We start from the raw sequence: 113,368 nt of genomic DNA, 5'->3' as shown, positions 1-113,368 counted from the left end.
TGGGATTGAACTGAGTGTAATCACACCATTTGATCAATAATACAAACCCCCTTGTTTTTTACCAGAACATTTTGGCGCCCACCGTGGAGCTGCGGTAAAATTATTGTTTCCCAGCCTACCACTTTAGCTTAGATCAGGAATCAACGTCTCTAGATGGCCTCAATCTTCATTCATTCATTTGATTCTAATTCGAAGAAATCAAAACAGTAACAGTCAACCAAACAATGGAGACAATCCCAATACAAATTTTTGCAAATTTCTAACTTCCACGCTACAAATAGCAATCAATTTCTACGCTACAAATTTTTCCAGAATTTTGGATTTCAATTTCACTATGGGTGCTTCAGTAACCAATTTCCACCTCCTCTCCAACGAACCTCCGATTCTCCGCCGCCGTTCGATCTCCCAATCAATGCCGACATCCACATCGCCGGAGAACTTGAGGCCGTGATTACAAGTGAGGCGAGTGATGCCGCCGTAAACACGGACGTTGTTGTTGACAACGTGGCACCGGCTGAGGGAAAAGTTGTCGCTTTGTTAAAATCTTTCATCGGCAACAGTTGCCGAAGAACAAGTCTTTTGCTTGGTTTTGTACGGCGCAGAATTCTCATTATGAAATCTGGGTTTCGTGACTATTTCTCTCGGTCTTTTTCTTCAAAATTGGTCATATGCTTACTTAATAAAAGTTAACAAGCGGCGGTGTAATCCGATATAGTCCAGTTCATTTAACTAATGAGAGTATAAAGTTCATCATAGCACAGGGGCGGAAGGACGAATAGATTCAGGCGGACATAAAGGATATGTGTTCTCAAGGAGCGAAGCCGGCTAAAGTATGGAACAAATCGCCATAAAAATATTTTATATAATGATAGCAGACAACATATATATGACCGGGACACGTCACGCCACACATCAAACTCGTCGTTACAGCTCCACACATATGAGAAGCCTCGCCATCCAACATCGTCGCCTCGCCGTCGATCATTTTGTTGCTAGGCGACTCCCGATCCAGGTGTTAACGTTCTTTTCCTCTAACTTACCGTTTAATCATATAGTTCTCGCTCTCTCTATTTTGATTCATTGATGTTAATCATAGTGCAGGACAACGAACAAATGTGGAGAATTAACATGAAAATTTAATAATTATCACTCGGCAAGATAGAAGCCGCCAACTAATATTTCAGGTTGAAGCATATTCCACCGATGACTACCGCAATGGAACTCAGTCTCGCCGCGCCAAAACATAATTGTTTTTCTTGCTAGGCGAGGAGCGCCGCGACAAACCGCCCATGGCGGTATCATTTTCGTTTGTTTTATTTTTCATATATTATTATCGTTGAACCTCTAATGTATCAAAGCTTATTTGCAGTAATCATGATTAAGCTCCGGGCTCTGAACAAAAAATTATTCAAGATCAACTCATATGAAAGCTCTGAACAAAATGTAAGGTTGAAAGGCCTTGGCGTTACCTGTAAGTCTTACGAGTTGGGTACGTCAGAAAAAGAAAAATTAAACAAGGTTGCAAAGCCTTGGCGTTACCTGTAAGTCTTACGAGTTGGGTACGTCAGAAAAAGAAAAATTAAACAAGGTTGCAAGGCCTTGGCGTTACCTGTAAGTCTTACGAGTTGGGTACGTCAGAAAAAGAAAATAAACAAGGTTGAAAGGTCTTGGCGTTACCTGTAAGTCTTACGAGTTGGGTACGTCAGAAAAAGAAAATAAAACAAGGTTGAAAGGCCTTGGCGTTACCTGTAAGTCTTACGAGTTGGGTACGTCAGAAAAAGAAAATAAAACAAGGTTGAAAGGCCTCGGCGTTACCTGTAAGTCTTACGAGTTGGGTACGTCAGAAAAAGAAAATAAAACAAGGTTGAAAGGCCTTGGCGTTACCTGTAAGTCTTACGAGTTGGGGGCGTCAGAAAAAGAAAAATCAAAAAAGGTTGCAAAGCCTTGGCGTTACCTGTAAGTCTTACGAGTTGGGTACGTCAGAAAAAGAAAAATCAAAAAAGGTTGCAAGGCCTTGGCGTTACCTGTAAGTCTTACGAGTTGGGTACGTCAGAAAAAGAAAAATCAAAAAAGGTTGCAAAGCCTTGGCGTTACCTGTAAGTCTTACGAGTTGGGTACGTCAGAAAAAGAAAAATCAAAAAAGGTTGCAAAGCCTTGGCGTTACCTGTAAGTCTTACGAGTTGGGTACGTCAGAAAAAGAAAAATCAAAAAAGGTTGCAAAGCCTTGGCGTTACCTGTAAGTCTTACGAGTTGGGTACGTCAGAAAAAGAAAAATCAAAAAAGGTTGCAAAGCCTTGGCGTTACCTGTAAGTCTTACGAGTTGGGTACGTCAGAAAAAGAAAAATCAAAAAAGGTTGCAAAGCCTTGGCGTTACCTGTAAGTCTTACGAGTTGGGTACGTCAGAAAAAGAAAAATCAAAAAAGGTTGCAAAGCCTTGGCGTTACCTGTAAGTCTTACGAGTTGGGTACGTCAGAAAAAGAAAAATCAAACAAGGTTGCAAAGCCTTGGCGTTACCTGTAAGTCTTACGAGTTGGGTACGTCAGAAAAAGAAAAATCAAACAAGGTTGCAAAGCCTTGGCGTTACCTGTAAGTCTTACGAGTTGGGTACGTCAGAAAAAGCAAAATTAAACAAGGTTGAAAGGCCTTGGCGTTACCTGTAAGTCTTACGAGTTGGGTACGTCAGAAAAAGCAAAATTAAACAAGGTTGAAAGGCCTTGGCGTTACCTGTAAGTCTTACGAGTGGGGTAAGTCAGAAAAAGATACAGCAAAGAAAAGGGCGAGATTATCAACACCGCCAGAAGAAGCTTGTACACAACCAAAGCGGGCGATTCATTATAACGCCAAAAGACAACAGGTATAAAGTTATTTGTATCAATTTACAATTATTATAGAAAGTAGAAGATGTCACAGGTGCAAGGACAAAGTTTCCTAGACGAGAACAACAGAAGGCGTTACCTCACAACGTAATGCAAAAATAATCCATAAAGTTATAAAGAGAAGAAATCAGGCGAATAAAGAAATTTATAAAGGACCCAGCCAAGGGGCAAATTGTTCAAAGCCACAACAGGGCATACAAAATAGTTACAAAAAGCCACAGAAGGGCAAGAACAAAAATCATTACAAACAAGATCATATCATTCACTGGGAGGTACATAGGGAACAAGCTTTCCTTCAATAATCTGGTTCATAGCATCAGCTTCAGCTAGGCGCTGGGCGTCGAGGTCTGGGAAAAGAAGCTTGACCTGCTCAAGGGCATAGGCGAAACCTTCCTCGTACTGATTGGCAGCATACAATTGAAGCTCCCTCACGTCAGTTTCCAACCTCTCCTTCTCTTCGCCCAAGGTCCCCACGGAGAACACCGCTGCATCTTTCTCTTTAGAAAGCTTAGAAATCACCTCATCTTGTGCAGCAGCATTCTCTTTCAGCTTGGTCTCGGAGGCGGCATAACTTTCCTTCACCTTCGCCAGCTTATCCTCATATTCCTTCTTCAACCTCTCCGCCTCGCCTTCCTGTTCTTCCTTCAGCTTCTTAATATCATCCTCCAGCTTCGCCTTAGTTTCAGAATACTTCTTCTCAATATCAGCGAGGTTGTCATCAACCATCTTCACTTTTTGCCTCGCCTCCATAACCTCTTGCTCCTAGCGGTTTGTCAACAGATAATTGAGGAGAGTACCCTTGACTTCATACTCTAAGGCTTTCTTCCTCAGGTCTTCCGTCGAAGTGTTGGTGAAGCGAGTCATGTCACCCACCATGGTTACTCCTCTCTCAATAAACTCCAGAGGATCGAAGGAGCTCCAGGAAAGGGGCGCAGCATTTTCAGCGTCTTGAGCGGGAGGCTGAGAAGAACTGGAAGCCGCGCCTTTGCCCTTGTCAGCGCCCCCAGCCTTCTGAGTAATCTTCTCAACTTTTTGCTTTTTGGGAGGAGGAGGAGCAACACCCTCGTTCTCCTCTGCTCCAGAAGCCGTCTTTCCCGGGATCTCGACACGGATACGCCCCTCATGCTTCTTCTTGCTCCGCCCTTCCTTCATAGCAGCTTCCTCCACTTGCAGCTTTTTCAGGGGATCAGTCACGGCGACAACAGGATTGGCTCTTTGCTGGCGAGCTTTAGCCAAGAATGCCAGTCTCTCCTCATTAGAAATAGTCCTCATTCTCTCTGCAAAAGTAAAAAGAGACAAAAAAAAAAAACACAAGAGTTAATAACGAGGCGAGATCAACATTAAACAGAAGTAGAAAAATACCAAATGCGTTACTTACGTAAATACTCTGTCAGGGCTTCACTATTACCCTCACACCTAAGAATGTCGGCGGTATCCATAAGAGCATATGAGTCAAGGAAGCTGACGGTATCTTGTTCAAAATCACTCAAGGCCTCAAAGACGGCCCCCTTGATAAGCCTAGGGTTATTGGTCCAGTAGAAGGGAAATAAAGGATCTTCTACCTCATCATACATCAAATCCGGGAATTGATCGCCACAGCGAACCCGGAAGAAAGAGTTCTTAAAATTCTTGAAGTTGGAAGCGTACAAACTCAAGAGGCGGCGGTTAGGTTGACTACTAAGGGAGACTAAAGCTTGGGGTTTCAAGTTTTTAATGTGGTAGAAGGAGAAAAAGACGCCAATTGAGGGCTCCAGTTCGAAACCTAAGCACATCACCTCGAAGGCTTTGACAAAGGCCCAACTGTTGGGATGAAGTTGGGTAGGGGCGACGTTAAGAACCTTCAACATCTCCGCCTCAAAGGGGGTAAAGGGCAGCCAAATATTGAGGGGTTGGATCACGCCAGTATAAAGGTAGAAATAATGCGGAGGTTTGTCATTCTTAGAAAATACAAACTCATCCTCTCTGACAGGCTCGGTAATAATAGAATCTTCATGTCGAGAGTCGGAAAGTTTGACGGCTTTCCTAAAGCTCCTCACCATTTCCACACTAGTATACTTCGAAGGAACTTCCATGGTGACTGGAGTATAATCAGCAACGACCAGATCTCGACAAGGATTCTTCCGCTTTCCTGTGAAAGAGGAAGGGGAGATTATGACACAATCACTGTCATTACCACTATCACTACTGCTATCACTATCACTACTACTACTCCCCACATCAAAACCCCATAATTCCGAGTAAAACCCTCGGCTATTAAGGACGCCGTTAGCCCTAGTATAGTGGGCGCGAACTTGTTGCGCCCATTCGAAATAACTAGGAGAAGAAATAGGAACCCTCTCCTCATCATCATCTAACTCCCTCAAAATAACCATTTATCAAAACCTAATCAGAAAACTAGGGTTCCTACTCAAGACAGACCAAATCGGCAAAAAGGAGTAAGGTATAAAAGAAAGAATACCTCAAAGGAATTGACAAAGCTTGGAGAAATAAACTGGAAGCGTCCTAACACGAATCGTTGAACAAAGGCTTGCTGGATCGAAGAAGGATATGCGAAAGAGAATACTAATTCGCGAGAAGAAATAAGTAAAGGGAAAGAAGAAACGGAGATACTACTTATAAAGAGGGAAACCTTTTCGATTGATTGAAGTCCAGAAGTCGAAGTAAGAAGTACCAAGTGCGCCGTCGGATTAAATACGTGTCAAAAAGCGTGTATCCCGAGAGTAAGTTTTGGAAGATTTATCGTCAAATAGTTATCACCCTAAAAGGCGAACATGAAGTCGCCTCGAAGCACAATGCACCTCTGGAATGACCACGCCAAAAGTACGAGCCTCGCCTTTTTTGGGCATAACATAAATTAACAGGAAAAACGCCCAAAAGGAGAAGAAATTCAAGATTAAGGAGAAAGCAAAACACAAGAACAATGAATTCAGTCCTAGACCAAAAATCTTTATTAATTTCGAAAAATAAAGGTACAATGATAGAGAGCAAAATTACAAAGAAAAACTAATCTTGAAAGTCCTATCACTCGGACTCTGAATCCTTCTGCACAGGCTCAGGAAGCGTCATCTTAGATTCCACGGTAATCCGGGACCCTTCTTCTTCACCCGACGAAGAAGCGCGAGAAGAAAGCTCGGGAGGAACATAGGTCTCCAGAAACGAAACGTAATCCTCATCGCCACTACCAGAATCGGAGGTATCCGAGGAAAGGACGATAACCTCCACCTTTTTAACATCCTTTGACCTTCGGGAGCGAGTGGAGTTGGAAGTAGACACCTCTCCCCTTTTCTTTCTTCGCTGAGGCGGAGCGCTTCCGGCAACAGGTTTTTTCGCATTATTATTTTCCATCATAAAGATGCAAAACAAGATTGATGAAAATTCGAGTTTTAGCAGGGGATATTTATAGCCAATATTCAACCTTAACATCGTTATTAACGGCAACAATAAGTGCATGGACGGTCGTAACCATCAAGTTTTGACTGTCTCGATAAATACCACTTTTATGTTTCCAAGGAGTCAAAATTTGACCCATTTTAGTTATCGAAGATCGCAAAGGAAGGCGGTACTAAAGGGAACAGAAGAGCAACACGTAAGGGAAAGAAATTGCTTAATATCCAAATTTGTCGCAAAGAAAATACAACGGAAGCAAAGAAACAGAATGAAAATAACAAAGATCCCAAAATACATAAGCAAACTACAAATACTGGAAAGAAAAGTACAAAACGGAAAGATGAGCAAACAAAAAACTTCACGGCATAGTAGAGCTCCCCAATTCACCAGCATCGGCAACGGCGATACGGTGCATTTCCTCCAATGCCCGTTTCACCCTTTTCGCCTTCACCATGTTTTCTTCAATAGGCTTCAAATCCTCTCTCAGTTCGTTCTGCTTGTCCAATAGGTCCACCAGGGAGTGACGCCTAGAAATCAGCTTAACGACATCGTCCCTGATTTCGCCTTGAAGAGCCCTTTTCCTCTTCACAAGCGGCTTCATCTCCTTGTTCAGCAGCGCCAAACGATCGTCCACTCTCCGCTCCTCGTTGAAGCATATCCCTAAGATCTCCTCCTGCACACCCATGGTTTCTTTCGTGATCTCTATCTGACTGTCGACAGCTTCGGTAACTTCAGCATGGCACTCCTTCACATTTTCCACAGCAATCACAAAGGACGCATTATCCTTCAGTTCCTTCTCCAAACGTAACACACTATCAAGAAAGCGTTTCTCCTCCTTGGTTAGCCTCCAGCAATAATCGTTCAGCTCTTTGACGAACTCTGAGAACTCGCCAAAATCATCCATCAAGTCCTCCGTGCCTAGGGTCAACATACGCCGGAGCCGCTTAATGACGGGGGAAGCCGGGGATTGACCACATTCGAAAGAAGGATTTTTGGGAGACATAACTCTGAAAGGAAAGTTTAGAACTTTGCAGGTAAGAAGGGATGAACTGATTATTTCATCAAAGTCCCACTTTTATAGACGAAGAATCTCATCGTGGCAGCATCAGGTGGGGAAACGGTTAATGAGAGTTGCCCAGGAACGTCAGAACGTGCACCAGAGAGTGGGAGAGAAACGCGGTATACCACGCGCCAAGAATTATGGAGGGAAATTCGAATTGTACTTAAGCATTTCATTCCTACGGATCTCATGCTTGGGGGGCTGTGGACTGGGCAATGGGCTTAAAGGCAAAATCAAACTAGCCCAATTAATATGAGAAAGGAAACAGGCCCAAAACAATTAAATTCTAAGTGTCCATTTGGCGATATAAGGCCTGGGCGAGGTAGACAATGAAGGATACCGCCCATAAGATGGATTTACACACGATAACAAAATATCTTCATCCTTCTCTGCCTTAGCGATTAACTTGGGAATGAAGAAACCAACTCCTTGAAACTGCCATGGCTTGGAGACCAAGGTTTTATTCCTACTTTCACGCTGCATCACCGGAAAAGGCGCTGAAGACCGGATTTTTAGGAGCCCTTGCTTGGAGAAGAAGACTAGAAGCTCTATAAATAGCTCCTTACTTTCATTTGTAAAAGGACGAATTCTGACTTATAAAACTCCCAGGGTTGTTGGGATTGAACTGAGTGTAATCACACCATTTGATCAATAATACAAACCCCCTTGTTTTTTACCAGAACAGTATTAAATAGGTCTTTTAAGCTTGTAATTTTTAACATCTATGTCCTATTTTTTAAGGACTTATCTGTTACAAACGTAAAATTTAAAGAACATGTCTAATACAAACGTAAAAGTTAAAGAACATATTTGATACTTAAAAAACTTAAAGGACATATATTTAACCCATTTCAATATTCTCTTATCAAAATAAGAAGATTCAACCTAGAAAAAATATGTCAATACCGCTAACCAAACCTTGGAAAGTTAGGCTTCAAGAGCCTTGCCCTTCAAAGGCTCTAGTTGGTAAAAATGAACAGCTCTAAGCTTAAAAGCTATATGAAATAGCGTCTGAAAAATAAATTTTCATTAATTGTATTGACTTTGTACTGAGGACTATATATACATTCTCATGTAGAATGATCATGTATTCTATCCTAACTTTCTAAAACTTTCAGTTCACGCAAATACTAACTTAAGTGTCAGAGTATCTGCAGATACAACTCTTTCTCAACGTCAATTTTGATCTAAGTAAGATTAGATTTATATCCAAGTGTGCACTTAAATTCACCAATTCTATCTTACATTTGTCCACAATGACGTAAGAGATATCAAAATGTGTTGAGAGATTATTACAAAACTTTTGGCACAACAACTAATGAATATGTTAATTGCCCTTTTTTCCATTATAATGCAGTTTAGTCGTTAGTGCCTAATTATTAGAATTTTCAAAGCTTATGTTTAACCATAAAAGCTAGTTTGAGAGTTGAGGTTTGCACTATCATTATAAAGGTCATCTTATGTCATATCTCTAGCCAATGATACTTCCAACACACCCCCTCATGTTCAGGATTGAACAAGCTAGAACGTGGAATCAACAACAACGGGTGACCCGAATATGAAAAAAAAAAATCTAGGACAGACTCTAATACCATATTAGAATTTGGGGGACTTATGTTCAACCACAAAAACTAACTTAAAAATTGAGGTTTGCACTACCATTATAAAGACTATCTATATCATATCTCTAGCCAATATGAAACTTTTAATCCCTGATAGATTATTCACAATTAGACAAATGTGACTAATATTGTTTGGTTGTTAGAATAAAGGTTTAACTACACATTTGGTCCCTTACGTTTATTTTAGGTTTCAATTTGGTCCCTTACGTTTAAAAAGTATCAATTTGGTCCCTTACGTTTATTTTAAGTTTCAAGTTAGTCCTTTCCGTTAGTTTTGTCATTAACACCGTTTGAATAGTACACATGTCAGCGTGTCCAAGTGCCACGTGTCAGTCCACGTATGCAAATTGACTGCCACATGTGACAAAATTGACGGAAAGGACCAACTTGAAACCTAAAATAAACGTAAGGGACCAAATTGATACTTTTTAAACGTAAGAGACCAAATTGAAACCTAAAATAAACGTAAGGGACCAAATGTATAGTTAAGCCTAGAATAAATTATTCGCAGTAGACCCAAAAAAAATAAAAATATTCGCAATTTTTTAAGGTTAATGTTAGTAGATTACAATAATATTTAAAATTTTCAACATATTTTAACCTTTAGCTCAAACAAATTTAGCAACTCAAACCGGCCACCACACAAAAGACAGTACTTGTTGGATGAAAATTAAATTTGACCGAAGACATGATAGAATTTATCTAACATTGACTTGAAATCATAGAGTTTGCTATTTTTAAGGTCTCTTTCGATGTTAATTTTGGTGGCCTAATCCATATAGATTTTTTTAAATAAAAAACTCTAATTTTAAATGGAGCCCTGGCAAATGAGCGGTGAAATTGATCCTTCAATTTAGTCTATCCTTATGTCGGATACCGGATTTTCAAAATAATAATAATAATAATTGGGATTTTATTAATGAAACCCTCAGTTATAGTTATATTGGCCTCGCTCACGTATATTTTCTATACTCACCTAAAGTGCAAGTTATCTGGAATGGTGAAGCACTACTCCACGATTTTAAGCATATTAGAATACCATCTCATATGATGAATGTGTTGGAGAAAGTTCACATTGGTGTGTGAATTGAAAATAAAATTGTCTCATATCGGGTACTAGAACAACTAGTGTGTTGTAGCATACTAGTGTGTAGTTTAAGGAAATAAATTAATTAATTTTGATAACGGTTACAAACTTTATTTATTTATTTATTATTCATTATTTAAGGTTATAATGGTGCTTAAAAACTCTAACCGAAAAATTGAATGGTGGTAGCCAAAGGAAAAGAATTAGAGTAGCTCATATTATTGTATGGAAGATCAGAAACCAAAACTGATTACCTAGCAGCGCAAATACTTTAGAATTAATTTTGTCAATGTGATTCTTGATTGAATTAATTTAGTAAGCCTATGAACATGTGAGTTTTAGTTCTTTTGGTTTTTTACTAAACAATCATCGTGGCTACGAAATACGGCGAAGACCTTGTTTGTCTTTTATCTTGGTCTTCATTTACTAGCCATACTGTAATTCTGTTGTAGGCTCAATTTTGAGGTTAGTTAATATCTCTTATTTGCCTTTATTATGTAGTGATGCTATATCATTGAAACTCATCATAGAATTTGATATTAGTATGAACATGATATAGATATAAAACTATTTGCTGATGGAAATATTATAGATAAAATTTGTTCATTTGAATTCGATGAAATTGTCATGGTTTAGAATTTTATACTAAACATGTTAAGAATTCTTTTTCTTGAGAAAGGTCACTTAAGGTGATCAGAAAGTTATTTTTCGAAAGATGATTTAGGAAGTTGTTTTTCGGTAAAATTGATTTAAAAAGTTATTTGATTCCAAATTATGTTTTGATTATGAATATGAATTTTCTTTGGAGATTTTAAGTTTGATATGTCTATATTAAACTTGTTCTACTGTTTGTTAGACTTATAATTTTTTATAAAACTTCTATTGTGATTCATCAATTGATTTTGTTCAAAGAGAACATAAGATAAATTTTTTTGTATATTTTATAAGTTGAAATTTTCTTAATAAAGAGAAACCTTATTTGGTTTAAAAGTGATCAAGTATCACTAGTTCCTTCAAATAAAGAATGGTCTTAGTATCATAATCCCTTTGATTTAAAATTGGTCTTAGTACCATATTGGAATGACTCATTATATTGATTGATATTGTAGTATCATCAATACATGTGGTATTGTAGTATCACATGTGGTATCGTAGTACCGTTGATTCATAGATTGATGTCGTAGCATCAATTTGAGTGGTATTGTAGTACCACTGAATCACCGATGAATCATAGATTGATGTTGTAGCATCAATTCGAGTGGTATTGTAGTACCATTCAAGAAGGTGTATTCTTTGACCGATTTCTACCGTGCAGTAGCATATCGGTATACAGTTGTAACTGAGCTGTTTTATCCTGGGGACGACGTGGTTGATAGTTTGCTTGCACAATTTTGGGCAGTGCCACGAAACGTCTTAAAGAGAGCGACCTAGTCCGCGACTCAACCCAATAATCTTTTCGGTAGCTGTAAAAATTTATTTTTAAACGGTTTTTTAAATCCGAAAACAACATAATGTAGCAGTGGGGAATAACGCTTTCACAAGAGGGCCCTCTCCTATCTCATCTTGCTTTTCCTGACAAATTTATTTTGTTAGCATTGGCTTCTTTGGAGCAAGATTGTATTTATTTCACGTTGTTTTAGGTTGTTTTTGCAAGATTTCATGGCAAAAGACCAACATGTTAAATTGCGTTGGGTTTAAGTTTAAATATAAGTTGCTTATCAAAAAAAAAAAAATTTAAATATAAGTTCACGCCACCAAAGGCGGAGGTAGAATCTTTTTAAGGGTCATGTTAACATGTGCATATAGGGCACATGATAAGGTATCTTAATATAGAAATTTAACATTTAATGATACAAGACATTTAATGTTTGAAAAGTTAAAATGCACAAATTCTAAGACATAATTTCTATTTTTACTACCTTAACATGTGTCATATATGCACATGTTAACATTCTTCTTTTTTTAAGGCCGAACAAAATATTAGTTTTAAATAAGAATTTCAATTTGGTATTAAAAAAATGTAATTTCGAACAAAATATCTCAGTTTTACTTTAAATTAATCTAAAAATTTCAATTTTACTCTAAATTAATCCCTAAAATGCCAAAAATTTTAGGCCGAGCCCGGCCAAGTGTCCGAGCTGACCGGGCCTTATCTCCGCCACTGCACGCCACCTATAAATGAAGATGATCATTTAACTACTATATTTCTAAACAATTAACAATGTATGTAATTGATAATTTTTTTTTTTTTAAAATACCAATTCATGATAAAAACACTTATACTCCTTCATGATACTAATTCAGGATAAAAACAATTATTATTTCTTGATAAAGGAGTACTCCCTCTATGACACTGTATAAGCAAAAAAACTCATTTTTAGATTCATTGTTTTATTAATGTATTTGGTCTATAATAAAACAAGGAAAATGCTAAACAGTGCCCCCGGGGCACTCTTTAAGCATCTTAAATAGTAAGTTTTTGTTAAAATTTTATGGAAATGTATGAAGTCAACGCCTCGAAAATTGAAATATTCTACTTTTTGAGTAAATTATTTCTTTAAATAGAATGCTTAAAGAGTGCCTCGGGGGCACTGTTTAGCAAGACCCATAAAACAATGAACTTAAAAAGGAGTTTTTTGCTTATATAGTGTCACGAAGGGAGTATAAAATTAGGTTTAAGTTGTTGTTGTCTCTGTTGAGTTTTCTGGAACATTAGTGATAATAATAGTAGTGTGAAAAGGGTAAGGTAAGTGGGAGGAATCGACTCTATGAGACACAAAATCTTCATTGGTGTGCGTTTATTCTTCTTTCTTCCATTTCATGCCGTTGGTGTTGGAATTTGATTCTTTATCTTCATTCCAAAAACCACAATGCCATGTCTTTTTTTTTTCTTTGTTCAAAACAAAACACAAAAGGCTTTACCAAAGTACTTTGAATTGGGAAAAGTAAAAGGTGACCCACACACATATGCCATGCATGCCCCTTTCTCAGCTTTAACACTCTGTCTAATGGTGGAAGTGGAACAATATACTATAGAACTTGAAACAATTCTTTCATATTCATAGCTTGCTTTTGCCTATAGTACGTTTGCATTTCATTGCATCAATGTATCATGCACCGGTCCGGTAATGAGTTTGGCTAGTTATTCATGGGCCTACCTCCATTTCAACTTTTAAAATATAAGCATGAATGAGAAAAAAAATGGTTTTAGCCCTCTGATTCTCGCATGAAGGAATTCCGGTAATTAATATTTCGATCGCGAAGTAAGTAAAGTTTGCTTAAGAATTGTTTCGATCAGAAATCGAATTTGCACTCATTTCCAGGTACTTAAATACTTTTTTTAAAGGCAGAAAAGATAAAAAACATCCCAACTATGTATATACCTTAATAATAAATAAATTAAGTATGCAAATGCGTATAAACATTATAAATCCTTTTCATTGGAAGCAAAAGTATATCTCCTCATAATTAATTATATGCATATTATATCAAAGAAAAAAGTATTAGTATAAACATACAAAACCATCCATGACAAAAAAAAATATATATTAAAAATTTTCTATACTTATAAATTTATACGCACTCATTCTCTCTATATTTTTTTTGGGTCATGCTAAACAGTGTCCCTGGGGCACTAGTTAAGCATACTAAAAAAGGAAACAAATGATAAAGTTAATGATGAGAGAGAATAACTTTTCACACCATTAAAACATTGAATGCACAATTTACGAGATAAAACTTCTATATTTGTATCCTTAACTAGTGCCCCGGGGCACTCTTTAGCATTTTCCATTTTTTTTTATAGAGACAAATGATGAGGGGGATAATGTCAAGTTTAAAGTAGAGAAACCTTATAACACAAAGAATACTTACAATGTATTTACATTTAATTATCACCCTTCAATAGAGGTTCGAACGCAAGTTCTTTCAAATCTAAGACCTTAATTTTTTACGATTAGATGAGACCCTCGTGATATTTCATCATCTTCATATTTTAAGTTTAAAATATACGTTTAAATTTAAATTTAAGCTTTAGTAACCTAAACTTGCTTGTATTTGAAGATGAACATCGTATTATTGGTGAGAAAGTATCTGTGCATGTGCCTCTTAATTACTGTTGATTGTTCTTTTAAAGGATCCTTGCGAAAGTGTACATGTTTCTCCCAACAAATAGTAGCATTATTCATAATTTGTTAATATTCCACCACACTATAATTTGGACGACTTGTTATATCATTTATTTATAGTATCATTATTCTAAATGTTGACATTGATTTTACCTTCACTCCACAAAAACAGCAAAAATATGTGGTTTTAGATGTTATTTTCTTTTCCTTCATGATTCCACTACAGTAGTAGCATCAAAATTATATACCACATATGCGGTGGAATTATTTCTTCACTATCCATAATACCCATCACTGATTAGAGCATCAAGAACACCACTTCTTACAAAGTGGCTTACCCACTTTTTATTTTGTACCATCAATTTGCCTTAGTAGTGCTCGGTCTAATCCCAATAAATGGATGTCAATTTTAAAGGTGTATATATATACTTAGTATAATGCATGATTAGGTCAGATCATTGCACATTCCACATTAGAGAATAACTAAATGTTTGGACTTAATTGGTTAATGAATTTGGGATAAAGTCTATTTTTTTGGGGGAGAATTATAAGTAATTTATTCTACAATTGATGAGAATTAATCACATAATCAGTAAAGTAAAATGTGGTGCCCACAAACTAATTTTCATTCTACACTTATGTGACCAATGTTTTTATCGGTTGTTATGGAGTGCCGATAAACTGTTAATTTTCATGGGTCTCATTAATATATTAAATTATTTTAAATTTTTTATTTAAAAATTATGGATAACCTATATGATATAAACTTTCAACAACGATGAATTTTGTAAGATTTATATTTGTTATAATGTTATTCATGACTTGTACACCATGAACCACTTGAACCACTCTTTCATGTTAGACAAAACCTTATTAAAGCCCAAGCCTAAACAAGTAATTTTAAGCCAAAACAAAGCCCAAGCCCAAACATATAAGTCAGCAATTGAAAAGGGCATTGTAATTTTGTAATGAACAGACCAATCTATGGGCCTTATATGCATCTTTGGTCTTGTATATTTGTTTGGGGAGATTTACTTTTCGCGCCCCCTCAGAAATCATCACGCACCCCCTGAAATTACAAAACTAACCTCCTCGCTTTATATAATCTGTTCACATTCTAAGTAGTCGGCGGCAATATTTTTTATTCAAATTCAACGTTTGTGCCCCCCTGAATGAAAAAAAATCTTTTTCTATAATGCACATTCTTGAATATTTTAGGATATTTTTGTCTTTACAACATTCATAACTGCACTTACATATTTATATGTGATTTTTGTGATAGTGTTTTTCTAAAAGAGTCTAACGGCAAAAATTATATATAAAAAAGCAAGGAATTGTGATTTTGAACAGGTGTCTCAGTATCTTAAATATCTCCTTACTTTATTTTACCATCTAAGTTGTCTTTACGTGACAATGCGCATCATTCCAGGAAATGCTAATTATTTTAGTTTTTTTTTTCTTTCTATAATAAGTTCTTTCAATTGAAATTAATCCAATTTAAGACATGTTAAATACTAAATGAAAGTTATTTTTCTAGTTGGAATTTGAACCTTAAAATTTTGAATTAGAACTTAGAAGTGTCATCTATGAGGTGTTTCAATGATTGAAACTAGTTGGTAGGAAGAAGCATGAACAACCAACCAACAGAAGTGTTTTAGTTTTCAATTCCAACTCCCATCAGCGCTATTAATTAAAGGAGAAGAAGTCCTCTTGCAGTATAAAATTATGCAAGAAAATAAGTCACTTATTCACTATTTCTCTAATGATCAATTAATCCCACAAAAATGGATGTCCATGATCACCACTCAATACTCTATAGTAAAAAAGAAATCATACTGTAATGATACTAAAATTGAAAGGATAAAGACAAGGGAAATTGTATTGAATTTTCTGGAAATTAAATCCAACTCTAGTGAGTGGAAGGATACAAGATGTGAACATAGAGAGTTTAGAGGGAGAGAATAACAAACTTCACAATTCACACATCTCACAAAATACCCCTATTACAGTATTAATAGTAACTCATTCCTTCACATAGTCTCATTTCTTGGGCTGAAGTTGACTAACTCTTATTTGGGCCTATCCAATTTGGTGGGTTCATTACACATACACACCACAGAAAGAAAGGCAAAGAAAGATGATACGGGAGTCATGTCTTATTTGATTGAATTGCACCTTACATGTTGTGGGTGCCCCCTATCAATTAAGCTTCCCTGTATTGCACAGTCTAGTCTAGGTACACAAAAAAGTGTTAAAAGGCCAAAGCTCCCAAATATGAAGATCTGTGGTAGGGTTCTCATTCATTTCAAGGAAAGACCTTCCACTTTTTCAAATGCTTATTTGATTTTACTCATGAAATGCTTGGTTAATTTTGATAGTAGTAGTATGCTTAGGTTGCAGCTGGCTGGAAATGACTAGCATGGTTAAATTAATGTCTGTACACTGCACTGTCTTTCTTTTTTTTGTCAGGTAGCCTATGGTTAGAAAATTCACCTTAAAGGTAAATAAGTGGAGTATCCCGAGTTTGAACCCGAACTCCTGCACATATAGTACCGATGTCCCTACCAATTGAGTTAAGCTCACAGGGACTTCTTTTATAATGTCTATATAATTTTTTTAGAGCTTATTGAGGAGCTTAAAAATAATATAACCTTATAAGCTACTACTTTGTCTCACTATAAATGACCATTTTACCATATTTTTACGTCTCAAATTATTTGTTTTATTTAAAATATTAACGCACCGTTTATTATTATTATTATTTTCATTAAGGGTCATGCTATAAGGCTACTTCAAATGGTAATGCACAAGTTTCATGTCTTGAAATAAATCATGTTTGACTTATAAAAATATGAAATGCACAAGTTTCAATATCAAATTTCTTTTTATAGTACACTAACAAGTGCCCCAAGGCCAATGACACATGTTAGCTTTTCCCTTCCATTAATGTATAATTATATTGTACTCAATTAACGTTGTAGTTAAAAAATCACTTACATACTCTCTATTTGATTATGTAAAGTGTATGTCATTCATGTTAGGAATATAAAGTAAAACCATTATCTTTTACGTTTTGATTTCCAGAAAGTATATATCATTCATGTTATAGCTTGCTGCTGCTAACAAGAGTACAAGACATGATATAAACAATAATAATATTAGTATTATGACACTATTTTTGCACACGAAACAAAATTTTACCACCTCAAATAATTTTGTCAATGTGAAAAATTGTGAATTATAGGTCCAAAGTATTGAAATTCAGAGGATTCACTTGCACCTGTGAGTCGTGAGTGGCTCCGCCCCTTGTTTATAACATGGAATTGAATTAGACGTAGTTACTGTTGGGGTTGATTGTCAAGTCTCACATCACCTAGTTTCTTAAATATAGAAGGATGTTAAAAAATAGCTATTGAAAGTCCCACATCGTTTAGAATTGTGAAGCAAGGAGGAAATCAAAACTATATAATGAACCTAAGTTCTTTGTTTGTAATTTACACCAGTCAGTAGCACTTTAAGCTTATATCTGACTCTTAGTTTAATATTTGCTTTGTGAGAGTGTGGTTGTATTGGGGCATTGGAGTGAGAGAAGTCTATGTGTTGTAATAATTTCCACATAGTGATTTTTCTCTAGTTGTCGATTTAAACAACTGTTTGTGGTTTTTTTCTTCGATTTGGAGTTTCCACATTATATTCTTGTGTTTTGATTGTGTTTATTTTTCTTTAGTGTTGTTATTTCCTAACAGTTACTACGGGTCTGTTTGGTAAAAATAAGCTATAAGCTAGCTGATAGCTGATAAGCTAGCTGATAGCTGAAAAGCTAGCTTATAGCTGATAGCTGAAAATGTAGCTTATTGAAATTAAAGTGTTTGGTAAAATTAGCTTTTAAAGTGGTTATTAAATATAAAATTACATAATTGATAGTGGGTAGTTTATTTTTTAGAGTGGGTAGTTATTAAATTAAAGGGTAAAAATGGAATAAAGTGTAAAAAGCTATAAGCTATAAGCTCAAATGCTACTTGAAATAGCATCTGAAAAAAAGCTATAAGCTAGTACAAAAAGCTTGTTACCAAACACCTCTAATTTTTTGAAACAAGCTTATAAGCTCATATAATAAGCTATAAGCTAGCTTATTTGTGTTACCAAACAGAGCCGCGATATTCGAAACAACTTAATATGAACTGTATCAATAGAAGCCCTTAATGCTGACTTTATTCAAATTTTCTCATGGAAATCGTTATCTACGGGGTACTTTAATAGATTGATGGTGGCATTTAGTACGGTGAAGTACTGTAATTTTTTTAATATAAACAGTTTCACATTTACACATAGCCACCCTAAACTTTGAACACTGCAGCTGCTTTTCAATTTTCAACAGAGGAAAGAAAAGGAAAACTCTGCCGCAGCTCACAAATCCAATTACTACTATACACATTGTTTGTTTCTAGGGAAAGTAGGAGGATGGAAAGGATAGAGTAAAGAAAGTTTATTGAAAAGTGAGCTTCCATTGTTTGGTTCATGTCAGAGAGGAAAGAAAGTGTAATAATTATGAGCCCCGCACCCAAAATTGTTTCTGTCCCATATGTGAGCGGAAAGTAGAGAGTTGAGATACAATTATACAAAGGAAAATGCTAACTAGTGTCCCTGGGGCACTGGTTAAGGAGCTAAATAAGGTATGAATGTATTAGAAATTGTATAATCTACTTTTTATAAGTATAAAAAATGCTCTTTTCAATTCAAAAATTACTCCTTTTAGTATCCTTAACTAGTGCCCCGGGGACACTGGTTAGCATAACCCTTATATAAAATGTCAAAATTACCCTTGCTTTTGAAACATCTTTTATAGCACATACCTTTTAATTAGTACATTTTTTTATTTTATATTTTTTTTGGCTATGGAGTCACTTATTTTGCGCTCTTTTATTTGTTATTATTTTGGTAACAAATTTATTTTTTTATATTATTGGTGCGGTGGTAGTTTATGTAAAAGTTAATTGATTACAAAAATAAATTAATAATCAGTTTATTTTAATTACAATAAAACAATAGTGTTTAAATAATAAATAATGTGCATTTCTACATATACATTAATCATTTCATTTTATATAAGGATAAATATGTTATTTACTAAATATATATCTTTCTTTCCTCTCACAACCTATCCACTTTCTTTCATACCAAATAATCATACAATCACATCACTTTTCACATCATTTTTCACTTACTTTCTCTTCGTATCCAAACAAAGCATATAATGTTTTGATTTTTCTTTAATTTGTTTATTATTTTGAAGTCACGTGACTTCACCTTACTCCAAAGTTGAAACTTGCTAGACAATATACTAGTAGATCTTTGTATTCAGTTCCTCTTATCTTAAATATAAGAGAATTTCTATTTTTTAGATTTATTAAGATTATAATATATTTCATTTATATTATAAGTTAGATATATTAAATTCTCAATGTGTTTAAAAAATAAATGTTCCCTTGTATTTATATTTAGGACGAAGTATATAGGTAACGACGTCTCACTATGAAGACAATGTACAAACTGTAAAGTACATTTGATGGGATCATGCAAACGACCCTACCTTATGTATGTATGGTGTGTTGTATCCTTCCACGCCTTACACCTCCTAATACATACTATGCTAATTTCAACACACAGAAGAATACTACTATGCATGCTACGTTACTAGGCATGTATTTGTGTCGTTAACAGCTTTAACATTTGTGCCTGCTCGTCTATTAAGTATCATACGTTTGCCCATTGTATATCTACTAGTACTTAACAGAAATAAATCGATAAATAATTTGTTGATCTATGTGTAAGTATGGTTATTTGCGGTTCGGTTTGAATCAATTTTGAGATAAAAAATATCTGATCTAAAGATAAAATTAGTCACGATTTGGTTCAATTTTAGATTATTAATTAAAAAAATCCATTTGATCCAGTCTAATTTATAATTTGGATATAATTTAGTGCAATAAATCGATAACAATGAAAAAGTAGAAGAAAAAAATAAATAAAATATATTTTTTAAATAATTAAATGATGTATCATTTTGTTTGTGCGCCTAAATTGGCATTGTGTTCAATTAAATACTTCTCGAAAACATTTTTCATAAAACAATTTTTATTGTGAGGAAAACACGTGGCTTCTAAAAAGTAAAATAAACAATTAAGTTAGGCAAGTTCTAACATGCACAAGTGCATCATATGGTGCACGGTGCACAAATTAACGTTTTCATTATATCGAATACGAATTTTACAAAATCTACCGTTGAATTGAAAGTTTATATCATATAGATCATTCATAAAAAAAAAATTAAAATTAAAAAATCATTTGATATGTTATTAAGGCTCATAAAGATTAACAGTATTTAATAAAAATTTATAAACCGTTAATTTTGACGGGTCTCAATAACATATCAAATAATTTTCAATTTTTTCAAAAAAAAATTATGGATGATCTATATGATATAAATTTAAATTTTTTGAAAAATACATAACGTATATTCGTTTCTACGTGACTTGGTCCATGCTTATCGGGTTGATTTTCGGTAGAGATTACTTGGGCCAGTCATCTAGAGGTATTGGACTTCTTAAATATAAAGGCGGGTCTAGCCCAACCAAATTGTTGGATCTCGACCGGCCCAATATTAATAGAATATTATTAAATTGCAATAAACAAGAGGGATTGAAAAATGAACCAAATTGTTGATATTTTTTTTTCAAAAATGAAAAAAAATAGTCAATATAAAAGCAAAATATAAACAAAAGATAAGCAATATTTACTATTTATATAAATAGTAAGAACTAAAAATATATAAAAAACGAGTGGTCACAACAGCTAGAAGCTTAATTAACACCTTTGACAATTCTAATGCTCATAGGATCCTTCCATATCGTGAGGAAGAATCACATTCTTTCCTTCTTTGATCTTTTTTTTTACCCTTTAATCCTTTTAATGGTTCTCTGAGCATCCATACTTTCACATGCATACTACTACTAAAATGAAAAGGAAGGGAAGAAAAAGAGGAACACAATTGATAAGACACTTGCAAATAAACCAAGAGGCATTCGTCACACATTGTTTGTCTTTGTCTTTGTCTCTTTGTTTTTCTTGCCCAGTTACAAGCAAAAAATAATGTTCTATATCTATGATTGTGCTCAAAACAGAGTCTTTTGGAGGGACAGTTTCAGTATTTTGCAACCCAATAATACCCTACTTGCGGTGTTGTATGTCACCTCACCCACCATCACCTACCCACACCCTTCAACTTAACACCACAACATTGATTTGGACGGGACAATCCATATATCATAAAATGTACAAATTCATACTAAGCGCCGAAATACAACAATCAAGTAGAACTAACTACCCTATCCATAATTATAAAATGGATAAATAATTTTTTTTATCTAATAATTTAGCGGCTAAAAATTTCATCTTAAAGGTGAATAAGTAGAGTGTTCAGGGTTTACACCTAAACTTTTATATAATATATGCGATGTTTCTAACAACTGAGATAAACTTACAGAGACGGGTAAATAATTATAGCAATGTTGAATACAACACCAAGTAGAACTAAACCCTATCCATAATTATAAAATGGGTAAGTAACTTTGTAAAAAAAAAAAGAGTTTTATAAATTCATGTAATTTATTTAAACGTTTTCATGAAAATAGTCCCTCATTTTTTTAAGTCACACCTTAGCGTTTATTTGAATATATATATATATATATATATATATATATATATATATATATATATATATATATATATATATATATATAGCAATCATAGTAATTCTATAAAATTGTTTTTTTAGTGAAACTTTTTTCTACTTATGAACATATCTTCAGATTATCTTTTATCCAATGTAAAATTCTTATCAAAGAAGATCTTATATGATAATATTTACATTTATATACTTGTAAAAAAATACGGTCAAAACAAGACATATGAATAATGCATTTAGTCAATGATATAGATGATAATACTTACCATATAAAACTTGGGATTCGTCTAACTCAACCATACAAAATAAATTTAAAAGATGATGATTCTCACCTATAAATATATTTTATAGTCAAAGTTATAAAATAAATAGTCTTTATATTTTAAATATTATATAATAATGTAATTAAGTCTTTATATTTCAAATATCATATAATAAAATTGAAATAAGCTAATCCGATAAAGTATCAAATAATTTTAGACTTTTATGAAATTTATATATTTGATCTAACTTGTAAAAAATAATTAATTCAACAATTTAATTTGTAAAATTTATATTCTACACAAAATTATTAGGAAGTACTACTCCCTCCGTCCCATATATAAGACCTATTTTGACTAAATTTATTATTCATTTATCTTGTTTTAATCGTATTTTTTTTAATAAATAAATATAGATGTAAACGTTAGCATATGAGATCTTGTTTGATTTGTTTTGATGAATATTTTCAAAATATTAAATTTTTATAATTTTTAAACATATACAATTAAATATATTAGTGATCAAAATTGTATATTGACATACGTGCGGTCCGGAGGGATGGATATGGAGTATAATTATGATAAGTCTAACATCATCAACAGCTCATATTATGAAATTATTGATAGGATTTGTAAACCTTAAGAAACCCTCCCATTTCTTTATTTTTTACGCAACCCATGATATATTTTCTAGAGTTCCTCCATATTAGACAAATTGTTATTGTGAAAAAAATGTTCCATTTAATTTAGGGACTAACCTTTTCCACCAAACTTCGGATTAGAGCCTATAACGTGTGAAGATTAGATAGATTTTTTATCCACAATTTCTGACTAAGTGCGTGAATAACTAGAGCAATGGATTTGGTTTAAGCTTGAAAGTTGAAAGTGAAGAGTATGTAACTAAGTTTCCAATTTAGCCCTTTTGAGATTAATTTATGATGATGATGACGAAGGCCCACGTTGGCCAATAAGAATTGAGTAAAAGGGACAGATGTAAAGACTGACAATAAAAAATGAAACGGTAATAAAACAGTGTTTAGATGTTGAAGTGTCTGTGTACTCTGTACCTCAAAGGGACCCTCCAAATTTAAAGCATCACTGACTAAAAATCCTACACCATTAGGTGCATCCCTATTTACTGCAAAATATTGTAGAAACCCAAAGCTTACATACAAATTGAAACGTCTCCTTCTTCCCCCTTTTTCTTTTCTTTTCCCCCTAGAAATTTGGCCTAGACAAGACGCAGGCACAAAGGTAAATAATCATAACTAAAATAAAGAGACTATTATTAATATTTCTTTTAAGGATATATATTAAAAAAAATTATTAAATTTAATATCATAAATTTAATTTTTAAGCTTTAAAATAGTTTTTTTTTTATGTAAAATTGAAACTTTTGGTTTATGCAAAACTCGAGATTCAAACCTAATATTTTCAGGTGAAAACCTTAAAAAGATAAAATTCTAATCATTATACTATTTAATAAAAAAAAATGAACTTTGGAATTTTTTAACATGAATCCACATATTACCAAAATTCATAATATATAAAATAATAAGATAATTTCTAATTTGTGTGTTTATCTTCCGGAGTAAATGTTAAAAAAATAAATATAAAAATTTAAATTAATAAATATAACATTTTTAAGGTCCATTCGAGGACATTCCATAAATTAGATCGAGACAAAGAAGATTAACATAGCCCCTACGTAAGGATGACACACAAAAATCAAAAAATGATCCAAATTTTAGCCGTTTAAAAAAAAATAACTTTTATGTGCACAAAGAGTTAGAGTTCCAAGTTCGGTCATTCCACTTATTCACCTTAGTATTATTTTCCTAACTAATTATTTTTATGAAAAATGTTTTTTTTCCATGATTTTTTTACAAATTGAATTACCACTAGTAATTAATTAAATAAAATACTAAAAATTTCACCAAAGGTAATAATTAATTATTTTTTAAAGTTTTTTTCTATACAATAAGTTAAATACTCTACTGTACTAAAATTAAAGCAATAACTTCATGACATCCAAATAATCAGTGAGGAAACTAAAATGAGTTGACAATAATCACTCCTTGCATACTACTACTACTACTAGTAACAACGGTAACAAACAACATGTAAATACAGTACTAAATTAAACAAAAAATATTGTGTAAAAAATAAAATAAAAAATGAAACAAAAAAAAAATTAATTAACAATAACAGCGATTTAATTAATTCCAGTATCACTAAGCTAACAGATTGAGCCGTGTAGCCAATATCACCAACATCATCAACAATAACATAACATGTTAACAAATCAAAAAGCAAAACAACAAAATAGGAAGAAGAAGAAAAAGTACAGAATCGCTGGTTGAGTACACCATCTTTGACATAAGAACAAACTAAGAAGACCCATTTGTCGTAGAACAAATCTGCAGTAAAAAAGGAAACATTGTTGGATCTCATAAGCTGTTGTTACAGCAACAAGCAAAAACATCACCATATTATTTAGCTTCTTCTTCTTCTGCTTCAGTTTAAGTTTCTTCCAACAAAGACACCTCTTTTGTGGCACCATCATAATGAGTCGTTACAGAGAAGGAGGGTGTGAAAATGAAAAGATGAGTAAAAGAGGGGGGTGCATGTTTGTTTTGTTTTGTTTGTATTGGGGTGGGTTTAGAATGAATTAATGAAGATGGAATTGTCTGTCGTACAAGAAATGTGGATGGAAGGAAGTGTTGAAAAGGGTGTTTGTTTTTTCAAGAAGCTGATGCTATGCTGCAAACTCTCTGTGCAATGACTGTCCCACTGTGATTGTCTGTCCTAAACATAATGTAATGAAATGTGGCCTAGTAGTAGCTAGTAGTAATAATTTAATTTAATAATAAATGTGTGAAGAGAAATAAAATGAATGGTTGGTGAATGCTTTTTTGTTTGTGTGAGTACGGTTTGGGGTATGACATTGGGTTGGGGTGTTAATTTAGTTGATATTGTTATGCTTTTGGGTTTGGCATAAGAAAAAGCTTTAATCTAATCTATTGTCGTAATGGTTTGCTTTACTTTAGTTTGTGTATTTGGATGCCCCAGAAGACCAGATTAGCTAGATTTGCGCAAGCAACCTCTGTCGTCCTTTTCTTCATTCCACGTCTACCCTTACGATATCACCATAATTCCACTTTTGTCTTTTATTGCCTTTTTCCCACTTTCTTGTTTTTCAGATTTTCTCTAACTATTTTGGCCCAAACTAATGGCAATGGGCTGATCCAATTACATCATAATGAACATATATAGACTAACATGATATCATTTCCTAAGATTATGATATGGTTGTTGTCAATGAGATCTAATTTTGGTGTTAGTTAAGTAGTGGAGTACAGTATTTTTTTTTTTTTTTTTTATAGATTTATAAGTATTGTGTATTGAACAAATTTTCTCTTATACAATATTTGGTGGATAAAAGATTATTTTACTAGTATTTTAAACAATTTATACTCTGGATAAAAAGTTGTCTTGTGATTCAGTGGGGATGAAAATTTTAATTTTTGTCCAATTCATTGCCTTCAATTTATCTAGCCCAGAAATAGTTTTAAAATCAACCATAGTACAACTGAAGTTATCCTATCCAATCCATTATTTTTTAGATCAAACACACTTATAGTATATCACTTAATAATCATATACTCATTGATGATAAAAGTTGATTAAGAATAAAAGCCGAGCCAATGTAAACATTTTCTGAGGCTACTTGCTTTTCTTTTTAATATAGAAAAAAGTTTAAAACAATGTAATTAATATTTTATAGTGCATACTAATACTTATATCTGCGATGAGTTTACAAAAAATATAGGATGAACTACTTTCGCAATATAAAAAAAAAATCATATCATTTATCACAATTGTCTTCTTAACATATGTGTTTATGGCAATGTTAATATTCTCCTTTTAAAAAATTATATTACTGAATTGAATATGATAGTGAATGAGCCTCATAATTTGACTGAGTTGTGAATGCACTTGAGATAAAAATTCAATTTGGATTGAAAGTTCCGGCTTGATAGAAGAGTAGGATGATGATAAAGAACAACAAGAGACAAAAAGTGTGAGGAAAAAGTTAGATGAGAAAAATAGAATTAGGAGTAGCTTTTTCAAAGGGTAAAGAAAATGTAAGGGAGAGGTACCTAAAGAGAAAAAAGTAGGACAGCTCTTAAACCAAGATAAGCTGGAATACATAACAGGAATCTCTCTCTCATATCACACACGGTTCTAGTTGAGAGAAGCTTTTATATCATAAATAACCATATAAATAAAGGTGAAAGTAATGTGAGAAGAAAACTAGTAAGTGTAAGGTGTAAAGGTAGCTTGCCAAATTAAAGCACAAACTGACCCACAACAGTACCTTTTTTTTTATCAAACATTTTCTTTTATCAACCACAATAGTTATTTAAAAATAAGGAAGAAATTAAATTGAGATAGTGAGAGTTGTTTGAGTTATAAATGGTGAAAGCCCAAAGTTGATAAATGTTTCAACTGTGCTCAAATGAAGAAAATAGAGGCCCAACATATCAATCGCTTTTCGAAAATTTCTCATCCCATCTATCCACTTTCTCACCACACCCCTGAAAATTCCATTTTTGTCCTTGGTCAAAAAATTCGGAACGTGTTTTCCGAATTTTTTTTGCCTTAAAAAACAACTTCGAAATGTGTTTTCCGAATTTTTTCCAAATTTGAACTAAAAGAATTCGGAAAACGCGTTCCGAATTTTTTGACCAAGGGCAAAAATGGATTTTACAGGAGTGTGGTGAGAAAGTGGGTAGTGGGATGAGAAATTTTCTCGCTGTCCACCACGAGCTTTAAGGCCCAAGATAAAAAATAAATACATGTAGTTACCTATTTTGGGAAGTTAGTTTGTGTGTATCACTTAAAAATTTACTTATGTGGTTAATTTTTATTGATTTTTGAATAAATTATTCTCAATTTTTCAAGAAGTAATAAGTATGTCTCACCTTTTGTTAATCATTGTTGCACTCTCTCAAAAAAATAGGAGTGTACATGATTAAATTAGGTTTAATCAAATATGTTATGGTGTTATCGAGTCCGATCAAATATTTCTGTTTTGAAATGACAAAAACTATAAAGTTTCAAGTCAAACATAACCTGTTGACTTGCGAATTCGTTCGGAGCGTGGCATTGTAATATTACAATAAAAAAGTTAACATTGGAAATTGATGGCAAAAAAAAAAAATAGAAGAAAATAGTTAAAGGTGAAAATTGGTGACAAAAAAATGACTTTTTTTTTTTAATTCTTTTGTGATAAATTTAGAGAGGGGATTCAAATTCAACATTTGAGAATAAGAATACACTCTTATTATTGAACTATCATCTCGAGTAGATTTTATTTGGCAATTTATGTTTTCTGCACCAATTCATTAACTTTCACCTTGTTCATTTCATTTATTCCACACAAAAAATGACAATATCATACCATATTGCTATAGTAAAGGTTAAATATTCATGAAATCAAATTTGATACAATTAGTCCACATTTGAATCTTCTCAATGATAACTTATTTCTTCTAAAAGCTTAAATCCTAATTAGGGTAAAATTATAAAGGGTGTCGGTCTTATAAAAAACATTAATGAAAAAATCAAACAAATAAATAAAACGTTACATTTTTCTAATCTCTTTTTTGAAGTGAGTTATAAAATCTCAGCACCTTCAAAGTGGAACATAGGCACAATGGAGTTGAGGTCATCCAACATGGTACCATCATTAAAATCTTCATATTCAAAGTAAGTTTGAATATCATCAGGAAATGAGCATTGTGACAATTGATCAGACTCCAATGTTGTTGACACATTGGATGTCATAGATGCCATTTCCACCATTTCCTTAAACTTAGATGATTGAAGTAGAAGCTCTAGGGCTGACGTGGCACTAGTTGGTCGAGGTTGAACCAATGTGGCTTCATCAATAGAATTATTGAGTGATAATGTCTCATTGTCTAGGATGCTAAATTCCAATTCTTCATTAGAGTTTTGGTCGTTAGTACTATAATTAGTGTTAATGTCACAAGGATTAGTATTGGACTTGTTATTATCATTGTTGTTGTTGTTGGGCTTAAGCCACTTAATATAACGGCTTAGATCAAAATTGGTAACAGCATTAAGTCCACGATATTCAATAGCTGCCATGTCATAAGCAGTAGCTGCTTCTTCTTGTGTGGCTGCAAGATTGATTAATTGGATTTTGTATAAGTAAATCATCAAATTTGATGTAAAATTTAATTATTATAAGATAAATGGACAAGTTAACAAATTAAAAAATAGAAAACACAATTTATAAAACTCATACACACAACTGTGATTCTAAGTTTGAACTTATGTGTAAATATTCAACCTAACAATATCGACATTATTAATTGAATTAGATTTTATAAAGACCTTGGTCATTTAGGTTTTTTTTTTTTTTTGGAATAACCTTCATTTAGTTTTATTCCTATTCCTATACTATATATTTTATTTATTCGCATCAAAATAAACATTTTAGTTTATTGGATGGACTTCATGTGATCATGTTACATTGAATGTGACTGTTATTAATTGCCACACATAACCCATGCAAAGCCATACTATAGAGTAATTGGTCAATGAATAGAAGCAATTCATTGACGGCCACTTTTCTAAGGTCTTCCTTTACAATAGTTGTAAAATCATTTTCATTCAAAGTTTGAAACAAAAAAGGTTTATGTACACCCACCTAAATTTAGATCGTTGTACCTAAACCCTAGCTACTTAATTAGTACAAGAGTATTAAGTACGTAGTAATAATTAGATTAAAAAAACGTTCGTACATGTTCACATCAGTCATGTGAAAAGTATTACTCTTTAATTCTCGTGAGTTCGATACTTAGCACACATCAAAGAGTAAAAAGCATTTTGCGTATATTCATATATTTGTATTTGATTTTGTCAACGAAAGAATTGGTTTGAGAATTTGAGACATGATGATTTTGAACTTACCATAGGTTCCAAGATAAAGATACTTATTGCCAAAAACTTTGCCAATCCTAGCCTCCCACCTTCCATTATGATGATGTCTGAAAACCAAAAATCCATTAGTAATTAAACTTTAAAAATTGATTCTTATATAATTAGTCCATAGGAAGAAGAACGTGCTAATATGTGCAGTACCTTGCAACACCTCTATATTTAGAAACTCCCCTCGAAAAACCACTGCTTTTCCTGCAATTTTTTAATTAAAAAAGACATAAGCTAAAGTTAACATGACTGATGTGAACATGTACGAACGTTTTTTATATATGAAAGAAATTATGCTTGATCAATACCTTCTTAAGGATCCAATATATTCCTCCCTTGATTGACTCTCCATGTCAATCAATTCTTTCTGATAGTTTGATAACTGCAATTTGACGAAAAAATTTCATTTTATTTTCTGAACTAATTAATCCTTGATGCATGTTAATAAAAGTACTTAAGAATTTAAGTACCGGAAAATTAATTATGGTATCTTGACCCCAATATTTCAATGCTGCTAGATCATAAGCATGTGCTGCAGTCTCTTCATTATCATAGGCACCTGAAATTTCAACAACATGAAATTGCTTAATACAAAATACTAACTTAAATTGATTCTTTTGGTTTCATTTTATGATAGTAATAATCAATTTCAACAAATGCATATGCACTTACCAAGATACACTGCAACAATTTTAAAGATCGCCGCCATAGGATTGAAATGCCACATGAAAAGAAATTAAAACATTAGCTAACTTCATCAAATATTTATAAATTGATGTTGAAAAATGAAAAAAAAATCAAACTAATGATAAAGAGTATGAAATTACCTTGTCTTCCTTTCTTGTTTTGAGACTCATTCCAACAATTCTTATCCCACAAATGAGCTTCATATCGACCTGTCCACCGATGCCTGATTGATGGCAAAAAACATTATAGTATGTCAATTGTTAATTCGAAAGAGATTCAACTGCAACGATGTGTACAATAAGCACATAATTAGAAGAGAATAATCGACGAAATTACCTAGTGACACCTCTATATATTGAGCTACGTTGAGGTGGACTAGTTCTCGGAACACTTTTCCTAGTCCGTTTTGCCTTAGTAGTAACCGTGTTACTTGCATTTAGATTATTGTTATCGTTGTCTTTCTCGATTTGCTTCTGCGATTTTTTCGCCATTGGAAAAAAAGATCCACTTAAGATCAAAGATGTGTATACTGAAGAAGCAAAGTAGCTAAGATATATATATATATTATTATGAATGGTGCATTAATATTTCCAAAAGAAAACTATAGTATAGTGGTTTGAGGTGAAGAAGATTTTAAAGGGATGGGCTAAGGAATGGGGTTAGAAAAAATAATGCTGGCAGAATTGAGATAGCCGGCTGAAAGATGGTTGTTTGTGGCCGTCTGTAAAATCGGCTCTATGTTAAATTCTTTCTCTATTGTCTTCACTTGGAATTTCTGTGATGTAGCTGTCAATAAGTTTCATTTGTAAGCTTAATAACTTTATTCTCTGTTTTCTACCTCATAATTAATTAACCATTTTATATTTTCATAATAAATAGATGGATCCCTACACCAGTTTCTTCTATCTAGTCATTTTTAAATTATGTACTATGTATGTATAAAGTTGTTCAACTAATTTGAAATAATTCAATGCCCACTAAAATTGGTGAAACAATGAGATTAATTTGCTTGAATTTACTTATTTGAGTTGACCAATATTCACATATATAATCAATTGTGACTCTCTTTGGAAGAACTTATAAAATAACTTATGACATATTTATAAATTATTTTCAACTTATTTTCGTAAGTTTTTCAAAATAGTTTATGTTAACAACTTAGTATGTTATAAGATACAAATTAAGTAGTTTATTCAACGGTAGTTTTCCCTCTTCATTTCTCTCAAACCAAACACATAAAAAAGTGCATTAGTACCTAATAAATAATACTAAAACATTTTTTTCCTTTATTATTCTAACAATAATCTTTTCCCTTTTGGTTATTTGGAGAATTTGAAATTAAATATGGTGGAGTTACCTAAATATGTGTAGTGTTAAATTTATTGAAAAAGAATTTTGTCGTATATTATACTTTTATTATCTAACTTAAGTGATTAATCTCTACTGTTGTACTCGAAACGATTTAAAATAAATGTCCAAGTACTTTAGACATTTTGAAGTGTCAACGGTGAAGAGTCCCGCCCCGTATGTAGGTGTAACTACTTCATGTCGACGATTAAAGAGTATGGATATGTTGTTTTAGTTTTATTTTGAGGGCCATGCTCTTCTTCTACCATTTCTGAGCAATGTATGAACTTTAATGTTAGTGGGGCCTCAGAATTATATCATCATATCAGTAATCACATTTACTACTACCTCTCACAATGGATGAAAAATTGGAGATGTACGTGAACTATTGCGGATATGGATTCCCTGCAGCAATATATTCATACAGTTTGATGTTATAATAGATCTTGACTGTTGATTTTATATCGAATGATTTAAGTTTCAACTTCATTTTCACATATAAAAATAATTTTAACCGTTTATTTCGATCGAACAGTTCAAAACCGCAACTGTGTCACGCAAAATTTTATTCTATTTTGTGGACTATGTACATATGCACAAAAAAAAAAAATCTTTTTCACCAGTATAAGATATATGTATTAATTATCACCCAAAAATAGGAATATACATTAATTAGTCATACTTCACTATCTAGGAGATACTTTTGGCAAGCAAACCATGCCTCCTTTTCAAACACAATCCTAATTGTTATTGTTGGTTACCTAGGTTACCTAATAATAACGTAAATCCAATTAACAATAACAATTTTCAGATAGTAGTACCTACTAATTTTCCACTCTTTTCTTTTAAGAGTTGGGTCCCTTTATAATTTAAAATACATTGCGTACTTTGACCATAAGGGCTCGTTTGGTGCACAGGATAGGATAGAGACAAGATATGATAAGAAGCTGGATAAGGATAGGATATGATAGTGACAGGATAAGCACATATCCTGTCATGTGTTTGGTGCACATAAGATAAAAAATATAATATCATTATTTTATCATATCATGTGTTTGGTGCACACTTGATATTGACATGATATGGAGATACATATATTTAAATGACAAAATTGACCTTAAAAACAGATATTTAATTTTTTTATATTTTTATTTGACATTAAAAAAAATCAATGAGTTTTACATAAAAAAAAAGTAATGAAATGAATTCACATAATTAATAATTAGTTCTAAACAAAATTGATTGACAAAAATAAAATAAAAAAATATTACCGTAACAAACAATGGTTGTTTATTATAAAAATAAAATAAAATAAAAAGGGGTTTATTGTAAAAAAAAACAAAAAAGAATAATATATTGATAATGAACAGAAAACAAGCAAACTGGGTTCTGCCGTCGTCTTCGTCTAGCTTTTTTCCCTTTTATAAAGGCAAGAGTGCAAGACTGACTCTTTCAATAATTATCCTGGGGATTAGAAAAATTTGGAACAACAGGGCATCGATTAGGGATTGCCATACCATTGATGATGCTGGCTTGAATTGGAATCAGGCGATTAGAATAATTTAGAATTTAGAACAAAGCATCGATTAGGGAGAAAAGCATGTCGACCAGAGAATACAGATAATTAAAAGGAAAAAGGTCTTAAAAATGGTAGGAGTGGTTGCCGGAGGGAGTCGAAGTAGCGTCTTTCACAAATAGAAAATATAAGTGCGCGTGATAATATTATCCTATCAGGTTGCTAACCCAGCCTAAAACGAGGATTAAAATAACAAAGAGTCAATAGGATAGGATTAGTGATAGGTTTAAATTATCCTTTCCTATTTGTGCACCAAACAAAAAATTTAAGTAGGATATGATAGTACTATCATATCCTGTCTCCCTATCCTACGCACCAAACGGGCCCTAAAAGTTATAGTAGATTCATAAAATTTATATTGTTTAACTAACAATTTGTGCTTTCTAAAAAAAAGTAATATGACACTCCTTTGCAACATGAACTACCGAAAGAAAAACTATGAAATGAACAACAATGAATTGATCTCTTGGTCCCCTTAAGCATGTGATTAGTGGTTCGATTCCTGACTATGTGTATGGAGGAAATTCGGTTGGGAGGGGAGAATCCACCTTGTGTGCCCCACAGGTTCACCGACGAAGATTAGTCATCGCTAACGATGCTGGAAAAATCGTACCAATATCAAGGTAACAAAAAAACTATGAAATGTAAAAATCAGGAAATGGGTGAAAACAACAGTTCAGAATTCCAGATTGAATTGTTGGAGTTCCAGGAAAACTCAGCCATTGGGAAAATTGAAAAATATGTGGATTCAGTTGATAAGAATTATAACTAATAATCACCTTCATTTGTCCATATTGCTGAGACAATTGGTGACCAAATATCATGTATTATTAATAACTGCAGATGGAAAAATAATCCTTTATTTATATTAATTTCTTGAGATATACCATTTAAAGTATATGGCTTATGTGTATAAGTCATCCTAAGATTTATATCTAAATGGAGAATCTGCATATCATTGTATAGTTGTAACATGCAAGCATAGTATCAATTGATTTACCTTGAAATTGATCCTATGCTATATAGCTCATAATATCATACACCATCTTTTTTGTTGCAACAGAAAACTAAGTGCCTACAATTCTTCAATGCTTTCTAGTTTCTACTGATAACTGATATCAGTCTCCAGTTTTATGGTTTGAAAGGGCAAGGCAAATTTTATGATTGAAACCAGAATGAGCATAGGCTCAAGTAAAACCAAGTCCACCACAATATACAAAAGCAATACAATCACATGGTTCAATTCAACCAGGACCAGAACAATCAAGAATAGTATCTATGTAATTAGCTCATCAAGAACTATAATGTATAAAACACTATTAGCTCCCTAGCAATAAATAGAAGGCGAAAACTATTCCTTAACAAACCTGAACTGCTTATATCAGAACAAATGCCAGTTACACTATATACCAATACATCTCTCACTGCCACTGCCACACACCATACAACCATAGTTTAATCTCTCGTCGGCACCAGTGTCATTTGGAATCAATTTTAGCATCAATCCTATTATTGCCACTCAAACCCTGCTAAGTAACATTATGTCAATATGTTATATAATTTCATCTGTTACTGTCAAAATGTAACACCAAATCAACCACCAGTCAACAAACCACTTCCCCGTGCACAAAGACATTATATACCACTCCAACATTATTTTCAGATAGCCACAGATCCCTTCACTTCCAAGTTCCAACCACACCTTAGTCTAAATGTATCATCAGCACAACTCTTATTATGTGGATATCAATCTAAAGTTGAAAGCATATTCTTTTCTGAAACTGACAATCCCTTTGTGCCAGAACAAACGAAGCATCAGAATTATCATACGAGTAGATTTTTAAAATAAAAAAGAAAACATTATTGAATACATAGTTACATACTATTATGATCTGGAAGGAGGGAGAAGTTGAAGCTCTTACATGATTAGAAGTTGAATCCCATACATGATATAACATTGTTAAATAATGCGATATCAAGAATCGATTGTAGTGGTAACTATTCTTTTCAAAAGTAATTATCTTCTGAGCATGCATAACCTATCCATATCATCTTGCTAAAACAAAATGAAAACATACTTCCTTAAGCAAGACAAAACAATCATACTTAAATAGATTTAGATACTCAGGGCATGGAAAAATAAAACAAAAATGGAGCATCTAGTAAAACTTGGACCATAGCATGCTTGATGCTTTTGGAATTAAGGAATGACAGTATCTTGCATCTACTTTCTGAATACTTGATGGAAGTTGTGGAATGTCCATAAGATTCCAGCAAAAACTTATATCAAGACTTTTCAACTGCAAAGATCCTTTGATGCATTTGTGGAGGGAGACAAATCCGTTATGCGAAACATAAATATTCGAATTTTGAAAATATTTCAAGAATCTTGTAAAGATCTTCACATGATAGATTAGCCTTGCTGAAAAACAGCTCCTTCACATTTGGGCAGCCATTTTCTATTGAATGACTCACTTTGAACCTTCTAAATGACTCTCCAAGCTGAGAACATCCATCAACTTATAACGTGGTAAGTTTAGGCAACAATAAAAATCTTCTTGATAGATTCCTGAGTTGTTCACAGGTTGACATATACTCAAGCCCTATAAGATTACCAATGGACTCTGGAAACTCTTCAACAGAAGCATTTATCAAGTGAATCTTTAATGGCTTATCCATCTTTCGCATTATATCTAGGAAATGTTCGAGTCTTATTGAACTTGACTGCCATGTGATTCGTGAGAAAATTCAATCAAAGCTCATTCACTTACTATCTGTACCAAGCACTTCTACTTGCTGATGTCTTCACTAAACCACTCAATCATCCTGCTTTTTCTTCCTTTCTATCCAAGTCAGGTCTATGTTCTATCCATAGTCCAACTTGAGGGGAGCTATTGATGTAAATAATATTTATTTTGTTACTGTTAAGTAATGGATACAGCTGTAGAGTTTATCACTTTAGTTAACACAGCCGTACAATTTATTTTACATTGATTAGGTTACTATTTTATACTTATCTGTATTAGGTTTATATAACAAAGTAGTGCTAATATTCCTATTATATGAAGAAGAAGATACTTATTCTTTCATCTCAATAATGAAAACAAGGTTTCTTATATTGAAAACAATGTTTGCCGTTGCCGACAAAAGCACTTGAAGAGATGGAAAATTCATTCTTGGCACAAAACTTCTGAGCATGGTGCACTCTGATGCACTTAAATACACACAAGTTTGTACATATATACATTACTCCAATTGATTTGTAATCAAAAGGATTTATGAAATCCTTCCAATTGATGGCATCTGTCAAGTTACAATACTATTAAATACAGTATAATATATTAACAATGATTAGCAGCATATTCAAATTAATATCAAGTATTTGATTGTTCTAGCTAGTTATAAGGACAAATTTGTTAAATGTTTCACTTGAGATAAAGAAATTAATAGTGCTAATGTGTGTACCTGAAGTGGAATATGAGACAAGTTAAAATCAACAATTTTCTCAGGATAAAAGTTTGGTGGAAGTGACATTAGATAATGTATAATAGATTTAATAGGAGCATATTAGCAAACAAACAGTAAGCCTTTCTGCAGATGATTATTGACTTAATAGATTAATCACTTGACTTAATAGTTACAGTATTGCTTTCACTTAAAATGTCTTCACTTCACCCTGCTGCAGTTGATCCATGTTTAGAAAGGAAAATGCAAAGATTAATTAAGACCCTAATTAATTAAACTCAGAATTTTACATATTGCATTATAAAAGCTGATTAATTTGGTTGTTTGGGCAGCGAAAAAATGAAAAATACACAGATGGGAACCACTAGAAAAGCTGCAAGCCTTAGCAATTCTTCCGTCTGTGGTGTTATGGCTCCAATCCTTGACCAGTCTCCACTGTACCTGAAAGAATCAGAATTAGTACTAACTAACACTGCATCAATGAAATTAATAAGAAGTGTGATGATTAATTAGTACTAACTAACCCTGCATCAATGAAGCCTAAGGCAAAGACTCCAATGGCAGCACGAGCAAGATTTGAGTTTGAAACTCTCAAAGATAAAAAAGGTGGTTGTGGCTGAGAATCGTTGTTGTCTTGAATAATATCTTTCTTTTTGGCTAATAATAATGTTGTAGAAAACCTTCTCGTCGGTGGAAGAGAAGGAGTGAGACTGAAAATGCTGAACCTCCTTCCTGTGACTTCCATTACCTACCTGCCTTCCTGCCTGGCTATCTCTTCATTCGTCACACTATCTATATCTACTCACAAACTGACCACACGCTGCTGATTCAAATTCTAAAATTTTCCATAACCCAAATGAAAAAAGGGCACCTTCGTCATTTTACTCACTCTAGTCCTTAATACAAGAGAGAGTTTACTTTCTAGATTTATAGAAATTTTTTTATATTAAGTCTTTTAAAATCTTCAAGATTTTTTTTGCTAAAATTGTCTTGTGAAATCTTAATCCAATACACCCCCTTAAAAAGTGGAGAAGGAAGTATTCAGTTTTCTATCCTAAATGGAGGGAGAGAAATTTCTATGGGCACATGCCTAAATAATATATTTTTTTGAAGGATGCCTAAATATTTGTTAGCCACATTGACAAAATAAAATGAAATAAAGAGAAATAAAGAGAAACTTGCTAAAGTGGTATCAATTGACGTGATAATCATATTTTTATTTTATTTATGTGTGCGCCTAAAATTAAAAGAAGGACATTATAAAAAAAGAAAAAATTAAAAGAAGAGGATAATCCAAACCCACTTATAATTCATTGAAATTCTAGATACCAAACAAGTTTGACCCGAAGTGTAAAGAGAAATACTTTCGTCCTTGAAAGAATCAGTAACAACGAATTTGTGGAATGAGGGATCAAGGAACAAATAGGGAGGGGAATGGCCTTTCCATTATTGGCGGACCTTTCTCTGAATTGAATCGGCCATAGAGCTCTCCATTGAGTTGTTTAAGTTATAGAATTCCATCTCACAAGCCCAAATAAAAAGTATTTAGGCACGTACTCATCAGTAAAAAAAATTTAAATATAAAAAAATTTAAATGATTTGACTAAATTATTTATCTTAAGCTATGTTTGGATTGATGAAATGAGATCAAATAGAATGGAAAGGAATGAAATAGAATAATGTTCCATTGTCTGAATTTAAAAAATAATAATGAATAAAATGAAATATGATGAAATGAATTTCATCCTATACCTCTACTTACCTTCAATTTTTTTCATCTCATTTTTAAATATTCAAACAATAGAATGAAAGATATATTTCATTCCGCTCTATTTTATTCCACTACTCTATTCCGCTCCATTTCATTATATTTCATCTTTCCAAGCATAATATTTACATGTATATGTGTGTCCCTAAATCATTTTTATTTGTAGTGTTTGCTCAAATGTAAAATGCTAAAAAAGATGTATAAAAAAACAAAAAAGCTAAAAAAGAAAATATAGAATGCTCAAGGGTATGTTAGTCATAAAAACATGTTTTCGTGACTAGGCTACTACTACTCCTCCTTTGCGCGAGTTGCAGGTTTATGTTGTTGTAATTTTCGCAGATAAACACTGGCCATGGCAGCGACGGCAAATTCAGAAACCTCACAAATCCACAGATTCCATCAATACAAATACGTCGACGCTGTTCGTTGGCTTCCAGTACTATCCGCATTCAATCGATTCGCAGTTCTCGCTACCTCCGACTTCGATTCCAATCTCTCTTTCATCGAAATCCATTCTTTCAAACCAAACCCACTTTCCTTCGATTTCCAATCTTCATGGACTTCTCCTTCCCCAATCTCATCTCTCAAAGCTTCCCAGTTCCTTCAGAATTCAATCATCGCCGCCACAACTTCATCCGGCTCACTCCATTTCTTGTTCGCCGATTCCACCGATGCAACGCTTCAATCTGAAGTTTCTGTACCCGAGAATGAGCTTCATTCGGTCTCTGAGACTTGCATTGATCTCATGGATGGTGGAGTTGAGTGTGTTACTGTTGGGGATGATGGGAAGGTGAATTTGGTTACTGTTGGAAACTCTAATTTGAATTATCGTAGATTGTTTGATAGTGGTGGTTTGGTTTCGTATACCGCAGTGAAATGGGCTTCTCCGGTTGAGTTTGCTACCGGTGGATATGGTTTCGGTCTTCATTGGTGGGATCAGAGAAAACCCGGTGGACCGGTTTCTCAGTTTAAGGGTAACTGGTGAGGAAAATGTTGAACTTTGATTGACTTAATTTTAACTTATTTACTGCTATAAGCACTTGTGATTGAAAATGTGATATAAGCACTTAATTTGAACTTGTAAGGAAAATGTTGAGCCTTGACTTATGTTGAACTTTGATTGACTTAATTTGAACTTGTGATAGTGTTTAGGAGAGCTTATGGTTCATAAGTTGTTTTCAACTTATTTCCATACAATCTGCAGCTTATGAAAATGATTTCTAGCTTACATGAAAACATTTTGACTTATGTTTTGTTATAGATAGATATAACCTTAAACACATATATGATGCATAGTAATGTTATAAGCACTTATATGATAAACCGTTTATGCTGTTTATCCATACTTGTGCCTAAGATTGTTGAAGATATTAGAGTTATACTTACTGTGTGGTTGGTTTTGTTGCAGGGATAAAAATTTGAATTCTGGGATAGTGCATTCTATAGACATTCATCCATCACGAAAACATACTTGCCTGGTAACATTGCTATTCCCCACTCCTCATTACTTGTTTTATTTATGTTTGTTTTTCTTAGAGATTGAAGCAGCATTGGTTTTGGATTTTAGCACAATTTAGTTTTTTTTTTTGAATGGCTAGCACAATTTAGATTAAGTCATAGAGTTTCTTAATAAAAATAAGTTTGTGGTTACAAAAGTTTATAAGCTTAAAGATGTTAGGTAGAGAAGTTAAATACTTAAATGATCGAATTATGTATAGAAATTGAGTTTAAAAGCAGATTTCAAATTATGCAGCTCTTGAGTTTCGTAAGAAATTTATCTGACTGATTTTGCAGCAGTGTCTGCATGTGTGATTGGTGCTTGTCTTTAAACATATACCAAATCAGCAAATCCCTTCAGGGTGCAATAGCTTATTAGAATTGAAATATGCATGACATTATGCTAGGACAATTGAAAAAGTACGTTTGTGATATATTGCTAATGTTCTTTATTTATCATGCAACAAAAGTTAAAGCCAGTTTAGGGCATCATGATTCATGAGAGTTGATGGTTGTTTTTCATTTCTGCAACAATAACTGTTTTGACATAAGTACTGTACTAATTAAATTTGAATGAATATAGATTCCTTTGATAAGAATTTATCAGATTAATGGTTTGGAGAGCTGAGTGGCTCTGTGCTTAGTGCTTTTCCCTGTATGCTTCTGCCATTTTCTGAAATTATGGTGTTTCCTCTCAGGCTGGTGGCTCCTTAGGTACTGTTTTGGCTTGGGATCTTAGGTGGCAGCAACAGCCAATTATACTCTCAGGAACAGGAGCAGGGGATGGGGCTGGCAACAGTGCAGTCCAGTCAATATCTGAAAGTGAGGTTTGGGAGGTTCAGTATGATCGTTGCATAAAATCAAACACGTCCTCTACTCGGATTTTACCTGCCATGATATGTTCAGAGGATGGAATTCTTGGCGTGATTGAGCAAGGTAATATATGTTCATTGCAATTTGCAACATGTTGAAAATGACTAGTTATTGGGAATATATTCTACTATACTTCCAACCCGAAACCAATTGTAACTACTTAGTTGGATTGATTCCGTGAAATTGATGGTGTGTTCTTATATTTCTTAGGTGAGGAACCAATTGAGCTGCTTGCAGAACCTTGCGCCATCAATAGCTTTGATATTGATCAACATAATCCATTGGTAAGTGGGGGAAGCTAATATTGTTTGTATTCTATAGGACTGATTTGATGGTGTTTACTTATAGTTTATTTTGTTTTTGAATAAAAATAAAAAACGGACCAAAGGGTTTATCTATTTATTACTATAAATCTAAAAGAATGATTTTATGGAAACATGTCACCCGTGGGATGATTTAGTTTCCTGCTGAACACTTTTTTTGTACCCTTAATTTTACATGGTTTCATTGCTACTAATTTATTAAAAATAAACAAAATTAAAATGATAGGGAGAGAAAAGTGGTAAAATGATGAAGGTGGAAAATTCATTTCTGACGATGCTATTGTTTATATGCAGGATGTGATATGTAGTTTAGAGTGGGAATCAGTAGCCATATTGACAAGACAATAACATTAACAGTCTTGTTTCTACTCTAGTGCCTTGAGATTCATGAAGGGGGTACATTTTTGTAGCTGATGGAAGAACTGGAGCTTTTAACAGACTATTTGTGCTTCTTTATTATGTAAAGCCATTTGTATGAAAGTAGAGTTTGGGATTGGTGGATTGCAAACTATGCAGCATTATCAGCATGTGTGAAAGAGACTTATTACATGTTTTGTTCGGCGTTGTGAAAGCCGTGGTGCGGCCAACCAACACTAGAATATGGAGCTTTTGAGTGAACGTATGTTGGTGCCATGGCTTCATTGATTTTCCAAACACGTGCTTAAAAAGTGACGGTTTCCTTGGCAAATGTAGGTCGGATCATCAGTTATAACTTGGATTTCATTGTATCTTTTCAACTGCATGATTTCTATGCTGATTTAACCTGATCACCTATAGGACATAGTTGATATTGCTGTGCTATGATATTGCTGTGCCTTCTAGAATATCTATTGTATTAGAAGTAAAAAAAAAGAGTGAAATTATCCTAAGCAGAACTGATTTCATACAATCAAAGCTTTATATTCACTTGAGTATGCCTTATCAAGGTTTCTTTTCTTTTCTTATCCAATCATGGGAAACAAGTTTTATAATTCTGGATGTGCTATTTTATTTTTTAAAAGAGAAATATAAATAAGAATACGTGTAGGAATGTTAGATATATGGATTCTTATTTCCGCTGCCAAGAGTATGCTTGGCCAGACACATTTTATAAAATGGACAAATTTCATAATTTTAAATTTGAGTAAATTTTTGATTAAAAAAAAAAAAAATTTGAGTAAATTTTGTGAAGTTTTGATCAGTAGTGGCATTTCTCTACTAAAATATTATGTAATATTGTTAATTTCATTTTTTTTAGAAATTAGAGAAAATAAAAAATATTATTAATTCAAGTGACACTAACTATTTTAAAACTGTCATGAATTATGATTATGGAAAAATTGGAGAGAATTAGAAATGGAGATTTTTTTATTATAGATAAAATGGCAAAACCATTGAAAAATGAAAACTCACATAGTGGAGGGATTTGGATCATCTCCTTTTATCCCTCTCCAATTGCTTGTTTTGTGACTTGTGAGTGTGAAAAGAGAGAAATTAAAAATAAAAAATAAATAAGTGATGATGAGAGAGATAGGCACATAAAATAAAATGAAGAAAGAATTAGAGAGAAATAAAAGGAGAGGATCCAAATGATTTGAGAAGGAGCAAAACTAAAACTTCCTTTTTAAGAAAAACTATGTTAAATATATTTATGATTCTATAATTTTAATATTTATTTATTATACTACATAAAAAGAAAATGACTGCCTTTAAAAAAGGTGATGATTTGAATGCTATATATAAAAGGGGGAGGAGGTAAACAAAAATGAAAGTGAGATTGGAAATAATTTAGGAGGGAAGAAAGAAAAAGCGCAGCGAGAGGGAACAATGGAAAAGGGCGGTGAGGCGACGATAGATCTAAAACGAGACGGCATCGAGAATCTGAGCAGCCGTGTTCATCTACTTCCCTGCTGCATCAAGCACGACGGTCCCACCGAAGTTTCTCACTATTTCAAACCTAAACCCACCGGCGTCGTCGGAGAAGATGGTTTACCATTACAGCAATCACATTTTAGAGGAAGGTTACTCGAAGGAACTACTCTTCCTCTTCCTCCTAACTACTCTGGTTCGTATCTCATTTTTCTCTCTTTCTTTTAAAGTCTTCTTTCTGAATGTGATTGTGATGATTGCTATGATATGTAGGTTTTGTTTTGGGAAAGAAAGTTTCGTCTAAAAAATCCAGTGAAAGCTCTGATTCTTGGGAGACTAGTGCTACGTTTAATGATATTACGTATTGGAATCACGACTATGTTCCTTCTCAGAATGATGATTTCTTCCGTGCTTTCCATTGGATTACTGTTGCTAAAGCTGTAAGTTCTTTCTCACTTTATGGCTGACTGCGCATGAATCTGTCTAAGATGAATATATCATGAACTAATCACACTATCAACTTGAATTATACTTAGGGTCTGATTGAATTGACTTATTTTAGCTTATCTACTTGTATGAAGTATGAACACTTGTGATACTGTTTGAGTGAGCTAATCGAAACAACTACACATCATAAGTTATTTTCAGCTTATTTTCATAGGCTCTCTAAGATAACTTATGAAAACAGTTTATAACTTTGAAATAGTTTGACTTTATTTTGTCTTTTGTTATAGAAATAGTTTATGCATAAGTACTTATATGAAAGTGCTTACTTATAGGCTTATAGCATAAGCGGTTAATTGAGTGGTTTATCCAACAGGGCCTTAATGCTTGCCTAAATCTTGTTGAGTTGTAACTTTATTTGTTACCCTTATGTTAATGTTGGGAGGATGTCATATTGTAAACAAGAAGCAGTTTCTATATTTCTCAGTTTATCATATTCTGGATTGAAGGGTGCTTTACTGTTGGTTACCTTGGGCAGTTTCTTCTAAAATATAGACACTTAACTTGACCTCTTAATTTTCAATTATATTGTCTTTCGTTGATTAGATCTTTCGATTGCTTGCAAGCACGGAAACAAGGTAGCCTGTTTATTGCCTGCTTGTTCTCTTAGGTTAGGCATTGGCTATTCTTGCTGGATAGGACATGTAGCAAAAAAAATCTGTCCCTTGACGTATTTTCTTTTGGTTCCACTTAATCCTTTCAAAGTTATAAGTAAAATAGAACATGTGTTGATGGGAGAAAAGAGACTCGTGTTTGCGTCATTCTGATTTCTGTGCATAATTGAGGTTTGCTAACTTGTTATTTGCTTGTCACTGCAGCTGCATACTCCTGTGACACCTGAGGAGTTAGAGTCATCGCCTTTAACACTCTAGCGGCACAATGGCTCTCCCACAAAATGCTGAAGCTGTCATATTTCCAGTTAATTTATTCCTGTATTTTTTATGCTTTTGTTGTACTTAAGTAATATGTTGTCTTCAGCAGTCCCATTGTATTTCCCCCTTTTATACTATCCAGTTTGTCTTCACTATATGTGAATACATCTTGTATCATAGATGGAAAACTTGCTACCTCTAATAGCTATATAGCACATCATGTCTAGAATATCTCTACTGGAGGAAGAGAATGTTTTGCAGTATGCATGACTAGGCACTGGGAAGATGACCGCGGAGTATATCATATATGGATGATGATCGGTTTCTTGAAGAGTGTTCAAGTCTCAAGAGCCAGCTCCATTATTATTGTTTTCTTCGTTTAATTATTAGTGAGTCTTGTTAACTTTTTATATTTAAAAATAGTTTGAACGGAACATACCATCTTAACTTCTGTGTTTGTGCTGGAGCGAGGCCGAGGGGAGAAGTTATCAAGTTAGGACTGCGAGAGAATGGATAGAACCCCAATACTTTCAAACATAGCTTTTGGAGAAGTTTTAGAACAGACATGATTTGGAACTGATTGAATTGTGTTTCAAATTTTGTGTACATATACACCGAGCATTTTCTTTACCTGTTGTCTTATTGAATTTTGACCCCTGATTACAGCAGTTTGTCGTTTTTTAACATTTTCATCTCACATCTTTTCCTACCTTAATTTCTTTTAATCTTTTATAGTACTAATACTTAATTTCTTTTAATCTTTTATAGCACTAGTAGTACTTAATTTCTTTTAATTTTCTTTTAACATTTTCTAACACATTCTTTATAAATACTACAAAGTCTCTAATTCGTTGAAATTTAAATGGGTGTGTTGATAGCACAACTCAACAATTTGATAGCCCTATAGAAATATCCAAACAAAAAAGGAAGGCCCAAAAGAAAAGCAATAAAAACAGTCTGAAACCCGTTTACCGTTTTACCTCTATCCACAGAATCAAAGCTGTCACAACCACTTGATTGAAATGTAATCTATGCATCTTCTTTATCCACAACCGCATACTAGTCTTATTCAATCTTAAACCAATAACGATAACGAAACTCACACTCTTCTTAACATGGCGTTGGCTTGTGCAACAGCCACAGTCTCCTCTTTCACCGCCTTGAGACTTCCATCATCATCTTCTTCTTCTTTCCGTGTCTCTTTCAGTTCCGTTAAACTTCCTTTCTCAAACAATGTCAATTCCCTAAAACTCAATTGGTCTAGTACCATTTCCGCTCCAATTACTCACCAAAACAACTCCACCACCGTTACTCCTCCTCCTCGCTCTCTCACTATTGTATGCGCTAAAGGCTACAAAATAAAAACTCACAAGGTCTTACTTATCTTCTTCTATCACTGTATTTTAAAGTTCAATTTCAATTCTGTACTATTATTTTAATTTCATTTTCCACAGGCATCCGCTAAGCGATTTAGGGTAACCGGTGCCGGCAAAATTGTGCGTAGAAGAGCCGGAAAACAACATTTGCTCAACAAGAAGAATAAAAAGAGGAAATTGCGTCTCTCCAAAATGGTAACTTCATTTTCTTAATCAAAACCACCAACATAGTAGACATGTTGACACCGATAATAATTTGTACCTTAGGTTAGGGGTGTGTGTAGATACAAGAAAGAAAGGGTATGGGACTGATTATGCGCGCTTTTATCTGTCAGAAAAGTTTGTGTTCTTTTGATCTCATCAATTTCATAAAGTTTTGCCATATTACTAGATGTTTTAATTAACGTTCTCCCTTTGGGTTGTTAGATTTCTGGATGAGGGCGAAGTCAAGATTATGATATTAAAACATCTGCATTATGCATTTGTGTATCAAACAAAATATTGCAATGTGTAGTTAATATATATTAAGCAACTCTAGTAGCTAATATATGCTTTCTATATATACTCATAGGCCATAGCCTGAGAGCCATTTTGATCTTATGCATCAATTTTGAGTAGAAAGGTCTTAAAAAAAAAACTCGGAAAGAGTTTGCCTTTCCCCTTCCTATCCTATTAATTATCAATTATCACACATTAAGTTTGGTCCTTAACCTTTTCTCTATCTTGAAGATTTCTAATTTTGTGCAATTCTCCAGTTTAAATTTACCATATACCAAGTTCATATCAAGAATGCACAATTCTTGTTTCTTACAAAGATACTTTGTTATAGGTTTCCTTGGCCAGGTAGTATTGTATGAGAATGTGGAATTTACTCGTTGTAGCAGTCAGTATCAAGTAGTGGATATTGTTAAGAACACTGTACAATGTTCTATTATACTCTAAAGTTGACATATTTCTGATAGATACGGGCCTGAGTGAACCATATGTTATGTTAATAGCTTAAGAGAAGTTAGTAAGTTACCTAACTAGGAAATGAACCATGTTGTCTGTAAATAAGAGGGGAGCCTTAGAGAGTGATCTATCTTGTCAGTTTGAAGGAGGGGCCTTTGGGAGCGTGGCAAGACCTCAAATCTCTGCTGATTGTTTGTATTTTAGGGTGTTGTTGTCTACTTTCTCTAATAACATTTCAATTTCTACCATTGTCTTTGAATGATGTATACTGTTGTAGATGCTTTAATTTAGCTATTCCAGCATGGGTTTGAACTGGATATATTTAAAAAGCAGCATTATATGGCATCTGTATTATTATTCAGATAAAAAAAAATTGTGAATCAGGACTTGAGCCAATATTTATCGCTGAAATTTATCTGCAAATTTATGCGAATTGATAATTTACAGTCTTCTGTGAAATGTGTGGATCAAAGTAATGTCATTGGAACTTGATAAACTAATTCAGATTATCAATTGAACTAAACTGCAGTGGAAGTTGATTGTTTTGTGAGACACTAATTGAATATTACTCACAGTAGAGAATTCCAGCTCTTTGATTTCATCTTATCTTGACTTTCACAATTTTACTAAACCCACATCCATCCTAACAGCACGCGGATTTTTAGAATGATGCTTGATATAATGTAGAGGGCTTGAGTGTCTGACTTGGATTGAACTGAAACTTGGCCTTTAATTTGTTGAAGTTATTTTTACTTAACGTTCTCTCGGAATTTTCTTATTCAGCTCTGAAATACACACACACACATGTTAAGTTATTGAGTCGATTTTCTCATCTCTAACCTTTTTTTCCTTGCCGTGTACAGATCCAGGTCAACAGAAGTGACTATGACAATGTAATCAGAGCTTTGCCATATCTGAAAGTAAACAGGAATGTTACATAAATGTTGTACTTTTAAATCTGAGTTATGAATCTAGAGGTGTTTAGTATAATGATTTGTGGCATCTCCAATATGCTTTTACACCATTTGGAAGTTGTTTTATTTTACAAATGAATTGAGGTAGTTTTTGCCACTTGAAATATCAGCCACTCTTGAAAATGTTGCCTTTCCTTGTATTATGTAATAACAATTTGTATATTTATTATTGAGTTCCACTAAATTTATATTGGGATCAAATATTTTATATCGAGTTCCACTAAATTTTTATTGGGATCAATTTGAATTTAACCAATAAAAAAAGTGTGCAGCAATATCGTGGTTTTTTTTTTTTTTTTTTTTAATTTTATGCATTAGTAATATTGTATTTGAGAATGGCCATAGTGTAGTACTTATTTATTTTTACTTTTTTTGAATGAAATACTGAATATTATTTATTTGGTTAAAATATAACAAGTTCTTTTCAGACCTAGCAGAAAACAGGGGGGGGGGGGGGGGGGGGGGGGGGGGGGTGTCATGGTTTTAGTTTATGATATATATTAAGTAAAACTTGCGCCCGTGAAGTTGTCGTGAGGTTTCTCTCGCGATAAGTAGCAATTTCCATATATTATGCATCAATTTAGTATTTAATGACTCAGCAAAATATAATAAGTTAATTTTGTTTTTTGTTACATATATAATAAGTTAATTATTTGGTTAAAATATAACAATTTTTTATTTTTTTTATATTCGTTAGACAACATAAGTGACATAGGATATTTGTATCCTAATTTATTTCAATTTAGTATTTTGATGAGTCAATAGAGTCTGAAAAATTAATTCAATATTTGATGAGTTAGGACTCTATTCTTGACGATTTTAATTATAAGTAAATTCTTACTTCATTTTTTAGATTCATTGAATAATTAATGTATTTAGCCTTAATTATAGATCAGATACATTAGTTATTCAATGAATCTAAAAAGAGAAAATTTGCTTATAATTAAGGTCGGATTGAGTATTAAAAGCTAATCATGAAACTAATACTTTTTTGTTTTGTAATTATAATTGGTTAAAATATATTTGATGAGTCAGCAAAATATAAAAAGTCAGTCCAACATTTAATGAGTCAGCAAAATATAAAAAGCTAATCATGAAAATTATTCTATTTTGATAAAATTTTATTTTTCCTTAATGAGTTAGGAGTAATTTTTTATTTTATAATAGTTTTTTCTTACGCATATTTTTTAGAATAGTTAGGAGTAAATTTTTGTATATATGAGATTGGATTAAGTACCATGATTCTACATTTACATAAAAAAAAACCATAATTCTACATTTTTATTCTTAAGAGTATAAATTAAAGATTGACCGAAAAAAAAATTTTGATAAAAAAATAAGGAAAATGCTAAACAGTGTCCCCGGGGCACTGGTTAAGCATTTAAAAATAGAAATTCTGTCTCGAAATACGTGCATTTAATACATCAAAAGTATAAAAAGTTGTCTTTTCAATATTTATTTTATTTTTTATTTCTTTTTTTGGTATGCTTAACAAGTGCCCCGGGGGCACTGTTTAGCATGACCCAAAAAATAATATAAAGTAGCAAGATCCATTTAATCCAAATATATATATATATATATATTTTTGACCTACAAATATTTAGTTTTGGAAAGAGAGTTAATCCACGTAATCAACAGCTCAAACCGTAAAAGATTCTTAAATTTCGACAAAAATTCGTAATTTTTTTAAGGAGAGAACTTATATACAGTTCTACAAGTCCTGTTTTTACTGTTGACCAATGAAATAATAACACGTGTATGATTGAATTTTATTTATTTTACAAAATTAACGCCGTTCCGTTTCTGCAAAACGAAATTGGAACTCTGAAGAAACTCTCAGTGAAATAAAAGAGAAGAAATTAATTGTTCTTTAAAGGGTTGTTGTTTTTGTTTCACATCCCTCACTTGTTTTCAACGACAAAGTAGTGTATTGTGAGAAATTGAAATTGGTTCCCATGAAAGGTTGAATCCAAATCTTCGATTGTCCCGCTATCGATATGAATAATCACTTTGGAAACACGATTCTTTGTCGCTGCAACGATTCAATCATTGAATTGGGTTACCAATGGCTGAAATTGTATCTGCAGATTCCACTAGCATCCTTTTTAGTGTGTTAATTCATTTTTCCAAGTATTGTTGTTGCTCAGATATGAAATTCTGATTATCATTAATTCAACGTGGTTTCTATGGATTTAACAACTGAGAAAAAAGGAATTGGTTAACAGCAAAAAAAAGGACTTAGAGAATTGTAGGTAAGTTTTGTCCTTTTTTAAATGCTCACGTAAATTACGCACGTGACTTTCTCTTCCCTCCTAAATTCCTTTTCTGTCTCTGATTTTCCTATGTATTTCAATCCTTGTTCTTCCATCACAACTTGTTTTTTCTCCCATTCTTGTTTACCCACTCTCCTTGCCACTCAAAATTTTCTGATTTCCATAACAACTTCATGGCTTCTAGGATACGCAATGTCCGTTCAGAAAACATTGATGATCATGTTGATCAACCTCTCCATAAGCGTCTCAAGGTAATTTCCTCATATCTTTCTAAACATTTATTTATTTTTGACTGGTTGTTACTTGTTGTATTATGGTTTTGTTATGTTTGATTTCACTTTTAGAGAATGCAAAATTTATTCTAGAGGTGTAGAATTTATTTTGACTAATGTTTTTTAGCAATAGATTGTTTTTTTTATACTCTCTCCGTTCCAATATATAAGTCATATTTTGAGTAAATATAATATTCGTTTATCTTGTTTTGATCGTATTATTTTAATAACATATAGATGTAAATATTAGCACATGAGATCTTGTTTGATTTGTTTTGATGAGTATTTTCAAAATATCAAGTTTTTATAATTTTTAAAAATAGACAATTAAATATATTAGTGATCAAAATTGTGCATCATTACGTGCAGTGGTCAACTAGATCTTATATTTTAGGATGGAGGGAATACATTTGAGTTTTAGACTTAAACAAAATTACCGTGTTAATGTGATTCGTTTAGTATTGGAATTTGGATTTCACATGCAAAATTGATTTTAGAGATGTAGACTTGATTTTGACAGTTGTTTTTTTAGTAGAATTAATTTTGTCTGTAAGAGTTGATTTTGACCTGAAACAAGAATTTGAATTTTATAATTATTATTATTATTTTTTTACAATTGAGTTCTAGACTTTATCATAATTTTGTCAAACTAACCGTGGTTCCAAACATATTATTAATAATGTTGCCTTTTGTTTGGATCCTCTGTGACATCCTTTGTTCTCACTGTTTATGGTTTTTTGTATTGCTTAGCAATGGAGTGCTTCATCTCTTTCGCTAGACAATAGTATACTTAACGAGCCTGGCCCTTTGGGTTTAAGTCTCAAGAAGAGCAATTCGTTTTTAGAAATTCTGCAAATGATGATTTCTCAAGGGAATATGGTTAGTGCATATGAAAAAGACGAGACTTCAAACTCTCGATCAAGATCAAAAAAAGAGAGCCGGGCTTCTGCTGTAAAGCTGAAGGCTTCAAATTTCCCGGCTATCCTTTTAAAAATCGGTTCATGGGAGGTACATTCAAGATTCTACACACAGTTTGTGTTTTGGGAAATTTATATTGTTTCAATTAATTTAACTCATGTTGATGTTGTCTTTATTGCAGTATAAATCAAAATTTGAGGGTGAGTTAGTGGCAAAGTGTTACTATGCCACAGAGAAGCTTGTTTGGGAAGTTCTTGAAGGCGATTTGAAGAGGAAAATAGAAATTCCGTGGTCAAATATCACCGCACTTCAAGCAAATTGTCCTGAGGAAGGACCTAGCACATTGACTTTAGTTGTAAGTTACTTTCTCTATATGTTAGCTACTTGAATAGTTTTTCAACATGCAAACACTTGAATAATATTTTGTCTAATGCAGGTTGCTAGACAGCCTCGCTTCTTTAGGGAGGCTGATCCTCTACCTAGAAAGAGCACACGGTGGGAATCAACGACAGATTTTACCGGTGGGCAGGCTAGCATACACAGGTATGTCATCTGATACGTGGATATGTGCTCAACTTTCATTCATTCATAGAGATTGAAAAGTACAATGTTTGTTGGTTTATCATAAATGGAGTAGGAGAACTGACATTTAACCTTTGTAAAATATTATAGACCGATTTCCAAATGGGATGTTGACAATACTGTCAAATATGAGCAATATAACTTACTGAAATTGAAATCATTGATGAACACTAGTCAAGTTAATTTTGTTATATAGAATTTGTGGGCTTTAGATGACTCGTTTTTGAAGTTCTAGCAACACACTCTTTTCAATTTACTAGGACGTTATGTTTGGGAACTTCATCTTTTGTAATTTTTTAATTTGTAGGATGCATTTTTTGCAATGTGAACAAGGACTGTTGGCCAAACATTTTGCAAAACTCATCCAGTGCAGTTCACATCTTAATTTATTAAGCAGACAGCCAGAGATAATATTGGATTCACCTTATTTTGGTACACAATTCGCTGCTTTTGAGAAACCTGACAATAGCAAAGGATCAGCAACTACTCATTTTCAGAACACGGGATCTCCTCATTTGTCCCTGTCACCTTCATTTACGATTGAGCACAGTGATCCTTCTGCCATTACTTTAGATAGCGTTCCCTGCAAAGCGCCTTCCTCCAGTCCAGGTACAATTGCATCACTGTTTTAATATGTCAATTTCGTCATTATTTCAATATGCAAGTTCTGTCCATGCGCAACATCTAAACATTGCTTCATAATGAACTTGAAGTAACTGATCAGTTTCTTTGGCATATTTATTAATCCGTGTTTTGGTATCTAAAGTCGACTTTTATTTCCATGTTACCTTCAACAGAAGGAATATATTGTTCTGAAGCTGATTCGAGGGGCCCAAGTAACTTGGATCAAATAAAACAGCCTGGACTCCATCTTTCTAACTCTCAGAACGATTTGGTTGGCTTCATTGAACATGAACTTCCCGAAGAAATAATGGACTCAGAGAATCCATCCTTTTCTGTTGAAATGGATGTCCGAATAACGCTGGATGATGTTGAACATGATCTGCTTAGTGACGACATTGTTGTTACACTAGCTTCCAATGACAGTTCGCTAATTTCAAAGGTCAAATCTTTTGGCAATGTTCTAGATTTGGATCCTGCAGAAGTGCTGAATCCACCCGACATAGGACATGAAGAAAATATTGAACTTGGTGATGATCTTGAGTCAAATGAGGGCAACAAAATCGAAACGGATATCGAGGCTGCTGCTGAAGAGGACTCAAGAGATTTTTATGGTGGCAATCCGACATCAGGCATGTCCAGGAACGACTCCTTTCTAGGCGTGGTTCTTCATCTTCCTAAAATTGCATCTCTTCCTAAAATTCCATCTCTTCCTAAAATTGCATCTTTTTCTCTAATTGCACCTCTTTCATCCCCATATGATTATGATTATGGTTATGAATTCAGAATGTTCGAGTAGCATAGAAAGTTCAATTTTTATCATGGGATTTATTTTTCATTGAGTCTCATTAATAGATTTCTATGTGTAAGTAAATTATGCTTTACCTATTTGAAACATTCTGGTACATTCATTTATTAGATACTCGTATTGCTTTCTTAAGGATGACACTTTTCTTGTGTTTAATGTTGTTTTTTCTTGGACCATAGATGATGCATCCATTTGACTCTTATTTTTTCTATTTCAAATTTACAATGTTCTACACAATGTATTCATATTCCCTAAAAAAACTGCCACTTCAATAGTTTGATCTTGTATTTTCAAAAGAAAGAGTTGTTCCTTCCAAGTTTGATCTTGATTTTTTCGTCAAAAATAAAACTAAAATACCAACACTTGATTAAAATTAGTTTTGTTCTCGTAAGTCTTTTAGGATGCAACCAATTGTCGTATGTTGCTTCCTTTTTATTCATTTTTCATATACACTTCGATGCGAGACTATTTATTTAAAATCCAGAAACTACATTGTGTATGATGTTGTCTAGTTAAAAAAAAAGGTGCTTTTATTCATCATGTTTTCGAGTTCAAGAGTCAAAGTTTAACTTACCTTTGCCCTTTTGGATTTTGTTTTATATATGCTTAGATTTATGTATCTATGTGTCTTGTAAGATGATTGTGAGAGGGAGGGAGGGAGGGAGAGATGGTTAAGTTTTGGTATGGACTTACAACTAACTTGTAACTTTATATATATATATATATATATGCACTTTTGTTGGGAGTTTATAGAAAATACATAGGTGTGTTTGGATTGACTATTGAGAGAGAACTACGTATGTAGATTGTCTACTGTAGGCAAATCAAGTATTTTTACGGTATTTTAAATCTTAGCCATTAATTTTGAAATAAGACAATTCAGATTATTCATAAACAATATAAACAATCTCGAACGTCGATTTTAGATCGAATGATCAAGATGATTTTAAGTTAAAAAAGTCTATTGTAGGCAAATCACGTATTTCTTGGGTGTGTTTACAGTTGTTGTGAGATTGTTCATAAATTTCTTTTTTCATAAGTATTTTGCAAAAAGTTTGACAGTAGGGGGAGGATTGAATTGAGTAAGACACATTATAGTATATAATATAATGAGAGATCCACAACATATCTCTAAAGCATAAAAAACATGGTAGAGTTGAAAATAATGACGCCGGCTTCTGCAAAAAATGAGCCATCACATCCAATATATAACTTAAAATTTACAATGAAACAACTTCGACAAGGGTAAAAAGAGGTTAGTTAGCTGTGAAGCATTGACATAGACACGACACTGACACAACGACAAGTGTTGAACACTAGACACATCTTCAATATGAAGTGTCGTGCTATACAGTGGCGTCCCTGAGTTTTCGGGGGCTCTGTGCGAAATATGAAAGTGGGCCTTTAATAAAAAAAAACGTAACTTTTTTTCATAAAAAAATCATCATCGATTTAAATTGCAAATAACATAAAATTATAATCATTCTTGTAATAACATAAAAAAGATCCATAGTCTAACAATAACAACAAAATACATTATAGTTACTTTGCTTATAAAAAAAATTCTCTTGCTACTTTTTGCTGCTTTTTTTTTTTCGTTAGGAAAACTTTGTTTTTTTTTTTGACGCATTACATTAGGAAAACATTGTTGGGCTGCTTCTTTGCTGCTTTTTTTTTTTCGTTAGGAAAATATTGTTGGGCTGGGCCTTTACAACATTTTCTAACATACATAATTAATTTTTACACCCCCTAACTTACTAATACTACTACCCTATAAATTTTTTTTGAGGCCCTCGATTTTAAGAGACCTTGTGCCACGGCCCATGTCGCACATGGGCCTAGGCCGCCCCTGGTGCTATACATAGTTAGTTAATCAACAAGCTCAAAATCAATGAATAGCTACTTTCTTCTTGGCCATCCATTTCCTTCTGGTGGCTTCCAATGCCTCCAATTTCATTCTAGTGAGTTCCTCAATCCAATGCTGATATTGTGACTCAATTGCATCAAGTTCAAGCTTTAGCTCAAGATCATTATCCTTTTCAGTTGATGACAGAGAACAAGAACTACTTGACAAGCTCGCATCATTTGATGATTTTAAGTTCATAGTGCTTTCGCTGACATTGTAGTCTGCTGCCTGCGATTTACAGTTTTCGAAATACGCATCACCAACTTCAAGCCCAGTTATCGACCTTTTTAGGCATTTAAAATATCCAGCACCAAAAAATTTGGAATCATGACAATTTTCATTTTCCATTGAAACATCCTCAACAGCTATCTCAGAAACTCCCGATCCTCGTGAATATTGATCTACTGAGTTAACCAAACAATAAGAATTAGAGTCACCCTCAAAAATAGCATTATATGCATTTTTGTAAAAACAGCTATTAAACCCAGAAAAGCCATCTTGACCACCAACAGTTTCAGAGGGAATACTAGTTAAGATAGAACTCCAAGGGCATGCCGTTAAGCTTTGGCTATCGACAATTGTAGAACCACTACAAAGACTTATTTCTCCGGTTGTGTTATGATCACGAGAAGGTTTCCACAAAGGAAGAAGTTTCATTATCAAGTAATCAATAAGCTCGGCTATGAAAGCCACATCATGATGTGCCAGTTCCAAATGTTCAACCATTTCTGAGGCCACGGAGACTGCAGTGTCTGTATCAAGGTAAAAGAGAAAATGTATATTCCTTACTCGACCTGCAAGTAACACAACAGAAAACCAGTTTAGACCTTGTTTGGATAAACAACCTAATTAAGCACTTATATCATAAGTACATATCTTATAAGTTCTTACGTATAAACTACGTGAATAACAAAAGATAAAATAAATTCAAATTATTCTCATATAACTTATTGACATGTCATAAGTTGTTTCCATAAGTTCTCTCAAACAATCTCACAAGTGCTTATGCCAATAGATAAGCTCAAATAAGTTAAAACAAATGGGTCCTTAGTATCAATTCAATAAAACAGGAAATCCATATACTTACCGCATGTATCCGCAATACGCAAGGTCAACGATACCGAGTTATCATCATTTTTAGTCCCTTTTAACCTAAACTCATTGTTCTTATTAGTCCTTTGGACTTCAAAAACAGGAAAATGCGGACTTCCCTGGCTGCTTTCACTGTAGATACTACCGGAAAACTGTTTGTATTCAGCATCGATGTCCATAGATTCGGGCTTTGACCTATTTGCAGCTCTTGGGACTTTAATAGGAGACGGGAATGGATCCTTTGGACTATCAATTTGTAGAAATGGGTCTTTAAGAAGTTCCTCTGCAGACAATCTCTCAGATGCTGGAACCAGGCATTTCTCGATAAACTCCTTAATTTGAGGGTCACTCACTTTATTAAGGGAAGCAGGTTTGATGCCCTGCAATTATACATCATGGTTATCAAATCGAAATTCAAATCTTATATCAAAATACCTATTTTCCGAATCATGAATTGAATCTTATAATGAATCATATGATACATTACCAATAAAAATGTCATTTTCGACTAAAAAAGGGTGATATAGCAAAATTATAAGCTGATAATCATATATGAACCTCAAAATAATTCAAGATTCAAATGACAAAAGAAAATTCGTTGGTTATACAAAGTTGACAAAAAAAAAGTGGGTGGCTACACTAAGTTTAGGTAGTGAATCATTTAAACAAATTGGAATTTGTCATAGTGAATCGAGATTCAAGATGAGATTCATTTCCAGAATAGATACATATACAAATTAGAGATTCATATCGATGGGGTCATATCTAATGAGAATGTCTTCTCTTTAGTATCAAATCAAGATACGACTCGTATGAATCACAAGATACTAATAACCATGGCATGCATCACAATATATATGCAGGCAATCATAATTGATAACAGTATGCTTATGATTGCCATACTTACCGAGGTAACTTTCTTAAATATTTGAGCTGGGTTGGTACATTCGTTATAGGGATACTCAAGAGTAACCATCTCCAATATTGACATCCCAAAAGAATAGATGTCAACAAGTTCATTGTACTCCTCTTCATATAATTCAGGAGCCATAAACTCCGGTGTCCCTTTAAAAATAGAGAAACGGACAGGAAAAAAACAAACATATTTCAATGTTTCTCATAGAACCAATATGATAAAAAAAACTTCACATTTATGAAAGGAAAATGTATTACCAATAACGCTCCGAGCAGTTGGCTGCTGCATGACGATTGCCAAACCGAGATCACCTATCTTAACTTCGCCTTGGTTTCCATTCACAAAGATGTTGTCACATTTCAAGTCTCGGTGAATAATAGGGGGCTTGTGACCGTGAAGATATACTAAGCCTTGAAGAATCTGTCTGGCCCAACCTTTTATGGCTTTCATTTCAACATATTTATGCTTCTTACGGTACCTGTCAGCAAAAGTTGCACAAGTTTTTCATGTGTGCATTGCAGAGAAACGGCATAAAGGAAAGGCTATAGAATCAAGAGAACATACTGTCTTAAGCTTCCAGATGTGAAGAGTTCAGTGATCATGTTAACGGTTTTCTGCTTATCATCAATCCAGGAATCGTAGAACTTAATGATATTTTCATGGTTTAAAGACTTCAATAGATGAACTTCAGAATACAATTTTGCAAGATCATCCACTGAATGTAAGAGGCCATCAATCTTAACTTGGTTCCATGCAACTTCTATTCCATCAACTTCATCGAATGCTCTATAACTGCATAATGAATCGAAATTAAATTAAATTAAATAGTGTGTTTTATCAAGAAACAACTTCATTATTCCTACCAAAGTATCATTGAAGACTGAATTTCCTAAAGAAATATTTCTTACCAAGTAAAATTCTGGATAAAGAAACCAGAAGATAAAGAACAAAATATAATAAAATAGATATAATGAGTGAAAATAAAATTCAGAAAAAAGAGATTAGGCTTCAGAATCTTACACAGTCTTGAAGGCACCCCTGCCCAAAATTTCATTGTACTGAGACAAAAACAAGAGGAAAAAAGTCAAATTAAAAAACGAATATAAAGAACAAGTGAAACATAGAATCATTGGATGCAATTAAACAAATCCCCTTATGTGATATAATTAGCACATTGTAATTAGTCTCCATAGCTGAAGGATTAAAGTAGCTTTGAATATCTGAGCATGAAATAATTCATTTCTATTAAATATAGTGCTATTTTTTTTTGGGTACGTAGTTGAAATGGCGAAGCCATTGAAACTTCACACACACAAAGTGAAGTGACCGGGGTCCGAACCCCGGTCATGGACGTCCGACCTAACAATTTCGGCATTTTTTGCGAGTTGAGCTAGAACTTCTGGACGAAAAATAGTGCTATTGTGTAACTGAGTTTGAACAAATTTCTATTGTTCTGCATTATACTACTATTTAGTACAAAGTGTTGTCAAATAACAGCTATAGCGGTGCTATCACATTGTAGCATAGAAGAATGCGAACAATTCACTATCTTCCACAATTGACAACACTCGATACAAACTTCAAAACTATATTCATGGAAAAAAGCTTCCCTAATTAAAAATTAAGGTAATGATGCATTTTGGCTCTACAATCATCAAGAGTTCAAGACATAATAGTCATCAATTAAACTTATGGACATTGCATAATTAAACAAGAAAAATCATAGCTAATCAATATCAATTACTTATTATGAAGCCCTCTAGCTCAATTAGCACCATTTCACCACATAAGATATATATTATGACAAATCAAATCACTCACATTAATAAAAAATTTGAGACAAAAACAAGATAAATGAATCATGTTATGTGATGCATACATACCCTTATGTATCGGCCGGTTGGATCTTTCTCTACAAAGTCCTCCTCAAAATCAGGAAGCTCCCTTGTTCTGAAAACATTTTCAGAAGGATGCAATGCTATAACAGAACCAGAAATCATTCTGGTTTCTGAATTAAAACCCAACACAACAAAAAGCACAAGGAAAAATTTTCAAACTTTAAATCTATTGGATGGGGTTTTGTTTCTGATTGGAATGGAGAAACGTTGGAATTGAATGAAGAACAGGAATGAATCGAATGCCGAATATCGTTTCGGCATTCGATGACAATGGTTAGAGGCAATGAAAAAACATTCAAAGCCCAACAACAACCTTTCATATCATAATAACAAAAATTCATCCTCAAAGAAAACCCAACTCAACAATTTTTCTCTCAAATTCCATTTTTTCAACATACCCAGGAACCAAAACCTCAAAAAGGTTCAAAATTTACGAGATGGGTCTCCCATTACCCAATCTGTAAAATTGAAAAAAGAAAGAAAAAAAAAGAGAAATGTTGGTTCGTGAGGATTGAGGAAGAGAAAGAGAGAGAAAAAACTAGAAAAAAGGCTAGTGAGAAAATTAAGGTAGGACCAAACAAAACAAGTGTATGGTGAATCAAAATGCTATTTTTGTGAAGAGATTTGTGTGTTGGGATGAACATGAAGGTCAAAGACAAGTTAGTAAGATACGAGGTAACTAACTTGCATGGACCATGATAACGAATTGATAATGACATATATCAATGACATGAATATAAAATTTTCACCAAATTTAACAGGAAATTCTTTTTCAAATTTATGTTGCTTTTATTATTATAGTTTGATAGGGAAATTCCTGATTATACTATTCCTAAATGATTAACGAATCAGAATCATATGTATTTTTCTTGTGAACTTGGAAGTGAAAGAATTGAGGAGTGAACTTGGATATTGAATATGTGACAGTACACTTATTATTTAGATTACTTCATTCCTGACTATCGAATTTCAAATTCTTAAAGTGTTCTCGATTAGTGTTCCCGATTAACTTCATCACTTTCTCACAAATTGCTTCATCTCAGAATTGTGACGTAATTTTCCTCACAAATCAATTTCAGAATCTTAACTCGATCTCAGAATAGCTTACTATTCAGTTGTTCTCTTTAGAATGATACATTGCAGCTTTTGAGTAGATGCTTGCATGTGCATACTTGTAGAAGAGGAAGAATCAAATTCATAATCACCAATGAAACCACATGTGTGAGTGTTGTGTTAATGTCCAATATTGACATGTGCAAGCTATATATGAAGCACACACATTGATACAGACAATAATTTAAGAAAATAGAAATGATTCATTTAATGTAACGACATGTATTGGTGTTGTGTCAATGATGCGTGTCTCACATCACATGCCTTTAATCCAAATCCAAAGATTCGAGCTACACAGCGTGCAATACACTAAACACAACTTCAATTTGAAAAGTCAGTGCATCGTAGCTAGTAAGACAATGCATAGCTAATAAGACACTAGACACACATTCAATTTTGGAAGTCTTTTGTTGGATATTTGGTTTGTTTGTTTGTTTTATCTCCGCTGTAATTTTATGATAGAAGGTGTAGTTTGGTCCTATCTCAAGTGGTTAATATATCTAAGTCCATTTAAGTTGGCATGTCGTGCACAAAATAACTTGTAAAAATAACCTTTCTTTGTTCTTTGATATCTTATTTTGTAACCAACATTTTACTCTCTTCATTTTGTGCATTTCACTTGATCTAAGTCTCTTGTATGTTGTTTTTTATCTTTAGCAAGGCTATAAATACGTCGTTGCTCATCATATTTGTGAGATAACTTTGTATAGACCTTCAAAAGATTTAACCTTTTCCCAGTTGAATCCCTTTTTAGTATCATCCTGACCTGACGACTTATATATTTTGAGTATCTTATCACTTTTGTAAAGGCTCCGGCCTCCGGTTTTTAAAAACATTCCCAAGTTATTCAACCTTTTGACCAAATTAGTTTGTCCAACAGTAACTGCTTAAGATTCATGAAGTGATAGGTGTTGACTCTATTTACAGCCCATGATATATTATTGTCTGATGGAACTTGCAAGTGCATAAGTGATAGTCGCAACGAATACACTAAGGAGAGATTGAAAGCTATTAATGATGAATTCAAGCTCTATCGCTGACACACCATATTGAAAGAGCACATGGTGGGAATCAACGACAGATTTTACTGCTGGGAAGGCTAGCATACACAGGTATATTCTTTTTACAGTTTTCATCTTATATGTGGATATTTGCTCAACTTTCATTCATTCATAGAGATTGAAAAGTACAATGTTTTGTTGGTTTGCCATTAACGGAGTAGGAGAACCGACATTTAACCGATAAAAGAGAGAGTGTTGCTAGCATTATTAATTTGGTTAAATTTGTTATTTTTACTTTGCATTGGAAGGGTATTGTATTTGTATGCCTTATTCCTCCTATATTTACTAGGACGTTATGTTTGGGAACTTCATCTTGTAATTTTTTAATTTGTAGGATGCATTTTTTGCAATGTGAACAAGGACAGTTGGCCAAACATTTTGCAAAGCTCATCCGTGTGCAGCTTACATCTTAACTTCTTAAGCAAACAACCAGATATAATATTGGATTCACCTTATTTTGGTACACAATTCGGTGCTTTTGAGAAACCTGACGATCTAACAGATTTTGATTTGCATCAAGTCAATGGCAAAGGATCAGCAACGACTCGTTTTCTGTCACCTTCATTTACGATTGAGCACAGTGATGCTTTTGCCATTACTTTACATAGCGTGCCCTGCGAAGCACCTTCCTCCAGTTCAGGTACTATAAAAACTTGACTCTGATTTTCATTGGCTTTGTTATTGGTCAGTTATTTCATTTCACTATAAGAAATTGGAACTATAAGTATAATTGTAAAATCTATGGCTCAACAATTGCATCACTATTTTAATATGTCAATTTCATCATTTTATTTCAATATGCCTATGCAGCATCTAAACATTGCTTCATAATATAAACTTGATGTAACTGCTCAGTTTCTTTGGCATATTTATTAATCTGTGTTTTGGTATATCTAAAGTCGACTTTTATTTCCACGTTACCTTCAACAGAAGGAATATATTGTTCTGAAGCTGATTCGAGAAGCCCAAGTAACTTGGATCAAATAAGGCTAGAAGATGTTAGACATGTTCTTCTTAGTGACGACGTTGAGGTTACAATAGCTTCCGATGACAGTTCATTAATTTCAAAGGTCAAATCTTTTGGCAATGTTCTAGATTTGGATCCTGTAGAAGTGCTGAATCCACCCGACATAGGACACGAAGAAAATATTGAACTTGGTGATGATCTTGAGTCAAATGAGGGCAACAGAATCGAAATGGATATCAAGGTTGCTGCTGAAGAGGACTCCAGAGATGTTTATGGTGGCAATCCGACATCCGGCATGTCCAGGAATGACTCCTTTCTAGACGTGGTTCTTCATCTTCCTAAAATTGCATCTCTTCCTAAAATTGCATCTTTTTCTCTATTTGCACCTCTTTCATTCCCATATGATTATGATGATTATGATTTCAGAATGTTCGAGTAGCATAGAAAGTTCATTAATAGATTTCTATGTGTAAGTAAATTATGCTTTACCTATTTGAAACATTCTGGTACCTTGATTTATTAGATACTCATATTGCTTTGTTAAGGATGACACTTTTCTTGTGTTTAATGTTGGTTTTTGTTAGATCCATTTGACTCTAATTTTTTCTATTTCAAATTTTCAATGTTCTGCACAATGTATTCATATTCCCTAAAAAAACTAATTTTTTATTCGAACTTTAATGCACAAATAGATGAAATAGCAGCAAATAACATCTTTCTAGCTTTTACTCGTGAAACCCAATCTCATATAAAAAGGTTCTACTCATCTTTCAGCAACTAAATGAGAAGTGGTTTAGGAAAGGACTTTAAAATCAATCGGATGCGCTCGCCAACGATAAAGCCCGACATTCAAGTGTAAACTTTTACTTATTTATAAAGATTTGACCAATTATAATTTTTTTTTTAGAAGATTTGACCAAAACAAAGAAAAAGTAACATGATCCATGAATCCAAATACTATTTACTTTTGGAAAGAGAGTGAAACTACGTTTACTAAAAAAATGAATCCACGTAATCAACAGCTGGCATTGTAAAAAATTCTTAATTTTTTTAACACGTAAATTACGCACGTGAGTTTCTTCTCTCCTCCCTCCCTCGTACTGTACGTACGCGGTTGTTGTCTTGTCTGTCTCTGTTTTTCTTATACATATATATGTCGCTTTTTCGTCCTTGTTGTTCCATCACAATTTGTTTTTTCTGTTATTATTATTATTAGGGTTTCTCTTCTCAATTTCTTCTCTTATTCTTGTTGACTTTCGCCACTCATATTTTCTCATTTCGTCTAATTGATGGTTCAGTTCATGGCTTCTAGGAATGTCCGTTCAGAATCGGTGTCTAATCGTGAAAATATTCCGGTCAAATTTGAAATTGAGGATTATCTCGAAGAAGAACACTCTCCTCTTCATAAGCGTTGCAAGGTTTCTCATTTCTCTCTAAACTGTTAATTCTTGTATTAGGGTTTTTGCCACTTGTTAACTTGTTATGTTTGATTTCAGTTTTAGAGGATTTTAGAGAATTCAAAATTTAGTTTAGAGGTGTAGAATTCATTTTGATCTATGATTTTTAGTATAATTAATTTTGCCCTTTAGAGTTGATTCTAACGTTTTCAACTAGAATTTGGATTTTTCTTTTATGCATTTGTTTTTTAGACTTAAACAAAATTACTTTGTTACCGTGATTTGGTTAAATTTGATTTCACTTTTAGACGATTGTAGAGGATGCATTTTGGCTGATGTTTTTTAGCATAATTAGTTTTACCTTGATAGTTGAATTCTGACCTTAAGCTAGAATTTTGCGATTTTTTTTATACAATTAAGTTTTAGACTTAAACCAAATTACCTTGTTACCGTGATTCGGTCAAACTTGATTTCACTTTTAGACGATTTTAGAGGATGCAAAATTGATTTTAGAGATGTAGATTTGGCTGATTTTTTTTTTTTTTAGTAGAATTAATTTTGTCTCAGTTGATTCCTTACCTTAAGCTAGGATTTGGATTTTATTATTATTTTTTACAATTGAGTTTTAGACTTCAACAAAATCACCGTGTTACGTCAAACTAACCCCGTGATTCCGAATATGTTATTAATAATGTTTACTTTCGTTTTGTGACATCCTTTTTTCTCACTGTTCATGGTTTTTTGTATTGCTTAGCAATGGAGTGCTTCGAACGATGCATCTTTGAGTTCTTCTTCGCAAGACAATAGTATACTTGATGAGCCTAGCCCTTTGGGTTTAAGTCTTAAGAAGAGTCTTTCATTTTTAGAATTGATACAAATGAAGCTGTCTCAAGGGAATATGGTTCTTGTAAATAAAAGAGATGATAGTTTAAACTCTGGGTCGAAAAAAGAGAGTCGGGCTCCTGCCGAAAAGCTGAAGGCTTCAAATTTCCCAGCCATGCTTTTAAAGATCGGTTCATGGGAGGTACATTCAAGATGCGGTTTGTGTTTTGGGAAATTTATACTGTTTCAATGATTTTAACTCATGTTGATGTTGTCTTTATTGCAGTATAAATCAAAACATGAGGGCGATTTAGTGGCAAAGTGTTACTTTGCCAAAGAGAAGCTTGTTTGGGAAGTTCTTGATGGTGAACTCAAGAGTAAAATAGAAATCCAATGGTCAGATATCACGGCAATTAAAGCAAATTGTCCTGAAGATGGACCTAGCTCATTGACTTTAGTTGTAATTTATTCCCCCTTTTTTTCCCTTTCTCAATGTTAGCTACTTAAATAGTTTTTCAACATGCAAACATTTGTACAATTATGCATGGGTAATTGTCCAGTGTTCAATGATTTATCAATAATATTTTGTGTAATGCAGGTTGCTAGACAGCCTCTCTTCTTCAGGGAGACCAATCCTCAACCTAGAAAGCACACACTGTGGCAAACTACAACTGATTTTACCGGTGGGCAGGCTAGCAAACACAGGTATATTCTTTTTACCGTTGTCCTTTGATAGAGATGTGGATATGTGCTCAACTTTCATTCATTCATAGAGATTGAAAAATACAATGTTTTGTTGGTTCGTCATAAACTGTGTAGGAGAACTGACATTTAACCTTTGTAAAATATTAGAGACTGATTTCCAAATGGGATGTTGACTTGACAGCACTGTCAAGTATGAGCAATATAACTTATTGAAATCATTTAGGAAGTCTGGTCAAGTTAATTTTGTTATAAAGAATTTGTGGGCTTTGGATGACTCCTTTTTGGAATGCTAGCAACACACTCTTTTTATTGGTTAAAATTCAAGTGGGTCCCGTGTAAATTTGGTGAGACCCATATTAATGTTAACCAATAAAAGAGAGAGTATTGTATTTGTATGCCTTATTCCTCCTATATTTACTAGGACGTTATGTTTGGGAACTTCATCTTGTAATTTTTTTAATTTGTAGGAAGCATTTTTTGCAATGTGAACAAGGACTGTTGACAAAACATTTTGAAAAGCTCATCCAGTGCAGCTTACATCTTAATTTATTAAGCAGACAGCCAGAGATTATATTGGAGTCACCTTATTTTGATACACGACTCACTGCTTTTGAGAAACCTGACAATGGCAAAGGATCAGCAACGACTCGTTTTCAGAACACGGGATCTCCTCATTCGTCCCTGTCACCATCATTTACCATTGAGCACAGTGATCCTTCTGCCATTACTTTAGATAGCGTGCCATGCGAAGCACCTTCCTCCAGTTCAGGTACTATAAAAACTTGGCTCTGATTTTTATTGGCTTTGTTATTGGTCTGTTATTTCATTTCACTATAAGAATTTGGAACTATAAGAACTTGGTTGTGAAGCACCTTCCCAAGAATGAGTGTTAGAGAGTTTCATAATGGGTATTCACATGTGTTTGATGCTTAAATTTTAATGCACATTTTCATTTGAACATTTCTTATTTGCTTGCTGGTTAATGTTTGAAAATTATCAATGAAATGATGAGGCATCGCTTTGAAAATCAAGTAGCAGATGAGTTACTGGTTCTGATTATACACCCACCTCTTAGGATCATCCTGTTTTATTGAGTATTGAAAACCGTAAACTTCAATAGTGAACTAATGTTATGAATTTGTTGCTGTTGGTTTCTAGTAAAATTTAGTCAAGTTAAAATAACATGAGTACAATTGTAAAATCTATGGCTCAACAATTGCATTACTGTTTTAATATGTGAATTTCATCATTATTTCAATATGCAAGTTCTGTCTATTCAGCATCTAAACATTGCTTCATAATGAACTTGAAGTAACTGCTTAGTTTCTTTGGCATATTTATTAATCCGTGTTTTGATATCTAAAGTTGACTTTTATTTCCATGTTACCTTCAACAGAAGGAATATATTCTTCTGAAGCTGATTCGAAGGGCCCAAGTAACTTGGATCAAATAAAACTGCCCGGCCTCCGTCATTCTATGTCTCGGAGCGATTTCATTGACTATATTCAACATGACCTTTCCGAAGAAATGAACTCAGGGAATCCATCCTTTTCTGCTGAAAGATTGGATTACCTAAAAATGCTGGATGATGTTGGACAGCATCTGCTTAGTGACAATCAGGTTACAATAGCTTCCAATGACAATTCATTTATTTCAAGGGTCAGTTCTCTTTGCAATATTCTGCAATTGGATCCTGCAGAAGTGCTGAATTCACTCGACAAAGGACCTGGAAAAAATATTCAACTTGGTCATGATCTTGAGTCAATGCAGGGCAACGGAACCAAAATAGATATCAAGGCTGCTGCTGAGGAGGACTCAAGAGATGTTTATGGTGGCAATCCGACATCAGGCATGTCCAGGAATGACTCCTATGCAAACTTGCTTCTTGATCTTCCTCGAATTGCATCTCTTCCGCGAATTGCATCTCTTTCATCCCTATATAAATAACATTAGTTGTTTGAAATTTCAGAATGTCCAAGTAGCATAAAAAGTTCAATTTTTATCATGGGAGGCACTAGGATTTGGAAATATTTTAATGAAGAAGCTTGGTGCAGCCTGTGTGAACAATTTCTAGGTGTTTTAGCTTTATTTATTATTTCTCATTGAGACTCATTAATAGTTTTCTGAGTGTAAGTAAATTGTGTTTTACCTATTTAAAACATTCTGGTACATTGATTTATTAGATACTCGTATCGATTTGACTCTTATTTTTTGGTTTCAATGTTCTAGCCAGTGTATTCATATTCCCTTAAAAAAACTGTCAGTTCAATAGTTTGATCTTCTATTCTCAAGAGAAAGAGTTTGATCTTGTATTTTCAAAAGAGTTGTTCCAAGGTTGATATTGATTTTTTCGTCAAAATAAATAAAAATAACAACACTTGGTTAAAATTAATTTTGTTTTTGTAAGTTTTTTAGGATGCAATCTCTGTCATGTGTTGCTTTCTTATTCTCCATTTTTTATATAAACTCCTATGCGTGACTACTTATTTGAAATCCATAAAAACTATAACATTGTGTATGACGTTGTCTATTATTGTTAATGTTACTTGTTTTTATCCAATTACGATGAGTATTTGTCTTAGTTTTCTTTAGAAGTATTAAAAGAGTGTCCTTGGGACACTCATTAGCATTTTTCTCCACTTTTTCGGGGTGAATGTCTACTCTACCTTAACAAAAACAAATTATAAAGTTTAGTCAATAAGATTTTCTTCTGAACAATATGAATGCAACATTAATATTAATATATTATTATATAAAGTTAAAATTTTATGGATGAACAACATGAAATGCATTATGCATCCTATATAAACAGGTACTAAGTAGCAATATTAATATATGTGAAACAAAATGTCAAACTCATTGCTTGGGTCAATCTTGATACTTGTGTGTTTGAATATTTCAACAACTTCATGTGAATTAGTGAGTGGATCAACAACAAATCCACCTCCCATTTATGAAAATCACCTAAATGAATCAAAAATCAACATACTCTTTCTTTTCCCTAGTGAATAACGGAAAAAGATTTTCTCAAGTGGAAAAAAAAATTTAAATAATATGAGGATTTAGACCATTAGATTATATAAATAAAGAACAATATTTAAATTTAAAAGAAATATAAAAAAGTTGATTGATGATTGAGACATAAAAAATAAGAAAATTGAGAGGATTTTTTTTTTTTTTTAAAGGATCCATTCTCGTGAATAACCTACCCTCTCTGGCTTAGGAGAGCTAACCATTTATTAACCAACTTTGAAATAAAAGCATGTGATTTGAGAATGTTTCTACACCATATCATTCCAAATTTGTCCACGATGTAATGCTAGTTAGTAATCCAATTGTGAACATTAAAATATGTTAAAAAGTTGTTTATATGAGGACTAGGAGGGTCTTGTATTGTTACAAGTAGGGGTGGGCAAAAAAACCCAAAAACCAAATCGAACTGTCAAACTAGATCGAACCAAACAAAAAAATACTGAACCATAACAAACAGTTTGGTTCGGTTCATGATTATCAGTTTGGTTCGGTTCGATTTGGTTTAATGGTTCAGTTATTTTTAGTGAAAAATTAGTTATGGTTTGGTTTAAAACCATAAAACTGAATCACTTTAACAGTTCGGTTTGATTCAGTTCGAAAGACAAACAGTTTAGTTCGGTTCAGTTATTATGAACTTTGAAAACAGTTTGGTTCAATTTGGTTCGAACCATGCCCACCCCTAGTTACAAGGGGCTCAGACCCCTACTACCTTTTACAAATGTGAATAGCTAAACCTAGAGGCTAGAGCATTGTATTTGCCCGTGAGAGGGATTTTTTAATTAATTCAATGTAATTAGGATATTTGACCTATTAGGAAGTGCCTCAATAAATCTCCACGACTTCAGTCTTTGGATTTGGTACAAATACAGAACTAATTATCGAATCGGCAAAAAAAAAAATATATAATTTTTAACAGAACAAACTATCGCAAAGCATTTTATTTTATTTGTTGAACTTAAAAGATACTAAATCTCAACATATGATTTTACAGTAAGGTAGAATGTATATAGCTTCATTATTCAAAAATGATATGATCAAATAAGTTATTCCATTTTCAGATGTGTCGTGAGTCGTAACTAATGACGTTCGATCCAACCTGACACTTTAAAAAATCTGACATTATTCAAACTACGGTAAACACCATCTCCCCTAGCTGACCAATAGATTTTTTGTCCCGCGCTAGGAACATCAAGTTTAAATGTTGCAAATAGTGGTTGTTGGCGGCTCCATGACAGTTCACCTTCTCTCACCACATTGCTGCCCGGTAAAATCACAGGAACTCCATATTTCAAATTGTACTTTGCCCTATCATTCAAAATAACTAACTCTAACGAACCGTCTGGTGGTAATTCATTTTTAATGGAAATTTGACCTGGAAGTGGATTAATAGAGGCTCTGCTAGCAAAAGTTGAATTATTGAAACACATGAAAATCACAAGTGGTAACAACAAGGATACATGGACTGAAATGTTAGACATTTTGTTTGATGATTAGAGGCTTTCAACAATTTGCTATTTCTTACCTTTTCTACTTTGTCTCCCACTCTATTCTATTCATTTATATTTATATTTGAAATTTCAGCTGTGCTGGTAAATACTGATTATTACTATACTATAAACGTTTCTTGACCAAAAAAAAAATTTAAAAATATACTATAAACGTTTTTAAATTTTTTTTGAAAAAATTTAAAATTTAAAATTCTTACTAAATAACATTTTCCTTATATAAATATAAATGTATAAATTAAATATATAAATTTGAAAATATTTTGAAGTCTATAATTGAGTCAGCTCGTGAATTAAACAAGTCGGACTATATATAGCTCAAGTTCAATTCATTTAATTAACGAACTTAATTTTCAGCTCAAGTTCGACTAATTTGATTCATAAACCAAATTCAACAAATCAATTGTCGAATTGAATCTCAAACTTTATTCGAGTTGACTCGGTTGATTGTCATACCTACAGATAAATTATAAGCTATACACATTTAAGAGGGTCAATGTTACAGTATTACATTCTAATTTTATTGCCATTGTCCAATTTCTAAAAACATCATTTTTGGCCGGACAATTTTTTTTAATGCCTAAAAGCAATGATAATTCCTAAAGCAATGGCTATATAGTGTGCAAATTTCGTTGGTCAATGCATGTGCAGAACATGAATAAAAGGTCAACTGCAGTTTAAATAAAAAAAGAAAACATGATATTTAAAATTGACTCTACCACATCCATATTAAAAGGTGAAAATTGGAAGAAATATGTCAATATGTGATCAAATCAAGTGTTGTGCAGTTCGTAAGGTTAATTCACATATAAATATTAATATTTGTCACTTCGACTACACCTCGCAGTAGTCCATAAGTGTTGTGTAAGACCTAATAACTATGGCATGATGATAAATGGCTTAGAAGATTTGCGCAGCACGGCCACAAATTGCAACCTCAATATTTGAAGTCAAATTCCTCGCTTTGAAAAAAGACTAGTTACAAAACAAAATGTTACCCAAGTAACTTCCAAAGTTTGGTACAAAACATCGCCCATTTAAAAGTTATGTCCGTGTTAAAGGATCTCCCACTTATTCACCTCACGAGTTGAATTTCTAACCATTTTGACAAAAAAATTGTTAATCCAAAGAACTTTAAAAGAGATGAACACCACAGATGTCCGAATAAAAAGTTGTAAATAATATTCACAAATTATACAATACCATAAAAGGAAGGAATATGTACAAAGAGGACTGAAAGAGAACTGTACAAAAGGTTAACTAGTTCAGAACTCAAAATGAGCATTTAGACTTTGAATGTTGTTGTTTATATACAATTGAATTCTTCCATCACGTCTAATCTGCTGCTACCATGATGAAGAAGCAGGATCAGGAAGTAGGAGAGGATGAACGAATGGCGGTATCAGGTAACATGGCTACTGTCACTACAAAATATTCACATCCAACAGGTAGACCATATGGATTTGGTGTTGATCCTGAATTCAAGGTCAACCAGTCAGTAGTCCCTTTGTCAGGGGTTGTTGCCCTACCGTGCTCCGGCGGTGCCTTCACAATTTGGTGTTCAATATGCACAATTTGTCCAACAATATAGTTAGGTCTGCTTGGAAGATGGTCGGTAAATAGTGCCACAGATTCAGCAGATAAGTAATAGTGGTTAGAGCTGTTCTTTGTAATTGCCTCATAATTTCCAGACGGAGTCAGCACAAAAGCAGCAAGCTCATGAACTTCTAGAGAACCAAAAGAAATCTTCTCTTTATTTGCCTGTAGCAAAAAACATAAGCATAGTAAATATCTCAATCCAGAATGTGTAATAGTTACAACTCACATCGTGTAGCTCACTGTAACCAAACTCATTCATGCTATCAAGAAAAAATATCACAATCTCAAAGGGAGAGGATTGATAATGATAAGCACCCCAGCACTTGAAAACAGTGTTGTCAATCGCAGATCGGGGAAAATAGTAATTTGTTCAACTGTTTTTACACTACAATGCTATAGCACTGCTATAAGCGCTAATCGACAATGACCACACTTTGTACTAAATCTTGTATTACAGAACAAAGGTGATTTGTTAAATTCTGTTACGCTATAGTGCCACTCCAGTTGCTATTTGACAACACTGCTTGGGAAACCCTCCCTTAAAATCTAGCTATTAAGGGAGAAGAACCAAATCACTTAAGTAATCTATTGAGCATCACATACTATTAGAAACAAGTCTAGCACCATCACAAACATAAGGACAGTAAATTACCTGCTTCTCAAGTTGATGCTTGTTGTAGTAAGTTTTGACCTGGTCTCTTTTCTCCTCCAATTCTTTGCGGAGCTGTTCGTTAGATGCATCCATTCTGGTGTATTTATCATGCAATTCTTCACGATGCCTAGATAAGAAACCAACTTTATCGGCCAATACTCGAATACATTTTCGGAACTCGACAATATCATCATCATCTCTGTCATTAGCAGCACTGAAAATAGAGAAATCTTGTCACAATTCACAAAAATAAATGATATCACAGGAAAACACATCAGTCTAATACAATAACCTGGAAATTGTTTTATTTGATAACAAACAAGGAGCATTTTTAATTGAAAAAAGACAAATCTTGTCGCAATCACATATACTTGATATCACTTGTTAGCATGTAAGTCTAATACAATAGCCTATAATCTGCTTAATTTGATAACAAACAGAAAGGAACTTTTTAGCCATCATTTAGAAAATAAAACCCCTTCCTTGAAAGACAAAAAAGAATACAAAAGAGGATAAGAACACCTAATTGTATGAATTCTCAAACTGATAAAGAAATTGCAAAATCAATACACTTATTCATGAACTCATAAGCATTTCATGTGAATCTGTGATATATTATTAGAGTATTAAAAGAACTAGAATGAATTTCTCAACGATTAAAATGTTTTTTTACTTCAAGTGTATCAGTGAGGAAGTTACTTTCATCACTACCAGACTATCACAACAGAAATTTTGATGTAAGTAATATGTAATAATGTAAGTAAATTACTTGGCCAGAGATTGCGCCAAATTGCGCAGGGAGTCCGCAAAATCAGCAACACCACCGGGAGAATAAACACAGGTTTTGAGTCTTTCGAAAAAGCTGCGCATCTTAATAACAGATGCACGCAATAAACTATACTCTGAGGCCCTCCTGTCAGCAGAACTTTTTTGTGTTTGAGCTTCCTCTCTTGCCTCGTGCAAACAATTCTCTAAATGGGCGCAATTCATCTGTATAGAAGAGAAAAAATACATCATGATATAAAAAGCAAGCACATAAATTAGTAGTTTCTTTTTTTGGTCTTTATACGGAACAATTGAACAGCATTTTCAGATGAATTGCCAGTAGAATGCTAGTTCATGTGATACAACGAGAGAAAACAGTGACCGATTGGAAAACAAAATTATAGTAGCACTCAGAGATATTACTAAACAGTGAAAATAATGGATCTTTAAAGATAACTTCTTCTAGAAAATTAAATTGCAGCTACAAAAGGATATGTATCTTATTCAATTCCAGTGTTACCTGAGATTCATCAAGTAATTTTCGATTTGCTTCCAACTCCCTTTTGAGCACAGCAACCTCCTCCATCACAGCTTTAAGTTTTGTATCAGTTTCTTTCAATTGATTTGACTTATCTGCAAGTGCACTTTGTAGTTCCAAAAATTTATCATTATTTACTTTGGAATCCAAATCTGGACAAACTGCTGGATCACAAGGTACAAGATCACGTGAACCAGGCATGCTCTCAGCCGTCGAACTGTTTGTTAGTGACAAACCCAATTGCCCAGTCATCTTATCTTTTTTATCTTTATCACCGATTTGCACTTCATCGCGATGAGGCTCCATCATAGATGAATCGAGATGCGGGTTCTGCATTCCAGATGAATCCAACATGTTTTCATCCAACGCATCAAAAGATTTACCCACACGTTCTGTGAACAAACCAAGTTTTGCATCAAAAGAACTTGAGATGCATGAAACTTCATCCATGGGCTCAGATGTAGAAATCAAAGGCATGTTGGCTTCAGCACTAACATATTCTGACTTGCAATTATCTGTCTTCCCAGCAAGAAGAGGAAAGACGGCAGCATCATTTACACTAGACATCTTCTGCCCCTGCACATACTGATCAGACAATTTCTGCTCCAATTCTTGAATACGTTTCTCATACGACTCACATTGTATCTGCTTCATCTTAAGCATGGAGTGAACATGTTTGATATATTCATCTTTCAAATGCAAGGCTTCCGCTGTCTTCTCAGTGGCATTCTTCAGTATACTTCCTACCCTTTCATCATCCAATGACTCGTACTCTATCTGAGGGCATAGAGAGCATATTAAAGCTATTCTAGCAGCAAGTTCAGCTTTCAGCTTTGCATTCTCAACCTCCATCTTGCAGGTTCCAGCAATTTCTACCAACCCACTAACATCAAGGAGGTCCTCAGAATCATATTTCTCAATTGAGTTAGTTGAAATATCTACAGCCTCAGCCAAGTGAGCATTATCACTAATCGAACTAGATGTACCCTTAAAGCTACCATGCTTCTCCAGCTTGGAAGTTACTCCTGCTATATACTCAGGAGCATAGCGATCCACATCCGATATGTCAATATTAAGCAAGCCATCATCAAATGGAGCTATGTTGACATCACATTGGTTTGGACTATCAAACAACCCCATAGATGATAATACATCCCTAGGAATGCATGGACCATGTACTCTCATAAATTCGTCTCGCCTTGAGACCTCAAGCTCCCGTTTTGTAGCAAGTCTTTCAGCCAGTTGACCAGCCATGCCCATGTACAACTTCATAGAAGCCTTTCGTCTCACTATTTCTGCAAGGCAAGCGCGGTACGAAGGACCAATACTATGGAACAATTTTAAATCCCCAAATAAACCATCCTGTCGAACCATCGCCTCTTTAAATACCGGGAACTGTAGCTTCTGATCTTTGATGAGGTAGGAAACGTAAGTTATGCTTTGCATATACTTATGCACAAAAAGGTTCATTTCATTCTTCTTTTCCTTGCAAAACTCAAGTAGTTTAGAAATAGCACGATCACAAGCCTGCATTTTAGGCAGGTGATTTTTATCGTGAACATCATACATAGGACCCAATGCTGAAACTGCATCGTGAGGACGGAGTGAGGAGGACAATTGGGAAGACAAACAATCATCCACTAGTTTCTTTACAGTGTTAACATCTTTGCTGCAGAATTCCATATAAAAACGAAACTTATAAGCTGTGCCGATAACATTTGGTAAAATCATAGAAATTTAAGTACCAATTGAATTATGTAATCAATATGTGCACAGAAAGTGACATCTGAAATCAAATGTCTTTCCATATTATAAAGTCTAAACAGTAAAAGTTGTATATTCATCACGGCATGAATCAATAACTTCACAGAAACATGTACCAGAATTTGAATATAAGCAACTAAATTACAAAACAGGTTGTCGCTGCAAGGTCAACATAATGAATCAACATTAAATGCTTCCTTGACATTAACGGGCACATTAAAAAACTGAAAAATAAGAGAAAACTAACCTCAGAGATTGCATGATACTCTTCTGTTCATTTATATATCTGTGATGTTCTTTAATTGCTTGTTCCAAATTCTTGGTTGCCAAGAAAGGCCCAGTGGTCAGCAAGTCCTCAACCTTATGCTTCACATCTCCAAAAGTCTGTTTAAATTGTGACATTTTATTCTCAAACTGCTTGTGGGAGCTGGTGCAATTCTCCACCGACTTTCGCAAGTTTTCTTCCTTCACCAAATCAAGTAAGCATTTGCGATTTGCAGTTTGCAAAGCAGGGTGAAGTTTGATAGATCTTAGTTTCTCAACATCCTTTCCAAAATTTACCAAAAGATCAGAATGCATCCTGTGTTGTTGCATATAACGTTTCATGAAATCCCCATAGTTTTGATTAATAATTCGATAATACTGATCCAAATTACACCTTGCAACTTCCACAGCTCTTTCTTGAACCATCTGTTCTCTCAAAAGCCTCTCACAATGCTCAAATTTCATTGATGTACCAGTATAAATCGCATGCCCCCGATGGTAATGGTGCCTAAATTGCCTCTCATAAGAAGGTAAAGCCTTCAAAGCAGGATCTAAAGCATCATCAAGAGGGTGTGGATCATGAGAGGACGACGGTGATGGAGGCTCCAAATTATCAGGAATATCAACTTGTTCCGATGGTGGAGGAGGCGCATTACTTTGAAGCCTTGCTTTATTGAAAATGAACACTTCTTTCTCATCAGATGGAAGCTTGTATGCAGACAATGGCCGCTGCGGTTCAAGTTTCAAATCGGAACAAAGAACAAGCTGATCATTGAAATTGATCCCGGTAACAGATTGAATAGACCGCATAACAGCCTCAACAAGCGCATTTTCATCGCATTCCAACTCAAAGGAATGTCCATTCTCAGCAATATGAACCAATAGCTGGCTCTCATTGACCAAACTTCCGGTGATGCTGGAACTCATCTTATCAACACCACCAAGTTGTTAGTTATATCAATCAACACAACAAGACCTCAATCAATATCACACCTTCCTTCTTCCTCCAGATAAGGAAATCAATCAATCAATAAATTAAGATCAAATAAAGAGTTTCACAAATCAAACTATCAGCTATAGTTGAAAGTGAAACACAGCACCACCAAACCAATTCAGCCTAATGTTTTTTCCAACCACAAAAGCCTAAATATTAACCCTAAATTTTTTTTTTCTTCTTTCTATTAAGAACCTAACAAATTCTGAGATTAGTGAATCCAGAAGAGAGTTCAATGATCAGCAAACAAAGAAAAAACAATAGCAACAAGAAACTTAATCTGTGATGAATGAATGAATATATTGAATTGAAGCTCAAGTTTTTTCACATACCCAGAAGAGAAATTCGTGGAAAAATAGAAACTTTAACCTTAGATCCTCTAAAAAACCCTAGTTGAAAGCAACCCAAGTCAGATAAAAAAAAACAAACAACGAAGAAACAGAAAATCCCCAAAATAGAGGAAAAGTTAAACCCGACCCGTGACCCGAAAAGTTGGATTCGAATTGGAACGAAACACAGCGAAATTGAGAAGAGTTATTTGGTGTTGTTGTTATGATTAAGGGAAAAAGATAAGGCGAAAATCTTGGAGAGTAGAATACGTGGAGAGATGATTATGATGATGATGATGAATTTCCAGAATATATATAGGTTAAGAAGGTAACACACAAAAACAGAACAATAAGGTTGTCACGAAACGAAAACGAAACGATGATCTTTTCTTACGAATCACTCTCCCTAATAATAATAATAATATACCCTACACTTTTGTTTTGTTTTTTTAATTATTTTTTAACAGAAAGGAAAATAGTTTTTGGTTTTGTGTGTATTGAAAAATGAAGACAGAAGCTTCTGCGGGAAGCAAGTAACCTTGTTGTGATGGTAGAAGCAACCCTCCTTCTTCCTCTCTGTCTTCCTCTCTCTCTCTCTTGTCTCTTTTTTCTCTCTCCTAACTGAACGTTTGGATTTTGGAATGCCAGGCACTGTAGTGTACTAGTATAGTTTATTTAATTATTTAGGTCATGTTAACATGTGCATCAAGGGCACATGTTAAGGTATTTAAAAATAGAAATTTGTATTTAATAACATAAAAGAATTTAATGTTTAAAAAATATAATGCACAAGTTACAAGAAAATATTTCTACATTTATATTCTTAACATGTGCCCTTGGTGCACATGTTAACATTTTCCTAATTATTTTATGTAATAATAATACCCTGAATTCTAAAGTCTATAATAAATTTGTTTACTTTTCCAATAAATTTTAATGCTAATTAATACTACCTGAGTCAAAAAAATGTATCTAGTGTAAAATTTAAACTCGATACACTAATTTATGTATTTTTTTACAATTTAAACTCATATACATTAACATTTTTTTAACTATCTTATTCTTAAGAGAAAATAGTCTTATAATTTAGAGTTCCGTCGCAATGTAACTAAAATTTAACAAGAATTGTTTCCATTAGACCAAAAATTATTCATACATAAAATTGAATTTGACTTTCCCGAACGATTCAACCTTTTATTTTATATACAATAAAGAATCGAATGGGTGAATGCTTATATTGTTGTGGTCATGGTGATTAATAAAGAGGTCGTGATGCATGTAGAAGACTAGAATCTGTGCATTAGCTACAACATTTTAATTTTTCACATTTGTTTCCTTAACATGTGTCGTTCTCTTAAGACATACTCTATCTATCTTGTTTCATATACTCCTTTCGGTCCTTACTGGAGTTTTACTTTTTAGGTTCATTATAAAACTAATGTATCTAGACTATAATATTGTCCAAATACATTAGTTTTACAATGAACCTAAAAAGTAAAACGCCTCTTATAATAAGAACCAGAGGGAGTATAAGCATAATTTAACTTTCTAGATTTATTGAAAAAGTAATGTATCTAGCCTATATTATTAGCCAAATACATTATTTTTTTAATGAATCTAAAAAGTCAATTTTTGTTTATATATAAAATCAGAGAGTACTATGTTTTAAGAAAACAACACATGCTAAGGAAACAAATGTGACAAAATTATTTATGTTTAAACTACATGCTGAAATAAATTAATTGTTAAAAAGTTGAATGCAGATTACAAGAGAATATTTCTAAATTTAAATGCTTAACATAAAACCAAAATGAGTTATTTGTATATTGGTAATATTTATAGCTCGGTTGATAGTACATGAAATATTATTAAATGTATTGAGTTTAGAACCCTAATTTCTCACTTTTCTATGCCTACAGGTTATAAATTTAGTAACTAAATTACTTATCGACAAAAAAAACAATACATTTAATTCTATAACGATTTTTTTTATGGTGAACATTAGTAAATTGATGAAGTGATGTGAACTATCAACTGACTCAGTCCACAACTCAATTTGATAGTTTCTTCTTGAAAAAATATTGTTTCAAAATTTAAAAGCAACAAATTCCCTACTAAAATTACTTATCTTTCTAATTATGATATTCTTTTATGAAAAAATGTTCTTTTTTTTTTCACGTATTCTAATACTTTAGTGACTAAAAATTTTATCCTTAAAATAGATAAGTGAAGTGTCTGGAGTTTGAACTTAAACCCTTGCATGTAAAATGTGATGTCCATACCAACTGAGTAATGAATGTGATGTTCCAATCAACTGAATGCACAAAAATCTAAATGCACTCACTGTTTTTTTTTTCAAACACGACCCTTATTTATATGAGAGTTAAAAATTGAACTTATAACTTCTAACATACTACCTAAATATCTCACCACTAAATTAAATCTAATGATTTTACCATCATTTATTTTAGAATATGAAAAAACCAACAAAAACACATTTATATATACAAAAAATAATTTTATAATAATCATACACTTTTAAGATAAATTTATTACTCAAAAGCTTATTGATTTTTGTCAAAAAAATTTATAATCAACAACCAAGGTAGTATATTTTTATTATTACAATCTCTAATTTTTTTAGTATAAATTCATAAAAAAAAATCCAAAGATAGAGAATCCGATTTCATACAAAAATTACCACGCACTCGCTTAGTTAGCACACTTTTTTTTTTGAAAAAGCTAAATTAGCCCACTCAAATTGACGCCAGAGAGAATCGAACCCCATACCTCAAGATGAGCACACTCCCAGGTCCCAAGTCAATACCAAGCTTAGTTAGCACACTTGAAAATATCTTTGGCTTTTCTGACGTGGATTTCCTTCTGACGTAGGGGTGGCTTTAGTTGATGGGATTGGGCCACTGGGAAGGGCCCCCCTCACACCCTCATCCTTCTTATTTTTAATTAAAAAGCATATTAATTTTCTATGACAGAGTTCTAGTTTTTATTTTAAGCATGACCCCCTCAATTTGGAGTATTTGTCTAGCCTTCATTTTATATTTTTTTACCCTTAATATTAATATTAGGATAAGAGTAAACGTTTAACCCTCAACCTTCTTTTTTTTTTATTAACTCCCCTTTCATTATCTGGTGGTTTATGGTTTTTGCTAATGCTAGTACTAATTTGTTAGGATTAATAGATCATAGACACTTTTATGAGCGGAGTGCAATGAAAAAGGGTTGTCGCCACCCCACTATCATAGAGAACTACGTACCCATATGTATAAAAGAAGTACTCGGCACCCCGTTGTATTTAAGAGTGATCAAAGAAACTCGATTAGGGGTGCTCGCGGTTCGGTTTGGATCGGTTTTGAGGCAAAAACTCATCCGATCCAAAAATAAATTCATTTGCGGTTTGGTTCGGTTTTGGATGACAAATAAAAAAAATCCGATCCAATCCGATCCAATATTATGCGGTTTAATTTGGATCGGTTTTTGGATATCCAAATTATAAATTGTAATTTTTTTTAATAAATATAAATATTATAAAAAACGCTACAAAATAATAGTTTGACATTTTTGACAAAATAAATATTAAGTTTGATGTAAAATATAACATATAATATATTGAAAATTAATATTTTGGAATGACAATTACCAATTATATTCGAAACATATAAAAAGTAAAAAAAAATAATTTAAATTAAACTAACATATAGTATTAATAAAATTTAAAATAGATTAAATTAATTAACAAAATTTAAAATGAAAAAAAAGGTTAATGCAATATATATATTTATACTAATAAAAAGATAAATAAATATTAAAATATATGTATGCGGTTTGATTCGGTTTGGATCGGTTTTAAGAAATCAATCCGAAATCCGATCCGATCCAGCGGTTTTCACAAAAGAACATCCAAACACATCCAAAAAACTTCGGTTTTTTGCGATTTTCGGTTTTTTTGGATCGGTTTTCGGATTTTATTTGGATTGGTTTGGATTTGAGCACCCATAAACTCGATAACCTTTTTATTTTATTTTTTTTTACAAGATAACCTTTTTAATTTAATATAGTATAACACTTTTATTTCATGAAAGTTGAGGGTGAGTTTCTTAAAAATTCGGTGCTTAAAAAACATGCTAAGGCTAGATTCAAAAGCTCTCTACACGAATCTGAATCTGAATCAGATTCCTCCTTAGTATGAGAAATCAGAGCACATGTCATAAGCAAAAGGAGATAGCAATTTCCATGGAGTTTCTCACTTCACTTGCAAAGTTGCACTTTTCTTTTTCTTGTCCAAATCTCAGTCACATGGCTTTTTAGAGATAAAATGCAAATCAATAAAAACAAACTATAAATAATGAGTTTCAATTCATGCATGTTGAACGTGGGCTTGTCAATTTATTATTTTTGTTGGAAAATTTAATTAATTGATTTGTGATGTCCATGATTGTCTTGGGGTGGAAAAGGTCAAGTGACAACATCAATTAACCTTAATTTGGATTAAGTTGTGAAAGAAACAAGCTAGAAAAGAAAAGGTTGATAACTACTAATATAAAGCATTTAGAAAACGAGTACATTTTTAAATGAAAGAAAAGTCAATATTTGTGTATCAGTAATTCTCATTTTGTTAGCTTGACTTAAGAATTTATTGAATATATAGAAAATCAAAATAATCTGTTAGGTATATACCCAAAAATTCTGTTAGGCTAGGCTAACTATAACCGGTCAACATTATTAAAGCATCATTATTTATCCCATTTAAATAGTTACTGGTACTTAATTATAAGGTTTCTTCTAAACCACTCATTTATAAGGTATTTACTTCCTCCAGTCTCGAATATAAGTAACAAAATAAAAAATAAAAATAAACCAAATTAGTTGTAAGTACTATATATAAATTATTTATGTGGTTTGTTTTCATTGGTTGATTGACACACTTTAAATATAATAATTATTTTTTTTTATAGAAAACCTAAGAAAAATAAATTAAATCCGACACCATCTTAATACAAATATATGTTCTTAAAGTCCTAATTTCAATTGGCAAAATTAATGTTGCAAGATTTGACACAGAATTTGGACCCAAAACATTGTAGTTGTGTGAGTTTTGATGGTATTTGTTACTTCTTTTACAAATAATAAAACAAAAGTCTTTGTATATTAATTGTGTTAGAATCAAAGATACAAAGCAGAGAAGACAAAAGGGGCTACTAGGGTTTCATTAGGATTACATTACAATGACTTAGAATACAATGAGTTGTCTTATAAATATAATAGAAAACATAAATAGACTAAATTACTACTATGCCCAAAGCCCAATTACAACCACAAGCCCATTATATTATTAAATCACTAACATACTATCTAACATCTCCCCGCAAACTCACAATGTCTTGACATGAAACATTGAGAGTTTGTCAAACAAGACATCAAACCAAAATAACCAATAGAGAGTAGCAACTAAAGTGAGTTGACATCATTGAAAATGCAGCAAGATCCATCACCAGTAGGAACGTCCAAACAAAACCAAGTCAAACCAAACTTATCCAGTCCAAACTAAACCAAATCAAATTGTACCAATCCAAAACAATCAAGCAAAACCAATCCAAAGTAGAGAGAATAACCAAACCAATAGAGAGAGAGAGAGAGAGAAAGAGAAGCATTCAAACACAAGAAGAATCAATAGGGAGGGAGATGCAATCAGAAAATCAACATAGAGAAGCAATCATACATAATATAATTCAGACAGAGGCAATCAAACGGAAGAAACCAAATAGGAAGAAATGCAATGCAATCCATCAGAAGAACCAATAGAGGGAGAAGTGCAACCAAATAGAAGAAGTCGATAGGGAGAAATGCAATCAATCAGAAGAATTGACAGAGAGAAGGTCAATCAAACAGAAGAAATCAATAGAGATACAATCAAAGAGAAGAACCAAATAGAGAGAGAACCAATTTAACAGAAGAAGCCAATGAGGGAGACTACCAATCAAACAAAGAAGAAATCAAAAGGGGAGAGACAATCAAACAAGAGAGACCATACAAAACCAAATTGTGAGAACTCGATTCACCAAACAAAACCAAACCATCAAATTGTGAGTATTACCTCACCAAACTGATTCATTCAAACAAATCTCCAAATTAATGGAACCAAACCAACAAAACTAGATCAAACTCAACCGAACAAACCCAAATCAAGACAAACAAACCAAATACCATCACACTGAACCGCACCGAAAAACCACAGCCAATAATAGCTAAACAACCAAATAAAACCAAACTAATTCAAACAAAGAGATAACCAAAATACTACGATTGAACCAAGTACCAAATCAAAGAAAAGAACCAATATCTGCCGAGGGTTACGAACCAAAGTAGTGGTTGGCAACCAACATATATGGGTTGATTACTCTATGCCAAACTACACTAAAAAAAATTCAATAACAAAAGTATCTTCCTTAAAATGCCAAGTCAATTCTAATTACCAGTAAATATCAAAGCCACCGTTTTTCAATTTGATGCACAAATTGAAACTTCACAAAACAACACAAACAAATTTCAAAGTTGTAAGTCAAACACGCAAAAAGGCAAACCTCCCAGATTCCAAACGGAGAACAACAAAATAAGCAAATACATTCCCAAATTTTTGGGAACTTGACGGCGGAAGTGACATGTGGTTCAAGAAGGATCGAACCATGCTCTAGATATCATGTTAGAATCAAAGATACAAAGCAGAGAAGACAAAAGGGGCTACTAGGGTTTCATTAGGATTACATTACAATGACTTAGAATACAATGAGTTGTCTTATGAATATAATAGAAAACATAAATAGACTAAATTACTACTATGCCCAAAGCCCAATTACAACCACAAGCCCATTATATTATTAAATCACTAACGTACTATCTAACAAATTGGATTAAAAAATTTAAGCTAATGGAACTTGCTTTCAAAACAAAAACACAAATATACATTATTTTACCTCAAACTCAATTATACGCACGTGTTCTTGCTTGTATAGTTGTATTTGATTTTGTTGACCACAAGTAAGAGAATGTGTATCTTTTATGAGACATTACTCAAGCTAAAGGGGTTACTTCTACTAAATAAATATGCATTGGAGCTCAAGATTTGTAGATTTTTTGGTGAACCAAATCTAAAACCTTAGGCTGCAGTTTTTTTTTTTTAATTGCAAAATCAATTGAATTTGAAATGACGTTTATTAATTTTTAGTTGTTGGTGTAAATCGAAGATATCATCAGCATGCAACTGTATAAATAAATCCGCAAATTTTGTGGGACTTAAAATGAGTGATAAATCCACTTTAAGAGTTTTAACGTTGTTATATGTTCAAATCAGTCATCAAACTCATAATCTTAGTTAAACTAAAAGATAGGTATAACTAAACACATTAGTTCACAAACATTCTATGATTAAAGACATACCCGATTGCAATCAACATCAACAGCTATGGCAATCACATGGAGATTTTGTTGTATAAGACAAGTATGCTTCACCCTAAAAAGGGAGTTACACTTACATGGAGATTGATAAAGACAACCACAAGAATACACAAACTAATGAACACAAAGGGCAACTTGATAGAATCTATTGCAGCCCACACATTCTCTTTGTGATGGTATCTAATAGATAAATACAACGTGGTCCAGTTTTAGCTTTTGGCCCGAAATTCGGGCAACCCACTTGCACCGGCCAATGTAAATAGAACATTGTTTCTTGATTAGACGTAGCCATGAGTTTTCTCTCATAAAATTCTCTCATTTTTTCTCGATAAAGTTCAAATGAGATTGTTTTCATAGATTTCATAGAATTAGTTCATATTTTGAGGGTAATACACTATAATAATCCATCGATCATTATAAAAGAAAATATGGAATTCTCTTGTAAACTAGATGATCCACCTAGTAAGTCAAGCTTTGTTCTTCTAAACATATATCTAAATGTGAAATGTTTTATCTTGTTGATGTGTAGAAAAGCTATGACAACATAAATACACTTTTTTTTTTTTTTTTTAATCAACAAGTATGTTTGTTTCATCAGTTTATTTATAAAATTACATTTTTAGAAGTTACTATTTTTTTTTTGACGAAGTTACTTTTTTTTATAAGCAATGTTAGTTGTTAATATTACAATGTTATGTTAGTTTTTTATTCTTTGTCAGGACTTGAATCCTGGACCTCCTACTCTTTAATCCTTAGTTCAACTAGCTCAACTAATTTTTTGACGAAGTTACTATTTCTATGTAACAAAAAAAGAAAGTTACTATTTCTAAATTAAAACGCTACAATTGGGTAGAGTGGACTATTGTGTTATGGAGTTGTGGCTATTTTGAATTGGGCTCCTTTTCCTTCGTTTGGGCCCCGTGTCAAAAAAACAATCCTTAGAATTTTTCTCTTCCCACCCGTTGTCTCTTTTCTCCCCCCCGAATTTCTATTTTTGTCCTTGAATAAATACTTCGGAATATGTTTTCCGATTTCTTTTTGCCTTATAAAAAAATTTTGGAATGTATTTTCTGAATTTGAACTAGAAAAACTTTAAAAATCTTCGAAAAACGTGTTTCGAAGTCTTTATACAAGGACAAAAATAGAAAGATGGGGGTAGAAAAGAAACACAAGGAGTGAGAAATGTACTCTCATTCTATATCAAATAAAGTGTACACTGATTATTGTATGCTAAGGGAGAATCTATCTTGTGTGTTTTACAGATTCGACAACGAAGATTAATAATTCCTTAGATTCAACAATGAAGAATAAATTTTTTGTATCTATGTTATGATTGTTACATAATAAATTATTGGGCTTAAGCTATTGGTATTCTATTGAAACCCTAGCCGTCTTTCTCTTTTCCTACTATTTGTGTATTTTGATTCTAAATTGGTATCGAGAGCTTGTTACGATCCACCTTGATCCACTTGTCGCTTCCGCCGTTGAGTTCCCGAATAATTTGGGAATGATGTGTTGTGTGATTGATTTGATTAATTTCTATTGGTTGGTCAAAATTGGTTTCTATTGAATTTAAGTGCAGCACGTTGCTTTTGTTTTTGCTGGGAAGAAAGTATTGTTGTTTCTTTTGGTTTTCGGTGACTTGCTTCTGGTTCCATTTTCGATGCTTCTTTGGTGGTGGGATTTAAGCATTCTTCAAAGTAAAGGGTGAAAGACATGTTTGTTGCGACTACTTCATTGTGTAATTTGATTTTGAATTGGCATGGGCACAGTAACTATTGGTTTGCAAAAGCATTTGGTTCGGCAAGTCAGGACAAATACTTGGTATTTTCATGGTGTTACTTTGTTACTGGTATGCTACTTCGTTTGTTTGTTTTGTTTGGATCATTTGAATTGAATTTGTTGGATTTGATTCAGTTTGGTTCTAATTGATTGACTCTCCCTGTTAATTCTTCTGATAGCATTTTACTTGTCTCCCTATTGCACTTCTCTTCTGATTGCATTGCACGTCTCCCCCTATTTCACTTCTTCTAATTGCATTGCACTTCTCCCCTATTGCACTTCTCTTCTGATTGTATTGCACTTCTTCTGATTGTATTGTACTTCTCTCTATTGATTCTTCTGATTGCATTGCACTTCTCTCTATTGGCTGATCCTTATGTTTGGTCCAGTTTTGTTTGATTTGGTACAATTTGGATTGGTTGACTTTGGACTGGACTAAATTCGATGTTAAATTAATTTGATTTGTTTCTCCCTCTTTGATGGTTTCTCTGTTGACTGCGAAATGGCTGCTCCCCATTGATCGTGATTTTAATTGGTTTGATTTATTTTTGGGGTTAATTTGTAACAAGCTTTAGCTTGAGTGATAGTGCTAGAAGTTTATTTTATTGGTAGATGTTTTTCGTATTTTGTTTGACAAACTCTCGATGCTCTCTGTCGTTGCATCGTGAGTTTGAGGGTAGGTGTTAGATAATAAATTATTGGGCTTAAGCTATTGGGCTCATTAGCTTTATAGTCCACTAGGTTTTACTATATAATCTCCTGTAACTCTATTTTATTAAGCTAATGCAATTCTAATATTATGTAACCCTAATTGCCTCCTTTGTTATTCTCCTAGTTTGTTTGTATCTTTGATTCTAACAATGCTAATCTAAAAGTAAATAGTGTATTCGACAATTTTGTAAAGAAAAATAAAATAAAAAATTAGGTGTCTATTGTGAACTAGCTAGAGTTGTGATTTTACTCAACATTGTTGAATGAATTCATTGAATCTTTTCCCAAACGTGCATATAGTAATATTTTCTGCCATAAAAAACGTTGAAATTTCACTCATACACTTCTTTCTTACTAGTAGTTGACATCAAAATAACCAAATCAAACCGCATATCAGCCGACAAATATACCAATATCATAGCCCCCTACAAATCATGCTTATTAATCAACATTATCCTTATTAACAGCACATAATCCACTACGTATTCAACAAAATCTAAGAACCTCCCAAATTAATCATCATAACACAAAATTATGAATGTTAGGCTCGTTATTTAGTGCTGACATGGTCATCACTATTAATGCTAACTCACGTGTCATATTTTTTTTTATAAGTCAATTTTGAATTAAAAAGTCAAACATATTAAGCACCAAACAACGGCAGTTAGGCACAAACAATGAAACAACTCAATTTTTCCATCACTTCTGCTTCCTTATATTGAGCCACAATTGAACTTGAAGTGACACATTCCTTAGTTTCTTTCAACATTTCCTTCACTTTGTTTTCCTTTCATGATGTGTTTTTTTAAACAACTTACGATGTTTCTATTCTATTTTCTTGTCTTTGCTCACTCTAGAGTTCTTGAAAAGGAACATGATAGCCTTATGAATGATAAAACTTCACTTGTTTCATTCATGTCATGCGTTATTTCGGACCCGGAAAACGCGCTAGAGAGCTGGAAATCAAACGTTGGTAATGTTTGTGATTGGTCAGGTGTCAAATGCAACAATGAAAGTCATAATAAAAGGATCATAGAGCTTGATCTAAGTGGAAAATCACTAGGAGGAACTATTTCCCCTTCTCTTGCTAACCTCTCTTTGTTGCAAATTCTTGACCTTTCTGGAAATCTTCTGGTGGGTCACATTCCAAGAGAATTAGGCTCTTTAGTTCATCTTGAACAACTTAGTTTATCTTGGAATTTTCTTCAAGGGAACATTCCTTTAGAGTTTGGTTCATTACACAACTTATATTACCTTAACTTGGGAAGCAATCAACTTGAGGGAGAGATTCCTCCATCACTTTTATGTAATGGTACTTCATTGAGTTATTTAGACCTCTCTAATAATTCATTAGTGGGGGAAATTCCATTAAACATTAATAAGTGTATCCTTAAAGATCTTAAGTTCCTCTTACTTTGGTCTAACAAACTTGTAGGACAAGTTCCTTTGCCTCTTTCAAATTCTACTAAGCTTAAATGGCTTGATTTGGAGTCCAATATGTTAAGTGGAGAGCTTCCATCTAAGATTATATGTAATTTTCGACAATTACAATTCCTCTACTTATCATATAACAATTTTGTTAGCCATGATAGTAACACTAACCTTGAACCTTTCTTTGCTTCTTTGATGAATTCATCTAACTTTCAAGAACTCGAATTGGCTGGAAACAGCCTCGGTGGGAAGCTACCTCATATTATTGGTAATCTTCCTACAAGCATGCAACATATTCACCTAGAAGAGAATCTCATACATGGATTTATACCTCCCCACATTTCCAACCTTGTCAACTTGACTTTCTTAAAGTTGTCTAGTAACCGAATAAACGGAACAATCCCTCACAGCCTATGCAAGATTGTTAGGCTAGAGAGAATTTATTTGTCAGATAATTATCTATCTGGTGAGATTCCTTCAACTCTCGGCGACATTAAGCATCTTGGACTTCTTGACTTGTCAAGAAACAAGCTTTCTGGTTCGATACCGGATAGTTTCGCAAACCTCCCTCAGTTAAGAAGGCTTTTACTTTATGACAACAACCTTTCTGGCATAATTCCACCAAGTCTAGGAAAATGTGTCAATTTGGAGATTCTAGACTTGTCTCACAACAAGATCACAGGGATGATTCCTTCAGAAGTTGCAGCATTAACTAGCTTGAAGCTGTACTTGAATTTATCAAACAATGAGTTACAAGGTCCTTTACCATTAGAACTAAGCAAAATGGAAATGGTGCTAGCTATTGATATATCTATGAATAATCTCTCTGGTACAGTTCCACCACAAATTGAAAATTGCATAGCATTAGAATATCTCAATCTTTCTGGTAATTCCTTAGAAGGTCCCTTACCTAATTCATTAGGACAATTGTCTTATATTCAATCACTTGATGTATCTTGTAACAAATTGAATGGAACAATACCTGAGTCCCTTCAGTTATGTTCCTATCTCAAAACACTCAACTTCTCTTTCAACAAATTCTCAGGAAATGTTTCAAACAATGGAGTATTTTCATCTTTAACCATAGATTCTTTTCTAGGAAACAATGATCTTTGTGGTCAATTTAATGGCATGAAACAATGTCATGGGAAAAAAAGTTATCATTTGGTGTTTTTGTTAGTTTCTGTGTTACTATTTGGCACACCTATGATATGCATGTGTAGGAACTCCATGATAATCAAGTCAAAAATGAGAAAGAAACTGCGCGTCGTTACTGGATGCGACTCAGAGGATGAAGAAGAAGATGAAACAAAAGAGCTCAAGTATCCAAGAGTTTCATATAGACAACTTAGAGAAGCCACTGGAGGGTTCAGTGCTTCAAGTCTCATCGGTTCAGGTCGGTTCGGTCGGGTTTACAAAGGTGTACTCTTAGATAATACAAGAGTAGCTGTGAAGGTATTGGATACAAGAACAGATGGTGAAATATCATGGAGCTTTAGAAGGGAATGTCAAATTCTTAAAAAGATAAGGCATAGAAATTTAATAAGGATCATCACAATTTGCAATAAACCAGAATTTAAGGCTCTTGTTCTTCCACTAATGTCAAATGGTAGTCTTGAAAAACACTTATATGATCCAAACCATGAGTTAAGCCAGAGATTGGATGTGATTCAATTAGTGAGGATTTGCAGTGATGTAGCTGAGGGAATGTGTTATCTGCACCATTACTCTCCTGTGAAAGTAGTGCATTGTGATCTTAAGCCAAGTAACATACTACTTGATGATGACTTTACAGCTTTGGTTACTGATTTTGGAATTTCAAGGCTTGCAAAAGGTGATGACAATACTTCCACATGTAATAATTCAACATCTTTCAGTTCAACACATGGCTTGTTATTTGGCTCGGTTGGTTATATAGCTCCAGGTATGCACTTTCAATATTTTCTATGACATGTTCATGACTATTTTTTGTTAATAATTAATGAGTAAGACCATGTTTGGATTGATTTATTTCAGCTTATCTACTTCAATAAGTACTTGTGAGACTATTTGAAAGAGCTCATGAAAACAATTTTTGACATGTCTATAGGCTATTTTGAGCTTAATTTCATAAACTCTTAAGAATAGCTTATGAAAACAGCTTATAGGAAAACAATTTGACTTTATTTTATCTTTTGTTATAAAAATAGCTTATACATAAGCACTTATATGATGAGCATTTATAGTATAAGCACTTAATTAAGCTCTTTATTCAAACAGGACCTATACTTTATACTTTTAAGAAACTATGACTTTTTTGTGTCTGTTTTAAGATTGCTATTTATCAAACAGTTTTGTGCTGTAGAACTCACTCTAATTTCTTGGACAAGACAGAATATGGAATGGGAAAACATGCTTCAACTGAGGGAGATGTTTACAGTTTTGGAGTAATTCTGTTAGAAATAGTGACATGTAGACGCCCTACCGATGTCCTAATCCATGAAGGCTTTAGCTTGCATGATTGGGTTAAGAGACAATACACACAGCCAGACAAGCTTAAAACCATTGTCGAAGAAGCACTTCAAAGATGCAGTCTTTCTTGTGTGCCAAGTCATGATACCAAAGTTTTGGAAGATGTTATGTTGGAACTCGTTGAGCTAGGGATACTGTGTACACAACAGAACCCTTCAACAAGACCAACCATGCTAGATGTAGCACAAGAGATGGGGAGGTTGAAGGATTATCTCACTAATTCTTTTAGAAGAGAAGAGAATTCGATTGAAAATTAAAAAAAAAAAGAAAAAAAAGAAGAAAGAAGTTTGCAAGTATTAATGCGACGCTTGTAAATGTGACACCTTTATTTATTTATATTGTAATATATGTACCTTCTTGTGTGGCAACATTGTGGCTCGGAGGAATAAAGAACAAAGTGTGTTGCCCAATCAAGCTTGTACATGTGACCCTAGGATTTTGTGAGTTATTATAGATGAAACTTGGGCTACAAGATTTAAAAATAAAGTGTGAAGGCTCTATGAAATTGTTTTGTGATGATAAATTGGCCAGCAATATTGCTCATAAACTCGTTCAACATAATAAGACAAAACATACCGAGATAGACAGACAATTTCATCAAAGAGAAGTTGCATCAACAGACATATATATGTTAACAAAATGACCTACCAGCTGAAAGATTGAAAGCATTGTAAATACTAAATTGTAGTTATTTTTATAGTTGTAGGACGTGCCCATTAAACAGCTCTTGTATTGTCTTTACATTATTGAAAAATTAAGACCCCTTTTCCTATATTAATGACTCCGACACAATCTCTATGGACCTTCAAGCTAAGTATAAGGCAAATTCCTATTGTCTTATGTTATGACAATCAACAAATTTGAAGGACAATCATTGAACTATGTTTAGTTAGTGTCAATTCCGAGTGATAAAAGGTTGAGTGTCACATGACATCCATAACCAACTACAGGACAACATCTACTTCTCAAAATTTTGTATGTGTGCCTAAACCTTTTACATTTGTGGTTGTGATCACTCTTATTCCAAATAAAACCATAATAATCAATAACTAACTCATCATGCAAGCAAAAAATAATCAATACTAGTACTAAGATACTCCAATCACTGATTTAAGTAGCCGACTACAGCCATTTACAACTAGCATTATGTAACCGCGGGAATTCTCAACGGTACTTTCCTAGGAAACAAATTCAGACAACTTCAGTAATCTTAGCATCTTTCTCAATTTGCACCACTTGTCCTTCTTGACGTATGTAGTTCAGGGTGATGAGACCCTCAATTGACTTCTTGAATGCTTTGATATCAAACTATAAATCAAATTCCAAAAATTGCAAATTAAAATATTATGAAAATCATTTAGCTAATTGACAAAATTTTAAGAATATTAAAATACAAACAGACTTACCATTGTCTCGCATGTTTTAGCCAGGGGCTCGGGCTCAGGCTCAGGCTCAGCCTTACGTTTGTAGTCATTGGCAGTTTCGTCAAGCAGTTCTATGTCACCCATGCCGATCTCAACGAATATATCAATAACATTCTTCAACAACAATTTGTCAATCTGTTCACCAGCACGATCTTTGCGAATCTGTAACATGAAAAAAATAACTATTTTCATATCTCAATCATGAGCAGCACAGTATATAAATGATCACAATGTGAAGTCATGAATGAACTTACCAGATCAATCACAGCTTTTGTAGCATTAGCATGTACCTCCATAAAAACCTGTAAGTAACTCTTGAAATTAAGTTATTATTATAAAAAATAAACAATACATTAAGTAATGCTAAGAGAGATCAATAACTAACTAACTAACTAACTAACCACATCGCGGAAAGAAGAAAGACCAAGTTTATTTAGTGGAGGCAGGGAGCGTGCTACAATGTAGCGTTTAAGAACAGCAAAGAGATGTGAAAGCCGAGTAACAAAGGTCTTATGGATTAACATTCTCTGAACAAGCTCTCTCAGCAACAACTCATCAAGCTTTCCACTTAAAAAAGGCAAAACCTAAAAATAAAACAGATTTCGCGAGAAAAACAAAAGTTAATCATTGTTATGACAAAAGAAATTCAAACAGTAAAGTGAGAAAAACATGTGGGTGTTTCCATACATTAGATCTATTGAATTCATCAATAGTCTCCTTGCATTTGTCATAAAGATTTGGTGAGAAGTCATGCCGAATAGTCTCCTTGCATTTGTCATAACAATTTTGTGAGAAGCCATGCCGAATAGTCTCCTCACATTTGTCACAAAGATTTCGTGAGACCCCATGCTGAATAGTCTCCTTCCATTTGGCATAAAGATTTTGGCATTTCTCCCAAAGATTTTGTGAGAAGCCATACCGAATAGTCTCCTTACATTCGTCACAAAGATTTTGTGAGAAGCCATGCGGAATAGTCTCCTCGCATTCGTCATAAAGATTTTGTGAGAAGCCATGCTGCCCATACCCGCACATGTTATAAATGGTTCTATAATAGTTAAAAGGAAAAACAACATAGTAAAGAGACAAAATAAAGAATTATCTGAATGAATCCAATAATAAAAGGATACGTATACAACATCATGTATTCCTCTGAACTGAACTCAGTGTTTGGTGATCCTTCCACTTCTCTGATCAATTTCGCAATACCGATTTCAATACGCTCCCAACCTTTATCAAAACCAATGATTCTTCTTTGGTCCATTGTTGTTGCCATAGACTATGCAACATTCAGCAACAAAAAATAAAAAATAAAAATCATACAACATTCAATTATAAACCATGAATCCTAATTGCCATAAACTATGAAAATTCAGTAAAAAAAATCAAAATCATAAAACCATGGACGGATCTAGGATTTGTTTTTTGGTGTAGCCAAAATTTATTAGCATCAAAAGTTTTAAATGACAATGTTAAATTTAAACATGAAACATATACTTTATACTTTATCTGTCTTAAATCTTTGGTCATTTTAGAATTTCGCACATTGATTAAGAAATATTCCCTCCATCCCTAAATATAAGACCTAATTTTACTACCGCATGTATGCCGATGCACAATTTTGATCGCTAATATCTTTAATTGTTTATTAGTAAAAATTATAAAAACTTAATATTTTGAAAATACTCATCAAAACAAATTAAACAATATCTTATATGCTAATATTTACATCCATATATTATTAAAAAAAAAGGGTAAAATAAGATAAATAAATAGTATATTTTAGTCAAAGTAGATCTTATAAAAATGGATGGAAATTTATAACACTAAATAGTATATTTAACTAATTAACTAAACTTCAAACTAATGCAAGTGGAAATTTATAACACTAAATAGTTTTACTTCTTTTTTATTTATCATTTTTTGAATTTAAATATGACTTTTTAAAATGACAACAATTCAAGATTTTGTAAAAAAAAAAAAAAAAAAACCAAAACCAATTCAAGATAAAAGTAATGAAAATTATGATCCATAAATTAAATATTTTGTGTTCTTTTTTTCTAGATGAACTTTTTTTAAACATACCTACGAAATAATCATTCAAAAATACAAGTTTTCTTAATAGTAGAGATCAAAATTGAGCGCATGATAATTTTTTAGGGATTACTAAAAGAGTTAGGATCCGTTGACACCAGGTATCAAACTTTAATTTGACACCAAATCTCAACCGTCTATGTTTTTTAATCAAAGGCTAATAATAGTTTCCTATATTAACTCATGTGCAAATCTATTTAGGATATTCCTTATTTTTAGGTTGCATAAAAATTTGATTTATTGTTCTACTAAAAAAAAATGATTTTTTTTTAAACATGAGAGCCTAAGCCCGATTTTGTTTTTTTTTATTTGTTGTTATTCTCCCCCAACATTACCTTTGCGTTTTCATTCCCATGGTGTCTGAATTGAGTTTAGGAATCACATATAAGGTTATAAATCATCGAAAATAAGTGCATATATGAATCATCAATCATGGTATATATGAGTATAAAGATTCAATTTATGGTTTTAGTATAGAAAACCATTTTAATTAAATTGAGTTGGTAGTCGGTTATTTATCTGCATAGTTTGCAATTGACATTGATTTTGGCAGTTAACCAAAGGAGAATGAAAACGCAAGGAGCATAGTAATGATGGGGATAACAACAATTTTTTTTTAGAACAACAAATCAATTTTTTTTAGAACAATAAATCAATTTATTTTTTTTACTAAATAAATCAAATTTTTATGCAACCTAAAAATAAGGAATCTCCTAAATAGATACACACACAAGATAATATAGGAAACTATTATTAGCCTTTGATTAAAAAAAATATACGGTTAAGATTTGGTGTCAAATTAAAGTTTGACACCTGGTGTCAACGGATCCTAACTCTAATAAAAATTAGGTAAAGACTAAATTTAAAATGTTACGACCAAAAACATGTTTAACTCTATTTAGTAGGAGTTAGGATCCTCTCCATTTCCAATTCTTTCCATTTACTCCATTATTATATAGTTTTGGGAATATAAATGCAAAAATGTGACATCAAGTGGGTCCAAATGTCATTTATACACCCCAAAATATTTAAAAACTTTGGTAATGGAAGAAATGAAAAACATAAGAAATGGAGAGGATCTCAACTCATTTAGTAGCTTAGTAAATAGAAATTTCACCTTAAAAGTGAATAAATAGTATCCGGGATTTAAATCTCAACTTCTGAATAATATATATTGTCTCAACCAACTGAGTTATACACATATAGACCTAATGTATGTATGCATAATTTTTTTTTTTTTTTTGAGAATTTTGGTGTGGCCATGGCCACACTAGGCCTAGGCATAGATCCGCCCCTAAACAACCAATTATAAAACTTAATCACACCATATACTTCTCTAATAAGTATCGGAAAGTATCAATGTCGGACCGAGAAAACAACCGGTTATAAAACCCTAAATCCTAAAACTAAAACAAACATAAAAAATCAAAATCGAGAACAGCTGCCGATTATTAACCGTAAATCCTAATTGCCATAGACCATGCAAATTCAGTAAGAAAACATCAAAATCATAAAACAGCGAAATATAAACCCTAAAACAAAAAAGATAAACGACGATCCAATGAGGAGAATGAAGAGGAATACAAACCTTGAACTGAGACGATGAATGTATGTGGTTATTGATTCCAAAAGCAGACGAGTTGAAAAAAAATAGGGTAGATGATCGTGTTTTTATAAATTTAATTTCAAGATTTTTTTTATTTTTTTGAAGCAATAATTTCAAGATAATAACATAAAAAAAAATAAAAAAAATAAAGAGATACCTTATTTTTTTTCGCTAAACATAAAAAGATACTTTTTTTTAAAAAAAAAATTTATAATAATTTTTTTGCTTAGATATCTATTACTAATCTTCTATTATTAATCTATTACTAATATATTAAAATTGATTATCACCAAAGTTACTAATTTATCATTATCTATTACTAATATATTAAAATCGATTACCACAAAAGTTACTAATTTATCCTTATTACTTTTAATCACGTTGCAAGTTTTATATCTCTCATTATAATTTCACTAAAAAAAACTTTAAAAAAATATATAGAAGCTTGGTAATTGAAATGCGAAGGTTTTGTCCATCCAGAACTACACAACTGCGAACAATCAAAGTATTCAACATGTTAAATGCAGAAAAGGGCTCGACACAACCATCATCACTGCGACGAAAGGCAAAGAACTCCAGAGTGGTTAATGCTGGCAGCTTCAGAGAATTTGGAAATATTTGTGGCTGAGCCATGTGAAACAATGTTTTGTAGTAAGCGGAAAGATTAAGAGACGTTAAAGTGAGACATGAAAAGAAGCAAGACGGGAAGTATTCAATAGTAGGTACATCCAGTTGTAAGTGTTTGACATTGTGTGAAACAACATATTTTATAGTCCTTTGGAATAAGTTAACACCCAATGGATGACACCTTTTCAAATGGACTGTGCAAATAAGGGTTGAGTCATCGCGACGAGACAAAATCTGAGTAACAAACTCTCTGAAATAAGTCACAACTAAAGTCAAAAAGACTTAAAGAAAGAGTGGGAAGATTCTTCCATAGATTGATCCATTTGGACAAAATGCAAGTCTGAACGGCCTCTTTGGTGTTCAAAAATGACAGTATGTGAAGGAGAAGACAATCGGTCAAGTCACTGATCATGTCTTCATTTTGGTTGTCCTCGCGCTGCCTCTTAGGTCTCTCCATTGTTGTCTGAGAAAGAAACATAATTCTACAAGAAAATGCAAATGGGAGAAGGAAAAAAAGTGTTAAAGATGGAAAAGTAAACATTGAAAATTGATGTTGAAGTATTAAGCATGTCAACATGGTCACAGCAAAACATGCACTATATATTGCATAATAGAATAATCCAGAAAACACTTATTTATACCGTTACACATACATGAATATTCAATATAAAACAAGTTTTTTTTTTTTTTTAACTGCCAAATTATCGATTTGCCAAATTATATTACTATAATACAACAATAAGCACAAGAAATGCCAACAACACAGAAAAGTAACTGTCTTACACCTTGAAACTAAGACAACCAAAACTCACCAAAAACAAAACAATAACATTGCAAATCAAAAACAACATTGAGCTACGTATTAATGAAACAATAATTTACTTTTTTAAATATAAAACTTTTTTTCAAAACAAATACTATACACCATTAATCATTTTTTATTTGTGAACAGGTAATTCTCCCTAACTTCATAAAAGTAAACATCTGGTTAGGCTGGAAGAATTAAAATAAATAAATTGGCATTTAATTTATTATTTTTTTTAAAATATGCGCGCAACTGCAGAGACTAATCCCTCGAGCCTTGTGGGACCCAAGTAGATGGCAAACTCTCCCTACGAGTTATAACACTGCTGCATACCCAAACCTGGGATCGAACCCAGGACCTCGGTTAAATTGGTTAAATTGGCATTTAATCTAATGACCGGGATTAGTTCCAGTGTCCAATAATGGGGGACCAATTGAAGTCAGATTAAAGCTCCTATGGTCAGATCCAACAAAGAAGTTGGAGTGGAATTAAGCTCAAATGTTACCTACCAAAACATTATTGTACAATTACTCGTTTCAATTGGTAGTTACCATTTGACTCCAATAATCTCACTTTGATACACTGAAATAATTAAATAAAGAACTACTAATAACACCATATTAATAGTGACTGAGTTAGGCATCTACACGGATACATATGATATAATTTATGTAAAAATGCACTGTCAATTTGGCAAGACATTTTTAATCCACCAAGTTGTATAATCCCCAGGGGCAAGAAACACAAGACATATTCCTTATACCAATCACACAAAAAATTCAAATCACCTGTCACACTAGTGTCAATTGTAAAAAATGGAACTATATGAAAAGGTATACACTCTTCTGTAACTAAAATCAGCTCATAATAAGATCTATTTTGCCTCCCTATATACCAAACATAATCCCTTTTGTGAACAATGGATAATATGTACACCAAATATTGCTCTTAGTTGATCTGTTGTCTGAGATGGTCATTCTGTGTAATCTGTAGTAATTTGATCAAATCCAAAAGTACAGCATTGCCTGTTCATACAAATTTGAAAAATCTTATTATAAAGTTGAAGGAAAATGATTCAAGAAACAAAATAATCGAGTAAACACCAATTTGATCCCTGACTTTGTAACTTGTAAGACACTCTCAAATAGGTCATTGACTTGGTGAATATTTCAAAAAGGTCCCTAACTATATCAATTCGTCTAGTTAGTCCTTGTATTTATATTCTCTCTAATATAAATATCTAAGATTGCCCTTAAAAGTTGAAATTGTAAGGCTGTACCTGTATCAATCTAATCCCCCACATTATTAATATTCCAAAATGATCATTGGAACTGCAAAATGTTAATCAAGTTCATTCCTCTATTTGGATATGTTATCAAATACATTCCTAACACTGTTCGCCTAGTTTCAAATTCATTCCCGATATTACCAATTGAACGTCGTTTTAGTCCCTACAACTACCAATGGAGGAACAAATTTTGATAAAAATTTGCATGCAACTTTAGGGATCATTTTGGAATATGGATGATGCGAAGGACTAGATTGACAAAGTCCTACAATTTCATGACCAATTTAGGTATTTACTTGTAAAGTACTATCAAACAATTACTAGCTTCAAAAAGAAAAGGCCAAAGCACATTACCTCTTGAAGAGGTCCCAAAGAAATATCTTCCTCCTTCTTAGGTGAGGCTTTTTTGGTTTTATTACACTTTCTCATCTCCGACTGTATAGAATTGAGTTGACTCTGAATGTCCTTCAACAACCTCAAATGCTCTTCTCCATCTCCTTCATGCCTAATCTCCTCTTGCCTTATACTAATTCTATCCCTCTCAAGCCTATCAATTCTCTGATGCAACTTATGAAACTCGGCTTCACCATTACAATCCAAAACATTCTTCGTATCTTTAACATTTGCTTTTTTGATTTCATGATGTGTGCTAAGCATCATGCTCTTTAGCTTCTCCATATCATGTTTAACATTTGATTCTATGATTTCCTCAGAGGAATCTGGTTTTGTTAATCTGTTATCTACATCTGAAATCCATTTCTCAAGTTTTCTTTTCCCATGTTCACTAACTTCAAATACATCGTGCACATTAACCGAACAAGAAGGACTAGAAACTGGTTCTGTATCCATTGCAACTTCACATCGATTTTCTTTAACTGCATTAGGATAAGGAGGTAATTTAAATGTTTTGTCAAAAGCTATCTTATTACTTGCTTGTGACAATATTGCACATGATCTCCCTCTTCTAGTCCTCAAATTTGAAGTTTTTTCAACTCCTGATTCTTTACGATCTGAAATCACATTCACTTTTTCATCTAACTTTTGGATTTGATTCCAATATGAATCAAGTGTTCCATTTGCATAGTCCACGGGCTTCTTTGGTATTTCCAAGCTTGGTGAATTGACTTCTTGATCCTTACCTTCAAGTGTATTAGGAATCACATCAGGAAATGGAATTGGAGTCGGCGATGGATCTCTCTTTCGGTTAGCTCTAAAATTATTCTTAAACTGAATAGGTGGCAATGAACTAAGCCTTCTTATAGTACTACTTTGACCATTTTCTCCATTATTTTGCTGATCATTTCTATTCAAGAGAAGATCTTCGGGGAATTCAAAATCACTTGCATTGAAATCAGCTCCTAGTGCTAGAAGTCTTTGCTTATAAGCCAAAACTTGAAACTCAAGAGAAGCAATTTCCATTTCTTTCTGATACATAAGCTCTTCAAAAACCTCAAGGGTGGCCTCGGCGTGACCTATCTTTTCCTCTGACATTCTCTTATAGTGACTTGCCTCCATCTTCACCGCTGCTTTTTCGCCTTGCAAACGCAATATCATATCCATTGCTTCACTTGCTGCAGTTGCTGAAGCTTCTCTTTCTTCATCCAATTCCGCGTATAGCTTTTGCAGAAGTTGCTGCTGCGCGCGAAGCGTCTCCTTCATGGCTGTTATATCAGTCTCAGACATGATTGCTTCTACTTTTTACCACCTACACCTGATTATATGTTGAACTAGAAGCAATCACTTATTCCTGAACACACAAAATATAAATTTTAAGTCAACCATAGAATGAGAGAAATAATGGTTTATGGTTGAATTGGACTCCTTTTAGCTTATGTGCATTTTCTAGGTTCTTTTGGTGTTGTTCTTCACTTAAATTATTCATAATTTTTGAAGCACAGACACAGATACAACACTAACACGTCAACAACAGTAAAAATTTGAAAGAAAAAACAATCAATCGAATGCAATCACATGTGTTTGTGTGGTGTACACTCGACACACCTTTAATCAGAAGTGTAATTGTTCCATGTAGATCATATCTACACACAGTTTCTTTAAATCCAAACATTTTCAAGTCTGTTATCACCACAAAAGTGTATTTCAATTGCTTGACCAAAAAAAAAGTGTATTTCAATTGAAGAACAATACCAAAAACACCTAAATAAATGCACCTAAGTTTTGTCTTTCATCTAAGTATGAGATCAATTACAAGTAAACAGCTAAATACACATAAACATAAGGTGTTTTGGGGAGAAAATAATCAGCTATTTTCATTTCAGAGTCTAACTCATAATATGTGTCTCTTAGAAACAAGTCATTGATACTAACCTTCATGAAAAAATTGCTTAATTGCCAAACAAATTGAAGAAAACAAATATTGATCAGAAACAAGCTAATCTCTCCGATGATTGCAAACAAACGGAAGCGATGAGTATAAAATGTGAACGGGAAACTATCTATTGCACAAAAAAAGCAAAAAGAAAATAAGAGAAAGCGCCTAAGAAAAGAAAAAGGTTGCTTAGTAGTATTCATTGATTGATTGATTCACAGAATCACAGCGATATATTACCTAACCATATGAAATATGATAAGGATTCTTATGTAACAAGGAATTAGAAATGTAATGAAAAAACAAATCTACCTTTCCAAATTGTTTTTATTTTCCAAAAAATAAAACACACACAAAGAGAATAAAATCCTATGATTCTGTCTGAATATTGAAATTGTAAGGAAAAGTGATGAAGAAGGAAGAACAAGAAATGAAATTACCTTTGTAAGTGATGTAAAAGGAAGTTGGAAATAGAAAAGAACAAAGAGTGTGAGTTTCGTTGTGGGAAGTTATTGTTAAAGACAAAATCATGGTTCGTTAACGTTGGTGTATGATTTGACTTCATTCTCCGATTTCACTCCGGCGATGATGATTCATTGATTTGTTTGTTGTTTTGTTTTGTTTTGTTTGTGCAAAGCAAATTGTAGGGTCCTTGTCTCCCGCAAATGTTCCTTACTCGTCGCAGGTGTGTTAATCCACTCTTTTCTTTTCTTTCTTTTTTTTTTTTTTTTCTTTTTAATTTTCTTTCTACTAAGTGATTTTCTTTTTCTATTTGGGAAAGCCGTTTGTTTGTTTGTTTATGGTTAGAGAAGTATTTATTTTTCTCAACGGTTATAAAATGAGGACCGACCTCATTATTAAATGTCTCAGGTCAACTCCAACACACGCATGCATTGAATCCTTCGTACTGTTTGCCGGGCGTCCTTATGCGTTCCAAAAATAAAGTATACTTTCTCAAATTTCCTATATAAACAAATTTTCACTTTCTATATTCATTTACAGTAATTATTAATGTTATTTATCCATAATATAATTTTCACTTCCTATATAAACAAATGTTATTTTCACTTTCTATATAATTGAATAAATTTAGAAATATATAAGACTGAAGAAAATACCGATTACTAAATTAAAAGATTTTTCTTATAAAAGAATTTTGATAAATGTTACTAGAAGTTCTACATTGATTAGAGATATAACATAAATAGTTTTTATAAAGATAGTGTAAACTTCAACTCTCAAACTAACTTTTGTGATTGAGTATGTGATTTAGTATCGACCTCTCAAATTCTAATATAAATAAATGAAAAAAATCATTAGAGAAAAGAGAAAAGTCAAAAAGCTTAAAGAAACATGAAATTATGAGTATTATTATTGTAATTTGCATATATAAGCTGAAAGTTTTATATATTAAAAAGTCACCATTGTTTCTTCACGTCGGTAAAGTGAACCTTTATTTATAAATAAATATAAAATTAACCTATTTAAATAAATAAAAAACCCTTGTTAGAAGTCCCACATTGACTAGAGATATGACATAGATAGCCTTTATAAGTGTAGTGCAAACCTCAACTCTTAAGCTAGCTTTTGTGGTTGAGTATAGGCCTCCCAAATTCTAATATGGTATCAGAGCCTATCCTAGATCCATTTGTTGTTTGTTGTGGAGACCTCCCATATTTGGGCCACCCGTTGTTGTTGATTCCACGTTCCAGCTTGTTCAGTTCTAGACGTGAGGGGGTGTGTTAGAAGTCCCACATTGGCTAGAGATATGGCATAGATAGCCTTTATAAGTGTAGTGCAAACCTCAACTCTTAAGCTAGCTTTTGTGGTTGAGTATAGGCCTCCCAAATTCTAATAACTCTCTTGGACCTATATATTTTCATAAGATTCAAATTCGATACATTACTTGGCAAAATCAAATTCTTCTTTAGACATACGTCAACATTAAAACTCTTATATATAATTTATCACTCATTTGAGGGATTTGTGTCTGCAATTACGCGCAGAGATACCTGAGTTACCAAAAAAATGTTTAAGGAAAAATGTAGATCACTAAATTATGATTTTTTTTGATCCAGTTTATTTTATATTTTTTTGTGAAATTTTAAATCATCATTTTAATTTTTTTGTCGTTTTTAATAGACCAGTTATATCATTCTAATTTATCCAATGCGTATTTAAAAAAAAAAAAAAAATATCCAATGCGTAATTTATCCAATGCGTAATTTGCTTATGTCTGACCCCTTGATTCTTTTAAACCCCCCAATATTTCAATTTTGCCTTTACAGAAAAATTCGGTTCGCATAAGTCAAATTTTTTCTAGTGCAAATTCAGAGTAAATTTCAGTTTCTAGAAACCGAAAAAAAAAATTCAAGGCAAAAAAAATTCGATTTGTAAAAACCGAATTTTTTTGCAAGGGCAAAATTAAAAATTCAAAGGATATATAAAGAAACACGGGGTCAGAATCTAATTTGCTGTTATTATGACTTATGTCCCAACACAACAACACTAAGCCCACGTATTATGAGGCGTGATAGAAATGCACTAGAACAAAAGGGATCTACAATCTACAAATATCTTCCAGTCACCAGTTCTAGTGCATTCTGTTAATGATGAGTTACTATACCAGTCACCAGTTCTAGTGCATTCTGTTAATGATGAGTTACTATACCAGTCACCAGTTCTGTTTAAAATTATGTTGGCATTGTTACTAGATTCCCTGACAGATATCTTACCTTTAGCATGTTTTCCTTTTCTTTTCTTTTTTCCTTTGCAATACCTTTAACTCTTTTTATCTGCATGTTTCTTTACTCAGCTTATAGTTATAGTACATTACATCTGAGGAAAAGGAAATGGAGGAAGAGGAATAGATTCCAGATAAACCTTCCAAATATTACTAATTTACTATATAGTTCAAAAAAGTAAATATTATCATCAACTATTCAAACTTCATACAAAACTTAATAGTTGCCACACCAACAGCAAAATAGCTCATATTTACTTCAAACATTATTTCTAATTTCTAAATAGAAACAAACAGTGCTGAACACAATTGTTAAAAACTTCATCACCCGAATCTTTGTTTTGCAATCAACAAATACTCCATCATTCAATATGAGGAAGAAAAGAATACCAGAATCGAGAATCTCCCTCATCAAACCCAAACTACTGAGAGTTTTTTGTTGTGTGGCTATATTATACTGTAGGGAAATTTCTATCCTCATTCTAATCCACGGGAACCTCCGCTTCCATCTTCAGATCCGAATTGCCCAGAATCTATCAGTGAAAAGGGATGGTCAAGCATTTATTTCAAATTCAAGATGGCACACTAAACAAATATCAACAGCTAGCAGTGTTCATTGTGCATGGTAGAAATTCAGCATGAATATGAAGATGTATGACTCTAAAATAATCACGAGCATGGATTCAGTTGTATCACCCTCAAACAGTAGGAAGCGTGAAAAATGTAATGCCCGTTGAGAAAGATAAGCATTAAGTTTGTATATGCCAAATCTAACTAGGATTTAGGATCTATGTTTCAAATGAAGATATTGAAGTCGGTTTAACTAATTGGCAGTAAAGGGCGGGAATAGTTCAGACAGCCTGCCACGAACCTATGGGCCTGACATGTATTAGGCACGGCCTAGGTACTAAATAAGTTAGGTTAAAAGCTTTTAGAAATTAGTCCAAAAAAAGAAAGAAAAAAAAAACTTTTAAAAGTTGGTAATTAAGAAAGAAGAAAAAAGACAGATTTCAAACTATCCGAAAAGCTTTTCTTTTAAGTCAAACAAGTTGATCTAACTTGTTTGAAAGTCTTACTGCAAAAATTGAACAGGCTTTGAGACCATATTATACTCTTATAAAGATCAAGCCACATGAATAAGCCTATATCTGATAGGTCCCGGTCAATCTTAGGCCTTGATTTTAGAAGAAAAAAAAAGCCAGGTAATTTAGTTACATCTTAGTTACGCCCAACAATTTATATCCTCAAGGACAGTCAGCGACCTTGTCACTCCGAGCTATTATGTGCAGAATCATATAGACAACTAATCAAATCCTAACTTGCATTAACGATTTTACGTAACTATTCTAGCGAAGGCTTTCCAAGTCCTTGAAGCAAATAGTTAAGATCATAATAATATGAATGAGAAGCAACAAAAAGACTTGGTTTATTATCCAATTTATCCCTAATGTACCGCTTGCCTATTAAAATGTTTACCTAAATGAAACTTAAGTATTCCAGTGCAACAAGTGATGCTAGATATTAGTTATTTCAGTACCTTCATGAAGTCGGACAAGACTAAGAAAGAATCCTTTGTATAACCAGCTTCTTCAAGGACTTGTGCCAGAACTTCCTGTGCGTAGAAAGGAAACAGAATACATCAGAGGCTGTTATAAGCAGATCAAATCATCCCTCCTATGAAACACGGACACACGAACACCAGACACGACACAGACACCGATAATAATTTAAGAAAATGACATAATTCAATGTAATCATAAGTGTCGGTGTCAGCCACTGACACATGTCCGTGAGACACTCCCTAATCCGAGGAGTGTCCGTGCTTCATAGCATCCCTCATTATCTTGAGCAACTAAAATTGAAATGCAAAATAACAATAACAAGAAAGCTGATATCCTCCATTAAAGTCTCCATTCTCAACCTCATTTCCATATTTTCAATTTAGAAGGTACCATAAATAGAAAACGAGCATTCTATAATGGTAAATTCATACACAGAAAGCATGGAAGAAGCACAAAATTACATAACAGGAACAAGAAAAATTTGCAATTATTAGTAACCTTTCTCTGTTGTTCAGACATATATTGTCCAGTCAAATCCCTCAAAACCGTCAACATGTCATCAAAGCTAACTTTTCCATTGCAATCCGTATCATAAACCTTGAAAATAACTAGAAATAACAAACCAAAATTATGAATCAATTTGGGGAAGAATTAAAGGAATTAAGAGATGTTAAGATGAATTAATAGTAATACAAACATTCAATTTTGTGTTGGAGAGTGGCGCGTGGACTGAAAGCAGACAAAAAAGCTATAAATTCCTTGAAATTGAAGCCATCGAGCAATCTCAACATACTCTGAGAGAGAGGATTGACGGCGAATTCGGGAATAGAGAGGAATTCATCGGAAGGAATGAAACCACAGTTATTCCGATCAAGCTGACAGAAGCGTTGGTATAGAGAAACGATCTCTTGCTGCGTAACTACACACACACAAACAGATCGAAGAACAAGTTAGTTACGAAAAGTGAAATTGAAAGAGAGAGTGTATAGAAGAAGAAGAAGTAAGTAATGAACTACATGCGTTTTTGCAGTGTTGTTGAACTTCTTCAATGTCGTACTGTGTGAGCATGGAAGATGTGTTTCCCATCGTTCGTCACCACCTACAAAATTCAACTCTGCAACGAACCCCTCAGAGAGAGAGAGAGAGAGAGAGAGAGAGAGAGAAGAAAAACGAATTCGCCAATCTGGCTCTTGAGCCCACATCAATCAATACCGTCATTTTGGCCCAACGGGCTTTACATTTCCCTGGATTGTGTTTTTTCAAACTTACAACATGAGAGTTATTTCGACTTCTGATATTACCAAAATACCTCTTTTGCCGATGAAATAGCGAACTGTTAAGTAATCTACCATAAAAAATTTTGAAAAATGTTAGAGAATTTTTTTTCTCAAATTTCTCATTTTTATAACATTCGCTACTTTTTTGATACATGTAACATCAACCGCTTAAGTAACACAAAAATAAAATGAAAATTGCCCGCGAGAAATACATGGGCACCAAAAGAAACTCTATACCATTATTTTTCTGGAAATAATGTTATTTTATTGGTATATAATTAAAAATCTTCTAATTTGTCAACAAAAAAAAAAAGTATTTTTATTTACTTCCTATCATTAGCGACACTTGAATTTGGAACTTTTCAAATCCAAAATGTATCTTTTTTACCATTAGACGAGTTATGGTTAATGATCTTTTTTACTCTAGTCTTAGGAATTAAAGTAACATTTCCACCCTTTTATGTAAGAATAAAAAGTGAAAAAGAGTATATATAAGTACTAAAAAAAAATTCTTGTAAAAAAAAAGTACTAAAAAATTATAAAACTATTATATTATATATAACCATTCTCAACCTCACAATTTTGTGATTATTTATGAATTATATTATGTGAAACAAACATCTAGCAATTTGTCACATTTTTTTCATCCAAAAATGTAACAAAGTAATGATATCATGATAGAACAACAAAATCAGCTCTCAATAATTCTTGTATTTCGCCAACAAAACCATTCATGATTATATTTTTGTAGGCAAATGCTAAATAGTGCTCTCGGGGCACTCTTTAAACCCTTAAATAGTAAGCTTTTTATAGAATTTTTATCGGAATGCGTAAAGTCAACGCATTGGAAATTGTAATGTTTAATTTTTTGAATAAAAAGTTTTTATAAATGGAATGCTTAAAGAGTGCCCCGGGGACATTCGTTAGCAAGACTCATTTTTGTAAAGGATGTAGATACAATAGAAAGGTGAGTAGAAAAGGGAATGAAAAAAGGTTATTGTGACTATGTATTTATAGTCACTTTACAATGGATTGGGAAAGATGCAACTTGGAAGGGAATGGTTACACCTAAAAAAAAAGTAAGAAACGATGTGCTTGTACTATTTCCACATGCCTACTAGTATATGTTGTCATTTCGTCATTAGGTGACTCTTTGCATTCATTTAATTTAATAAAGGAAAATGCTAAATAGTGTCCTCGGGGCACTAGATAAGGATATAAATATGAAAATTTCATCTCGTAAATTGTGCATTCAATGTTTTAATATGTAAAAAGTTATTCTCTCTCATCATTAACTTTTTCATTTGTTTCTTTTTTTAGTATGCTTAACTAGTACCCCGGGGACACTGTTTAGCATGACCCTTTAATAAATTGTAGGGAGGCAATTGCCAAGACGTTAAGGACTCTTGACTTGTTGACTTTTATGAAATGAAACGTTAATACACACAACACTTCATGACTTATTTACCTCTCTTAAAAAAAACTAGTATAACTTGCCCGTACTATCGCCCGGGTTAATGTTCTATGAAAAATATAGATTATTTTTTTTCACACATGAAAAATATGGATTATTAAAATTTTAATATTGTGATTTTTTTAATTATTTGTAAAATTAATTTTATATTTAATGTAATAGTTTATTTAAATACAATAAAATATCCAAATTTTGGAGATTTTAAGGAGAAATGGCAGAATTGAGAGTGATACTCCACTCCGCGTTCTCAACTCACATGTTCATATATTTGTTCTTTTATTTTCATAAAAAAAAAAGGTCATTATGCAAAAACTAATCTAACGGTTAATATATTTGTTCTTAATCGTCATCTCTCTCCTTTAGACATTTGTGTTCTTCAGGAGTATTTTATCTCATGTCCCCGTGTGAAAAAATTTCACATTTGAGAAACAAAATGGGGCGATTTTGATTTTAATATTATTTATTTAAAAGTAATGAACAGTAGAATTGTTTGTCATTTGTTTGACACAAAAAAAATTTATATAATTTTTTAAGCATATCTCATTTGTTAATGTGCAAATTTTAAAAAATGTATCTATTTGTTTTTATTTTTATTTGTTTATTTTACAGTGATGTATGGAGAATAAAAATAAAGTAATACATGATATTATTGCTTTTAATTCTTTTTTTTTATATATAAAATCATTGTTACTTTCCCTGCTTTCAATTGATATCATATTTTTTATATAATAAAATCTACAAATGTATATCTCACCCCGTGTAAGTTATTTTTTGCTTAATACCTCCATGTAGGTTTTTTTTTTTATCAATACCCCTGTATTTTAATATTTTGTTTGGTACATATCACTATGTATTTTTTTTATTAGAAAAACCACGTTAAGGTAAACCATAATTAATAAAATAATAAAATGAAATAGAAAAATAATCTATGAAGTCAATTATTTCATTCCTTTTATATTTCAGACAATGACACATTTTTCTCTACGTGATAAGCATGAAGTTTAAGAATAAATTTTTTTTTTAAGCATATCAATTTCTCAATTCCACATTTTTCCAATTCATTCTATAGTATAGTCATTCGAGGAGTTTCTATTATTTTATCAGTATATTTGTTAAATATCACATGAAAAATTAGACAAATAAAAAAATAATGAGTAAAAAAATAGAGTACAACATTTATTTATAAATAATAGTAAAAAAACATTTATAAGCATGATTTAAATCCAATAAAAAATAATACGAACAACAATTCTTTTTTAATAAGTAAATATATGATTAAAAAAAATATAAATAAATACTTAAAACTCTAACATCAATTGATAATACTTAATCCTAATTTGAATAACAAACAATGTTGTTCTTCCGTATATGGACCTGCAAATAAAGAATTATAACTCAAAATTAGTACAATTTTCTGATTATAGAATTAAACTAGAATATTTTATCCACTCCTCTGTTCCCAATCCACATGTTATTTATCCCTCGTAGTCATCTTCATCAATGTCTGCAAGAATCTCGTCGATCATCATATAAAAAAAATTAGATTATTATCATATATGATTAAGGTTAAAGTTAATTAGTTGAGATATTAGTTTTTCTAAATTTAATTTTAGTTTTTTTATTCTTATTTTTAGTTAATGTATTTTTTGTTAAGTAATATATAGTAACTAAAATTTCAACTTTTTAAAGTAAATAAGTAAGTGTATCAGAGTTTACACTAAAAACAAATGTAACTATAAAAAAAATGCACTATTATTAATATGAGTGTAAATATAAGTACCAGTAAAAATTATAAAAAAATAGGTATCTAGCATTAATACGTGTAGAAATATAAGTTCCCATAGAAGAAAAAAAAAAGAAGAGGTCATTCGCCCCGTATTAATAAATTCCTATTAAAACATCTGTAGAAATCTAACTCCGTAAAAATTACAAAAAAATAAACCCCATACATGAGTATAAATAAAGGTTCTGTACAAATTTTAAGAAAAAGTAGTCCCAATATTGGTATATGGATAGAAAATCTTCGAAAATTAACTCCGACATGCAAAAAAATAAAAATATGATAAGTTTCATCTTCCAAATAGATGAATCAATATATTTGTCAACAATATATTGTTATGGATCCATAACAATTTCCTCTCATTGTTGGAATTTGAGAGCATCTATTATTTGTCGTTTTAAAAAAACAAATGCCCCGTAAATTTACATATAATAATAATTTCTTACATTTTTGTGTATCACCGTAACAAATATCAAATAGTAAATAAAAGTTACAAAGATAGATGAATAATATTTTGGCTTCTTAAAAAGAAGTTTACAAAATATTATTGACTTTAGAGAAGAAAATAATTTCTCTTTTTTATGTTGAATCCTGTTATTGTAGCCTAACACAAGTAAACAAAATACCTGCAAAGAAAAACAAATAAAATTTAGATTTCATTCCACTTGAGAGCAACAAAAATTATATTGAATAAATAAATAAGAAATAACCAACAATAGCAATAGATTTTTTATTTAAAAAAAAACCAACAATAGCAATAGATAGAAAAAAAGTAGTGATTCTGTCAAAAAAAAAAAAAAGAGTAGTGAAGGTGAGAAGAGAAAATAGAGAAGGGGCGTTGAGACACTCAATGACCCTCACTCTTACATGTTGACTCGTATATATAGAAACTATAGTAGATTTTTGGTCCTTAATTTTTGAAATTTCCATACATTTCAGCATTGATTTAATTTAATCAATATATATTCCAAAGGGAGAAGTTATTATACATGAGTGTAATCCTTATGCATGGTACATAAGTCAATAACATCCATTAGATTGAGCATCCACATGTAATAATCTTAGCCAATCTCAACTCACACACTCACACCTAATCTCACACCCCCCAAATTTCTCACGTACCCCCCAAATTACTCGCGCACCCCCCAAATTTCTCGTGCACCCCCCAAATTTCTCATGCACCCCCCAATTTCTCGCGCACCCCCCAAATTTCTAGCGCACCCCCCAAAATTTTTCACGCACCCCCAGATGACTTGTGCGCCCAATTTTTTTTTAACCCCCCATATTTCAAGCCTAAACCATTTTGCTGTGGGAATGGTTTCAAAAATATACACTCCAAAACCATTAAGTGCATAAGATGGTTTTGAAGTACAACCTATAATTAGAATCATAATTGTTTTTTTTTTGTACAATTATAATCATTATTTAAAACCAGTTAAATGGTTTCAGATAGTTATACACTAAAACCATTTGTATTGTAAAATGGTTTTATGTGTGTTTTTATGGTTTTAAAAATTCTGGAAACCATTATGTTGGTTAAATGGTTTCAGATAGTTATACACTGAAACCATTTGTATTGTAAAATGGTTTTATGTGTGTTTATATGGTTTTAAAAATTCTGGAAACCATTATGTTGGTTAAATGGTTTCAAATCACAATTATTGTTTGTATTCTAATTATAGGGTTGTACTCTAAAACCATCTTATACACTTAATGGTTTTGGAGTGCATATCTCTGAAACCATTCCCACAACAAAATGGTTTAGGCTAGAAATGTGGAGGGGACCAAAAAAATAAAATTGGGGGGCAAAAGTCATATTGGGGGTTTGCGAGAAATTTTGGGGGTGCATGAGAAATTTGGGGGTGCATGAGAAATTTGGGGGTGCACGAGTAATTTGGGGGGTGCATGAGAAATTTGGGGGTGTGCTAGTAATTTGGGGGGTGCACAAGTAATTTGGGGGGTGCACTAAGTAACTTATGCATGGTGCATAAGGATAGCTTATGTATAATAACCAATCCCTATTCCAAATATGAGTTGGTCAATAATCAAAAGTTTCCATATGTAAAATTTCAATTGTATCAAAATATTAATATATAGACATTTGTTCATAAAACCTGATTGAGCAATTTCTATATTTATAATTGAGCACTAATGACTAAAGGAGAAAAAACATAGAAGAATGACACATCAGCAAAATGAATTGAGAGATTGTCATGTGAGATTTTGACCGGTAAAAGAAATGAGAGGACGCCACCTAAGAAATTGAGCATGAGAGAGAAAAATTTCAATAGTATAAAATAGCTATATATTGTCCAAAAAAAAAATTGTATATGTAACGTAATAAATAAACAAAAATTATGAATTTTTTATATATTAAATTACATTTGGCTATAGATATTAAATATATAAATTTTGTCCATGACTTTGTAAGGGGCTTTTCGATAGGTCTTTAAAATTATGAATATTTTAATATAGTTCTTTAATAGTACCTGCAAAAAAAAGTGCATTTTCGTTTTTATGGTTTTATTGAAATTGAGTAAAAAAAATAGTTTTATTTAAAATTGGATCGATATAATTCTTTTTACTTTTTATTTTCTTTTTATCACCTCCAAAAATTATTGCATCATGTTGTTAGATGCTGCGACTGGCACCCACTGTTCTCTTTGTTTTCCTTACTCATATATATATTTTTTTTGTTGGTACATATTATATTTATTAACAAATCAAAATTGACATTTGCGTTCAACTTTAACTTTGATTTGTTAATAAATATAATATGTTTATTTTCCTAATTTGTGAATGTGCAAAATAAATACTATGAGTTTTAAGGAAACCTATAAACAAAGAGAATTTAAAAAAAAACTTAAATAGGAGTTTTAAGAAGTTTTAAATGTGATAAGAAGATAAAAAACTACCAAAATTGTGAACATAAAACTCAAGAAGTTGTAAACAAATGACACATAAGCAACTCATGCTTGAGAAGATGCCATGTAGGATGAAAACAAAGTTGGCTAAGCATGAGAATGCCACATAGGAAAGTTTCAATGAGAAAAAACTCCTAAACATATAAATAATAGATTAAGTAGCACGGGCATCATTGTCTTATATTGAACATGTTATTATCAATGAAATAAGTTTATTTGGTTTTGTAATAAATTAATGATATCATGATACTCCTTTAGATCATATTTCAATTTTACACTATACTAATACTACTAAGAAATTATGCGAGGATATCATCAATAAGTACTCTGACTCTATTTGTTTACATCTTTCGTAGAAGGCCTCAATTGAATTGAATACCAAATAACCAATGCATGAACCAGGCATTTCTCTTTGTTCATTTGAACCGACAACAGACAAGGTATCCAATGCAATTATGAAAAGAGTATCATCCTCCCAAGTACAGAACAAATAATATACTAATATAGTCGAATGCGATACTAGTTTATAATCATGCAATGCAATTTTGTACTGTATTTTTTTTGTCAATAAAAGCAATCATTAGTCAAAAAATTAGTAATCAATCATTGTTCCCTTGGATTTTATTGGTGACATCTAATGATACATGTCTCAAAACAACACATGACTCTTGGAAGTTTACTATACTAAATTAAACACTAGCAAAAATATGAGTTGAGTTCATTTTGTAAACCCAATTAAGAAACTATATGGAGCAGATAGATACTTAGGATTGAAAATGAAACAAAAATATGATGAGCTGAAACGAGAGATACTAGTACGTGACATGACATGTCGGCATTAAAGCATGTGGTGGTGACTATCACACAACACAGGGTTGCATGTGCCAACGTTATAGTAATACAACACTGTTTTTTTGTCGCTAAAATACTGATGCTAATCTGAAACAAGTGTCTCCTTTGCGAGCTTCACTCATTCAATAAAATATTCAGGATGTTATGTGACCTTTAGGTAAGACAAACTATCGTTTTCTAAAACACTTCATTTTAAATTTTCGGAAGAATATAATAATAATAATAATAATAATAATAATAATAATAATAATAATAATAATAATAATAATAATAAAAAAAGATTATATCATTTATAAACGCATTTTTGAACGAACAGCTTATAAGCGTATATGATTAAAAAAAAGTTTAAGCCATTATGTTTGATTTGATACTGAGAAATTTGAGTATTATGTCTTTCGCATAACATAAGCAATCCTTAAAACCATTAATATGATTGCACTTTTAACTTTTCAAATTTCACACCCTACATATAGGAGTTCCTATCTCAACTGCCTATCCAATCCGAACATTGTGTGCCAAATGCTAATAGTGGGACATTTCTCCATCATTTGTGCAATTTTAATCTTCCGATTTCAATTGTATAAAAGTTAAATTTCAATAGTGGGACATTACTACTCCATATCTTTTGTTACCCTATCCA

At 32.8% G+C, this 113,368-nt stretch overlaps 14 protein-coding genes and 1 non-coding gene across 22 annotated transcripts; 8 read left to right on the top strand and 7 right to left on the bottom strand.

Moving 5' to 3' along the window:
* Positions 1-23,811: 23,811 nt before the first annotated feature.
* Positions 23,812-23,913, top strand: LOC123911974. Its single transcript, XR_006810832.1, has one exon. It is a non-coding gene; the product is annotated as a U6 spliceosomal RNA (small nuclear RNA).
* Positions 23,914-27,650: 3,737 nt separating this feature from the next.
* Positions 27,651-30,735, bottom strand: LOC123908694 (AP2-like ethylene-responsive transcription factor At1g16060). Its single transcript, XM_045959406.1, has 8 exons — positions 30,210-30,735; positions 30,014-30,096; positions 29,859-29,867; positions 29,657-29,745; positions 29,495-29,568; positions 29,340-29,390; positions 29,169-29,245; positions 27,651-28,372 (listed from the first exon to the last, which is right to left on the bottom strand). The coding sequence occupies exons 1-8, from the start codon at positions 30,362-30,364 to the stop codon at positions 27,846-27,848; spliced, it is 1,065 nt and encodes a 354-aa protein (XP_045815362.1). The 5' UTR covers positions 30,365-30,735; the 3' UTR covers positions 27,651-27,845.
* A 5,613-nt stretch (positions 30,736-36,348) lies between these two features.
* On the bottom strand, positions 36,349-37,120 carry LOC123911260. Of its 2 annotated transcripts, none has more exons than XM_045962642.1 (2): positions 36,786-37,120; positions 36,349-36,696 (listed from the first exon to the last, which is right to left on the bottom strand). In XM_045962642.1, the coding sequence occupies exons 1-2, from the start codon at positions 37,004-37,006 to the stop codon at positions 36,573-36,575; spliced, it is 345 nt and encodes a 114-aa protein (XP_045818598.1). In that variant the 5' UTR covers positions 37,007-37,120; the 3' UTR covers positions 36,349-36,572. The 2 variants fall into 2 exon arrangements, with proteins under 2 accessions (XP_045818598.1, XP_045818596.1); XM_045962640.1 differs by having other exon boundaries at positions 36,349-36,702; positions 36,786-37,109.
* Positions 37,121-38,198: 1,078 nt separating this feature from the next.
* LOC123910035 (nuclear pore complex protein NUP43) lies at positions 38,199-41,693 on the top strand. Its single transcript, XM_045961060.1, has 5 exons — positions 38,199-39,010; positions 39,438-39,507; positions 40,225-40,462; positions 40,610-40,683; positions 41,017-41,693. Exons 1-5 carry the CDS (start codon positions 38,382-38,384, stop codon positions 41,068-41,070), a joined length of 1,065 nt encoding a protein of 354 aa, XP_045817016.1. The 5' UTR covers positions 38,199-38,381; the 3' UTR covers positions 41,071-41,693.
* Positions 41,694-42,436: 743 nt separating this feature from the next.
* Positions 42,437-44,380, top strand: LOC123909690 (ribonuclease H2 subunit C-like). The gene is made up of 3 exons (XM_045960566.1): positions 42,437-42,766; positions 42,844-43,010; positions 43,893-44,380. The coding sequence occupies exons 1-3, from the start codon at positions 42,529-42,531 to the stop codon at positions 43,944-43,946; spliced, it is 459 nt and encodes a 152-aa protein (XP_045816522.1). The 5' UTR covers positions 42,437-42,528; the 3' UTR covers positions 43,947-44,380.
* Positions 44,381-44,919: 539 nt separating this feature from the next.
* On the top strand, positions 44,920-47,450 carry LOC123909691 (50S ribosomal protein L35, chloroplastic). The gene is made up of 3 exons (XM_045960567.1): positions 44,920-45,319; positions 45,401-45,517; positions 47,137-47,450. Exons 1-3 carry the CDS (start codon positions 45,062-45,064, stop codon positions 47,212-47,214), a joined length of 453 nt encoding a protein of 150 aa, XP_045816523.1. The 5' UTR covers positions 44,920-45,061; the 3' UTR covers positions 47,215-47,450.
* Positions 47,451-49,052: 1,602 nt separating this feature from the next.
* LOC123905461 lies at positions 49,053-52,877 on the top strand. 3 transcript variants are annotated; one of them, XM_045955067.1, is made up of 7 exons: positions 49,069-49,495; positions 49,705-49,771; positions 50,543-50,800; positions 50,892-51,065; positions 51,147-51,253; positions 51,600-51,901; positions 52,090-52,877. In XM_045955067.1, exons 3-7 carry the CDS (start codon positions 50,648-50,650, stop codon positions 52,710-52,712), a joined length of 1,359 nt encoding a protein of 452 aa, XP_045811023.1. In that variant the 5' UTR covers positions 49,069-49,495; positions 49,705-49,771; positions 50,543-50,647; the 3' UTR covers positions 52,713-52,877. The 3 variants fall into 3 exon arrangements, with proteins under 3 accessions (XP_045811021.1, XP_045811023.1, XP_045811022.1); XM_045955066.1 differs by having other exon boundaries at positions 49,069-49,499; XM_045955065.1 differs by having other exon boundaries at positions 49,053-49,771.
* A 1,414-nt stretch (positions 52,878-54,291) lies between these two features.
* On the bottom strand, positions 54,292-57,707 carry LOC123905460 (probable serine/threonine-protein kinase WNK10). Its single transcript, XM_045955064.1, has 6 exons — positions 57,656-57,707; positions 57,200-57,427; positions 56,893-57,113; positions 56,627-56,784; positions 55,715-56,099; positions 54,292-55,421 (listed from the first exon to the last, which is right to left on the bottom strand). Exons 2-6 carry the CDS (start codon positions 57,235-57,237, stop codon positions 54,610-54,612), a joined length of 1,614 nt encoding a protein of 537 aa, XP_045811020.1. The 5' UTR covers positions 57,238-57,427; positions 57,656-57,707; the 3' UTR covers positions 54,292-54,609.
* A 1,056-nt stretch (positions 57,708-58,763) lies between these two features.
* On the top strand, positions 58,764-62,113 carry LOC123904649. Its single transcript, XM_045954285.1, has 3 exons — positions 58,764-58,806; positions 61,042-61,347; positions 61,638-62,113. The coding sequence occupies exons 1-3, from the start codon at positions 58,764-58,766 to the stop codon at positions 62,111-62,113; spliced, it is 825 nt and encodes a 274-aa protein (XP_045810241.1).
* A 638-nt stretch (positions 62,114-62,751) lies between these two features.
* On the top strand, positions 62,752-66,805 carry LOC123905459. Its single transcript, XM_045955062.1, has 6 exons — positions 62,752-63,092; positions 63,826-64,095; positions 64,180-64,353; positions 64,492-64,598; positions 65,066-65,367; positions 65,995-66,805. The coding sequence occupies exons 1-6, from the start codon at positions 62,964-62,966 to the stop codon at positions 66,543-66,545; spliced, it is 1,533 nt and encodes a 510-aa protein (XP_045811018.1). The 5' UTR covers positions 62,752-62,963; the 3' UTR covers positions 66,546-66,805.
* A 3,488-nt stretch (positions 66,806-70,293) lies between these two features.
* LOC123904889 (autophagy-related protein 11) lies at positions 70,294-76,696 on the bottom strand. The gene is made up of 5 exons (XM_045954495.1): positions 74,702-76,696; positions 72,673-74,359; positions 72,157-72,377; positions 71,388-71,601; positions 70,294-70,897 (listed from the first exon to the last, which is right to left on the bottom strand). The coding sequence occupies exons 1-5, from the start codon at positions 75,643-75,645 to the stop codon at positions 70,505-70,507; spliced, it is 3,459 nt and encodes a 1,152-aa protein (XP_045810451.1). The 5' UTR covers positions 75,646-76,696; the 3' UTR covers positions 70,294-70,504.
* A 10,127-nt stretch (positions 76,697-86,823) lies between these two features.
* Positions 86,824-90,356, top strand: LOC123909601 (putative leucine-rich repeat receptor-like serine/threonine-protein kinase At2g24130). The gene is given in 4 exon segments (XM_045960467.1): positions 86,824-89,369; positions 89,371-89,491; positions 89,494-89,524; positions 89,809-90,356. Coding segments are annotated over 4 exon segments (3,093 nt in total). The 3' UTR covers positions 90,204-90,356.
* Positions 90,357-90,671: 315 nt separating this feature from the next.
* Positions 90,672-95,103, bottom strand: LOC123909467 (cullin-1-like). Its single transcript, XM_045960307.1, has 7 exons — positions 95,050-95,103; positions 92,498-92,646; positions 92,058-92,415; positions 91,772-91,954; positions 91,625-91,672; positions 91,353-91,532; positions 90,672-91,254 (listed from the first exon to the last, which is right to left on the bottom strand). The coding sequence occupies exons 2-7, from the start codon at positions 92,641-92,643 to the stop codon at positions 91,138-91,140; spliced, it is 1,032 nt and encodes a 343-aa protein (XP_045816263.1). The 5' UTR covers positions 92,644-92,646; positions 95,050-95,103; the 3' UTR covers positions 90,672-91,137.
* A 1,949-nt stretch (positions 95,104-97,052) lies between these two features.
* Positions 97,053-100,902, bottom strand: LOC123908815 (nuclear matrix constituent protein 1a-like). 4 transcript variants are annotated; one of them, XM_045959539.1, is made up of 3 exons: positions 100,557-100,902; positions 98,142-99,534; positions 97,053-97,524 (listed from the first exon to the last, which is right to left on the bottom strand). In XM_045959539.1, exons 2-3 carry the CDS (start codon positions 99,468-99,470, stop codon positions 97,501-97,503), a joined length of 1,353 nt encoding a protein of 450 aa, XP_045815495.1. In that variant the 5' UTR covers positions 99,471-99,534; positions 100,557-100,902; the 3' UTR covers positions 97,053-97,500. The 4 variants fall into 4 exon arrangements, with proteins under 4 accessions (XP_045815495.1, XP_045815496.1, XP_045815494.1 ...); XM_045959540.1 differs by having other exon boundaries at positions 97,073-97,524; positions 98,142-99,498; positions 100,557-100,877; XM_045959538.1 differs by lacking the exon at positions 100,557-100,902 and adding an exon at positions 100,429-100,544 and having other exon boundaries at positions 97,074-97,524.
* A 2,085-nt stretch (positions 100,903-102,987) lies between these two features.
* LOC123908814 (calcineurin subunit B-like) lies at positions 102,988-105,596 on the bottom strand. Of its 2 annotated transcripts, none has more exons than XM_045959535.1 (5): positions 105,438-105,596; positions 105,119-105,340; positions 104,920-105,029; positions 104,397-104,471; positions 102,988-103,392 (listed from the first exon to the last, which is right to left on the bottom strand). In XM_045959535.1, exons 1-5 carry the CDS (start codon positions 105,505-105,507, stop codon positions 103,342-103,344), a joined length of 528 nt encoding a protein of 175 aa, XP_045815491.1. In that variant the 5' UTR covers positions 105,508-105,596; the 3' UTR covers positions 102,988-103,341. The 2 variants fall into 2 exon arrangements, with proteins under 2 accessions (XP_045815491.1, XP_045815492.1); XM_045959536.1 differs by having other exon boundaries at positions 105,215-105,340; positions 105,438-105,595.
* Positions 105,597-113,368: the final 7,772 nt, after the last annotated feature.

Source organism: Trifolium pratense, linkage group LG2, assembly GCF_020283565.1.
Source record: "Trifolium pratense cultivar HEN17-A07 linkage group LG2, ARS_RC_1.1, whole genome shotgun sequence".
NCBI classification, from domain to species: domain Eukaryota; kingdom Viridiplantae; phylum Streptophyta; class Magnoliopsida; order Fabales; family Fabaceae; genus Trifolium; species Trifolium pratense.
This window is presented reverse-complemented; position numbering and strand designations above follow the sequence as displayed.

Excerpts from the sequence above, each read along its gene's own strand:
- LOC123904649 (XM_045954285.1), top strand. The coding sequence starts at position 58,764 with ATGAATCGAATGCCGAATATCGTTTCGGCATTCGATGACAATG. Across the intron at positions 58,807-61,041 it reads TTCGGCATTCGATGACAATG|GATGCATTTTTTGCAATGTG; the intron begins GTTAGAGGCAAT and ends TTTAATTTGTAG. Across the intron at positions 61,348-61,637 it reads AGCACCTTCCTCCAGTTCAG|AAGGAATATATTGTTCTGAA; the intron begins GTACTATAAAAA and ends TACCTTCAACAG.
- LOC123904889 (XM_045954495.1), bottom strand. The coding sequence starts at position 75,645 with ATGAGTTCCAGCATCACCGGAAGTTTGGTCAATGAGAGCCAGCTATTG. Across the intron at positions 71,602-72,156 it reads TTGGCGCAATCTCTGGCCAA|TGCTGCTAATGACAGAGATG; the intron begins GTAATTTACTTA and ends CTCTATTTTCAG. Across the intron at positions 70,898-71,387 it reads AGCATCAACTTGAGAAGCAG|GCAAATAAAGAGAAGATTTC; the intron begins GTAATTTACTGT and ends TTTTTGCTACAG.
- LOC123909691 (XM_045960567.1), top strand. The coding sequence starts at position 45,062 with ATGGCGTTGGCTTGTGCAACAGCCACAGTCTCCTCTTTCACCGCCTTG. Across the intron at positions 45,320-45,400 it reads ACAAAATAAAAACTCACAAG|GCATCCGCTAAGCGATTTAG; the intron begins GTCTTACTTATC and ends CATTTTCCACAG. Across the intron at positions 45,518-47,136 it reads AATTGCGTCTCTCCAAAATG|ATCCAGGTCAACAGAAGTGA; the intron begins GTAACTTCATTT and ends TGCCGTGTACAG.
- LOC123908815 (XM_045959539.1), bottom strand. The coding sequence starts at position 99,470 with ATGTCTGAGACTGATATAACAGCCATGAAGGAGACGCTTCGCGCGCAG. Across the intron at positions 97,525-98,141 it reads CTTTGGGACCTCTTCAAGAG|GCAATGCTGTACTTTTGGAT; the intron begins GTAATGTGCTTT and ends TTGTATGAACAG.
- LOC123905460 (XM_045955064.1), bottom strand. The coding sequence starts at position 57,237 with ATGATCACTGAACTCTTCACATCTGGAAGCTTAAGACA. Across the intron at positions 56,785-56,892 it reads AACTGCTCGGAGCGTTATTG|GGACACCGGAGTTTATGGCT; the intron begins GTAATACATTTT and ends CTATTTTTAAAG. Across the intron at positions 55,422-55,714 it reads GCGTATTGCGGATACATGCG|GTCGAGTAAGGAATATACAT; the intron begins GTAAGTATATGG and ends TGTTACTTGCAG.
- LOC123910035 (XM_045961060.1), top strand. The coding sequence starts at position 38,382 with ATGGCAGCGACGGCAAATTCAGAAACCTCACAAATCCACAGATTCCAT. Across the intron at positions 39,011-39,437 it reads TCTCAGTTTAAGGGTAACTG|GGATAAAAATTTGAATTCTG; the intron begins GTGAGGAAAATG and ends GTTTTGTTGCAG. Across the intron at positions 39,508-40,224 it reads CACGAAAACATACTTGCCTG|GCTGGTGGCTCCTTAGGTAC; the intron begins GTAACATTGCTA and ends GTTTCCTCTCAG.
- LOC123909690 (XM_045960566.1), top strand. The coding sequence starts at position 42,529 with ATGGAAAAGGGCGGTGAGGCGACGATAGATCTAAAACGAGACGGCATC. Across the intron at positions 42,767-42,843 it reads TCTTCCTCCTAACTACTCTG|GTTTTGTTTTGGGAAAGAAA; the intron begins GTTCGTATCTCA and ends TATGATATGTAG. Across the intron at positions 43,011-43,892 it reads GGATTACTGTTGCTAAAGCT|CTGCATACTCCTGTGACACC; the intron begins GTAAGTTCTTTC and ends TTGTCACTGCAG.
- LOC123908694 (XM_045959406.1), bottom strand. The coding sequence starts at position 30,364 with ATGGCGAAAAAATCGCAGAAGCAAATCGAGAAAGACAACGATAACAAT. Across the intron at positions 30,097-30,209 it reads ATATATAGAGGTGTCACTAG|GCATCGGTGGACAGGTCGAT; the intron begins GTAATTTCGTCG and ends GCCATCAATCAG. Across the intron at positions 28,373-29,168 it reads TCTTTATCTTGGAACCTATG|CCACACAAGAAGAAGCAGCT; the intron begins GTAAGTTCAAAA and ends TCAATCTTGCAG.
- LOC123909467 (XM_045960307.1), bottom strand. The coding sequence starts at position 92,643 with ATGGCAACAACAATGGACCAAAGAAGAATCATTGGTTTTGATAAAGGT. Across the intron at positions 91,955-92,057 it reads ATGAATTCAATAGATCTAAT|GTTTTGCCTTTTTTAAGTGG; the intron begins GTATGGAAACAC and ends TTTTATTTTTAG. Across the intron at positions 91,533-91,624 it reads CAAAAGCTGTGATTGATCTG|ATTCGCAAAGATCGTGCTGG; the intron begins GTAAGTTCATTC and ends TTCATGTTACAG.
- LOC123908814 (XM_045959535.1), bottom strand. The coding sequence starts at position 105,507 with ATGGGAAACACATCTTCCATGCTCACACAGTACGACATTGAAGAAGTT. Across the intron at positions 105,341-105,437 it reads ACAACACTGCAAAAACGCAT|TTACGCAGCAAGAGATCGTT; the intron begins GTAGTTCATTAC and ends GTGTGTGTGTAG. Across the intron at positions 104,472-104,919 it reads TGTCTGAACAACAGAGAAAG|GAAGTTCTGGCACAAGTCCT; the intron begins GTTACTAATAAT and ends TTCTACGCACAG.
- LOC123905461 (XM_045955065.1), top strand. The coding sequence starts at position 49,694 with ATGGCTTCTAGGATACGCAATGTCCGTTCAGAAAACATTGATGATCAT. Across the intron at positions 50,801-50,891 it reads TAAAAATCGGTTCATGGGAG|TATAAATCAAAATTTGAGGG; the intron begins GTACATTCAAGA and ends TCTTTATTGCAG. Across the intron at positions 51,254-51,599 it reads GGGCAGGCTAGCATACACAG|GATGCATTTTTTGCAATGTG; the intron begins GTATGTCATCTG and ends TTTAATTTGTAG.
- LOC123911260 (XM_045962640.1), bottom strand. The coding sequence starts at position 37,006 with ATGGAAGTCACAGGAAGGAGGTTCAGCATTTTCAGTCTCACTCCTTCT. Across the intron at positions 36,703-36,785 it reads TTAGGCTTCATTGATGCAGG|GTACAGTGGAGACTGGTCAA; the intron begins GTTAGTTAGTAC and ends TGATTCTTTCAG.
- LOC123905459 (XM_045955062.1), top strand. The coding sequence starts at position 62,964 with ATGGTTCAGTTCATGGCTTCTAGGAATGTCCGTTCAGAATCGGTGTCT. Across the intron at positions 64,354-64,491 it reads CTAGCTCATTGACTTTAGTT|GTTGCTAGACAGCCTCTCTT; the intron begins GTAATTTATTCC and ends TGTGTAATGCAG. Across the intron at positions 64,599-65,065 it reads GGGCAGGCTAGCAAACACAG|GAAGCATTTTTTGCAATGTG; the intron begins GTATATTCTTTT and ends TTTAATTTGTAG.